This window comes from Arctopsyche grandis, chromosome 7 (assembly GCF_051622035.1).
Source record: "Arctopsyche grandis isolate Sample6627 chromosome 7, ASM5162203v2, whole genome shotgun sequence".
Classification (NCBI taxonomy): domain Eukaryota; kingdom Metazoa; phylum Arthropoda; class Insecta; order Trichoptera; family Hydropsychidae; genus Arctopsyche; species Arctopsyche grandis.
Window position 1 is genome coordinate 31,318,441 of NC_135361.1, and position 144,179 is coordinate 31,462,619.

At 35.8% G+C, this 144,179-nt stretch overlaps 3 protein-coding genes and 1 non-coding gene across 4 annotated transcripts; 2 read left to right on the forward strand and 2 right to left on the reverse strand.

Annotated features, from left to right (window-relative positions):
* The first annotated feature begins 1,099 nt into the window (after positions 1-1,099).
* Positions 1,100-81,746, forward strand: spg (dedicator of cytokinesis spg). The gene is made up of 35 exons (XM_077435151.1): positions 1,100-1,334; positions 21,373-21,456; positions 21,651-21,826; positions 24,180-24,328; positions 66,981-67,092; positions 67,169-67,438; positions 67,509-67,718; positions 67,803-67,902; positions 68,729-68,979; positions 69,056-69,218; positions 69,301-69,424; positions 70,120-70,274; positions 70,351-70,519; positions 70,682-70,816; positions 70,888-71,134; positions 71,204-71,399; positions 71,794-72,029; positions 72,114-72,260; positions 72,349-72,474; positions 72,544-72,703; positions 72,768-72,996; positions 74,872-75,034; positions 75,106-75,219; positions 75,311-75,439; positions 75,518-75,712; positions 76,386-76,527; positions 76,600-76,766; positions 76,875-76,982; positions 77,057-77,164; positions 77,235-77,437; positions 79,137-79,223; positions 79,318-79,423; positions 79,496-79,557; positions 79,638-79,705; positions 79,778-81,746. The coding sequence occupies exons 1-35, from the start codon at positions 1,289-1,291 to the stop codon at positions 80,239-80,241; spliced, it is 5,601 nt and encodes a 1,866-aa protein (XP_077291277.1). The 5' UTR covers positions 1,100-1,288; the 3' UTR covers positions 80,242-81,746.
* On the reverse strand, positions 26,038-51,283 carry Inx3 (innexin 3). Its single transcript, XM_077435156.1, has 9 exons — positions 50,992-51,283; positions 38,554-38,730; positions 28,311-28,507; positions 27,763-27,885; positions 27,590-27,685; positions 26,834-26,944; positions 26,623-26,759; positions 26,409-26,547; positions 26,038-26,331 (listed from the first exon to the last, which is right to left on the reverse strand). Exons 2-9 carry the CDS (start codon positions 38,714-38,716, stop codon positions 26,152-26,154), a joined length of 1,146 nt encoding a protein of 381 aa, XP_077291282.1. The 5' UTR covers positions 38,717-38,730; positions 50,992-51,283; the 3' UTR covers positions 26,038-26,151.
* Positions 56,047-58,661, reverse strand: LOC143914818 (uncharacterized). The gene is made up of 2 exons (XM_077435180.1): positions 56,379-58,661; positions 56,047-56,121 (listed from the first exon to the last, which is right to left on the reverse strand). The coding sequence occupies exon 1, from the start codon at positions 57,377-57,379 to the stop codon at positions 56,975-56,977; it is 405 nt and encodes a 134-aa protein (XP_077291306.1). The 5' UTR covers positions 57,380-58,661; the 3' UTR covers positions 56,047-56,121; positions 56,379-56,974.
* A 13,010-nt stretch (positions 81,747-94,756) lies between the features above and the next one.
* On the forward strand, positions 94,757-94,829 carry TRNAR-ACG (transfer RNA arginine (anticodon ACG)). The gene has a single exon. It is a non-coding gene; the product is annotated as a tRNA-Arg (tRNA).
* Positions 94,830-144,179: the final 49,350 nt, after the last annotated feature.

The window sequence follows — 144,179 nt, forward strand, 5'->3', positions numbered from 1 at the left end:
CGTGACGACGCTCGTGGGGACGGACGGGGCCTTGATGATGATGATGGTGCTGAGGTGGTGTATGTCTTGTGGTGCTGGATGACCGTTCTATGTGTACTGGATCGCGCATGACTCCACATCCAGCTGTCAAGATCGTCGTCTCATTCGCTCCCCCATTTTTTTAAGCACCTGTCATCGACGTTGTGGCTGGACTCCAGTCGGTAGGTAGGTAGGTAGGTAGGTAGCCGTGTCTGCTCGTTTATTGTCACCCGCGGGCCGCAACGTGCTGTGTCGATGGCGATGGCGGCGCGACGGGTAGTTTTCCCGCCTGGCTCGGCGAGGCAGGGATGAGCGGCATGTTGAAATTGATCGAGGCTGCGTGGCTCGATGTCGGGGGTCACCAGTTATGGAGGATGAACGAATGAGACGACTGGCTTGTTAATGCACGTGTTTATTATATGACAGCTAAAGGCAGAGTGAGTAGTGGCTCTCCGAACCCAGCCGAGTTGGTTCCCACTCGCAGGAAGGCAACCAAACTCGACCATGTCGTATAAGCGAGCCGCCACAAAGCCATACTCCTCGGAGGGCTTCTATGATGCCAATGACTTCTATGATATCAGACTTGGGTGGATCACGGGGCCAGCCTGCCTTAGTTCGAGGCCGGCTTTTACGAGGGACGCTGCATCTGGCGGTCCGCGCCGGGATCACCGGGCGCCGGACCCACGGGAGAATCTAGAGCGACTGACAGATGGTCGGTGTAAAAAAAGAGAAAACAAAAGCCGAAGCCGTAAGAGGACAACCAACGGCCATGAGGGTTTTTGGCTCGGACAACCGGTGTTTTCCCGCTACTAAAGTACCGTTTACCATGCACTCTTTTTTTTTGTTGATCTTTTGATTTTCAATCTTTGCCTTCCGATATTTGATTTTTCGATCTTCGGTGCCGTGAGGTAGACCCCAAATGGACGTACACGCTGTTCAATCGGGTGCTCTAATTTCCCGTCGTGGGACTCTAAGAACCGAAAAATAGGAGCAAATTCGAAATGCCAGGCCGCGGCGGAAAGCGGTTCGAGAGCGGCCGACAGCCGGTATTTTTTAGCACTGGTATGACTGTATTGAATGCGGTGTGTCGGTGTCGGTGTGTATACTATTATTGTTATTGTGTCTGTGCGGCAGAAACGTCAAGCGCATTCGGAGGCGGCGCGCCTCGCGGAGCGCGTCGCGGACGGACGCGCCCCCCCCCCTCTCACACACACCCCCACACACCCTTCACCCTTCCCCGCCCCCCGCCACCCCCGCCCCCGCAGCCAAGATGCGCCCCAACTGGTCGCCCCTCAAGCACAAGCGGAGCGCCGTCGGTGAGGACTCTTTCACTTCACTTTGCACCTTCACATTCGCTTCATCACCCCACCCCTTCTCCCCCTTGCACATAACCTACAAATCGCCACTCTCCATGTCAACAAACACTTCCCACTCATCGATGACTATCGGTATCACTAAAGCAAACATTTCTCACCCAACATCGCACTGCTTGCACATTCTTCAGCTCTCGACTCCTATACACATTTCATACACATTTTATTGCCGTTCTTGAATGAATTTTTTTATATACAAATTCATCAATGGAAACCGTCTATATTATGTTGAATGTGATTGCAACTTTTGTTAATATTTATATATTCAAATTAAAAAGTAACTCATCATAATCTACTATTATTATTATTTTTCTTTTTGTATTGTTTTTTTATTGGCTAATCCTTCATAGCAAGTTCCATCTTTCATGCTATCTGAAGAAACTTTTAATTGGCTTAACTATTTATTTTAGCTGTAAGTTTCTCTCTGTATATAAAAAAAAAAAAAAATAGTGATCGAACTCTAATAAGACATGTTGTGATTCTGAATCTTATTGATTGAATATCCATAGATCCTAAAGTTCTCATTTGAATCAACTACTTTCAAATACCATCAAAAAAAGTCGAATCAGATTGAAACTATCAGCCAATCTTTCCACTATAAATTAAATTGTCAATATTTTTTTAATAGAATTTAGAAAGCAGTTCTTATTAAATAAATCATCAAGTTAATTCTCATTTCTGATTAGAATTTTTCAACAAACAGTCAATGACTGATAATATAACTTACTAACTTACTTACCATCTGTTCAAAGATGGAGCTTATATGTTTATTAAATATAGGATTGGAAAGTTTGATCTTATCAATAGAGCCAAATTATCCAAAAGCTACATTTAACTTTAATACATACAATGCTAGATTTACAATTTGTTGTTTAATAATAATTATATTACTTATCGATACAATTCTGTACCTTTATTTATATATATTTTGATTTTTAATTATTATTACAATATTATGTTCACAATTCATCTTATATCTATTTTATTAATAGCTACTGATCTACTAATCATTTTCTGTTTTACAATTTTATTTTATTTTTGTTAGTAATTTAAGTATTATATATTATAATATTAACTAAATACGATTTTTATATACGTAATATACGTATTTTGTTTATAAGATAAGCTGCGACTGATTAAAATTTTTCTCCGTTAATGGGATATCTTATGTAGCTCTCCGTTTTGTATCAGATTTTCTCTCCATAAATTACATATATACATAAACAATAGCGGATATGATTTATAGTCGCCTGGTTAATTTAATCCGAACCTAAATATCTTCAATCATAACACAGACTTGTATCCGAGTGCTAATTTCTAGTATGAAAACTTGGCCTTCTTAGTTTTATCTATCATTAAACGAGCTCGTTGACAATATTGAACACACCTGTTAATATTATCATCGGCCAATTAAGAGGAAGTGTTCTCGTATGAGTAATGAATACCTCGCTGCCGTACTGTACATAAAGAAAAGTCTGTGTTTGTCCGATTGTATTGCAAACCTACATACATACATGACTTATTTATTGTGAAATTGTATTTTATTATTTATATACACTTACATTAGATATTTCTATTGCCTTGTGTGGTTTTTTTTATTTATTATTTAATGTACGCTCGGCGCTGATTAAACGATACAGTCATTCGGTTTATATATTTTTCTTTGTTTCGTTGTTGAATTGTGTCGCTAAACGGTGATGTTTTATATTAAACTTCCTGTTTTGATAACCGATTGATGTGTTTAAGAAAAGTTGATTATAATTAATCACTTTTTATTGATATGTTTTGTGCAATTTTTCTCCGATATCATCTCGGTTGAATTGAAATTTCTATTGCACTCGTTTCGATTGTCTACGTTTAGGTGGTAGTGTAATGTTGGCGGGAACGGAAAGGATTACGTGTGTTCATTATACGGCAGGGGACTCCTCAAACGTGATTTCCTTTCACAATTTTACCTTGTGTCCTTATACGAAGGCGTAATGGAGCATTGTGCTGAAATTTGTCGAATTTGAATAGCTCAATGTGTCGTCTCCGATGGAAATGCATAGTCCGGTGTGACCAAAGTGGAGGGTTTATTTGTGTCCGCGTCTACAATGTTTATAAATTCGTGACAGTTTGTCTTTTCGGGTAATAGGTGAGAAAACGAAAGGGAAAATCGGTTAAAAATAGAAAGTTATTCTGATATAAGGACGGTCTCGTCTAGGGAATTATTATACCTATATTAGTGGCATCTGGTGAATAATTAAATACATAGGGAGTTCACTAGTTTCGAAAATTAATAAAAGCCGATTGATATCTCACATACAACCTTAACCCTTCCGAGTGGTGAAAATTTCGCCAACATTTCCAACTGGAATTATTTAGAAATCCAATAGAAAGCAAGTATAAAAATTGTAGCTAATCCAAACAAACCCTAGATAACTACCGCCGAGGATTTCGAGTTTTGTAAAGGTGTGTTTACACTCTCTAATATATCTTGCAACAATATAAAATAAACAAAACAAGTCTATTAATTAATGTATTTTTCCAAAACGAGTTCCATCTTCTTCATTGTTGTTAAATGTATTGCCTCACAATCTAAAATACTCAGCAGTTAGGGATTTCCATCGAGAAATTCTTCCATGGTTATAAATATAAACATGGTTATAAACATTGACACAGATTACACGACCCATATTCAATGCATTTTCAATGCAAGACATCGGCGTTGGTCAGTATTCAAAGGGTTAAGGACAAGGTTATGAGTAGAGGTAGGATAGTCACAGTGCTATCCATTGTTCGGCAAACCTTTAACAATGCATTTACAACCTTTGAACAATACACGGCCCCCTCAGGCTCCGGTGACTAGTTATGAGACAACTGGAAGATCAGAGATCTGCGGAGCCGATCGAATAAAATCGTAACTTTCGAGCTTTGATCCATATTAGCCTTTTTTTATTACAATCCTTATATCAGCTTGCTTTCGCTTTTTTGTATGCAAATATGTACATGTATCTGTTTCACGTGTCGAGAACAATTTTGTATGGAGGATTTATCAATAGGGGCGCAAAACAAAACGCACACTCGAAATAGATCATTGACGCACCAGGCTCGGCGGGAACAATTGCTTGTATTTAGTGGCGTGCCGTGAAATTCTCTCTGTTTTTGTCACACAGCCTTACTTACGTGTGCGCGAGCAGGACGCAAGGGGAACAGGTGACATCATACCGATTCCCCTTGTATCCTACTCGCGTACAAAAACGGAGAGAATTTCACCGCACGCCACTGCTTGTATTATTGTCCTACCATATGTTATGCTTCACTTCTTGAAAATACCCACTCATTTTTCGTGAATTTACTAGTATATTGATATCAATTTTTAAATTTTGACTGGGGGGGTTCGCTGCAACAGCGCTCCTTGAGACGATCCGTCCCTGATACCCTTGATATGTAGTTAGACGAGACGCGATCTCGAAAATGCACTTGAATGGTATGGGACGAAAAACACACTGAGTGGTATGGGACGTCACGTGTCCTTGACTTATCACTGTGACCGTAAACAGTTTTTGTTCCACAAACCGAATTCGGGTGTAATTGCACGTATATAATATTAACTAGTGAATAGCCCGATGAAATATCATCGCATGGGTATAAAATTATTATATACCCGTATAAAACTAAAAAAAAAATCCGGAACTGGAACCGTTATTTTCGTAGACTCTCATAGATAGTTTTCAATTCTTTATTTGTAGTAATTTTCAATTCTTAAAGTTAACGTTAACAAAATGTAATATTTTCCGATTATACACAAACGGTCATTGACCTCGCAACTTTGAATATTATTATTACACATAACAAATTACGTGCATATACATATGATGTGTATTTACAACACGTATTCTGGGCGAGGATATGGCGTGCGACGCGAGCTCATGAGGACATTGCGTTTGGAACGGAGGGTCCGAGGTTCGATTCCCGGCGCCCGCGGTGAATGAAATCAATTTTTTTCTCGAATATCGTCAAAATATAAATAATTTAAATTATAATTATAATTTAATTGAAAATAAATACATAAAAAAATGGTTCAAAACCTCGCTAAATGAAATTATTAAAATTACGTATTTTTATATGGCGAGAAGGAATATTTCAATTAATGTTTAAAAAAAAAAGGCGAAATGGAAAATTGGATTTGGCGTGATTTCCGAGATCATTAGCTCAATTTAGACCCATATTCAGGCTATTTGGGGTGATCGGTTCGAGTCGCGACAAAGTCGTCTCGTCGAAAAATGAATTAATCGATTTTTATCGATTCGTTCATTGTGTTCGGCGAGAGTTAGGACACACACACACACACACAGATTACCGTCTTTATATATATGATATTTGGGAGGTCACACGTGTATGCATATCCATATGCAACCGACAAGTTTATCCTAATTTCTTCATGGATTAACCATTTAATCTGGGATTAACCGTTATCGATCACTGTCAAGCAAGAATAAATACAAGGTTAAAATATCACCGAAAACACTCCAGGGGGTGATTTTTGAGACTGTGTGCCATGTACATATATGGGCTAGGGTGCAGTGTGTTTTTTCGCCCTAACTTAAATCGAGCGAAGTTACTTACATAGTGATGCAATAGGATGCTCGTCTACAATCTAGTTTAGTCCAAGTACCAATCATAAGATTGCTCAAAATTGTATGACGTCTTACTTTGACGTCTTTGCAAATCGTATGACGTTTAGTAGTGGTGGATTTAACGGCTTGAATACTTCTCGCGTGAAGAAAATATCCAAAGAAAGACGAGTCTTGAATTATTGTTCTGTAGGTGCTTAGTCTGGTTGATTTTAAATTCAAATTGAATTTTAGTAGTGTTTGCAGTGGGAAAAATCGAAATCTCAATTCCTATTGGTTGAAAAACTTTTAACATAAGCGATTGCTGGCGATGAAAACATCTTAGCTCATCAATAGTAATCGGGTATTTTTCTCCATGCTGTAAACATCCGTGAATTGAAATATAACAACTCTCATTTGATTGGTACTTAGACTGAAGGACCTAAAGACGATACGAATCGTCTTGATATTAGTTGTATAACCTATCTAGACGATTTATCCACATAATTGATTGTTCTCGGCCACCCACGCGGAATAATTTGAAGTCACAGTGAAACTTTAACTGTCGGTGAAACTATAATTTCACTAGTGAGATTATAATTTCACTGACTCAAGCAGTGAGTATGGATATAACCAGTGGCGGACTGGGACTGAAATTAGTACATGCCAGGAGTCAAAGGGGGCCCACCCAGGGTTAAAAAAATTTGTCCCCCCCCCCCCCATATAACAAAATTTTCTTCTTTCCATCACGCTAAAAATCAAGGGAAATTTTTTTTTTTTTTTTTTTTTTTTCAAAAATGGGAATACATAAATTTAGGTACAAGAAAAATGGTAAAAGCAAAATAGATCCATAAATTACATTGTATATTTCGTTATAACCCTTGTCCTAGGTAAATAGAATTCATCATAAAAGAATGCGGCATAAAAGCGGCTTTTACTTTCGGTAGAAAACAATCAGGGACGTCATTTCAGCTTTTTCTTGGGGGGGGCAGGCAAAGATTGATCAAATTCAATTTTTTTTCAAAAAATCCTTTTTTATATCGGAATAAAAATGGAAAGTATTCTTTGCATAAACTTTATTGAGTTATAAAATATGCAAAAAATAAGCTTAATTTTTCAAAAATAATTATAAAAAAAATGATGTAAAAATTTAAAATTTTTTTTCCAAAAATCTTCACATGGTCAACAAAAATCGACCATCAAACTGTCACTAAAAAATTATCAATTAACTTAATTTCTACCGACTGTCTTTTCACTTTATCTACTTATGTATGTACATACATATGTACGTAATAACAATAAATAAAGTTTTGTGATCATGGGATAATTCAAACTCAGAATCGATTACTGATTACGTTTACATAATATAGAAAAATGTGTGTGGCTCTGTGTGTCTTTTTATTATTTTATATATGTATATGTATATATAAAATTATTTTTATCTCAACCAGAAGTAGTCCTTTTACCCTATAAGATTGAGATATTTTTATGTTTTTCTCGGAAACTTTTCGGCGTATTGAACTGACATTACATATATAGAATTATAAATCTAATGCCAAATTATATATAAAATTTCGTGAACACCCGTTAACCGAAAGTGACAGTTTACTCCTGTTGGCAGTTTTCTTCCACTATTTTAATCGAGCCTTTAAATATGTGTGCTGTTCATGATTTCATGTATAATTCGTTGTATCAATGTGATGAAAATATAATAAAAAAAATCATTAAATTTAATTTACCAAAATTGGGATTTTTTCCTCTTAAAAAATTAAAAAATGTTTTCTACCACACCCCTGAACGTATCAAGCTGAAAATTTATATTTGTATTCTTTATGTACTAAATTTGATAAGGTTTTGGTCAGAGAGCAATTTTATTGAATAACTAAAACGTTTTTTGGACCGAATTCGTTACACATGAAGTTTAAATCCATCTCATTCATTGTTTTGTGAGAGAATGGACGTCTGCAAATAAAATAAAAATACGAGAAATAAAATCATTTGTGATTGAACCGATTCAGTAACATATTAATTTAAAACCTTTCTTGATAACAAATAATATACTAACTTTTGGAAAAATTAACGTTACACATGTGTTTTTGAGACAAAATAAAGTAAAGAGGACCTTTCTAACGATTCGCTCCATAGGATGAACAATTTCTAAGAATTTTACCCAAGGCATACCACTTAAAAACCAAAATATACTTGCTTCGAAATAATAAAATTTTTTTTTTTTTCAAAGCACATAGCCCAAAAGTAACATACATAAGAAATAAACGTAGCATTCATAGATCCGTAGTATCTCATTAATCATTAAATTTATAATATTTTATAAATTCACACTATTCCTTAATTTAGGGGGGCGATTACCCCCCTAAGCCCCCCCCCCCCAAATTACGTCCCTGAAAACAATGCATAATATTTTCAATTAATGTTAATCGAAAATCGGGATTTTGGGGAGGGGGCCCCTATCCTATATTTCTATATACATGGATGTGTCTAGATTAGGAATAGATTTTATATTCGGAAACTGTTTAAAATTGTGTATTTAAATCTTACTATATCGTCGAAGTATAATCAAATGTTATTTTGAAAATATGAATTAAATTTCTAATCGCTGGTTGATGATGAATCGTCCTATCAAAATTGTTTTAAGCAATTCAGTTTATATTATTGACGGAAATTTGTTTATTCCCATTTTTATTTCAGTAGGTAGTTGTTACATAGGTATTGGTATATATATAATCTTGAGGTTGGAAATGGGCCCGGCAAAAGGCCCCACGCAAATGTTGAAACTTACATTTCGAGCCTAATAAAAAGTTAACCGATCCTTGGGCTGTAAAAGCATGTATTAGTTGTTTGTGTATATCGTACGAAATTTGTTTTGTTGAAATACCTAAACTTTAGGTCCCAAAGTGCAATATCCTATAAATTTTTACACACGTGAAATAGTTGAAAAGTTATTTAATTTTACTGAGGGCCCATATTTTCTAACAGATAGTGGGGCCCACTTGCCATCGGGCATGTTCGCTTGTATGGCCAGTCCGCCACTGGATATAACAATAAAACCAACCCTAACTTAACCTAACCTTAAATAAATAAGTGTTGGCTGCTAAGATATTATGATGTGTTTGCTTCCGCATCCAGTCCCACACATCAAAAAAAGCCTCGTTTTTGGTTTGAACCAACATGATCTCAAAATTGCAGTTATCACAATAATTATGTGTTTTTTCGGGTAAACGGGTTACATTCCAAATGTGATTCGCTACCAAGATAACCGCCGCCACGAAAATCGCTCGCGCGGCTTTGAATAATTGCCGTACAGAAAACTGTCCAAATATTGCTCAACAAATGCTTTTTTATACGGGATAGTTTACTGTACGGCAATTTTCTTAGGCGACGAATTTTCGTGCTAAAGGAGTCCGCGCGAGCGATTTTCATAGCGACATTCGGGATGTTATCATCGAACCGTTTTTTCGCTATGAAATTATCTAGTAGCTATCGCTCAGCCAAAATTAGGCGATTTATTAGAAACTACGGAACCACTTTAAGTCAAGTCGAATATTCTATTGACTTCTCAAGAATTATTGTACATCAGTGTATTCTGTGACTGGAATACTGTCTGATTAAAATCGTTTGTTGGTCGCCCAACTTTTTTTTGTGGTAATTGGCGCCGTTTCATTGTCAGACACCACGCTTCACTTCCCTCCAGCTGCTTGGGTTCGTCTTCCGTTCCACGATCTTCCATCTCTTTCCGTCGCCATATTTTTGTCTCTTTCCATCTCCAGGTCATCGATGGTCGTCGTTCGTGCTTCGCATGCCGATTCGTCTCCAACGGGAGATTCCTTAGCCTTTTGTAACTCGTAGCTCGTGTGCCATTCTCGGAATCGACAAGGACGCCTCACGAGTCCGACATATTTCTTTTCTACCCGTTGAGATTTTCTAGCAGTTCCTGGAAATGAAAACGCTACCCGATCCCTGGATCTTGAACCAGGATGTTCGACACCACGTAATGCACATAAAACCCGTCGTATATTATCATATGCTTGCTTCCTTTGCATCTTCTCTCCTTGTACAAAGCTTGTGCTTTTTTTTTTGGTTGCTCTGACACGGCGCCTCGCACAAGTCATCGTGAGTCAAGTTTTATAAAAATAAAATAAATACTGGAACAGATGATTCTGGAGTGCAATGTGTGGAACAAAGTGGGTTCTAGATGTTTTGCATGAGAAATCAAGTGAATAATTGTGCAATTGCTTCTTGTGAGGTGTTTATGTTGTCATATGTCTTGAAGCAGGACTTTGAAGAAGCTGAAACTAAACTGTTTCACATCAAATTAAGCCCATGAATCTTGATTTAATATGAATCCAGAACTGTTATATTCAAAAGATTCTCAAACCTTACAAGAACTACAGTTCCAGGTCTAACTAACGAGACTCAAGATATTGTCTCACTTTAATCGTATACGCTATGTGCTGACTAGGGCTTGCGATTTACCGTAAAATTTCATAAACCGGTAAACGGTTAATAATTTTTCCCACTACCGGTATACTGGGTATTTACCGGTAAATAAAAAAAAAATGTAGATTATCTTACGTTTATTTTTACGTTACATTTATCACGATTTTGTCAGTCTGTGTTGCCAGTTAATTTATCAATTTGAAATTACCACATTTAGTACTCAAAATAAACAAATTCCAGACAAACTAATTCACAATACGCCATTTGCATAGATTTTTATTGTAATATTATGCAATCATGTGCCTATGTATGTTGTTAATTCGCGATTAAATAGTTTACGGTAAATACCGGAAGTTTTATAATTTACCGGTATTTACCGATGGCGAAATTTTGATGATTTACCGGTAAACGGGTATACCGGTATTGCAATCCTCAGTTCGGATCAATAGACATCCATATAAAATTTTCTGAAAGTCTATTTTATTTCCCAAGTACCGCCAAGCAACTCGGTTAGTTCAAATGTATTCCTATATAATCTGGCAGCTTAACTTAAACTTCATATTTTTTATTATGACTTGTATTACACTTCTGTGTAATTTTTCTACGCTAAAACACGTCTCCGTTTTTCGCGTCACAACAACGTCAAGCATTTTCGGAGCATTTGTTTTCCCAACAAAACCATTAGTTTTGGAACTGACCTTGACATGTTGCATAAATTTTAAATTTAATATTATTATATGCCTATATATGTTTTTAATTCGCGATGAAATAGTTTCCGGAAGTTACCGGTAAATTTTAAAATTTTGGGGATTTATCGGTATACCGGTATTGCAATCCCTAGTGCTGACAGTGCCCGGTAGACCCCCTACGGCTTTTCACAACTAGAGTCCATAACGCGTTCAGCTCTATTAATACTTTACAGGTGCAAATCAGTGGCGGCTCGTCTATTTGGGCTGCGAGGCTACAGCCCTCCCAGTATAGTACATATGCATGCTATTTTTGTCTGCATTTGATCACCGGTATGGTCAACGAGCTACTACAGGCCGATTACTCTCTGCAACCCCCCCCCCCCCCCTCTATGAATTATCACGAGCCGCCACTGGTGTAAACGCACTGAATCGTATTGAACAGGCGCGTTCTTGGAATCCTGTGGTGAAAAAGTATATCTCAAACTCAAAATTTCTTCAAATTTGGAAATCACCGCTATCGATTACTGTCAACCTTATGTCAATACAAGGATTTTTGGCCTGGGTGCCATAATATAGGTTAAACTATATAGTGCAAAACTATCTTTAAAAAAAACACGTGCTGCGTACCTTTCTGGGAGTACACAGCGATGAACGGCATGTCGAAAATACACAGCGATGAACGGAATATCGTGTGCATGGCTCCTCGCCGTGGGTGGTCTCCCACATTTCTTCAAATATGGGATACATCGTTATCGATCACTGTCAAGCAAGGCTAAGTACAAGCATACAATGTGACCGAAAAAGGTCCATATGATCATTGTGGGGCTGGGCGTGCCGGGCGTTCCATGAATACCCGGCACGGCACTGAATGGAACGCATCATTTTTTTTGCATGTTTTAAAGTATCTAAAAAAACCCGCGTGCCACATTCACCGCCGTATGATTTCGCCCTAAGGGCCGGGCCGCACCGTGCGACTTGCGAGCGACTTGATTGAGGGCGACCAGACCAATTCATGCAGGTAGATGGGACATGCCACACCCGTCAACTTTTGTCGCACACATTTCCATACATTTTTTCGTGTCGCGCAACAAGTCGGCCGGCAAAGTTGCACGGTGCGGCCCGGCCCTAAGACGACGGGGAAGGCGCCTCCCCATACCTGCCACAGCGTTGAAACAATGCACGAAACTAGAGCGCAATATTTATTTTTATTTACTCTGGCTGACTCGGATGGGTGCACATCCGGTTGACCCCACGCGTCGATCTCTGCGTTTATCCTTTTGCTGTGTCTTTATAATTGGGACGGGCTATTTAGCGCCGAGTCCGAACAACGACAAATTTACTTTCGTTATTGAAGCAAATTTCCCTTTCGTTTCCACGCCTATTGTATAATCACGTGCTGCCACCAATTTCATCCAACAAAAGACCTCGGCCAAGTTTGGCGTTTCATTGATTGAAAGCCATCGTATAAATACTCGAAACACTTCCGGTCGTATTTGAACAGCGTTGTCGTATTATTTCGGTCCAATTATGACTCGTTAAAGTCTACCCACGACCTTATCTATTTATAGGGGTTGTTTTTTATAATGTATAAAAAAATAAACATTCGGGGGGATGTTTGCTCATTTTTACGCGTTTGGTATTTCGCGGAAATCCTTTGCACATACGTGTGCCCGCATTTACGTATTAAATGAGATAACGAATATACGACTCGGGTTTATCTGGTGTCGTTTCGTTTAATTGGACGGAGCAAATATAACTCTCGATTTATCTCCACACTTATCTGCGTGCATATTTTATATATTGACGATGTATCGATTTCGAAAGGGCGTATGTGCGTATAATACTTGTTGAAGCTGTTGAATTTATCGAATTAAGACACTGAAGTCATGTCATCATGTGGATTTTTGTACGAACGTACTTGCTTGACCTGGCTGATGGTTGAACTTCATAGTATGGTTACTGAGTGCTAACTTCACAGTAGTATCAATAATCAAGTCGATTAGTTAGCGCACAGTCTGCTCGGTGTATGTCACGAATTCATTCATTACATATGATATTTATTTTATGGGACAATTTAAACATACATTTTATAAAATAAATGTGCATTTAAAAAAAATTGTACATTAAAAAAAGCTTCTGTACATTAAAAAAAATCGTGGGCATTTCTTAATGACGGATATAGATTGCATTAGGAACTTTGCTTTGATCATTGAAAAAATATATTTGCTACTTAAAAAACGGATGAAATATGTATTAAAATGACATGTGTACTGTATCGGCAAAGTCGCGAATACCGAAATACGAACCGACAACGACCAACGCTTCTTTCTGCTGGATTTCTTCTTTTTTACCCTTCGTCTTGCGGCATTTTGACACCTACGACACTGGCTTCGACTCTACGACCTAATATCATCATTATAATACGTAATACGTAAACAAAAGTAAACACTTTTGACAGTTGACAGTTGTCAATAGCGGAGGACTGCAACTTTGCGCTTTTTACTTCATCTATGTATGTACGTAGTAACAATTTTTAGATGAAGTTTTGTGATCATGCGAAAATTTAACTCGAGATTTTTACTGATTCGAACTCGGAATCGATTACTGATCAGTAGAGGTAGGATAGTCACAGTGCTATCCATTGTTCGGCAAACCTTTAACAATGCATTTACAATCTTTGAACAATACACGGCCCCCTCAGGCTCCGGTGACTACTGATCAGTGATCACGTTTTCATGATCTAAAAAAAGTATGTGTGTCTGTGTATTTTGGGGATCTTTTGAACACCGTTAGTCGTATCGAACTGAAACTTAGTATCGGTTATTGAAATTCTTATCGACACGACGTAAATTTTTTTCAAATTTTTAAGTTGACCGGAAATGGTACCTCCCCTTATATGTATGTGTCCTCTTGTTTTTAAGTTTTTAAATTCAATTATCTCCCAAACCGCTGACTGAATTGGACTGAGTTTTTTTTACATTTAATAGAAATAATAACATTTATAACTCTATACTTTTTATCGGAACCGGAAGTAATACTTTTATTCTAGAGAATCGATGTTTTTTATGTTTTTCTCAGAAACCTTTTGGTTTATTGAACTGAAATTTCATATCTAGAAGTTTAAGTTTAATACCAAGTTATTTATTTGGTAAGCATCCGTCAACCGGAAGTGGCAGTTTACTCTTGTTCGATTTTTCTTCCATTATTTTTTTCAACCCCTTAAACATGTGTGCTCGTCACGAAAAAAATCAAGTATAATTCTTATATCAATGTGATGAATTAAAAAAAAGAATTATTAAATTTTATAAACCGGAAGTGGGATTTTTTCCTCTTAGAAAAGTCAAAAATGTTTTGCCCACTATTCTGTCCACACCCCTGGACGTATCAAGCTGAAAATTTATATTTGTATTATTTATGTACTAACTTAGAGCTGATAAGGTTTTGGTCAGAAATCGTAAACCGGTAGTATTTTTTTTTAAAACAATATTTCATTATTTTATTTTGAGCTTTTAAATTATTTTAATCTTTTTGATATACATATATTGTGTATAATACTGATAGTGATTTTAATTAATAAAAAAAATTGAACGTAATCCGACAATCGGAAGTAGATCTTTTGTCTTGTGCAAGTTTCCATACATTTGCGCTCAATTTGTATCGAAAATGATGTCTTAGCTATTATTATTTTATAATGATGCCGGTATGTGTGAATGTGTCTGTACGGTTCAATATATAATTTTGTTCTGTGACTTTCTTATATTCCTCAAATACATAGATAAATCATGGGTTGGTCACACCCGAATTTTTGTATCTATTTTAATGCTAAAATGTATTTTTGGGAAAGTGGAAGAAGAACCAGTTATACCGGTAATGGGGGATAAATGAAATTTAATAGTAAATTGCAATCCCTATTGGCTAGTTTCAAATACGTTGTTGAAAATTTTCTTCCGCGGCACATTTTTTTTTTTTGAAAATTTTCTATCGGAATCGGAACTGATCGCTTAGAAATCATACGCTTCGTTTGGATTTCATCTCGCCTACTTATTTGCGACTGAAAACAACAAAACCGGCTTTTGCATTTCTCTATACGACATTGTGCCAAAACTGGGACACGGTCTCACGCGCTTTCTTTCAGCTTCTCGTTAACCCTCTAAATGCCACCGCTCATTAAAAACACGCATATTATTACACGCACTCAATTCCTTTCATTGACGTTATTGCGGTTAGGAAATTATTGTTATATTTGTACTATCTATTATCATTACAAAAACCGCATTTGTGTGTGTACAATATAAACAAGTGATTTTTTTCCATCGTATTAGCATTTAATAGTGTATGAGTTTGCAGAATGCGATATGATCTTTGGCTTGCTCGATCGTTTGCTTTGAGTTTTAAAAATATGTGTGATCAAATTTTAGAAATTGCATATTATTTTTGTGTCGTTGTTCATATGACGCGCTCGGTGATAATTATGTGTGGGTGAAAATTTTATCTCTAGTTTTAATATTACAGTCGTTTGTTTCTTCAACTAGTTTTAAATTATGTGCATCTGTGTTTTTTTTTTAGATGTGTTGGTATAACGGATGTCAACAATAATGACACAACTGTAAGAAGTGCTTTTACCCGCCTGTATAATATTTCTGATCGTTCAACTAAAATGTAACTTTGTCAGGTTAGCCTGTACATGTTAAAGGACTTGAGTTGAAATTGTGTAAAATTTAAAATTGAAAGCTTAGGGTCAAACTTCCATTCTAAGTGCTCGCGAGAACCCACATTATGAATCGCTTTCGTGTGATGTGAGTACAAGTGGACCGCGCGCGCTCTCATCTGCTTGACTGTTAAAACTGGTGTCATGATGAAACTTCTACAGACAAAACGTCTAATGACTAAAGCCCGGTTAATCAAGGTGCCGTTCATTGTTCAAATGTTGTAAATGCATTGTTAAAGGTTTGCTGAACCTTTTTTACAAAGCATTTACAACAATTGTACAATGAGCGGCACCTTGGCTATTACTAATGACAACGTCCACGACTAAATAGTTACGGACAAATTTCTTACGTTACAAAATGATTACGCGACATAATGTCTTATGATAGAGTTTGTTATTTATGACTAAATTTCGTAGTATTGTAATATATAATGTAATCGTTTAGTCGTGGAGGTTTCGTCTTGGAACTGTTAAAATTATAGGTAAATATCCACACGTTGGAATGTAAAGAGATGCAATCAATCCTATAATATTAAACGAGCTAATCTTTTATAAGGTTATATGATAAAACCGAACACGAAAACTGCAAACATGGAAAAAAGTGGACATGTAAAATGCCATATATTTTCTGCCTTTGTGAATTTTTTTAATTTTTTTCTCACTTTGCTGTTTTAAAAAGGTTAGTTACCTACCCCTTTTCATGGAAATCATAGTCGGAGAGCATGGGTATAAACGGAGATCACAGTCTCCCGCTGTCAAGCAACAAGACGCTAAAGACTGAAATCTCCGTTTCCCGCATACAATGCGTTGATGTTCCAATTAAATTGATTGCTTAAATATATGTACATAAATGAATTAAGTGTTGATATATCTAGTCCAAAGTCTATTAACTGGGATTAGTTTTAACACAATTATTAATAATATTTGATTTTTCATCAATTTTAATTATGAAGAGCTCGGACACTAGTTCACTATTTGATCTTTAATCACCGATAAATTTTATATATTCGCAATTTTCTTTGACCATTCATTCGCGACCGCTATTTTTATCCGAACACCTTTCCAAAGTATTCTACATATAATCCTTCTTAAATGCAATAATACAAGTCACTTATTACTTAACCCTTTGAATGCTGACCAACGCCGCTCGGCGTTTTGCCCACAAGTCCATCAGCCTGAAATACGCCGATGTGCGTTGTTTTTTGAGTATGTAAAAAATAAACAAGAATACTACCCGCTAAGCCTTTCCAGGTAGCATTGAAAAACAACGAATTGAACATGGGTCGTGTAATCCGTGTCAATGTTTATAAAGACTGGTTTACGCCGGAATTTCTGAATTTATAACCATAGAAGAATTTCTCGATGGAAATCCCCAACTGCTGAGTATTTTAGATTATGGCTTGGCATTTAGATTGTGACCATTACATTTAACAACAATGAAGAAGATGGAACTCGTTTTGGAAAAATACAATGATTAATAGACTTGTTTTGTTTATTTTATATTGTTGCAAGATATATTAGAGAGTGTAAACACACCTTTACAAAACTCGAAATCCTCGGCGGTAGTTATCTAGGGTTTGTTTGGATAAGCTACAATTTTTATACTTGCTTTCTATTGAATTTCTAAATAATTGTAGTTGGAAATTTTCAGCGGGGCGGGCTTTCAACAGAAAATACGTCAGCACTCAAAGGGTTAATTAGTCTTTATGAGTCTATTAGCAATAAATTGTCCAATTAATTACTACTATTAATTTGGTAGATCTTTGTTTTTAGTTGGAAAACCAAAGCCATATATTCTTCTTGAAACACTTCATTATTTGAAGATAGCAAATGTGTCTCGTCACAATCAAACAAACAAAAAAAAATGTTTTTGGAGCACTCAAATACCTGTCCCAGGCAACTTTCCGATCTACACAATCTGCAGCCACAATTGGCACATTATTTCTTGCTTGTTACCTTGTAAATGGCTTGCTTTTGCGTCTCGTCACAGTTTATACCAGTGCACGTGTCTCTCATTATCGCCGAAGTATGGATTCGATATGGAGATGGAAACGACCTTCTCTTTACATAAATAGACATTCAAACCGTGAAACAATGTTTGTTTACTGTGTAAATACAATTTTGAACCATTCCCGTCTGGTTTTGACATTTGAGAATGACTTGTACCGTTTGACATGTGTTTTCTCGCCCATCAAACGGTCGACAGTTGATGTGTGAAATGTTTTCTCGATCAGAAGAAGTTCGGTGTGTATGAATGAGGAAGGTCAAAGCTTGGTTGTGTCTTTCCGGCGATTGAAAGGTTTTATGTGAAGCGCATGCTGAGTCGTCGCAAATTCTGCGACTTCCGGTTTGCTACGGTTAAAATTGGACCTGGCTGAGGATGCACTCGAGTTGATGTTCTGGGAAGCTGAACCTGTTTGTTAATAAATTGTGACAATTTTTGACGAAAATGCCATTTTTTTGTTGTTTGAGTAAATACTGTAAAAAATTTGCACAGTGTCATAAAAAGAGATAACGCTAACAACAGTATTTTTAGTATTTAAAAATCGTACGCTTTGTATGGAAATAATAAACAGTGTTTGACATTTTTTTTGTCTTTATTTTTTGATTGCAATATTCGTTTTGATACTGTAAGGGTTAGGGTTAGGTTAGGGCGCAGACACAGAATGGTACGTGGCACGTGTTTTTTTTAGCTAGTTTTGCACATGTAAAAATAGCCTTGTAAAAAAAGTTTTTTAAAAACAAACCTCTTTTTTAGTTTTGTATATAATATTAAGATATATAAAATATTATTTTGAATAAAAATACCAATAATTTTATTTTACTACCGCCATCTATGTATAAAACTAAAGACTACATAGACGTCAACCAGATTTCACATTGCAAATTTCAAACGCGTCTATTAAACGATATTTTATCTCTATCGTAATGGCGGAGGATCCATTTACTTATATTGATGACCAAAATGAGCAATATGGCAAAGTATGAAAACGATCGGATAAGAGACAAATTTTTTCCTGAATTGTAATCGTAAGTGAAACGTAAAGGAGGCTTGTAAAAAATGGTAGCACGCCTGATCTATGCTATGGAAATCCAGTCCAAAACTCACCACCTGTAGTGTTTTCGGATATTTTATCTTTGTATTGATATAAAAGACCGCTTTACAGGTCAAGGAATTTGACCCTTAAGGCCCTCAACATGAGACCACCACCCCCCTCAACGGATACAGTCTAAGAGACCCTTTCGTCGGAGAACGAGACGGTTGTTCATGAATATCGCACAAGAACAACCGTACATCACTGCTCTAATAAAAAAAACCACACTGTACATAACCAAGTACAAAATAAACAACAACGCATGAACACATAAAGCGTACATGCGTTAGGAAAAAAATGCGTTGTATTGTAATAGGTTTGACAGTAATTTTCATATTTGAAGAAATGTAGGAGGAACTTGTTGAAATAATAACGAATCAACAATGACTTGATGATACGCCCATCGCAGCTAGAGTGGACCCAAGCAAGCTGTGCCGTACTATTCAGTGTTTCTGTGCCTTTAACCACTCAATCACCACGCGTTTGTAGAAACCGATTACGCCAACCCTTGTCATATTCACAAACTAACGAAAAATATTTACTTTTTTCAATTTCAATAGTATCACAGGATAGTTTAAGATATCTGTGTGAAGAAACCGAAATTAATTTCGAGTCATAAATACGAAGGAGCGCACACCGGTGCGCTTATGGCTTTGAAGTGGTTAAGGATTTATTTAGATGCCATAAATCAGGGAAATGTAATAGCAATAGAAGTGACTTTAGGCGTCATACTGTAGTAAGATTACGGTATGGCTATCGCCATAATTAATTAGTTCCCGCAACAGTAGTGTTCGACTTACATATGTATATCTGATAAACATTTGTTCATATTACTCGCAATATGGAGAAGTGCATCGTTAAAAATTGCACAATGCACAACAAACACTGACGCCTTAAGCCACTTCTATTACTTTACATTTATCTATGTACTGTAGCATGGATATGTAGAGGGGCTATCGGGTACTCTCCGTACAGAAGGATTATTGGTCGATGGGGCGCGAGACCTTATTGGTTGTTGTATGCGGCCCGTTTATTGGCTGAGGCCTTTTTGACGCGAACGCGAGATCAGGCGATTAGTGATGGTAAACCAGTGGTCCACGAGTACCAATTAATTACCTAATCTCTACGCTAAAATGCGTTTATCACTTTTAACTGTTTTTTTTTTTTTTGCACTTTTACATATTAATCCAGTATCTATATCCAGATTTTCAACGTAATTGATTGTTTCTATGCCTTCGGAATATATTTGTTTTTATGAATGATATATAATAACATAGCAACGGACGCTTTCCATTTTCGTCGCTTTTAGTTTTATTGTTTACATAAATTTACTTAAGAATAAAAAAAATGTAAATGTCACCTTCATGTATAAACAAAGTGAACGTTTGCGTCATCAATGCCTTGTATTACTTTTTTGTATCATCCTAAATTCTATGCATAATTAGAATCAATGTCAAATTTTATATTATACTTCATGGCGTTGCTTGGCAAAGCCAGGCATTTCCGCATGGCGTTACACGGGTGATTGAAAATTGGAAACATAAAATCTTCTAAGGTGTCTGGCCCTAAAATTGGTTCATTAACTACTAAAATAATAATAGAAAAATACACTTGCCCGTCGTTTTTGTATGGAAACTTATTAACCATGCCTCCAAGATCTTCCAAATTTAAGTTTTTATGTACCAGAAGATAGTTTAACAAATTTGGTGGATCTACATATGTACATAATTTGGAAACTGTAAATTTATATAGCAGACAAACAAATATACATACATACATATATATAAACAAACATTTATTTTTATATAGTACATATGTACATATGTTAGACATAAAGGTCTATTCATACTATCCAGCACTGCAAAGCAACAGCACGGCACAGCAGTGCACGGAAAAGACTACTTCTATTCGTACTGTACAGCAGCGCACGTTTCGGCACGTTCAGCCTTTTTTTAAGCCGAGTGCAAGGCAAAATCGGGTTCCATATATACTATAGAGCGTGACTCTATATATACTATATTGCTTGTGTCGTATCGTCGAGTCAATATTGCCACAATATGACGTTTCCGAAAATATTCATATGCACTTTCGTTAGTCCGCGTGCACTCGCTACTATGAGATCACGCCGTGCGTGAATATTTCCAAAGGTTTTGCTCGATACTGCTGTATGATATGAAGAGATTTTGTCACATTACGGAACATATGAATGTTAACGTGTGGTTGCCGGTCTGTGCCGTGCCAGTATAAATAGACCTAAACTCGTAAAATAGCTTATATCATGAACTTGTAAAAAAAAATTAATGATGAGTTCACGATATCGACAATTTCATGAAAAAAGCAACGTTCATGAATTGACAATTTCATGAAATGAGCAATTTCACAAATCGAATGTAACATTTGTGTACATATGTATAATAATATATTATATTTTGATTCTAGCGGTATACAACTGGCCGGGAGACATTAAGCATGGCTTACCCTTGGAAATCGGAGACACCGTCGAAGTTCTAGAAGAATACTCTGGTGAGTTGAGACCAATCTGCTTAATATTTCACATGCACACCCCCATCGGTATTCAATTTGAACATTAATAATACGTGTATTCAAAGATCGTACTATGATCATCGATCGGTGCATACGATTATCTGTAATGTATTCAATCTGGTCGAAGAGTTCGCGCGCTGGAAATTGACAGAATTTGCTTTCATGTGTTCCAGGTTGGTACAGGGGTAGACTGCGAGGTAGCGAGGAGTCGTCATGGGGGATATTTCCGTCGAGTGTGGTGCGAGAGGGTGCCGGCACCGGTACCACTCCTCCCGAGGCCGAGCCCCTCGTCGCCGAGACTGCAGCAGTGCTGAGGGATTGGGGCAGGATTTGGAGGAAGCTATACGTGGTCAGTTGGCTTTTCATATGTATATACGATAGTACGATTCAAATGTATGATTCAGCTTGCACTCGCCGTGCGTCTACAGTGGAATTGATGGTCGTGAACCTGAGGAAATCATCAATTGAATATAATTATTTCCAATTTGGTTTATTTACATGGACTTCAATCGGATCATGATCCCGTAATCGGATCGGTTTCTCACGAGACGCTGCCCTATCCAATTATCTGTTCGTGTTTGCAACGTGTATTATAATTCAATCGTTGTGACGGATATTCGCCGGTTGTTTGGACTTTGTTTATACAACATTGAGACTGATGCATAAAATATGCATGAGTTGTAAGTCAGATTGATTTGTAGAATGAAAGGTCTACTCGTTGGCCAAATTTGATTAATTTTAATAGCTTTAAATTACAGTTCAGCCGTCTCTCAATGTAATTCAATTTTTATTAGTTGCCACAGATTCTTGTTTATAACCACTTTAATTCTTCCTTTTCATGTATTTCCTTCGTCTTATTTATAAATTCACTTATCCAATATTGGATCTACATAGATATCTGAATAAAGTTTTTTCAGAAGAATATTTCTTCGGCAGCCACTGGAACTAATATTTCTACCAAACCTTTTTAGCTGCCTCTCTGGTATTTCTGTTGACCTATCACTGCCGTTGAGAGAATCTTTTTTAGCAACCTTTCTATATCCAAGATTAGATCGCAATCATAACGTCTTGATCAAGTTTTTCCAGATGACTATCTTGCATTATTTTTATTTAAAACTGCCTACACTAGAGTTCGAAACATTCACGAATTGAGATCATTTACTTCTTCTTCTGGGTTTCATAAATAATGCTAACACTAAAAATCAATAAATATATAAGTAAAAAAAAACAATAGAAAATTTATTCAGCTTTTGATCAACACAAATAACTAAATTATCAGTAAATATTTCGAAATTATCAGTGAGTATTCTATTTGATCAGTACGCTGTGATCAGTTGTCATATACTCAGTTATTAAACTAAATAATCAGTTATTAAAACAAAATGATCAGATAATAAAATGAAAGGGTTCGACGATTATTATAAGATGATCAGTAATATCATTTAGATGATGATCATTTCATTTTGACAGCCAGAAAATTGTCAGTGTTGCCATATCGCATTATGGCTCCTAGTATAAAAAATTCTGATGAATTTTTGCCACTTGGCAACATTATTTTAATAATCTCCCTCCTCTCCGTTTTCAACCCCCTCGCTCCAGATTCTGTCTCAGTTCTCGCGTGTCTGTTGACGTTTACTTAATAAATACCGACCCTAATCTTAAATTAATAGGGCCAGCCCTTACTTAACCTAACCTAACCTGAGCCTTTAATAAATAAGTGTTGGCTGCTAAGATATGTTTTTTTTTGTGAAAATATTGATGAAATAAAACTTAAAAAAAAAGATATTACGATGTGTTTGGATGGATATTACGGTGTGTGGACCATGAGGAGAGTGGGAATGGACACTAGCGGGGCGACGCGCTATCATCCAACTGTCAAAAATTATAATTTCACTGATGGAAAATTCTTTTTGATCAGTTTTTACATACCTCCTTTACGATTACAATTCAGGAAAAAGTTTGCCTCTTTCCTCTTTAATCCGATCGTTTTCATACTTTGCCATATTGCTCATTTCGGTCATCAATATAAGTAAATGGATCCTCCGCCATTACTATGGTGCAAAAATATCGTGTAAGACGCGTTTGAAATTTGAATTTCTGAAAAGTGCCTGACGTCTATCCAGTTCTTAGTTTTAAACATAGATGGCGGTAGTAAAATAAAATTATTGGTATTTTTATTCAAAATAATAATTTTATATACAAATTATAGAAGAGGTATATATGTTTTTAAAAAACTTATTTTATTATTTAAATAAATAAAATACTGATCGAGAAGGATTTATTTACTGATAAAAAAATAATTATTTACTGAACAAAAATAAAAAATTTACTGGTCGTTTATTATATTCTACTGATCAAGTTTATAATCAATTATAATAATACATTCACTGGCTGTGAAATACAACTGAGACAGCGTTGAATATTATTAATGGATTTTTTTAACCTATTAAAAATTGTAATGATTCATACAAATGGTAAAGGTCAAAACTATGCCAATATTACAAGAACTGACTAATCAGACATTACATACATATGCTGCTAGAAACTAACAACTAACCCACTCCTGAAGCTGTCAATTCTAGTTTTATTTACTGCTAGGATTAGGTCAATATTTGAATATAACAATCAGAGCTATTATGTTGTGTTGTCAAAAGTAAAAATCTTCAAAATGTCATTTTGTAATCTTTGTGGTAATGTTTTAGGAAAATGAAGTGTATCGTTTTCAAGCAGTCAGGAAGGTTATGTGTGAGCTCTTATCGAGCAGGAGGGCGTTGTTAGCAGGAAACTTGCCGAGAGGACCAGCCGAAGCACTCCGAAATCAAATCGCTTCGAAATTAGACTGGGGAAATAGGTGAGTTATGTTTTATATTTAACTTTTGCATCACCGTTTTGAGCTTTCAATTGCATCCTTAAGCTTTTGATCTTTCAATATTTTCAGTAGCATTTTATGTAATTGATAAATTTTTAACGTCGACTGTTTCAAGTGTTTGAAAGTGGAGGGTATATGTATATATATATATATATATATATATAGGTGAGGAATATGAAAGAAACGCAATTTTTTTTTAATCCTGTTTATTTTAAATAAATGTCGTCAGCAGCAGTACATACATGAAATATTTTTCCATAAATTGTTACTGAATATAATATGCACCTTTTTTATACTAATGAAAAAAAATACAGACGATAACAAAAGCAGCAAGCGGAGAGAATACAAAATAAATTTCAGACATAAAATTGTTCTGATGCGAGTGCGGAAGAAGAATTGCGAAATTGAACAAGTTTTCGTTTTTATGTTTTTTTAAATTTATCTAATCACTAATTTTTACAATGCGGTTTTGCCCTTTTGAAGAGCCTAACCCGATTTTTCAGATACGATTCCATTCAAAGTTGATAAAACCACCGACAAATCACTTTTAAGAACTATCCGCGTCCTCGTTCCGGATCGCACACTGTAATATTGTAACTTACACACTTTCTCCTATCGAAACTTAATAATCTTACATACATAGTATACTTAATTGTATATGACAAATTCGCTCACTAAATTTACACTATAATTGTTATCCGAAATACGTACAATTTGTAATATTAGTAAAAGTTCAGCACATTTTATCCGTATATAACAAAAAAAAAAAACCAAAACATCAGTACATTTACAATGAGTTTGTAAAGGCACTCTCAAAACATCAATCTTAATTTAATTTTAAAAAAGTCAATATTTTTATTTAATATTCTAGATTAGTCTTTTTGATATGTTCATCAAACTTACTAATTCTTTCTTTATTAATTTTATCAATACATTTGAAAAAAATACATATATAGTAGAATTAAAGATTATATAAGCCTTATTGGAGATCAGATCTATCTAAAATGGCAGGAGCATTCAACGAAATGCTCTCTTTTACATACATTTAAAAAGAGTAATATAAATTTATACATAAAAAACATGAATATCGAAAAATAACACCAATTCATCTACGTTCGTTGTAACATTTATAATCATTACGTGTCATCGTTAGCATAAAGACGATGTTAAATTATCTAAATTATTATGTACTCAATTTCTAATACTGTATTGATGCAATTGGTCCCCGTTATTGAGCAAAATTTGGAATGTCTGTAAAGTTCTGAATCATTTGTTTCAAAGACATACCAAAATACATTTTAAAAATGGAAGACAGCATAGAAACATTTAATCGAGTCAAATTATAAAAACCTCATTTTTACATCGTACACATAATTTAACAAGGTTATATATATATTATAAAAGTAGCGTCATAGCATTTTTATACAATGGCCTATAGTCGAATTTATTTAAAACAAAAAAAAAAACATACATTTTCAGTCCTTCGGTAATTCGCACGTACCGACGATGTTGTTCAAAATTTTTATATATTCATTCAACGGAATCACAACACTTGAAAACCCCCCCTTTTCAAAATTAATTAATAATCGCAGTACATTTAGTCATATTATAGGTAAAAATTTATCAATTTTCCACAAGTAAAAAAATTCAATCAAAACTGATACAGGCTCGATAGTGTGTATTAATTTTAATTTTTCTCTTTTTTTTAAATTCAATTATATAATAAAAATCACATGTTCGTTTACATTTTATCATCGGATGAAAACGAACTCTTGCGTCCACCGATTTGACGTCGTCGTCGACGACTATTCATCCTTTGAAAATTTTTCTATCTCCGGATATATCGGCGCCATTTCCAAAGTCGACGGTGCCGACGGCGGATTGGAACCTGCTTGCAAGTGTCTTGACATGTCTCCGAGCACGTCGCTCATGACGGTGACGCACAGATTCTGACCCAGCAGATGCAACAGCAAAAAGTCACCGATCTGCACAAAAAATCCTCATGTAAACATCATGCAATTTGCATATAAAGCACATACGAAACTTTGGAACTTTGAATTACCTGCGTTTTTTCCACGTACGTTGGGATACCAGACACGTTGAAGCGCTTCTTGAGAATCGTCTCGCGGGTGTTCGGCAACATTACGACTCCAGCGGAGTATACCAGCGCCAATCCAGATACTACCGATAGTATTATAAGCCTGTCGAGGATGAGATTCAGTCAAAATTTGTACTTTTTTCATTTCATACTGTAAAATGTAATGTAGATTATTTACCAGAACCATAGGAAGATGTAGATTTTCTCGTTGAGGATGTTCAAGGCGAGGACGCACAGGGCGTCGTGCTTTTGTATCGTACCCGAAGCTCCGAATTTGTGGAACGTACACTTGGTAATGCGGGGGAATACTTCAATCTGAAAGTAAATACAATCAAGTTGATCATTCTGTTTCAATATGTAAGTTATGAATTGGATTGCCGAATGTTTACCATCGGATCTGTACGTTCTTCTTGATTCATATTGGAAAAGCGGACGACATCAGTTCCGTATTGCAAGAACGATCCTCCCAAAAACAGATCGATGAAGAAGATATTTCCGACCTGAAAGTCAAATTTAATATTACATTGTGTTATTGAATGGTTGCAGTATTAGATTAGGTTAAGTTTAACAACTTATTTAAAAAGCAAAAGCAAAGTCTTAATATTATACAGCAAACGTGCTTAAGGTTATGTTAGATTTTCGTTGAATTTGAGGCCATTGTAATAGTAAACATATATAATAAATCATACTCAAACAGTCAGCAGATTTGTAACGAAATTAAACGTATGCTGATTTTGAATGTGTGACTTATAATTAGTATTGAAAGGCCTGCTATTGCAATATCTGGTGTATTTTTTATTATAAGATAAGCCACGACAAGGAATTAAAGTTAGTCAAGTTTCTAGATTGAAACATTTTGAATGATTTTAAGCCTTAATAACAATAAGCATTTTGATTTGCGATTGATAGGTGGACGGGGGATATCCTAGCTCTTATTTGTAAATATAAAACTTATTACGGCACACATTCATGCATTTTTCAGTACGTTAAAATCCACATCGAAACACACACTTATATTTCTTACCGATTACAAAACTATCCCAGGTTTAGCTGCCGTAAACAATAAAATAGTTACATTATAACATTTTGCTACGTCGGTGATATTTTCATTTATCATAATACAAAAACGTCACCGAAATACTTACACTGTTGACAAAATTCAAAACTTCACACAAGAAGTATCCAAAGGAGTATGTATTGTGCGTGTGTCTGCTCTCTATCAAATATTGCACCAAACGATGCTGAAATGATACAGAAAAACAATCGTTAGTTTCAATGAAAGCATCGCGATGTATTCATATGTATGAAATTTAAATACCTGACGGGATTTGATATCTTCACCGGTTATAACAAGAGTTCCTCGCATGCCTTCGGAGATCATACGTACTTTGCCTTCTTCCCAATTTTTCCAAATCCAATGAGGCAGATAGAACAGAATGCCCTGTAAATATGAAACTTGATTAAGCATCGAACATTTTAAAAATCTTTATCGCAAATGCTGTTGGGGTGGAAACAATTAGGCAATCAGTAATTTGAAGTATTTTTTTTTTTTAGTAATAATGTCAATCAGTACGTTGTCGAACGTAATCTGCCACTTTTCTTGGAGTAATGTCTGAACTTCTGCTCGGATGTTTATCATTAATGACAGTATATATCATTAATCTATCCAATTGTGTCAGAAATTCCATGAAAGTAAAATATATAATGATGGATTACGTCTGACCGTGTGTTTCTGATTTGTCAGATCTCATCTGAGTGTCATTATCTTCATAAAATGACTGTAGTTGTTTTATATACTTGTCATTTTCAAGATGCTAATAGTCTAATTGTTTCCTCTCCACTCTACATGTATTTAATCATCGTTACCTGGAAGAATAGCATAAACGGCACCCATTGGTAGTAGCTGTGTACTTTTTTATCGGCCATATAGTCGTTTCCGAGTCCAGGATGAGCGTTGTGCTTCCCGTCGTTTCCTGGCAGCGTGAAAGTGTAGGTGATCCAGCAGAATGTGTTTATGACGTGGTTCGGCACTCCGCCATCGTTGATGCAAGATATGGGATCGCCTGAAGAGTAATCAATACATTCAATTAATTCAATGATTAATGGTGTTACGACTTGTTTTCAAATTAGTGATCGTATACATATATCATTATACAGGTGAGTGACTCGATTTGTTAGGCAGGTGATTAAGTTACGGCCCACCTGACGGTTATCGCCTATGCTAATAAGGACGCTGACCCACTCGGTGCAAGAATGTGACGTTTTTGCATATGCACATAAATTTCGCTACGCTATCGTCCATATTTTTGTACTGTGTCGTGGGCGACCTTCGTATCTTCAATGAGATCCCCTCTGCATGGGCTATTGTAAACCCCGATGCAGCTATGCAACTGTGATGGGCCAAGGTGAGAGATGAGCTATTTCCTGCCAGTTAGGTCGAACTGTGACGGCAGTTTGTATAAATTGATGCAAATTATGTACATTGAAAAAGGTTTGTTTTGTAAGCAAGTTCATTGGGTCATTGGAAAGGGCAGATTATATCTCGTTATTTTCATAACGTTGTGATCAATTTGCTCTATTTTCATCAAAATACTGATTGAGATGAGTTGGACGAAGTTCTTAGCCGAAAATATTAAGTATTTTTGGCGTACAACGAAAATCCTTTAACTGTTCATAGAACACGAAAAATTGCATTTAACTTAATTTCACAAAATATGTCAGTTAGTATATTTTTATTTGCATATTTTTTTGCTTTAAAATATTGTAATGAATTTCAATAGATGGATTCAATGGGTTCTACTTGGAAAATTGCACATTATCGATTCAAATTTCACAAAATGTGTCAGTAATGGATTTTTTTTGTATACTGACCATTTTGAATGAATTATAACACCGAATGGCTTCAAATGACACAATTAATTCTCACAGATGTTAAAAGTTAAATAGAGTAATTTAATCGAATCGTTTAAAATCTAAATTGTGCAGCAAAAAAAAAACTGTTTATACAGTCGGGCCGATCGGCCGACGATAAAGTAAGCCAGAAGACAGTTTTGAAAACCCGAAGTGGTCTTATGCAATTGGGACCAGTTTTTTCTATCGGACACAACTCGCCCGTCTACAATAATATAATACAATCTTTCATTTGAATAATTTATTTGACACTTTCTGTCTGCACGTCAGACTATAAAGCAAACTTACGAGTGTATTGTTACACCGAGGATGATAATGTTCTGTACACGTGAATGATAAGCATATTACGTAAACCTGTTTTAAAATTGTGTATTTGACTAGCTATCTGATGCACAAAGGTCACATATTTTCCCAATTTGGTTGAAATTTGAATATGGCGTGACGCATCGTACAAACTTGCAGCCTATCTGGAAATGTAAACCTGGTTTTTGCCGCCGCACTGGATCGTGCCGAAGGTCGCAGACGGCCACAGTCCTTCGTTTGAGAGCTGCTGGCCATTGCGTATAGAAATATTCGGGTCAGTGTGATACAGTGTTGATTTATGGGGCGACTCGAATTGGTTTATCAGTTTGAAATGTCAACTAAGAAAAGTCCACGGACTATGGACGAAACAAAAGATTTAAATTTTAAGCCTTATCCATACATCTTTTCACTTATTGATTGATTGATTGATATGAATTCATATATTTCAGGTTTAATTCATAAAAGCTTTTAAATACAGTAGTTTGTTAGGAATTGGGTCAAAAAATTTCCACCGATTGTACATAAGTTTGCCCCGGAATCAACTAATTTGTTAAGTTGTATTATATGATCATTTATGTTCTGTAATTTTTATACATTAATAATAACTAAAAGTGAAATTATTCTGGCCAAATGTCAGTTTAGTGAAATTGTTTGCTCTAGTTCCATACAAAATTTCAGTTTGCCCCAAATTTGAAATAATGTACAGTATAATATAATAAAATAAATGTTCAATTACAATGAAACTAGTACAATATATTAGCAAAGATAACCAGCTTTGCCCAGGCCCAAATTCAATTCAACAGTTATACTGAAAAAATTTAAATTTGGTATTATCATACATATCTAATATACATATAATTTCGAAAGAGACTTTGTAACAATGTAAGGTTTGGGTGGGAGCATCGAAAACAAACAAAATAAAAGTTTCTATGGCGACAGTATCGATAGCGTTGAATATAATTTTTTTTTTGATTCAAATAAATTTAATAAAAAAACAAATTAATGTTTACTATTACACTAGCAGTTTATATTACAAATTATATTAAAAATACCGAGCGAAGCCGGGTGTATGAAACTCGCTATGCTATCCTCGATTTAATTTTATTAATAACCTGGAAATTTCCTCTTTATATATATGTACATATGTAGACGAAATTTATTTTAGGTCAAAAGTACAATCTGTGATGATTTTTTTCTTATCTACTTTATTTAAAATGTCAGTTTGCCCCGAAGAAACAAAAAAAGTTTACTCAACAAATCAATGACTATGTAATTTATAGCGTGACATTTGAAATGAATTGCAACTGAATCAGAAGTGGCAAAGATGAAAAGTTTATATAAAATAATACACATGCGTTGAAAGTCCAATCAGCTCTCATCCTTGACCCAGCTAAGAACATTCCAAACAAAAGAACCTTTACTAAATACGTCCTTTATAAGGTTACGTATCACACATTCTAGTCATCGAGCCAAAGCTTAAGGTCAAAAAAAGTTTTTCATGAAATTGGAGCAAACTTTTCATTTTTGGTGCAAACTATCGTATTTTCGTATCGTTTTGCATCGAAAGCCACAGTATCGCGTGGCGTCACAGCAGAGGCATGCTGCATATGCGCACGCGCAACCTGAATGCACCGGGATGCATTTCAATGGGGGGCCCTGCCCAAGACAGGGACAACACCATGCCAACCCCATACACCTGTCCCGCTCGCGAGAGGTGACCTCGGCCGTGTGGCCGCAATAAGACGACGGGAAAACTCTTGAGGTTTATAAACTCCTCGACCAGACCAGACCAGAGCCCAGACCGTTGTTACAAATTTTTCGAGTGCCACCGCTCCAGACGTCATCCGAACAGGTTCGAGCGGGCTTTGACGTCACACAATCCCAGGTGCAATTAATAATTTCGTGGAGCAGGAGGCGTGCCCTACGACTTATAAATTATTTATTCACATATTCGCCGCTTTTTCCACCGTCGGAGGCTGTGTGCGTAATAATAATCGTGAACCACTATTACTGGGTCGTCGCCGGTAGCCATTTGTGTCCACAGATCAATGGACTGTGACTGCGTCACGGTTATCTGGTTAGAAAGGCGACCAGAGCAGTGAAATATAACGTCAAACCGCGTTTTGTCGCCACACTACTTTGCACCGTGTGTTTAGAACGGTGTTTCTTCAAATATGGCCTTTTCAATGTTCAGGTGGATCAAACTATGCAAGAGCATAGGAAAAGTTTTGGAACCGATTCAGTTATACTGAAACCTCAAAGGAACACTACATGACAAAAGTCTTCAAATTGAAAACAATCAATTTAATTTCAATTATTTTATTGTATGAAACGTGTCAAGGTCAGTACTGAAACTTATGGTCACATTGCATAAAAAAATGCTCCGGAAATGCTTGAAGATTTATCTATGTGACGCAAAGCATAGATACGTGTTTTAGCAGAGAAAAATTACGCAGAAGTATAATAAGAGATCCACATTATATGCATCTCCACTAACCGAATTGCTCGGCGTTACTTGAGAAATAAAATAGACTTTTTCAGAAAATTTTATATGGAGGTCCTTTGATCCGAACACTTCTAGAAATCCCCGAAAACACAAATCGATGAACGGCACATGGTTATTTTTTAGATATTTTTAAACATGCGAAAAAAATGTGGAATGCCTTGCACATATTCATGGAACGCCCAGCACACACCGTTCCAAAATCGTCCCCCTGGAGTGTTTTCGGTAAAATTGTATCCTTGCTTGACAGTGATCGATAACGGTTTATCCCATATTTGAAGAAACGTGTGAGAACCACCCGCAGCGGGGAGTCAAGCACACGGCGTGCCGTTCTTCCCTGTGTGATTTCGCCCTTACACTATCATGGAACGGTACATTTGTTTCATCGAACATGTACACTCGCCTTTAAAGATCGCTCCAAAGCGACGAATGTATTTGGACTGATATAATACAAGCATTTATACAAATGCGAATTCATACAAACATCCACAATGGCATCTATGGAGAAATTTTGGCGAACCTCAAGACGCTGAATAACTTGAGATTAGCAAGAGATATAGGGAAGGGGATGCTAATTTTACACGAACCGTTTCAATGAAAATCAGACAAAAAATGGCAAACTCTGATAAGAAACGATCGACCTGGAGTCACAAACCAAGGTCTGGCCAGCAGTGGGATCATTTATCGAGTTCATTTATCTATTTGAATCTAGTGGGATCATCATTTATCTAGTGGGACTTGGGGAATCTATTACACGAATAGAGTCCCCCAATGGTAATCGAATCAACGGTAGCAAACAAGCGCTTTGATCTAGAACGATACACCGCTGGGGCAACAAGTCCCGAACTTGGGCCATCGAGCAAATTGGACGTGTGCGGAAATATTCACAGATTTGACCCCACGGCCCACACTTTATTGACCGGTGGTCACCTCTACCTACTTGACACCCTGACCTGTCGAAATCGAGTTATTTGCAAACGCGTTCACTTCGCATTTCACTCGTTCAATATTGCAAGGCCTGGAATACATTTGCATGGGATATCTCTCAATCTCTGGGTTCTTTTGTTGTTGTTATCATTTGGAACAATGCATAATTCATTTGTTCCGAGTGTTATGTTTACCATTGGGCCGCAAATAACACAAGCGATAATTTTTTATTATGTGTATAGGCACTCTCTGGCGGCACTTCCTCCTTAGTGCTTGAGATTAGCAAACTGCCCTGGTAGAAACAATCGTTCAATTTACAAGTCAGATTGTAATGTTTTGATTTATTGCATCGCTTGCTATGAATTTTTCTTTCATAACAATAATTTGTTTGGAATTGGACGTGATTACACGTGACGTGGTATTAGACGTGAGTACCGAAAATGCATATAGCCAGCATATATAGAAAATGCATTTAGCCAGCAGTTTAGCACCAAGAGATTATTGGGTTCGATCCCGGGATAGTCTTTAATATACTGCTGGTTAGACTTGGATATTTGAGAGTCCAAGTCGATCGTTTCTTATCAGAGTTTGCCAGTTTTATATGATCATTGTTGAAACGGTTCCTTAAAATTGGCAAAAAATCATCCTACCTGCTGTCATAAATCTTCTGTATTAATGTATGTACAATTTGTAAAAAATTATGTACAAGTCTAAAAATCCATAGATGTCTCAATGGATTAATTAATTGTTAATTTTGTGTTCTTCAGCTTCTCAAAATAGTGATTTATGTATTAAAAATGCTGCATCATTTGTCTATTATTTGCTGCATTATACAAGCCTTCCTGGTATATATCTATGTAAAAATAAAAATAAAATATGCATAAAGGCGAAAACACACTGGATCGTATGCCATGCACGTTCTCGAGACTAATTAATTCGTACGATCTTATGATTTCGGCAAGTTTCTCCTACATTTCTTCAAATATGGGAATCACTATTACAACTGTCATTACAAAGATAAAATATCACAGAAAACACTTGAAGAATCGCAGAGGTGAAAGTGCAAGAGAGGCGACACAGAATTTCATGGTTGAAGAATCTGAGATAGTGGTTTAGGTAAAAGCACCAATTTGCTTTTTTTGGATCTAAAGCAGGAACAGTTATTCAACGTTATGGAAGTTAGATAGATTCAGATCAAATCTTTTTGGACTAAGGTGGTTTTGAAGCATTTAGGGATGCACTATCCAAAGCGGAGGATAGCCAGATGAGACACCACTTAAAGTAGCACAAGAAGAATATCTATCTAATAATGCCACCCAACTCGGTAAAAGTTGATAAAACCGCTTAGGATCAAATTTGTTAGAAACAAGTACAAAATTCGATGAATGCATGCCGGGACACGAGTCACTCCAATTTTGTTAACAGTATAATAATATCCTGAGAATTTTCCTGCATTCAGGTACTTGAATTCAATTTCAAACATGAGTCACAACAATAAAAGGATAATCGTTATGGAATTAAGCAATGGAAAGTGTGCGGTCAGGAGAATTCCTAGAATCCAACTTAAGCGAAATTCGAAACATGCCGAAACATTCAGCGCTCGCTCGCATAATATAATACATAATTATTACAAATGGTCGTCGGCTTTAGTCTACTCGGCGGTATCAGACGTCAAAACAGTATATGTATTTTATTTTATTTTTTGCTTTGCTTTGCTCAGCTCAACTCCCCACCCTTTCTTATCGCGTCGATCTCTGCGCGCGCGTTCCTTGGCCGAAAGAGATAAAGTTACGAGCAGACGTGGAAAGAGCGGTCCGGCGTCCGTCTGCCCACCGCGAAACCAACCGGTTTCTTCCAACCGAGTCTCTCTCTTTCTCTCTCTGCGTTCTGATGAATTCGTTTCTAAACGGCCGATGCCATTAAACGCGATTTAGATTGATGCTCGCCTCGCCGGTGTTATGACACCTTAATTTTGCCCGGTTAATCGCAGGGATCGTCAACATTTTACACGATACCCTGGAGGCTGGGCGGTGGGAGGGTGAAGCTTAACCAAAAAACATTCCTCAAACAGCAATTCAACAAATTTTGCATCAGTTGGGCTGTTTATCAAACTTTAGCTTTATGAAATTAAACCTTAAAATTCGCAACCCAACCCAACTAACCCCCCCCCCCCTCTCGAATATAGCCCGAAAGCAATTTCCATCGGAGGCCGAGACAGTTATCTAGCTAAACTATAAAGTCAATATTTAAAAAAATTTTATGATACTCGACCTCTTGAAGGGTTCCCGGAAACATGCGCTAAATTGCACTGAAAAGTAGCGCAGTTTCGAAAAGTTCTAATTTTCAAAGGCGCTCAAAAAGTACTAAAAAAAAGGTTAGCACCCTCCGATAACATACAAATATCCCTTGACGCTTTTTTGTGGAATTCTATTGGGTTAATTCTCATTGAGCATCTTTGTAAGTTTGGATGTCCCGAGACTGCATTTTTCCGGACATAGTTATTGTCTCCCATGGATAGTTTCAAATTGAATTGAGAAAATAAAGTATCAAGTGTAATTCAAAGTTGTTACAGTAAGAGTGTAAAGCTCGAATCAGTATACACTGACTAGTGAGTGTTATGCATCATCAAAATCAGTATACAGTATAATAGTAGGTTCCCGGAAAGATGCACTAAATTGCACTGAAAAGTAGCGCAGTTTCGAGAAGGCACTCAAAAATTACTTACGCAATAGAATTTCACAAAAAAAGGTTAGCACCCTCCGATAACATACAACTACCCCTTGACGCTTTTTTTGTGGAATTCTATTGCGTTAGTTCTCCTTGAGCATCTTTGAAAGTTTGGATGTCCCGAGAGTGCAACTATCTCGAGTGCATTTTTCCGGTCACCTTCTTAAGGACATACATAGTTATTGGTCTCCATGGATAGTTTCAAATTAAATTGAAAACATAAAATTCATTGGCAAAGCAACGTCAAACTTTGGTCAGCTGTCAAACCACTTAAATTTCATTCGATCAAGCAGATTTACTATTGCACAGTAGCAAGTGCATGAATTTGCGCATCACTGTATACGTTGTCTAGTAAGAGAATCTGCGGAATCTAGCGTCGTAAGCTTTAGCTAAAAACCAAAGCTAGTGTAATCACTTACTAGTCAGTGTATACTGATTCGAGATTTGACGCTGTTAATGTGACGCATATATTTTGAAGCCCACACATTTACCGATTTGTGTTCGCTGTTAGATAATTTATCGTTCATTGAATCCAATAGAGCAATTAGCAGATATATCAAACGTATTAAATAATGCATCAAAAGTTTAGGATTCATTGCAGTCTAAACATCTAACAAACGACCTAATAAAAGATAAATTGTAATTTTTTGGAAATACACAATCAAAGTGGGGTTTATAATAAGCTTATAGATATACATTACAGGAAAACAAACTCAAAATTTTGCATAAGGAAAACTATGTAGTCCTATTTACCAATATGGCTGCCCTTAGGCTTGTACGACTCCGTAAGTACTCCCCTTGGGCCTAGCCCAAGGGGAGTACTTACGGAGTCATTGCGCACGGTCAACAGCACCGCGGGTTTGGGTTATTACCGTTACGGTTATTTGGGGTCGATTTGTTGATGAGCTTGGCTCTAGGCGCTTTTTTTTGCGTCGGATCCGTTATTTTATTTTTTATTTTTCATATATTCAACAGTGCCATCCATGACAGGTTACCCTAAATCGACACTATGGCTAAGTGTACATATGCAGATACAGGACTCCAAATATTAACTACTAGCTGTATTACCCGGCTTCGCTCAGTGTTTATAATATAAACCGCTTAAACATGACTAAGCTAATTTAATTAAAAAAAAAAAAAATTAAAAAAAAATTTAAAAATTAAAAAAAAAAATAAAAAAAAAATAAAAAAAAAATCAAAAAAAAAAATTAAAAAAAAAATAAAAAAAAAATTAAAAAATTTTTTTTTAAAAAATCAAAAAAAAAAAATCAAAATTTTTTTTTGCCTTCTAGGGCTTCGCCCTCGGCGCCCCCCTGAGCCTTTGCCTTCTAGGGCTTCGCCCCTCCACGCCCCATGAGCAATTGCCGTTTAGGGCTTCGCCCCCCTTAGTTAATGCCTTTTAGGGCTTCGCCCCTCCGCACCCCCATGATTAAATGCCGTCTAGGGCTTCGCCCCCCTTAGTTAATGCCTTTTAGGGCTTCGCCCCCCGCGCCCCCAAGATTAATTGCCGTTTAGGGCTTCGCCCCCCTTAGTTAATGCCTTTTAGGGCTTCGCCCCTCCGCGCCCCCATGATTAAATGCCGTCTAAGGCTTCGCCCCCATGATCAGTTGCCTTTTTGGGCTTCGCCCCCCGCGCCCCCAAGATTAATTGCCGTTTAGGGCTTCGCCCCCCTTAGTTAATGCCTTTTAGGGCTTCGCCCCTCCGCGCCCCCATGATTAAATGCCGTCTAAGGCTTCGCCCCCATGATCAGTTGCCTTTTAGGGCTTCGCCCCTCCGCGCCCCCATGATTAATTGCCGTCTAGGGCTTCGCCCCCCTTAGTTAATGCCTATTAGGGCTTGCGCCCCATGAGGCTGGGCCCCCCGGGCCCCCTTCGGGGCCCCACGGGGCTGCGCCCCTTGTGGCGCCCCCTTTTGAGCCCCATGGGGCTGCGCCCCATGAGGCTGGGCCCCCCGGGCCCCCTTCGGGGCCCCACGGGGCTGCGCCCCTTGTGGCGCCCCCTTTTGAGCCCCATGGGGCTGCGCCCCATGAGGCTGGGCCCCCCGGGCCCCCTTCGGGGCCCCACGGGGCTGCGCCCCTTGTGGCGCCCCCTTTTGAGCCTCATGGGGCTGCGCCCCATGAGGCTGGGCCCCCCGGGCCCCCTTCGGGGCCCCACGGGGCTGCGCCCCTTGTGGCGCCCCCTTTTGAGCCCCATGGGGCTGCGCCCCATGAGGCTGGGCCCCCCGCGCCCCCTTCGGGGCTTCACGGGGCTGCGCCCCTTGTGGCACCCCCTTTTGAGCCCCATGGGGCTGCGCCCCATGAGGCTGGGCCCCCCGGGCCCCCTTCGGGGCCCCACGGGGCTGCGCCCCTTGTGGCGCCCCCTTTTGAGCCCCACGGGGCTGCGCCCCTTGTGGCGCCCCTGGCGGGGCCCCATGAAACTACTCGCTTTGCGCCCCCGCGGGGGTGAATCCATTGAAACGAAAAAAACAAATCGGCGCCCATGGATCGAAAAAAAAAAATCGAATCACGTGTTCGATGACGTCACCGATCTACGGACGACGACGACGAAAACGACGAAAACGACGACCAAGGATATTTACATACAAAGTCTCTTTCCAAATTATAGATTAGATAATACAAATCGCAAGCATGTCTGTATGCTTGCAACAATCAACAAACTCTGGATTTTGATAACTATCCAGATATATGCTATGCCAGCAGCGATAGACCATTATGGTGTTAGGAAAAGAAGTGTGTATTACCGATGAGGTTGTTGGCGGTGACGAGGATGCAGCAGAGGAACAAGATGGCGCACGTGATGCGGTAGTGCATCCTGAAGACCATGTTGTCGATCACGGCCTTATCTGCTAAGAAGCGCACCTTGACGAAGCCCGCCACGGCGGACACCATCCCGAACACCGCCATCTTTCAAGATTGTTCTGAAAAGAAAAAAAAAATTATAATCAAGTCGCATAACTTTTTTATTATCAGTTATTTTCGGAACAGGAAGACCGCAAAGGATGATTAAAGGACTGTTTCGGGGAAGTGCTGTGTGTCATGTTTTGTGCCAGTCGACTTAAGGAAGCCAGCTCAAAGCATTTATCGTATTAGGTGTAATGAGTATGGCCGACATGATGTTACAAGCAATAATATATATACAAAGAGACGTGACCGATGTGGATATGTGACTATGTGTGTGGCAGGCGCGTGGACACACACCCAATCAGAGCAAAGTATTCGAGACGCGGGGTAGCATGGTACCGGAGAAGTGGGGGGGGGGGGGGGTTGTGGAGCGTCATTTGACGACAGGCATGTGCGACGTTGAGCCGAGTCACGGGTGACATATACACACACTCACTTTTTATTACGATTAATATTAAGTGCGCCCGCGTGCCTATAAATTACCTTACTAAATATTTATATTATAGCATATAAGTTTATTTTAATTCGTGTATCAATTATTTTCCAAAACCACCCATTGAATCAACGGGCAGAACGCTATTTTGATCTAAATTTTGAAGAGTACCATTCAATGATCAAACACTGATTTATCTTGAAGCGAAATGATAGTTCATTTAAATCGTAGGAACATCGGATGTATCAGTTTCTTAGATCAAGTATCAGAAGGCTTGAATTCTTCTTTGTTCTAAAATCACATTTTTTCCCTCACTTTGTTCAAACATCTAATGTGTGGTCTTTTACACTCTAGGGTGCTATTTAAGCACATATCTTCATCTTACATCACATTACATCTTTCGCGTTTGTATAAATTGAATAAACTAAGCTTTATGCAACATTTTGGCATTCAATGCCACCCATGCATCATTTTTTTGGTATTGATAAAGGCTCAAAATCCAAAGCTTAAAGTCTAGCTGTAATTAAAAGTACATGCTGAGTGGATGCTTGCCAATTATGTATGTAGTAGTCTTTTAGTCTAAAGATTAACTAATATCAAAATTGAACTTAAGAATTGATGATGTCAATTGATGAAGTTGACTGGCATTGACTGGTACCAGGTCAATGGTATTTTATTTCTTCTGGCCATTATACACCAATTGAAGTTTCAAAAGGTCATTTTTTACTTGAAAGGGTTGACACAATTCACGATTAAAAACAATCGAAGGAAACTATAAGAAACGTAACGCGTGCATCCGAACGTAATTATGTTAATGTCTTCTTCACACCAAACGCGTTTTTTCCTTATTTTACTTCTTTTTTTTTAGTGACCGGCTAGCGTCCGACAAGCTTTTTCTATTAGCATCCGCGTGGTCTCTAGACGTCTCTAAAAAGCGACTCGTGAGAATTGTTTCGGACTTGGAATGTGGAATGTTGCGCAACCGACGGGCACGTTTGATTAATTAAAGCCCAGATACGAAAGAGATCTTGCTGCCTGCACAGAAGCACTTAACAATTGGCGCAACCAATTAAGGTCTTCCTTGACTTGGACTTGTGTCTCAATTAGGCGGAAACTCATCAAATACGGAAAATTTGCATCCCGATTGAATGATTTCCACTCTTAAGTTTGAAGACTCGATATTTTTTTAAATAATAAAAAAAAACTTGAAAATCTAGTCGGCGATAAAGCGTAACGGACGTTAACGTGACGTTGCAATATCTCCATGCATAAGGCGTCCAGTAAATTTTAATTATAGCACTGCTAACAAGCAAATTTAATCGTGGAGTAAAAAAAATCCAACGGAGATTGAATTCTGGGATTGGACATAATTGGCTCAAATCAAGCTATGCGGGTTCAGTTAACCAAAACTCAATAAGAATACTCTCGATTTTCCGTGCATGAATCCAGTATTTTTAATAAAATGAACTATAAATTTTTCAAATCAAGGAATTATTTCACCAATTTATGATATTGAGTGCTACACATACATATATGGAGTAAATCAATCTTGGTCCAAAGTAAAATTCTTCCAGGCATACAAAGAGATTCATTGGATTTTTATGAACCTGATGAAAGTGAAATATCTGATAAATGAATGACGAGTGTTTAGATTGTGATTTGTTAAGTAAACCTAAGAGGAAATCATCAATTGCTTTGATCATTCATTTCTTTTGACGACTTATTAGAATAAATCGATCAAGAAGGACAGCTATTAGAAAGATTCCTATTGATACAAGAAAATCTTCTCAAAACCACAGAAAAAACAATGCTTTTTAAACATGTAAGCCCGTTGGGTTATATTTTATATTAAAACGAAATAAAAAGAAGTAGTTCGGATTATCCGTGCTTCTTCCCCATCATTAGCCCGGATAATGGAGAGTACACTGTATTTTCAGATGCAAAATCGAAGAGAAAAAGAAGTGTGCAGATAGGAGTGGATATATATATGGGCGGAGAAGACTCGCCTAACCGGTTTTTACCAATAAAATTCAAAATCCGTGGAATAATCTCGTTGCACATGTTGAAACGGTGCTGTTGGAAAAGCAAATTGCCACCGGCACCTAAGCTCAGAGGAGTCAATTAGAAGAAGCGTCTTATATATTTGAGTATCAGGTGTCATGCCATATCTAGCATCGAGGCTCTGGAGCCTAGTGTTCTTATTTTTCTCGAAGAGCACAATCAAACAATTGACCTTCTGGGCCTGCAGCAATTGAGTACACAGCGGTTTTGTAATCGACCGTAATCTAAAACTCCACAGTGATCTTTGGAAAAGGCGGCATATCGAATGTGCAAATCTATCCGAGCGTAGTAAAAAATCGCGTGTTTTTGCAAAGTTCAACATCCGATTTTTGACATTTCAATTACTCATTTTTAGAAATGTTCGTTCGTGGCTCGGTCGAGATCGCATAGCTTTGAGTATGATTCACAAGTGCTTACGAACGACACAGATAGTGTAAGGCTTGAATCCTTGACTTTGTGAATCATTGATGTTGCTTGTAAATGGTAGTATCTTCCCGGAAGCACGGTGAAATACGTGCACAGTGACGAAATCGATCGTGACAATGGTGAAATACTCGTTATAGCTGGGTTCATTATACCGATTATTGCCTGTGGGTGGTTTGTTAATTAGCTAAACACGAAAATTTCGCTCAAGTTTCTTCATTCAAGAGTCAAGGCCTGTCTAGTTTTGGTATCCGAAGTGCATACTAGTATTATTCAATTGCGCGAAAGTCATTTATAAAACCCCTCAAAAATGGTTTGAAGCATGTCAGATTTTATACAAAAGTGATTTGATGCTGATTTACAAAAATTTGTCGTTTCCGGCACGAACAATAGAATGCTTAGAATTTTTTGTTAAATGTTGCAGATTTCCTCTTGTCAAATTCGTTCCATTTTCGCGTACACATTTGAGCAAATGTATCTCATTTGTGATAAAATATTGAATAGAAAGGTAGTTTGCCAGGTTCCACGACCAAACAGCCCCGGACACCAAACGGCGAACGATAAAAATAGTTCACTATAGTCAACCATTTTTTTTTGTTCTCTTGCTTTGTAGGACAATAGTTAACCATTTGACAGAATCGGCATTCGCCCGGCAAATCAAACGTCAAACGGGTTGCCAGTAGCAATAATAAAATTTGATGTTACATTTTCAATGGGTAATCGTAATATCTTAGCAGCCAACACTTATTTATTTAAAGGTTAGGTTAAGTTAGGGTTGGCCCTATTCATTTAAGATTAATTAGTTAATTAGGGTCGGTATTTATTTTTGAAAAATTTTATTTTTGTTACTGGCAACCCATTTGACGTTTGATTTGCCGGGCGAAAACCGAATCTATCGTGCGAGCTATATTAGAGAGGGAAATTATTTTTATTTGCCCGGGTGATAAAATGTATTTTTCCCAATATCTTTCTATAGAAATGTGATGTCTAATCTTTGAAATTGCTGTTTTTATCAACATTTTTGCCCCAACCCAACCCATTTGACGTTTGATTTGCCGGGCGAGAATCGAATCTATCGTGCGAGCTATTTTAGAGAGGGGCATTATTTTTATTTGCCCGGCCGATAAATGGTACCCTTAATAAAATGTTAGAAATTTGATGTCTAATCTTGGAAATTGCTGTTTTTATCAACATTTTTGCCCCAACCCAACCCAAGCAGGCTTCCGAATTACCCAGCGACCTATCTCAACACACATACACCCGCGGAAATGGACGTATCTGATACCGCAAGTGAGATTAACTTGTTGAGCGCGGCAATTAGCGTTTCGGACGATGATGAATAGGGCTGCGGCGCGTGGTAAACACCTCACCCCCCACCCCGCCCCGCCCCTTCACCCCCCATCGGCGGATTTTGGCAGCGTGTGGGGATTCGGTGGGCATTCGCGCGTCACCGAGCCGAATCCGAGGAAGCGAATCATCAATCAAGAGAGGTGGTGTTGGTGGAGGCCCCGGAACCGGTGATTTCGGTCCGCGGTAGCGGGTAATGGCCGGCCCGACCCGCGCCGCGGGCCACCGTCGCCAACCACCGGCTTACGACGAGAAGCCACTACCGGATCGGACTATAGTATATACACCGACCGGCCGTGCGCTACCCGTCTCTTTCCGACTCTTCTCGACTCTGAATCTTCTCCGAGAGCATGACCCGTCCGATAACCCCGGGCGCATACCTTTCGGGTACTCGCCGAAACCACCAACCGACGATCTTCGTGCGGTGTGTGTTGTTGGGATAGGTATACACGGAAGCATCGCCGTCTACTTGCGTCTCGCTCAACTCGGCAATAAGTTCATCATCATCTGATCAACTACTTCAATACTAGCCAAATTGTTCGGCATTGTTCGGGAAAGTGAAAAAAATAAAACACTTTCAGAAAAAGAGTCCGTCGAAGAACCGTCTGTCATATCATCTAATATATATTTTCGGGGTCTACCCCACGGGATCGAATTATAAATGCACGAAAAACCAAATATCGGAAGGCAAAGATCGAAAATCAAAAGATCTTAAGTCGAAAGATCAAAAAAAAAATGGTGCATGGTAAACGGTACATACTCACTTAATTTGCGCGAGCAGGATACAACAGGAACAAGAGGAACAGGCTTTTCCTCCCGTATTAATGTGCGCGCGCAGAATACGGGAGGAAATTTCCGATATTTGGTTTTTCGTGCATTTTTAATTCGATCCCGTGAGGTGCACCCATAATTTCGAAAAGAGACTTTGCATGTATGTAACTATCGTTGGTTCGTAGAATCCGTGACGTTAAATTTAATAAAACAAAAACAAATGAATATTCAAATAAATTTGAATTAAACAAAACTATTCAAATAAATTGCCATTTTTAAGCGGTTTATATGACAAATACCGAGCAAAGCCGGGTAAAACCACTAGTACATCATATATCAAGCCAGCAGTATGGCTCGATCCTCGAATCCTTCCCACTATTAGCGTCAATACGTACAAATGCATATTATGATCAATGTGATATAAATCAGATTAGAAATGGAGTAAGTCAGGCTATACAATAGGGTACATACAGGGGCGTCGAGAGGGGGGGGGGGGAAGCTGGGGTTCAAGTTCCAAGGCCCGGACTACTTGAGGGGCTTCATGTTGAGACTTTCGACTGATCGATATCGATATTTTATATTATTCTACATAAAAATACATATATTTCTGTAATGCTAAATGTTTATTATTTTTCGATCCGCGCATTATTTGTGTCCATGTGAAATCGTACTTTTACAACTAGAGGTGTTTCCAAATTCCAAAATTTGCTGTTTTAGATGTACCCTACTATACATACAATATATAGTATTTTATTATGCAACGTTACGATGTTAAAATCAAAACGCAAAAAATATAAAACAATTTTTTGATATAAATTGGCTCTATTTTGGCTATAATTGCTTACGTCATTGGTAACTACACAAAAGTGGTGTGGAGGTCAAAAATAATCGCTCGTTTTAATCTTGGTTTTGATTTAATTACTGTATTATTGTGTCGTCGGTCTGTGGTTCATGTTTCGAGTCATTCGACGCCTAGTCTGGTAACCTTTTTATATCGTTTTTTAGTAACACATAATTTCCGTCATCTTTTACAAAAGCGTTAGCGACCATGACCTGCTTGTTTGGAATATTTTCGAAAATGGACTTGGTTTCAAAACTTACGGTTCAGACGATTGCGTCAACTTTCACTTGCATACCTCAAAGTGAACATTTGAGCCTTTGAAAAATTAATAATCAATTTATCCGAAACCACTCACTAGCCATGGGTATATTTTCCGCGACCGACAGTGGAGGGGGTAAAATTTAATTAAACAGCGGCAAAGTCAAAACTGCAAGGCATATAATTAAACCAGATAAGATCGCATTCATAGATTCGAAGAAGTCTAGTGGGTTTTTTTTTTAACGATTTGCTAAACGAAAACCGCACGCTCTCGTTTCGACTTGGTCAATACAATACATACACCCCCCCCCCCCCCCCCCCACATATCCATCATGCATTAACGAGCTTTTATATTTGGGTTTTATGGTATGGTAATGCGTTTTGGTTTTTTGTTTTCGGTGTTGTGGTTCAATTTACGGATAGTCTTGCCCAAATTGGGTCTCCGGTGAGAATTGTCGGATTTGTTGTTGGTCGTGTTCGCCTCGGGGTGGGCAGACTTGGGATCGGCTTGGGAAATACCTGCCGGCGAAGTTCTCTCGTCTGTGAGAGCGGCAAAGCTTCGATGATGTCATCATCATCATCATAGTCGAGCGGGGATAACTAGATAACGGGTTTGCCGTTGATGCAAGACACCACGTGAGTGTCTGCGGCTGATGACCATTTTCGCGGACTTTTTCCCATTCATGGCAGTCCACACTCTGCACACTGTGAACTGGTGCCCAAAATTTATCAGGAGGAGACTCTGACTATTCATCATTCAACTGCATCAACTAAAAACAGCAAATTTTTACTAAAAACCCAAGACCAACGGGTTTGGTCTCTTGTGAATCTGCTAATATGAATCAAGCCTCTTCTATGTTTCACTTCGCAAAAGATTGAGCTAAAATTTATAGTCGTTTTGAAACTGCGATTTTTTTATACCAGATCTAAGTCAAAATTTGTTTCTCAAACTATTGGGATACTTTCTCGATATCATCTCCTTCAAAATGTCAATCTACTGAGGTAGCCGCTTAGTAATAATTTTGACTTTTCGATTAGATTCACTTATGATATCTGTTTATGAAATCATTTAACTACTATTGATTCAATATTTGGAAGCTTTTACTCTCGATCTTTTACCCATCCAAAGTTGAAAACCTTTTAGAGTAGTTTTTCTCAAAAGTTATGATTTTAGACGCATACACAGGAAAGTATAGGGAAATGCCTATTCAAAGGCTTTCATTGTACGTATCTTGATAAAGGTAACATTAATTATTGCATTTTGTACATTTTGCATGTACAAAGTAAACAAGAATACTACCTTTAAAGGTAGCATTGGAAAAAAAATACATTGGACATGGGTCGTGTAATCCGTGTCTTTCATTTGTCAACGTTTATAAAGACTTGCTTACACTGGAATTTCTGAATTTATAACCATAGCAGAATTGCCCGATGTAAATCCCAAACTGCTGAGTATTTCAGATTGTGACTTGGAATTTAGATTTTGAGCATTACATTTTAACAATAATGAAGAAGATGAAACTAGTTTTGGAAAAAATACATTCATTTATAGACTTCTTTTGCTTATTTTACATTGTCGCAAGATATATTAGAGAGTCTAAACACACCTTTACAAAACTCGAAATCCTCGGCGGTAGTTATCTATCTAGGGTTTGTTTGGATTATCTACAATTTTTATACCTGCTTTCTATTGGATTTCTAAATAATACAAGTTGAAAATGTTGTCGAAATTTTCAACTTGGGGTTAATCAAAGATTAATTCAATTATAGCGAAAGTACCATTTCGGTTCGACTTAATTTACAATTAACTGATAAAAAGTGTGATAGGATTAACGGTGTTATCTCCAAAATACACACAAACACAGTCTAGACATCATTAAAACGTGATCAATGATTGATACCGAGTACAAAATAGTCGGATTATTATAGATCAAATAAAAAAATCAAAGTTCACTGCTACTATCCTAACCCTAGCTCCAGATGGTAATTTTGGCTATTGTGAAGCACTTAAGATTTGCCAACAGCAGTTCAAATTGATGTAATAAAACGATGTTTCTTAGCACCTTGTGCATCTGCTATACTGTTTACATTGCCTCAATTTCAAGCTAAAATACCCAACTGTGAAACGCGTTGCATAAACACCAGTAGTGCTACTCTAATGGTGTAACCTGTTGACTTTAACATTTATACAAACGTGTGTGCGACCAATATTACCATTTCTAAGTATCTAAGGCTTCAAATTTGGGTTTTCCGAGTCAATTCCTAGCATTTGTGACCTTTCGAGTGCACCCAGCCCAGCAAACAATGGGTACGAACTCCCACGGTGTTCCATCGAACTTGCACGTGGTGTTAGCCGCCCACGAAACTAGTAGTTTGTTACCACTACCATACAAATTCGATGGGCTACTACTAGTGCTACATCTTCTACCACACCACCAGTTTTGACCATCAATTACATGGCATGAACACTCATGCGTTTGCAACCGGATTCGCCAATAAGAGACACATCCGCATCATTTTTTCCGTCGGAAATGGGACATTTCTGTGAAATTCCATTCGAAATCAACAGTCCAGTTCCGAAGCTGTAAAACACGCGCAATCTTCGAGATGCTATCCTAAATAAAGGTCAACAGTTTGATCGAGCCGAGAAACAGTAGTCGCCTATTGCGTTATCTTTAAATGGTCACCAGATGTTTCTATTTGTCCTTATTTAGCACCGGTTTAGAATTCGATCAATTCCGTCTGTTAGAAAAATCTTCGAGTATTTTTCCGACGGAAAAAAATACCGGCCATTCGTGGGTCTTGGAAATAAATCCCCCTGTCAACCGTAAGTGGCTGACATCTTCTTTATTAATCTCGCGTTATCTCAAAGTCGTAAAATGTTATACGGCCCCGGTAATGTTTATTTTCTACTATTTTTCTAGGCTCTTTTTTATTTTGAGGTTTTACAGAAGGGGGTGGGGGGGAGTTGGACGTGTTTTATTGTGTGACTTATGACGCTTTCATGTTTTATGGCGTTTGATACGCTCAACAGCCTTTTTTCGTTTTGAAAAAATGAATTGCACTTTACAAATAGGAAGACCGCATGTTTACTCTTTTCGTGTACCGTTAGCCGTGATAATGTCTCCTCTCTCGCAGTACCGGTTTTTCTTTTTCCCTTCCACTGGAAAGTGATTCGAAATGGGAAATGTCAATACGTACGAGTAGTTAGCAAATGCTAGCGAAGAAACCACGGTTAGATCTGTGGCCTTTACCAAAACATCAAACATTAAATTTAGAATGGAAAAACAAACAAAATTTAATTAATTTGCTTCAAATGAATCACAAAACTTTTGTACCTCGCGATATTTGAATACCAAGATTCATATTCTTGTTGTTTAATTTGCATAATTATTATGCTAATAAACGATTTAAAATTCTACGGAAGACCTCCTAGGCAAATTCTTGTGATGGAAATTATAAATTCAATACTCATTATGAAGACATTTTACCTCAATCTATTGAAAGCAATAGACAACCCAACCGATATTTGATGATATTAGTTATATAAATATAAACAATTTATAAGAACCCATTTGGTTCAATATCTGATATGGATTATTATTACGTAGAATATATCGATGGCTCGGTGCACAGATATTGTATGTCCATTTTTGAATTTGTATCGAATTTTGAGTTTGTAGATCTTGGAGTAATTCAGGTATTTCAATTTATGTAGTATACATACATAAATTACCTTGAAAGGAAAAACCTGAATTATTCTTAAAATTCGAAAGTTCAAAAATGGAAATACAATATCTGTGCACCAAGCCGTCGATATTTTAACTTAATCTATTGAAAGATTAGTTGATTCAACTATCAAAACCGATATATTCGCAGATATCAGATGTAGACTTGTGTAGAGTAATCTATGGCAACTGTTCTCATTAATACTGTGAAGATATCTATGGAAACGAATCTCATTAATACTGTGAAAATATTTTAGCCCAATATGAATTTTCTGATGTTTGAAGATATTAGTTGTAGATACATATGAGTAGTCTAATATATGGTAACTATGCTTATTAAAACTGAAAATATTTAAACCAAATATTAATTTTCTGATGGTTGAAGATATTAGTTGTAGATAAGAGTAGTCTAGGTCTAGAAGTTTAACTCAACTCATTGTTAGATATTTGTTCTTTTATAATTGAGTCCGATATATATGTATATATTCAACTTTTCGGCGCTGCATTTGGCTAGTCAGCACCTACCGAGTCCTTCTTTGCAAACTGGAAAGTGGCGAGTCTGTGGTCGTTGACCAGAGACTCGCTCACCATTGTCATCCCGTTTCGCGAGGCACACGAGAGTAGGGATGGACGATGTAAGCCTGATTGTCAGACAGTGTTCGTGTGTGTCTGTGTGCGAGTGTGTATAGGAGGGATGAGCTACGCGCATTCCGGCTAACCGGTCTTGCACTTTTGCGTCAAAAGAAGCGCGCGCGCATACCTCCTGAGACACGGAAACCGGCTATGGCCGAAATCCGTAACACAATCATCAGCTGAAATCATTTTTGCACCTTACGCGCACCGGCCATAGTCCAAAGGCGGCGACAAGTGCTCCCACAAGTCGAGACAGGTAGACCCAACAGACCGCATCTGAGCCTTTGGAATGTGTCAAACGAACGTTGACTCCCCAAACTCAAGGCTATCCATACACAAAAAAAAAACACGAATTTCGCTGAAAAGTTTCACCTCCCTTACCCAGTAGATTTTTCTTTAACGTTGATAACATTACACACATAACTTTTACCATCCTTAAAACAGTGCTATATCCTTTTACTACACCATGACTGTATAATGATTTGAAATTTAAAAAAAAATCTGTACTTTTATATTAAAATTGAAAAAAAAATGCTAGCCCTACCCAATCACCCAGATAACCTCAAAATACCATCACATTCTTCGCTTCGGAAGGTTTTTATACGCCAAAAAGTATCAAGTCGAAAACTTGATTTATGCTCCCAATCGAATTTCAATTAAGACAACGCGTCGTTATCATAGCCGCCTCCTTATCGTTTATTTTTGTTTTTATTCAACAAAACTATCACGACCAGAGAGGTACGTTTTGAATAAATTTAAATATTTATACACACTGTGTTAACAAGACTCGCTATCGACATTGATACGTATACCGATCATTTTTATAATTAAAAGAAGAATTTATCTACTCTGCTGAGCGTCAACTTTTTATTTATGGTTCCAACATTTATTTTTAGTTTCGAAACAAAACCATTTTTTTTTTGGTTTGGTTTGTTTCATACAACACATCTCCCATTTTATTTAGTGTGTGTGTGGCAGGACAGATGTTCCGTTCATGTTACTCGTACATAAACGCCCCATCGGATCATAATAGACCAGGTCTTTTGTACTATTACAGTCTACGATGCAATACATCCGATTTATTACCCCGTAACCGATTCTCAGAACGGACTAATCAACATTTCTCAGTACGTTATTCAAATTTTGCACTGGAATTTACCTGCGTCGAGTAGATTCGTGCTCCTTTTAGGAAATTAGTTTTTTGTGCTCCACACCCCTAAAAAAAAGATCCGCGAAGCGTGACTAATAAACTCTCGATTCGATGGTTATCTCTCGCTAAAGATCTGCCAATTTTGAACCGGTTGGAATCCTCATGCATGTACATCATGGTTTAGCGCCAATCAATCGGTCACGGATAGACCGTTTCCGGGAACAAAAGAGATCGAAATTCGTCACAGTTCTCTGTAATGTCGGAAGTTGAAGAATGAGAATGAGAAGAAGAAGAAGAAGACGCCAGAAGTTCATTGTTCTTTCGCGCGCGCATTTGAATGAGAATGAACACGCGGTTTCGCAATTATAATATTAATTTGACCACCGTGCGGCAGACGGGGACCATCTTGCCAACCATCGAACGAACAAAGTGAATGAACAGTAGTGGTTGACAGAGAGACCGGTTGTTGTGCTGACTGATCTCGGCGAGTGGAGAAAAGATCTCCACGACACAACACACAACAGATATCTCCAGCGCGACAACGGAAAAGTCCCGACAACGAATGAACAGGGTCACGTGGTAAGGAGTGCGGGACAAAGGGGATTCTGGAATTACACACTCGCTATAGCTTACCTGCAACGACGGAGCACAACAAACAACAACAACAACAATCAAACAACAACAACAAACACAACACTAGAGACGCGGTATCACTGCGCGAGCATGTCGAGGTGTTGCCGACTACCTCTCGAATGGGGTTTTAAGTGATGCAGTGTTATGGCCGTTTGGTCTCTCGGTTGGACCTTCGATGTGGATATGTGGATGTGGAGGTGGAGTGGAAGAAGAGCACGTGCGACGCGGCCGCGACCCGCGAGGCGACTGGTTCGGTGTTCACTGCTTCGCTCTTCGCCCGATTTTGTTGGACATTGTTGAGCGACAGTGCTGCCAACTGTCGGCCCCGCCAAGCAGCATCTGTTGACTCGTTGCGTGGCAACGGTGGCGCACCTGTGTCCATGTGTTCACGTGTCCATGTGTGCGAAAACGTGCGAGTTTTGGCAACGCTGCTGGCTGCTCTGCTGCTGCATCTCTGATGGTGGCGCTACTGTTTTGTGCTTCGATTTCCGATTTCAAAATCCAAACGCGCTATTTTTATTACGCGGTTGTTTTTTTTTTTTATAGAAAGCTTCCGTTTCGGCCTCGAACTTTCGACTGATTTATGGGGACTAGACGTCCTGGTTGAAGACAACATTCTATTTTTTTTACAATCAAAATATCCTCTTTTTGTTTATTTCTGAAGGAGAATAATAAAAATTGCACTTTTTTTAAACTTTACTTTGATTCAAGACTCAATCGTTTAATGAAAATTCTCAAAGAAAAGCGATCAAACATTGTTATTTGGGTTCGGTGATTACTGGTCACAAATTACTCGTCACAAAGTCACTAAAATCTCTATAACGGAACATCTGGCAGCCGAAAAGTCCATCATACTAACGATAACTATCATAGTAACGAGAACTTGAGTGCCAAATATTGTGTATTCGCGATTTTCATGGCAAAAATTGTCTTTGTGACCACCCCAATGTGACGAATAGTCCAATTACCGTTATTTGACATAAAACTTAATTTGAAAGATTTTCATTTAATTTTTATTTTTTACTAGTTATTTAACAGTATATTAAATTTATTTGAATAGTTTTATCTTATATAAATTTATTTGTATATTCATTTTTACTTTATCTATGTACGTAGTAATAATAGATGAAGTTTTGTAATCATGCGAAAATTTGAACTCGAGATTTTGACTGATTCGAACTCAGAATCGATTACTGATCACGTTTTCATGATCTAGCTTTTATTAAATTGACTGTCACGAACAAACATACATATATACTAAGTCTCTTTCGAAATTGTATGTATACCAGAATCCGGTGGCGCCCCTCGGGACTTCGCCCACGGGGCCTTCGAATCCTTTGAATCGAAAAAAAATCGAATCGGCGCCTATTAATCGAAAAAAAAAATTCGAATATGGTTTTTACGAATTCCCAACCAATGTTACATATATGCAGATATATGTACATATATACAAAGTCTCTTTCGCAATTATATATTAGATTATATACATACGAACTATTTTAGAGAGGGGCACTCTTTTTATTTGTGGGGCGAAATGTTTTAGAGATGTTTATAAGGTAGAGAAATAGGGCTATTTTGCCTGGCCGATAAATGGTACCCTTTTTCAATATTTGGGTACACATATGTTACTCAATTTTGGCGATATACCAGTGATTTTCAAGTGCCGCATGCGGCCACTATACGACTTTGCTGCGGCCACCAACATACATATGAAAGTATAAGAGTTGGAATTGACCATACTTTTGGATGAAATCTGAAAATGACCAAATTCGGTATTCAATCTCATCACTTACATATATTTTATTTTTATTTTTAACTTATACCAGGAAGGCCTAACAGGTAAACCCCATTGCGCCTTCCTGGCCAATTTCAAATAATGCAGCATTTTTATTACACAAGTCGCTGAATTACGAGACACTGAAAACTTGAAATTGACGAGACATCTATGAATTTTAACTTGTATATAAATTTGATTGTACATTAATCATACTCAAATAGTGGTGACATACATAGTAGGTAGGAAAGTTTTTAGTAAATTTAATCGAGGAACCGTTTCAACAATGAAATCAGAATAATTGGCAAACTCTGATAGTAAACGATTGACCTCGAGTCACAAATATCCAAGTCTGACCAGCAGCATTACAGATATACTCAGAATAAATTCTTTTCAATCGAGGTCAACTCGCGGGATCGAACCCGGCGCCTCGGTGCTGGGCAGAAGCCCAACCACCGAGCCATGCTGCTGGCTCAATTATTTTTATTAAATAACTAGTGTTACCCGGCTTCGCTCGGTATTTGTTATATACACCGCTTAAACATGACCAATCTAATGGTAAACATTTTATTAAATTTATTTGAATAGTTATATTTTATTTAAATTTATCTAAATATTCATTTGTTTTTTTATTAAATTCAACGTCTCGGATTCTAAGACCGAAACAAACATACATAAAAGTCTCTTTCGAAATTAGATATTAGATTTAATCGTATTATATTAAATAAAATTTGCCATAAAATATTGTGCCATATTTTCGTCTTCAGAAGGTTAAAAGGAATATTTTAAAACTTACATAGGATTTGACACATTTCAAATGGCTTTTTTACATTTTTTTTATTTTTAATCCAAAACTTAATGTTAAAAGTGCTATAAATCCATCCGCTGTAGGAAGACACTTGGGAAAAACGTACATGCTGTCCCTTAAACCGTCTCTCAACCAATAGAATTTCATACAGACAATAAAACATTATATATGCGAAGTACTATTGGTGTAAGGGACAGCATATGCATTTTATCTAAGTGTTTAAATAAAACAATTTTCGTAACTCTAACTACATCACCGTTTATGGAATAAGTTTCGCGATATATATATATATACTATTTTTTAATGATTAAATCAACACATACGAAGAAGATACTCATTAAAAAAAAAACAATTTAAAAATTATACATTTTTATATTAAGATTTCTTGAATCACTTAAATTCAGGTATATCGTTGTATCTACATAAGAAAGAGTAATCAATTTCTATGTAAAAAAATGATATTATTTACGCAAGCATGTCAAAAATTTCTTTAAATAATTCGCAGCTCACAAATATGCATAATTTAACCATCAGTCATGGCAGCTAGATAGCTATTTTTAATGAAGAAATAAAAATCGTTTTGTATAAATAAACGTTTCTTAACTTTTATTTCATAAGGAATTTTAAATACATTAAATCTCGAAGATAAGTGGGAGTTTATCTAAAATAACTTTCACACATTTGCCCCTTTTAGAGCAGGTATAATTCCAAAGGTTGCGAAATAACGAGTAGGTAAATTTGACTACGTCCACCTTATCCAAAGATTTTTTCAGTGAACATCAAAATAGTATTGAATTCTTGTGTAGTAGCTAAACAGTAGCCACATTTGAGGTCAAGCGATAGATCCAACTTGGAAGAAGAAACTTTCTGAAATTCTTTTAGTGGAACAGGTCAGATTGTATTTATACCAACCAACCTGCAAATGAGTGCATACAAAGTTTTCGGGAGACCATTGTCGCAGCCACACGGTTTGTCCACCGACTTGATATATGTACCTTACCCTCTCTTGCACACCCAAGAGATTCTCCGTCTCTTTCAGTCGATCCTTCTGGTTTTGTTGTTTTGTGGTTCTGAATACGAGTTTTGCGGCCGGTCAGGGACTCAACGAGCTCACCTTTCGCTCAGGAACGTGGAAAGTTGCGACGAGTTTCGCAACAGCCAAGTTTTATCATTACACAACTGATTGATTTTTTTTTTTTTTGGTTCCGAATGAATGTCCTTTCGTCACATTTTTCGATTTGGTTCATTTACGAGGTGAAACTCACGGTCGCTCTCGTCAACAAATTGTAATTCGATTGTGTGACAAAATGACTGTTGACAAAAAAAATCTCATCACCATCGACCGATGTGTGGGATAATATGGGATGGTCACTCGTGAAAGGAAAGCAATACATTATTTTTTCATCTATTTGCAGCCGGTCTTGGTAGATACAGAAGTATGCGCCACAGTTTTAGTGAGTCATCAAAAATGGATGTTAACCCTACAGTAACGGAAGCTGTATCTCTTTGGGAACAATTTTACAAAATAAATGTGCATTTAAAAAGGAAATTTAAACAATTTTTGTACATTCAAAAAGGTTTCTGTACATTACAAATAGAGGTTGCATTAGAAAGTTTGCTTCGATCATTGAAAAAAATATTTGCTACTCATTTACAAATCGGTTCGTGGATGCTCACCGTAAGTGTACCATATCCAAGTGACAAGGTTAAATTGTAAAAACATCATGGGAAAATGGAAATTATTCTATTGTTTGACTTTTTATGTAACGAACAATCGTATGTGTATCTCAATTTTAAAGTCATGCAGTTTCAATTGACATTTGTCATTTGCATATCTTATATGAATCAGAACTTACCGCGATAAGGTGTGTAATCTTGATATAAAATTCCTAATAACTTGACATAGATGAATAATTTAAACACATAATGTTCTCATACACAGCCTAGTTTGTATATTACAAGATTATAAAGTTTATACCATCATATCATATACATAATATCGCTATTCTGTGTGTGTGTCTGTCTGAGATAGCGCTCGCCGTACTATAATAGTCGTTTCTATTCGACATACGTGTAACAAAACCTGGCAGTGGTTTTGTTACATGTATGTCGAATAGAAACGACTATGTATACGAATACGAATATAATAACAACAGAAAAAAACTTCTATAAATACTGTTTGCTACCAATATTTCCTCTAGGCTAATAAACGGCGCTAAGTCTCTGAGCATTTAGCGCCATCTATTGAAAATTTATTTATTTAATTAATTATTTTTTCTATTGGCGTTTTATATTGTTTATATGTAGGTAGGTAGGTAGTTTTTACAATTTTTTTATATTAATCAATTAAATATAAATATATTTAAAAGGTATTTGAAAAAAAATCTGACTGCGTGCAGATCGAACACAGGACCGACGCATTTATTTTATTTTTTTGTTGTTTAATAACTTAATATGCCAACACCCATGCGATGATATTTCATCGGGTACAACATTAGTTAGCTATAAAGTTTATAAACTTGGCTAATATTTATCTAATCTAACTAATCTAATCCATTGCGATTCCTATCGTTAACGTAGAGATTGGACGATCAGTGCTCATCGACGAGTGAGTGACCAGCACTCATCGTCCAATCAGCTATCAGGACTCAACAGCCAATGAGGACTCTCGACCAATAGCTCTCACTGCGTTGAGTATAAAAGGCTGGCTGGCAAAAGGTCAAAGATGTGAATAATGAACTATTTCTACCATTACTAGTGCCTGTTGTATTCTGATCTGGAAACCCATAGGGCTAAATCACACACGGTGGGACGTTCACGTGGCACATGATTTTTTTAGATACTTTTAAACGTGCGAAAAAAAATGGGCATCCCTTCATGCGATGCCCGGTACACAGTGTCAAAATAAAATACCCTTGGGTGTGTTCGGTAAAATTGTATTCTTGTATTTATCCTTGCTTGACAGTGATCTATTACGGTTTTAAGAAATATAGGAGTACTTGTCAACGTACCACATACCACATCCCGCGCTGTGTGATTTCGCCCATATTCATATCTATGCAACAGCACCAACATCCGCCAAGTTGTAGGTTGCGCGCGTGGACTGCTTGGTGCAAGTCGCAATCCCTACTTGTGCTTGATTGAACTTGCATGCCAAACTTTTGCTTCCAGTTGATATGTCTCCTTTGTTCTTGTCGATTTAAATTTCCATTGTGAAGTTGGGTTCTCAAGTCACGGTCCTGTGAGGGTTTGAGAACGAGCACCGGCCGGAGACGGCAGGTAAACATGCGGCCGGGTTTTACCGTGTTACTTGATGGGCGCACAGGTAACACGGGGTCGTAACTTGTTCCCATGGCGCAAGAAATAACTTGTCCCCGCGCTCAATGGAGCCCCATAACCAATCAAATAAATAACTTGTAATCATCTTCTCCGCAACGGTTATCACCGTTCATTTCTATAATAATCGACGCCCTTTTATTCCCAACCCAAAACTTTTTTCCATCTTTCAGATCTGCTGAAGGTATCGTCCAATCCAGGTGTTCCAAGTTTGAAATACGTCTCCGCTCGGGTTCAAGTGCTTTGCGTAAGGCCAGGGTCAACTTTTTCCCATTGCTGGGTCTAGACTCGGACATGGTATGCTTCGGACGACAGCGCGCTTCGTTCGTGACATAAATGTCAAGCACTACCTGGTAGAGGGGAGCTTTGGACTTCAGCTCGTATAGTCTTGTGTTCGTCTCGTTCTTTCGTATCGCTTCATCGCACTCTTCTAGGATGTCCAGAGTCGGTGCACTTTGACGAGGATACATGCTCGACGCAAAAACGCTCGACTAACTGTTTTATCGGTTCACTGGTTTTGCTATGCTTTCAAAGGACTTTCAACCGTTGCTGTCGTATGCTGGAAATAATATGCCGTCATTTTCAGTTTGAAGTTTATTGCTTGTGTCTATTTTCTGTACTGATTTGTTTGACAGGGACGTTGCAAACAAGCACGTTTATTGCAACCGGCACGCAAAATGTTCAGATGCAAAAAGTATTATTTTTCTAATTTAATACTTTAATAGTCACAATACTTTTGCTTATATTATTTGTTTTCTAATGTTCATTTAACAAATACATAATGTTCTTTTCTATTTGTTGTATTATTTAATTATTCAGATTTAAACTACTTTTTACTAGCTTTTTATTAGCTCCACTGTGTTATTATAACAATGCATTAAAAAAAATCAAATAAGGCTTCAAAAGCCAGCAGTATGGCTCGGTGGTTGCGTTTATGCTAAGAACCGAGAGGTTACCGGGTTCGATCCTGTGCTAATCTTTAATGCTGCTGGTCATACTCGGATATTTGTGACTCCAAGTTGTTCGTTTCCCGTCGAAGTTTGCCATTCTATCTGATTCGTGATATACTAAAAACTCGTTGCATTTTTCGTGAAATTGTCAAAATATTTGCCGATTTCATGAAATGTGCAGAAATTGTTTGCATATTTCATGAAATGTGCAAAGCAGATAGTGGCGCCTCTTTCGATTTTATTTGAACTAGCCAATTCAAATTGAGCATTCTTTTGACAATGTCATGACGTGAGATATTTTGATTTTTGTGATTTTTTTCTTTAAACGACCTTTCATATGACTCAGTATTAGGTTTGGCTCGTTTGTACTTTCTATCTACTGAAATAATCTGACATTTTTTTAATATATTCTCTTGTCTCGATGTCACGACATAATCATTACCATGAAAATGCAACTTTATCTACACTTCCAGTTTCGCTTGAAAAGTGTCTCGCTCTCGACACGTACCCAGCACAATTTAATTTTTTACACCTCACCGTTGGCTATTAGGCTTTTTTCAACACACTTTTTTGGCTATCGAACGTGTTGCAATCGGGAATGTCACCAGGTTCGTGACGTTCGTTTTGTCGAGCTCATCAATATTCAACATGACATGTCTCCGAAGCTGTCCGACCCGTTACCGCTTTTTCGAAGCGGATCTCACCACACGAGACATACCCAAGCATTTTAAATCCAATCGATCGGAATCCACTGTTTTGGCACGTCCAACCAAAACGCCCCATTCTTGAACATCACATTATGACAAATAAAAAGAAAAAAAACTGACTAGGATAACGACAAAATCAACAAATGCTTTGTGGCTTGGGTCATGATCAAACAACGCTCTTTTTTCGGTGCACACTCGAAATCAAGTGTCGTTGCACTTTGGAGACCCATCCTGGTCACGACGTGCATAGGTACACACTGGTCCATTGTGGTTGCTTGGTTTTTGAATCAATTTATCATTCGCTCATTCTGTTGCGTGCCGTTGCTGCTCTCTGGTGGAAATTGGTCTTGGCCAGCGCTGCCGAACGGGTAAAACCAGTAGTGGTTGTAGTAAGTAGTAGTAGGAGATGGTTGGTGTTAAAAACAGCTCAATTTAATTGATCGTGGCTGCTGTGTGACCGTGAAAAATCCATGTCAATTAGATACATTCGGGTAGTGGATCTTGTTTGCTCAGCTTGCTCTCTCTGTGCTACCGTTTATTATTTTATCACCGTACCTTTTTTCTGTGCTTTTTAGGCCAATTATTATACCTATACTACACGCTGCTATGAGACCACAAAATGCATCGGCTTATGATCTAATTTTAATGCGATGCAACCGCCATTTTTTTCTCCAAAGCTTATAACAACCATTGTGGTTTTGACATCTTCCTCATTTGCATTGTGGGTTTTCCTTATTCGGAATTTTGCCTGTCTTTTTTAATTATCATTTTTGTTTCCTCCCTATCATAAAGCTGCATAAAGGAAATGATATATTGTATTTGTGGTGTTTTAGGTCGTTAATTCTTGAAACTTTCGATTTAAATACACTGGAAAAGCGATAGAAGCGGTTTCTTTGTATTTTTATTACTTTTTCTGAAACTTGAATGTTCACATTTTTTTCTTCTTGGCTTGTGTAAAAATTGTATTTCGAGCAATGTGACATTCGAACAATTTACCTAGAACCAAATTTTGGGTCTTTTTTTAGAGTTATTGCTATTGGTTTCTTATTATTTATTTATTATATCATATTTAGTTATATGATTTTATTTATCAGCTAATTTAATACATTTTCTATTTTTACTCAAATACATTCGTAATTACTTAGATAAAAATAAATAGAAAATAACTCATGATCTAACTTCTAAACAAATAACTTAGATAGAAAATAACTTATGATCTAACTTCTAAACAAAGGACAATGTACCAAGATTTAAACTATTTCTAATAACTTATGATGATATAACTTAATAATGAAATACTTTTTCTGAAGCATGAATATTGATACTTTTTGCTTCTGCAATTCTAAATTGAATTTTTTGAATTCCTTCGATTCATATTGTATTTTCCAATTCATCATCACCATCATCATCTCACCATCCACAGATAGATGAAGGCCTTTTCAACACGCTTCCACTCGTCTCTATTTTGCGCAACTCATCCATCTCACCCCACACATTTTCCTAATTTCGTCTACCCATCTTTCCTGCGGTCTTCCTTTTACCCTTTTGCATTCTCTCGGGTACCATTCTAGCACTTCTTTTGTCCACATTTCGTTCATTCTTCTAGTCACATGGCCCGCCCATTCAGTCTCTTTACTCTATACACTATGTCCACTACCCTTATCATACTTCTCACCCACGTATAATGCTTCCTGTCTTTCCTCGTTATGCCGAGCATACAGCGTTCTATACTTCTTTGAGGGCATTGGACTTTGTGTATGATCTTGGCGTTCAATTTCCAAGTTTCACATCCATACGTCATCACTGGCAAAACGCATTGATCGAAGATCTTTTTCTTCAGATAGAGTGGCATTTTTATTCATTCGGCCAAATGCACTCGTATATGTATGCATGTGCATACATTGAGCAACCTTTATTTTGTGTGTTCCACGTGTTCTGGTCTTTCTAGCTTTCTTGAATACGACTCGGATCACTATATTTCTCCAGCCGTCAGCTCGCCAGCTCGTTATTCCAAGTATATGCTATTCAACGTTAAATATTGAAGCTACGTATTCCAAAACTTTTCGTAGGCAAAGCATCACTGACGACCCTAATCAAGCACGTCTTCCAGAACAAGCTCCCATTGTTTTAGAAGTAGCTTTCCAAAATTAATAAGTCGAAAACAGAATCGAATGCATTAGGCAACGTCGATCGCCATCGATTCGTGTAATTTACACGTCAAACGTTATTACAGTAGAGTTTTTTGTGTGCACTTCCCCAATACACACACACACACACACCAAGAGGCGAACCGGGAGGGGGAGGTGGGGGGGGGGGGGGGGGGGTGAAAAAAAGTCGGTTTTTCGATATTACAAGAGCACGAGATGATATAATAGTTTACGAGATGACTTGCACGTCTGCAGCAGCGAGCTTTATCTCACAATTACCATCGATCAGGCTCTCGCGGCGGGCCACAGGACTGCTCAGGAATGCACAGTCTCGACCCGGCAACACTCGAACCGCTTTTATGACCAGACACTCGTAAGGTCATCGTGAACAAGGAGGTTGTTGCCGGTGACTTTGGTACCAGATCGACATTCAGCACTGAAAGGGTTATCGCGTCGCATACCCACCAACATGCATACATACTAAGTTAACCCATAAACCGTTTAAAGTTGCCATTGTTTTTTAAGATAGCAGCAACAGCATGGGTTGCCGTACTTATTTTACTTCTTTCTCAATGGAATAATATTTTTGGCACGGCTGTAAAATAAACTACACGACAAATGTCAAAACGACATTTAATGTCAAATTAACATATCTAAAATAGTTCGCACGACAGAATCTGGGTCCGCTCGGCAAATCAAACGTCAAACGGGTTGCCAGCAGTGGCGTACGGTGGGTGTCGATGTTGGGTGTGTTGTGTATGAAAAACTGAAAATTTAAAAAATCATGTCTAAAGAGCGAAGAATCAAATTAATGTATAAATAACGATAAAGTTCGGTTTACACCCAATACCCAACATCAACGCCACACCAACACCCAACATCAACACCACCGTACGCCACTGGTTGCCAGTAACAAACATATAATTTTAGGTTATGATTATGCTTCGGCGCCTTAGGACCGGGCCGCACCGTGCAACTTTGTCGGCCCTCTAGTCGCGCGACACGAAAAAATGTATGGAAATGTGTGCGATAAACAAGTTGACGGGTGTGGCATGTCCCATCTACCTGCATGCATTGGTCTGGTCGCCCTCAACCAAGTTGTTCGCGAGTTGAGCGGTGCGGCCTGGCCCTTAGCGTGCTAAATGGGTTCCCTTTGTTAATTTCTATTGTTAACCTAAAAAAAGGTTAACAATATAAATTAACAAAGGGAACCCATTTATCACGCTAAGGCACCGAAACTTAGTTATGATTAGAGGTAGGACCGGAAGCGTGCTTTTTCCAGGAAACAGAGCGTTTTGGGTCTATTTTCCAGGAAACAGGGCAAACTACAAAGCTAGAGAGCATAAAAAAAGGTTCATCATAAAAATGAACAAAGCACAGCGAACAATGAACAATGAACTGCGCAAAGTTGGTCCGCTCTTTAGTTATGATTAGAGATCGGTGGATGAGCGTGCTGAAATGGGCTCCTATTGTCAATTTCTATTAACCTTTTTTTTAACGAGCAAAAAAAAAGGTTAACAATAGAAATTGACAATAGGAACCTATTTATTTCGAGCCGGCACCGTTATGCGCCTGTCTTTAGTTATGATGCATTTGTCAGTTTGATGAAATGTCGCATCGGTTTTTTATGGAAATTCTATTATCAGGAAAAATACTTAATTATGACAAGCATTTGTCACAGTGAAATTATAAAAGCAGTGAAAATATATTTTCACTGACGTATCCTAATCCTTATCCTATTTCTCGAAAAAATCGAGCTGTCATCATCTCGAATTTCCTGACTTTTAAATGCTACAAAAATGTTTTTAAAATTTATCCATAGATGTCTCTATGATGCAATAACATACATACTTGCATGAATTTTTAGAACATCCCAGTTGACCAATAGGTTTGCATACATTTCTATCTACTGCAAATGGAAGTGGAATGTAGTATATGTAGAGTCATTGTATGATAGTTTTATTATTATTAATAATAATATTGATAATAATGCACAAAGGAAATAAAGTTTGCGTCATTCATATTGAATTTGCAGCTGACCGCAATTATTGTCATGCTCGTTTTTTGTCTCCATTGAAGTATGTGTATTAAAAAAATAAGAGTGCGAGATACGCACGAATTAATCAAAATCGCATTAGTAGTAATCGGTTTTGCGATTAAAGTGTGTGTAAAATGATCCAAAACGATTTAAGCGGTTTCGCTTTAATGCAATCTTTTTTTTGCCTCCGTTTTTTACTCAGATTCTTAAAGGACCGGTTAAATCGAGAATATATAGTAATATGCCAATATCAAAATGTAACCGAGATATACATATATATATATATATAAATAAGGGAATAGAGGATAATAGATCTGATTGCCTTTGTTTGTTCTTTACAGACAGATTATCCGCTCTATGAATCTACGCCAAATTTTACGTCAAATGACGTTTTTTGTCTTAAATGTTGAATTGACGCATAAAATTGGTCTACCATGCTTGTATATACATATGTGCCAATTCGTTTTCCTTTGTGTAATGATTAGAAATCAACTGGAAATCTTCTGATCTTTAATATGTAGAACCATATAAAAGTAGATTAACAATTCGATTGTCGAAACAATCACAAAATTTTCAATAATAAGAAATTTAACTTTATTTGCTAAACTATCGAAGAGAATTTTAGCCCAAACAGAGCCAAGTGCTTTCGCTAGTGTGTATGTATGTATGTTATATACAGTGCCGGTTTTAGGGGGGGCCAAATAAGTTAGGGCGCCGCATGATGCGCCGAGCGCACTTTAAAATTTAAAATTGGAGCGCCAAAAGCCATACAAAATTTTAGATTAGAGCGCCAAAAGCGAAACATTTTTTCTAAGGGTGTTTTAAAAAAAATGCCCTAGGGCGCCATTGGGTGTAAGGCCGGCACTGGTTATATAAGAGATTTTTTTATTTGGTCTATTTACATACAATATACATATAGTCCATCGGTTATCTGTTTTTTTTTTAAATTACCGGTTTACCCATTAATACCTTTTAAATATATCTAATTTAATATTTATATTTCATTGTTTAATACGAAAAAAACTACCTACCTACCTACCTACAATTTTTTTTTATTACATTTTTTTTATAACAGGAAAGCCTTACAGGTAAACCCCAATGCGCCTTCTTAGCCAATTACAAACAATACAGCATTTTTTATTATACAAGTCGTTGAATTACGAGACACTGAAAACTTGCAAATTAACAAGACATCTATGAATTTTACATAAATTTGATTGTACATTAATCGGTTCGGTGATAACTGGTCACAAATTACTCGTCACAAAGTCACTAAAATCTCTATAACGGAACATCTGGCAGCCGAAAAGTCCATCATACTAACGATAACTATCACAGTAACGAGAACTTGAGTGCCAAATATTGTGTATTCGCGATTTTCATGGCAAAAATTGTCTTTGTGACCACCCCAATGTGACGAATAGTCTATTTACCACATTAATCATACTCAAATAGTGGCGGCATGGTAGGTAGGAAGGATTTTTAGCCAATTTTTAATCGGGAACCGTTTCAACAATGAAATCATAGAAAATTGGCAAACTCTGATTGGAAACGATCGACCTGGGGTCACAAATATCCTTGTCTGACCAGCAGCACTACAGATATACTCAGAAAAATTCTTTCCAATCGAGGTCAGCTCATGGGATCGAACCCGGCGCCTCTCGACGCTAAGCAAAAGCTTAACGACCGAGCTATGCTGCTGGCTAAACAATATAAAACAAAAATAGAAAAATACATTTTAAATAGATGGCGGTAAATTCTCTGCCAAGCGGAAATATTAGTAACGATCAGTATATATAGAAGTTTTTTCTTTTGTTATTGTATTCGTATATACGTTTTGGCAGTGGTTTAGCTGTGACGTACATATGTCGATTATAGTACGGCGAGCGTTATCTCAGACAGACACACAGACGGAATAGCGCTATTATATATATGATGATAATTTTTTTTATTAATTGAAAATGTTTTTAATTATGAAATTTTATTTTTAATTTGATCAATATCTATTTTTTCAACCAATAAAAATAAATATGATGTTTCAGTTCAGCATAAAGATTTGAAATACACATACAAAAATCAAGGTCATCTTTTCATTCATTTTAAGCCCCCACATTTTACTAATTATTTCACAAAGAAAAGAACAATAGTGAATAATACATTTCGATAGTATCGGTGCATCCAAAGTGCAATTTTCCGTTGGCAGATTCACCCACTCGTTTCCAATGCGATTTGTTCTACGATGGCAACGACTTCTATGCATCCACGCTAATTCCAAAACACAAAAACTGCAGAAACATCAAATCTGCCATACCCAAAAGACCCGTGTCTGGGTCCAAATCTCGAAACACCGTCAGAATCGAGTTCGGTTCATGCCTTCACTACACACCGTCAATATTGAATTTGCATTGCAAATAAAACTCCTTACGTGCACATTTTTCCGTTCGAGACACACGTACACGTTGAACATATTGACATGTGCAATGTTTATAATCGCCATAATGTCATAACGAGTCTCTCTCTGTTTACCCAACTATTTATGCTCCGTCTTCGTCGAGCTCTTTACGGTCGGTGTTTCAGCCGACGACTCCTTTTCATCTTCGAATACTTTCGACGTGACCCCCGACCTTTTTACCGGAGGAGGAGAAGATCCTCTGCAGCGATAAGTCGGTGCACACACACTTTGCAAACCTGTTCTTTTGATGTAAAGTCGAACATGAAAAAAAGCCAACGTTCAAAGATATCAAATTATAATCGTATGCAGTCGCTTTGTGTGTCGTTCTATTCGTCGGCTGAAGAATTTTTGTTACTTTTTTATAACTCGTTTTTTGCCCACCCATGTACTTTCTTTTCATGCGGAGCCGAATGTGAACCGAATATTAATTATATTGACAATTGTATACTCTCCAAAAGTTACATATTCACATCCAAAACTCGGATAATGAACCGGAATGGGCCGGCGACGTTGACATTAATATTTCACGACTGCCGGCAACGATCATTAATTTGATTAATTTAAACATTTGCCGTGCGATTGGGAACTGAACACACGTTTATACAATTTTAATGTGAGAAATGAGAGCACGTATGGCCATCTGTTTGCATAAGCGTCTACGTTGCTAAAATGGTATTCATATTTTAATACTTGACTATCCGATCATATGGTCAAAGTTCAAGAAATACTTATGTGACTTGTATAAAATATTAAAACTGGTCTTGTGAGTGTTTGTGCAAACAAAAGTGCGCGTCTCTGAGATTTTGCTATTTGATGCAATATTGAAGTGTCTGTATTTGGATTTGTCGAAAATTATGTCAATATTTGATTAGTGATAAAATTCGTATGATTAGTATGTTTAAAATGTATTGTAGTAAGATTTTGTGCTATAAAATATTCATTATATAAAATTTAACATTTTCATTTTATTATTTCGTTTAATTTGGGTAATTCTTTGATGAAATTTTGATTTCATATTTTTGCTTAGCTCGGTGAATGTAGGGGTTACAAAAAACCGCCCAAATACAAATTAAAAATCAAAATCCGGTTGATCGGCTTTCACGGTTTTCAGGAAATTAAGATTTTTTTTAAGCTTAAGATTGTATATCGAAAAAAAAAATATACATACATATATTAAATTATGCAAAAAAATAATTATATAGAAATTAAATTGAGTTATAAACATTATAAACTTTCATAAGGTCATTATTACATATACATATACTATTATTACAAATATCACAGCCGTTAAATGGCAGATCCTGAATACGCACAAATAATTAAAAAAACCTACATAATTTGCCGAAATTCTGCTTGTGTAGTTTATTGAAACTATTTTCAATAATATTTTATTGATTTATGACCTGGTCTTCGTCCATACTATATCTAAAAGCCACCGCTAAGTGCCGTACCTTTTTTTGTTCAGATAAATATGCGCCTATTCCCTAAAAAAGTTTGGATATACACATTTTTTTTGATCTTTCATAGAAATTTGAAATTCATAATTGTTAGTTTTGAGGAAAAAAAACATTAATTAAAGGAAACCTTAAAAAGCCGATTGATCAAGCCAAAAAAGCCGGTTTTCGGTTTCGGTTTAATCCCGATTGGAAGCCCTACGGTGAAAGTATGGGAAAACCATCAAACAATTTGACTGTGGTTATGTCTTCAAGCGAGTGTGACTGTACTTATATATATAAATCGAATCTTATTATTAACAATGAACTTTTTATTGTTTCAGAAAATTGGGACTAGAATTAGTACCGCGTGAAGGTTCCAGAGGTGTGCAACCGGGAGAGTTTGGTGCCGTCAAACTGTACAGAGTGCACCTTTCAAGCTCGGAATCGGTTTCTGTAAGCTCTAATCTATTTCCCTTCAAATATACTCACGATATGACTTTCGTAATTAATGTTATTATCATCATTTCAGACTGGTACTCTTCGTAGAGCTGGAAGTCATGGCGGAGCCAGCAGCAGTAGTGTCAGCAGCAGCAATACGAACAATACAACTAGTCCTGCACATTTGTGGTGCTGTGCAAGGGCTTGTGGAGCTGGGGGTGGTGCACCAGCTCATGCCCTTCTCAGTTTATACGATGCTCGGCGACAGGCTTTCGTGTCGGAGCGTTTCCTCGTGCGTCTCGATGCCGACGGTTTCAACAACTACTTGGATAGGCTGCATACTAACTGCGCCATTTTCACTGTAAGTTTGCTTTGTAAGCTTTATTTTGTTTGATTTGAGCTTCTGTTATTAGACTGTTGGCTATTTTTAGGATTTGGGAAGCGCCGACTTAGCGAGGGAATTGTATCTTGTGGCTCAAATAGTCCGCGTAGGAAGGATCCTGGCCACGGATGGAGCTCGACGTGCAGCTGCTACTGGCGTTTCAGAGAATTATAGACGGCCATTAGGTGCTGGAGTTTTGCCCTTGGCTGACATTTTATCTGCTCCAGCCTATCAGGATGAGAGGGAATACAATTTTAAGGTACAAACTGCATATTTGCATTATTGTATTTTGCTATTTTAACACCCGTAATGTAAAGTAATGAAATTATTTTGAATTTTTCAGATATATCAGTGTGAAGAAAAAGATTTCCATCAACTTCACGAATTGGTTATAAAGAAACAAAGTAACAAATACAGTCTTCTGTCTAGTCATCCTAATTATGGTATGTTCATTTTTATTTTTAGTCTATTTTTTTACATAGATATATATATACCAGGAAGGCTTGACAGGAAGACCCCAAAGCACCTTCCTGGATAATTAATTACAAAAAATGCAGCATTTTTATTACACAAATCACATATAATATCGCTATTTCGTCTGTGTGTCTGTCTGTCTGTCTGAGATGTTAGCTCGCCGTACTATAATAGTCGTTTCGATTCGATATACATATGTACGACACAGCTAAACCAATGCCAAAACGTATATACGAATACAATAACAAAAGAAAAAACTTCTATATATACTGATCGTTACTAATTTTTCCGCTTGGCAGATAATTTACCGCCATCTATTGAAAATTTATTTAATGAATAAATTAATGTATGTAGGTAGGTATGTGGGGATCGAACACATGACTGACGACACATTTCTTTTAATTTTATTTTATTTAATAGCTTAATATGCCAAAGCCCATACGATAATAAGTCATCGGGTATTTTTATTTTATTTTATTAAAATAAAATAAAAATACCCGATGACTTATTATCGTATGGGTTTTGGCATATTAAGTTATTAAATAAAAAGAAAAAATTATAACACTAGTATTGAAATAAAACCAGATTTATTTTGGTTCTAGTTAAAATTATGAGTCTTTCAATTCTACCTTCTATAATTCAATTTCCAAACATCCAGATCAGTTCTCAACAACTATGGGAACCCTAGACTAGAGACCCATATTTATAGTAATACATAATAAATGTGTAACTTTGATGTAGTTTAAACCTTTATTCATTGAATATGAATTATAATTATAAATTGTATTATTAAAGGTATGGTGGTGTCTCTTCGTTTGATCCGCGGCGATATAACCAACGTTGCGACCGGTGGCGGAGGCGTCAGTCCAGCTGGAGCAGTTCGCGCTTGCAAAATCGGATTCCCAGACGTCATTATGCCTGGTGACATCAGAAATGACTTATTCCTCACACTGGAGAGAGGCGAATTCGAACGCGGAGGCAAAACTACACCAAAAAACGTCCTCGCTACGATATCAGTGTTCGACGCTTCCGGTGCTCAAATTGAGGTTGCTCTTACATCAATTTGAATTGAATAAAGTTTGGTAAAGAATCGATGATTATTATTTTCTTTTGTAATTTAAGGAGTGCGTCTTCAGTGCTGCCGGATCAGAGGCTGGTGCCTATCACGACGCTCCGCTGCTGTATCATAACAATCAACCGGCTTGGCAAGAAGCTTTACGTTTAGCCGTACCTTTAGACCGCTTTCCGACTGCCCATCTACGTATTGATTTCAGACATTGCTCCAGTGAGTCACCGTCTTTTATTCTATGAATACATATACATAGATTCAATTGCATATAAAGTATATTCCGTATGTAAAATTCTAGCCCGAGATAAAGGGGAACGGAAACTCTTCGGCTTTGCCTTCGCTCGTCTTATGGAAGAGTGCGGCGCTACTATAAGTGATGGCCAGCATGAGCTCTACATATACAAATGTGAAGATCCATTGAGGTACGTTACTATCAAATACAATAAAGAGAGTGATTATACTGAAAACTCTGATTACATCAGAAAAGAGGACACTCATGCCAAACACTTCATTTTGTATGTAGATTAATTGAACTCGCTAACTTGTATGGCTAGTTAAGTTAATTTATGTGCGTAATGGATTGTTTACAAAATGTTTATATATATATATATATATTTATACTATATAATATACTATGAGATCTATTTTGAATGTTGGTAGATTAAAAAGTATTAGAAGTTTGTTAGATGAATGGAATGGATGTGTATTAGAAATAGTTTAAATCTTAGTACATTGTCCTTTGTTTAGAAGTTAGATCATAAGTTATTTTCATAAGGATTATACAATAAGAAATAGAGATATCCATAGTTATTATACTAGAAATAAGAACAATTTAGTTGTATGTAGAGTAAGGAAAAGAAGATAGCTGGTGGTGTCTTTCACAGGGGTGTGCTCATGTACAATGCTCTTCCTGAGTGTGTCAGGTCTTCTAAGACAGTGGATGCATTCTTGCTAGGTTCGAGGAGACACTTCTGTGAAAGACAGTACATATAAATTTATACATATATAAAATTTTAGAGTTAATTAATTAAGAATGTATTTTTTAAATTGGCTAAATAGTTAAAATTATATAAACAAATAAATAATTTAATTTTTATTTTAATGCTTACTGTTCTAGATTGATCAGCGCCAGTTATTTGAACCTGCCGAGCAGTGCAAAAGATGGAAATTTTAACAAGCAGTCCAACACTGATTTGCATTCGTTTTCGAGAAGCAATAAAGAAGTCGTTGTTATAAAATCCCTATTGTGTTCCACTAAGCTTACTCAAAACAGTATGTACTAAATATATATGCTGTACTCTAATATTTGTATTTAAAAAGTCTGTAACATTAATTACATTATTTATAGGCGACTTGCTTGCATTGTTACAATGGCGTGCCCATCCTGAAAAAGTTCAAGATACGTTGCTACGGGTGTATCGCCTCGGAGATAAATTACTCTGTGAAGAGTTGGTCAAGTTTCTTCAAGATGTTCTCGATGCACTATTCGCTCTATTTTCAACAGAAGATGGAAATAGGTATTCATTATTTTATGACTTAACTGTATTGCATAAGTCGTAATTCTCCTTTTTTCTCATTCTAAGCATGTATGATATCTAATTTTATGACTACTTCTACTGTCTAATTACATACAGCTTTTGTATTCAATAGTAATTGGTTTATAATTTGTAATTTTTCAGTACTCCTCATTCAGGAACGGTATTCCTTGTGCTCGTATCAATATTCAGTTTACTCGACGAGAGCAAATTCCAACATTTCCGACCCGTAATGGATGCTTATATTGACAGCCACTTTGCCGCTGCTTTAGTATACAAGTATGTACATTTTAAAATTACTGTTACTTCATCAAATTTCGACATATTTATAATGTTGTCTAACATTACAGAGGATTGTTGATCTCAGTGCAACACTGCGCAGAATGGGCTCAAGGGATGGAAAACCAAGACCCAATCAGAAAATGCTTCAGATCTTTGGGTGTCATTCTCAAATTTGCCGTACAGAGTAGGCGATTATTTGCTAGAGCCAATGGAGGACAGTATGAAGATAGCTTCAGGAAGGAGTTAAGAGCTGCAGCTACGGCTTTGGCTAACATGCTACGTCTCAATCCGACAGATTCCATTTTGCCAGCACAAGTATATAACGGATGATTTGAAGTGCTTGTCGTTTGATGCAGAGGATTTGATTGCATTTTTGATTTTTAGATATCCTTGCTCGGATCTTGTGGGGCTGTCATGGAGCAAATTAGCGAGGCTCTTGGTCCGGCTGAAGGTGCCCGTGCTGCAGCGGCTTTGTTGGATGCTCCTCAATCGGCTCCGGCGTGTCCTCCTGCACTTGCTCGAGCTCGTCTTCAAGCTGCTCGTCAACTTGTCACCACTAAATTGTTTACTAGCGATGATGGTTAGAATTATTGTGATTTTGTAATATTTTTTCAGGTCGACTGAACATTATTCATTTTAATAAAACAGTCATTGCATATTATAATTTCTATGAGCAGTCACTGCATTAAATGAGTGAGGATTTGATATTATGAATGAAAGTTTTCCTTGGAATGAATCTAAACTAGTTTATTTTTGATTCCTTGCACACTATTTTTTTCTTTTCATTAACTTAGCATCCTTAGCCTTCTCCAAGAATATCTTTTATAAAAGAAAAGTGTCCTTTTAGGCCATCTTCTCATATCTATCCAACTTTCTAAGACATTGCTCTGTAATTGGGTGAATTTAGATTAGGTTAAGTTCTAAATAGTGTATTATCTCAGCACCATATTCTAATATCATTAATATGATTCCAGAGTCTTGTAATATTTTGCTGACCACCATATGTCGACACGTTCGTACTCATCTGCTGAAGCGGGACGAGCTCGAGGAGTGTGCTGATCTTCTGGGCGACGCCATAGCCGCACTGTACGAATACCGAGAGGAGAACAAAACAATATCTCCGGCACATCTCGATGTTCTATGTCTCGGAGTGCTGGATGCCCTCATCGATGCACTGCTAAATTTGGTCGGAAGGACTTCGCAAGTGCTGGTAGATACAAATTAAATAGTATATTTGATTATTTTTTAGATACATTCAGAGGTAGTACATATGTGGATTATGTTTCAATTTCAGGGAGCATTAACTTCATGCTTGCTCGGATTGTTGGAGCTGATAAATGCACCACAATTGAAGAAATTGTGCGATTCACTTGCTCATAAGCCATTGAAAGATTTTCTGATGAGAACCTTCTTACTGTTCACAAATTTAGTAGAACTTGAAGTAAGTACTGCAAAATTGTACATGTTATAGATTAGATGTAAAACTTTTTGGTTCTGGGTTCCGATTTCTTAAGTTCTGATATTTTAAGGTGTTTCCGAACGATTGGTTATTGATGCGTGTGAGCGGATGTGCTGCACTTCTGCGAGGATTGCAACTACTGGCGCCTCCGTTGCCGAAATCGTTCCTCGGGCCTGATCCACCGTTCGACCCACAGGTGATGTTTCGATCAAAAGCTTTAAACATTCATTAAACGTTCACATATAATGAACACATACGTTCACAGGTTTGGAGTGCTTATTTGGGCGCTCTGGTAAGATTTCTCCGTCAGCCGGCACTTCAAGTGGAATCGTGGGGTCGCGGCTGGCGAGCTCCGCTACAACAAGCTCACGGTGATCTGCGTGTACCAGCCGCTCTTCATTTACTCTCCATGTGGTCTCATCTGGGTAATGGCACGTTTCTGCTGTGCGTGTTAGAGTTTGATTTTTGCTTACATTTAGTCGTTTTTAGGTGATCAAAAGTTGGTGTTAGCTGGAGAAATGGTAGGTCCTCTTTTGGAAGTGACCTTGGTGGCGGAATTGCGCCGGGCTGCTCTTGGAGCTCTGGTCGATCTGATGGCTCGCGAACGTGCCGTTGCTGGTCATGCTCGGCGTTTGGAAGCGGCTCTCGTCGATCGGTTGGACACTCTAGTCTCTGATAATAAGGCTGATGATGAATATCGTAGACTTTTCAATACAATGTAAGTTGTATTTTAAGTGTATTGTATTTTTGGTAGTATATATATATATATATATATATATATATATATATATATATATATATATATATATATATATATATATATATATATGTATGTAGTTATTTTGTAATATATATAGTATACTAAATTTCATTTATGAAGGTACCATGGAGCTTCACACGTCATGATGGATTTTTAATTTTAGATCTTGCTAGGTTATATTTAGTCAATTGATTTTAAAAGGGGACAATTTAAATGCGCATTTATCGTAAGCATTTCATAAAATTTGTACAATTTAAATCATATAAAAATATAAATGTACAATTTAAAAAAAAATCTCATACATTCAAAACGAAACGGCAATAGAAAAAAATTATAATTAGATTATAAAACAAAAGATCACATTAAAAGTCTTATGTTCTTTTAGTACATATAATATTTGTACACTTCAAAAAAATAAAATAAGCAATAATACTAAAAACTTCTAATAAATAAATAAATAAATAATACTTTAGTAGAACTTTAATTTAGTGAGAAATTTTACAATAACATAATGTTATTATAACTTTTCTCTGCTTGATAAGCTACTTTCACAACATAAAAAATATTAAGCAACCTAAAATGAATGAAATGCGCATTAATGCTGAGCATTAAAGATCTCGCATATAGGATGTGCAATGTCTCAACCAGCAACCGTCCAACTTGTCCCATTCTGCATAATAATACATACTTTAATCTTAATAACTCGCGAGTTAAGAATTTGTGAATTAAACTGGAAATTTTTTATTGGAGGTTTTCAATTCTACCTTTAACTGCTCATTTTTAATTGTTAAATGATCGGAACATTTTTTTTATTTCATCCTACAAATAAAATATTGCCCAATGTGACATTTTTTATTCAACAGAAGTATACATATTTATTAAATGCGCAATTTCTTATACTCTAATGCGCGAATGATTCGTTCTAAGGAGCAAAGTATTTTTTTTAAATGCACCATTAAATTTTATTCACTTTAAAACTGCAGTAATTATGTACAATCATTTCATAAATATAGTCCAACCTAACATGAAGTCTTCTATAGAATTCTACATACCAATAGCGAAATCGAATGTATCTCCACAGTGACTTGCATATTACATAGTCTATTACGTAGTCTGTAGTTTCGTTGAATTAGCATTTTTCAGCTATTTTATATGATCATTATCCTTATCATTTATACTCGGATACGATTTCATATCCATTCAGCTAATTTTCCTTATTTCCCAATTTCCATATTTCGACCTTCCGTGTGGCCTTTCAAACTTTTTTTAGGCAATATTCAAAACCTTTCCATCCACTAATAGATGAAGACCTCTCCAACACTCTTCAATTCTTTATTCTGAGCAAAAATTGTCCATCTAATGTGACTCATTTTCATTACTTCATCCTCCTATCTCATTTATATTCGTTATTGATTCCAGTTTGCACTTCTGGGTACTATTTTAGTATCTCTCTTGTCCATTTTTGATTTCAATTTTTTCATCATATCAGCTAAGCCATACTTATCCATTGTTCATCATATCAGCTAAGCCATACTCAAATGCACCGCTCTATACTTCTCCGAGTACATTGAATATTTATATATTTATTTATCTAATCTATGCATATTATAAATACATACATAGATTAGATCATTTTATTGTATTTGAAACACACGAGTCAATGTGTTGTTTAAAATTTCATGCTTGTCATGGATTATGCACAGGGAACATCTCAGTGCAGTGTAAGTATTGTGATCTTAGCGTAGTTCGACGTTGTATCGTATACAATATATTGCACGGAATCAATTCAACATCACATGCACGTGTCATTCAATTGTGTGCCATTACGATTAGGTTGATGGAGAGGGTTCAGGCTGAAGAAGGCGGCTGGAGAGAAGCTGGAGCCGCATTCGTCGGATGCGTTACTCGTTTGCTCGAACGCTTGTTGGACTATCGTTCCGTGCTGCAAGGCGAAGAAAATCGAGACAAACGAATGGCTTGCACTGTCAACTTACTAGTACGTACTCAATTATTGTATATTTTAATACAATTTATATATTCTCGGTACTAAAATATAATATATTATAGAACTTCTACAAGAATGAGATCGACCGGAAAGAACTCTACCTACGATACATATATCGCTTGCATGATCTACACCTGGCAGCTGAGAACTATTCGGAAGCCGGTTACACTATGAAGGTTTTTATAAATCACATTATACATATATTCCTTATCTGTATCTTAAAATAGATAACATATGTGATTGTTTAATTATAATTAATGCTTATAGCTGTATGCCGATATGTTGAGTTGGGACAGCTCTAACACCGTTGCCGATCCAAATCATCCAAATACACCGGAATGGGAACGGAAAGAAATGTTGTACCATAAAATAATTCAGTACTTTGATAGAGGAAAAGTAAGCTATTTTCTATTTAAAGCGTATTTATTATTATGTGTATATTAAACTGAGTGATGTTGTTGCTATTTTTTCAAGTGTTGGGAAGCTGGAATACCTTTGTGCAAAGAACTAGCCGATCTCTACGAAACTAAGCTTTATGACTATGGAAAATTGGCGCACCTACTCCGCACTAGAGCTCGATTTCATGAGAACATTCTAACCCAGCTCAGACCGGATCCAGAATACTTTCGAGTGGGATACTACGGGCAAGGCTTTCCACTTTTCGTCAGAGTAAGTTGTATCTGAAATATTATATCAAACCTTCAACTCATTTTTCTATGTCAATGTCGAAAAAATATGTTAAATTGGATTCAAACTGCTGTGATGTACGAAGTTTTTGCTGTTACTTTTTATTTTATTTAAAAAAATCAATACAACAGAGACTTAACAGGTAGCCCTAAAGCGTAACTGTGGTTTTAATACAAATATAAGTATTCATATAATAGGAATAACAAAAATTAAATTAAAATCAAGTAAGAAATATGTATAGTAAAAAACAAATAAATAATAAAGATAATTATATCGTGCTATGTAGGATGTGTTCGACCAACTCAAAATAACTGTCATTGAAGAGATCCAAGGAATGTGCCAGTAATTTGAGGAGTCGAACAGCTCTCGAGAGGGCGGAGTTCATGAGCACGTTTCTTTTAGCCCTAATTGGCAACAATATATCATGCTTTCGCAAAACCCTATGATTTTCCGGGATTTATAATACGTACAAGGAAACATATAATAAGTACAAGGAAATAGCGCCTCTGTGGCGGTTGTAAGTGACACATATGAAATCAGAAACTGAGTATATCAACTGATAATCTACAATATATTTTCATTAAAAATTGAGCCTGGTATCACTGCAGCTTCAAATTCAATGACAAACTAACATAACCTTAAATTAAATCCACAGAATAAACAATTCGTATACCGAGGACTTGAATACGAAAGGATTGGCGCATTCACGACACGTCTGCAGGCTGAGTTTCCGGCAGCTCAGATCTTGACTAAGAATTCTCCACCCGACGATAACATACTGAACTCTGACGGTCAATGTGAGTAGAATTCGAATCCATCAAACCGATCATTGTAATTTGATGCTAATTTGTACTATTTTCATTATTCAGACATTCAGATTTGCAACGTCCGTGGTGTGGCGGCGACCGGTGCTGGCGGCTTAGGCCCGTCAGCTCCTGAGGTCCTGACGCGTCATTATCAAGCTCATCACCTCAAAACGTTCCATTGCGACAGGCCGAAGCATAAAGGACCCGTCGATAAAGACAATGAGTTTAAAGTACGATTTGTTATTTATTAGCTTGCAGTGTTTGGTCTTGTCCTTGAGATTTTGACTTTGTTTAATATAATGAAGTTTTTTTTATGTAAAACCATTCTGCTTTTGTAGAGCTTGTGGATTGAGCGAAGCACGCTGATGATTGAAAACGAACTTCCCGGTATTCTGCGATGGTCCGAAGTAGTGCAACGTTCCGTCGAAGAAATCGCCCCGATTCAGGTATAGTATCATAATTTCCTTTGTATGTACATATGTACGTTCATTACAATTGATACATTATTATATTCTTCTAGTATGCATGTGAGACTATGGAAACTGTCGAGAAAGAATTGCGGCAACTAGTGGCCCTTTACACTGCTGAGCCGACTCGTAATATCAATCCTTTCTCAATGCGACTTCAGGTATGAACATTTCTCAACGACTTATCACTGCTTTTCTTCGTCGGTTTATTGTATTTGAAATTTGTTTTAGGGAATTATCGACGCTAATGTTATGGGTGGTCCGAGTAAGTATCAAGAGGCATTTTTGTGCAACGAATTCGTGACAAGATGGCCGAGGTTGAGCGGAGAAGTGTCGAGGCTACGTAATTTGCTGGCAGCTCAGGCCCGACTCTTGGAGGCTGCTCTCGCTCTGCATGGAAAGCTTGCACCAGCCAGTGTTCAACCGCTTCATAGGTAATGTTGAAACGGACTAAGTTAGCTTAGGTTAGGTTTAGAAAGGGTTATTAAGGATTAGTTTAGGTTCAAATCAAAATATGTATTGATATTTTAAGTATAGTTAGATTAGGGAACTTTGAGAGTGGAAGTCCCTTAATAATAGGTTATCAGTATACTATACTAAGACAATAAAGCTGAATGAAGAGATGGATCCAGATGAAGATCTAAGAATCCGCATCGAGATGGCTAGAACAGCATTTGTAAAAATGAAGGCGGCGCTTACAAACAAGCATCTCAATGTTCATACGCGGTTGAGATTCGCGAAGAGCTACGTCTGGACAGTATTACTACACGGATGTGAGACGTGGACTCTGAAGACCAAGATGATCAGCCGCATCGAAGCTTTTGAGATGTGGGTCTACAGGCTTATGCTGAAGATTCCGTGGATCAAAAAAATATCAAACGAAGCTGTCCTCGGCATGATGGGGAGAGGCATGAAACTTGTTTCTGTTACCAAGCGGAGAAAGATGGAGTAACTCGGACACATGATACGGGGTCCAAAATACGAATTTCTCCGTTTGATAACCATGGGGGAAAATAGAAGGAAAAAAATGGATTGGCAGGAAAAAGTTATCTTGGCTTCGAAACATGCGCATGTGGACCGATATGAGCGCCGAAGATCTGTTCCGAGCTGCTGAAGACCAATACGGATATCTTCAAATAATCGACGAGGTGGTCGCCAACGTCCGGATGCGGACAAGGCATTAACAAGAAGAAGAAGAAGCATCACAAATTTGTTGAATATTATAAAATGCTACCTACATAGTGTATTTCTTACAAATTTGCTGGGTATCAAAAATTTTGTTGATTGTCCATAGATGTCTCGATCGTATTCTATATTCTGTTATGTTTGAAAATTTTTTATCAATATATACAAAAATAATCTAACCATACGTGTCGCTTTGGAGTAATTCCTGGCATGGCACATATTATGCTGTACAATTAAATAAAAAATGCCACTCTGCCTGAAGAAAAAGATCTTCGATCAATGCGTTTTGCCATTGATGACGTATGAATGCGAAACTTGGACATTGAACGCTAAGATGCTACACAGTCCAATGCACTCAGAGAAGTATGGAACGCTGTATGCTCGGCATAACGAGGAAATACAGGAAGCATTATACGTGGGTGAGAAGTATGACAAGGGTAGTGGACATTGTAGATAGAGTAAAAAGACTGAAATGGCAATGGGCGGGCCACGTGGACAAAAGAAGTTCTAGAATGGTACCCGAGAGAATGCAAAAGGGTAAATGGAAGACCGCAGGGAAGATGGGTAGACGAAATTAGGAAAATGTGTGGGGTGAGATGGATGAGAGTTGCGCAAAACAGAGACGAGTGGAAGCGTGTTGGAGAGGCTTTCATCCAGCAGTGGATGGTGAGCGGCTGTGATGATGATGATGATGATGATGTATGTAATAAAGGCCAATATACACGGCGTAACTTTAAAGCCACCCAAAGTAATGAAATCAATATAAGAAAAAAATATTATACTCCAGATTTTACTACTTTACGTATTACACATTATTAATTACACAGAAGTAACTTTAAAATGGTAACCAATGCTGTGAAGGTTTATAGTGCCTTCGTAAATCAAGTTGAGCAATAATTAATGGATAGCTTTTGATTGTGATTTTTTCCTTTTTTTTTTGTATTTCAGACGTCTTCTTGAGCGCTTTGGTCAACTGAAACAATCACTAGGACCTTTGGCTAGAGTTAAACGCCAACAATCAGAAAGCATCGTCAAGTGAGTAGTCATGATGGTTTGCTTCGCAATGAAGTAAGTCGTTCAAGTTATATGCATCATTCAGATACATACATTGATTTATTTCATTCAACAGTACTCCATTACCACCCGTGCCTATCGAACGAAGAGCTCAAAGTCTTCAGACCGAATCTGCCGATAGTACAAATTATGAAGATTCACACCTTTACACCAGACCAATCGTAATTTCCGTTACTTTTTGATATAATTAGCTTAGAATGAGTGCAATTTATAAACAATTCCTTTTTTTATAGTATTATTCGGAATCAGCAGAAGGCATTTCACCACCTTTACGTCCACCTGCAAGACATTCCAGGTATTTAAACTAAACATAATATCGATTCAACAGTACTTGTCTTTAGTGTAAAGAGAACTGAAGCATTATTTGTATTGTAGGGAAGTAGAAAATGGTGCAATGTCACCGCCTCCTGATGCTCCAGCACCACCTTTACCACCGCGAAGCAGTGGCAAGTATACCAGAAAATCGTCAATTCAAAGCGAAGGCTTTTTTTATATTGAATCGCATTTAATTTCAGGTGCAGATAAACGCTCATCCATGGACAACGCCCCTCCGAACATACCCAAGCGGATACACAAACACCAACAGCCCGATGACAACAGTTCGGCGTCCGTCACACCAGATCTGAGGGACTCGGGCATATCAACGGCCAGTCTGAGCGAGCTGACTGGCGCGTTGACCAACCTATCCTACGAGGAGTATAATCCGTGCCACTACAACTCGGATTCGTTGGACTTCAGCAAGACGTCAGATCTGAACGGCAGCTTCGCGTACACGGAGACCGTCAATCCCAACTTTAAGCTAGACCACTTCCTGAACATTGTACCGAATCCGGTGGCTGATGACGCTGACGATGGACCACCTCCAATACCGCCGAAGATCGGAGCTATGGATCGTAGCGAGAACGGGATCGTCATACCAGACGGCTACGTTACGCCAAAACTGAGAACTCAAGATAGCAACGAGTCTGAAATTGTTTAAATTATTTCAACATTCCAAAATTGAACAATAGTAGTTTCATTTCTTATATAGGATTTTTTTTAAATATTGACTTATAGATTATTTTGTTTTTTTTTTTATATTGTATTATACTACATTTTATTTACCAAAGCACTATAGAGTTAGGGATTGCATTACCGGTTTACCGATTTACCGGTAAATTTACCAAAATTTCGACATTGGTTATTACCGGAAACTATTTTATAAGTATATCATTGCATTAAAAATCGATTCAAATTGCATATTCTGGACTAGGTAGTTAAGAATTTGTTTATTTTCAGTTTGAAATGTTCAAAATGACTAAAATTTTAAGCGTGATAAAGTTTTTAGTCTAAACATCATTTTTTACGACTGGCAGCACCGCTTTTTTGACTTGCTCTAATACGAATACGATATATTGCAACCTAATAGTAACTTATTGTAATAAGTTACTATTAGGTTGACAGTTCTCTTGTGGCACCACTGATGCATTCGTAAGAGTGACTACACTGATGCATGCTTCAGAGTGGCAACACATACCAACCAAGTCGTAATAAATGGGTAATTGGACTATTCGTCACATTGGGGTGGTCACAAAGACAATTTTTGCCATGAAAATCGCGAATACACAATATTTGGCACTCAAGTTCTCGTTACTATGATAGTTATCGTTAGTATGATGGACTTTTCGGCTGCCAGATGTTCCGTTATAGAGATTTTAGTGACTTTGTGACCAGTGCTTTGTGACCAGTAATCACCGAATCAATAAATGCGATCAGACAGTTATGATTATTAATTATTACGAATGGACTTTATATGACATCATTCACTTGAGATGTATATTTAATTATTTACGGTTCAATCTAGGTTAAAGTTTTTAGGAAATGTATCACCTCCAGTTATCTAATCCACGTTAATTTCTTTTTCATTTACCGGTATATCGGTAATGGGCGAAATTGTTTTCCGTTTACCGGTAATTTGCAATCCCTATATGCGTTTTTACTTATTGGTAGTTTACTATGGAATGTTAGGTTAGGATTAATCAATTCATTCAAAATATGTTCTGAATTGTTTGAAATATAGTTGATTTTAAATGAATTGATTAATATATATAACTTATGGATTCCTATTATAATGAATACCTTGTATGAACTCTGAATGACGGTTTATAAAACACGGAATCAAATTATAAATCGGTTATTAGAACAGTTCTTTTCGTAGTGCTTTCGTAAAGTAAATGTGTATGATTTTAATTTGAAAAATTTTATCAAGATGATAATTTTTATAGACTGAATATAAATATTCACGATGATTACAATGATGACTTCCAAATAGATTTTATGAATATTACTATTTTGTATTTGTATTGTACGATATGAATCATAATTCTGTATTGATTTCGGTAACTCAATTTGCAAAACTATTCCCGCAGTGCAATCATTCAAAAGTGTGCCAATTTTATGAATTTCGAGCACAAAAAAATATTAAACGAATCAAATTGCAATATTTTACGTATTATTAGTATATATATATATATAAATATTTTTGTTGATCTGATTAATTATTTTATTCATTTTAGTATTGTGATATGCATTTATTTTAATTGAATTGTGAATAATATTATATATATTTTTTTTATTTGACACGTAACGGTGAAAATATACTAACAAACGTGTGAAAAAATTATATGAATATATTAGCGATATATATATTAGTGAAACATAAAGTAATCGTCTCATACTCCAAAATTTCGTTCAGTATTAGGATAAATGTACGGTATCCAAACAACTAAACACAAATCAGATGAGCACAAACTACAATTGCTGTGTGCAGTTGTCTATGTGTGTATTCGTCTCGTGTGCAATTGTCATGGAACCAAATGTATGTATGTATTTATACGTACGTACATGTTTGCCGTTTTTCTTTAATATCATATCAAATTAAATATGATTTCGTTTAAGTGAGATTATACTTATATATGACGGGCTGACAACTAGACTGGTACAAGTGACATTTTTAAAAAAATCTGGTTTTAATGCTATAATAATAGCATATATGAAATGCTATTATTTTAGCACTTAAACCGGCTTTTTTTTTTAAATGTCACTTGTAACAGTCTGGCTTTCAGCCCGTCATATATACATATATGTATGTATGTAATTCCAAATTGATCTTATTATATTATAGTATATATTTTCATAGTGAATTAACTTGCATTGCACGTTTCGATATGCAAAAATACTCTTGTATGTAGATAAATATGAATAGATGGTAGATCGGCGCCGGCTCGATGCAATTTTGAGACTCACCGTGTGCCGTAGATTAGTCTATTGTTTATCACATTACAAATACACTTAGTTGTGAAAGGCTCGATCTAGGAAACCCCACCACTTATAAGGCTCGGTGAAATGATTGTGTGACGTCATTTGGATGTGTGGTTGTGAATTTGTGAAACTTTGTATTTTTGAAAGTGTACTTTTTAAGGTTTTCCGTGTGCGTTTCGTTTCGGTGCTGTCTTTTCGATATTTTTGTATCGTTGCAAATTGATCGATTTGTTTTTTGATAATGATAAAAATTTCGACATATCCCGCGTAGTTGCAACCGTATGAGTTTTAGCGAGTGTATACTTTCAATTGCCAAAAAAGTAGGGAGTATTAATCATAAATTTAATTATTCTATGTACTTTCAATATTTTTTATGTATAGAGTGACGCATATATAGCATTATAATTTTAATAATCAATACATAGGCGCAATAAGGGCGAGATTTAAGCTACCCCCCCCCCTAAAAATTATAATTTTTTGTTACTATAATAGCTTTTGATAGAAAATTATGTACTGAGTTATGTATCAGTGGCGGCTCGTTTGTAAGGGCAACCAGGGCACTGGCCCACAGACATTTCGGTGCCACTTTAGTATGCGGTCTACCTTTGAATCGCAGTCGACTATTTTTTTTTTATTTGTATCGTAGCAACGAGCTGTTAATTATAATTTTCGTTTTGAATAGGGTCAACCTTAACTGAACTTAACCTAACCTGACCCTTAAATAAATAGGTGTTGGCTGCTAAGATATCTTTTTAAATTTCATTTCATCAATATTTTCGTAAAAAAAACATATCTTAGCAGCCAACATCTATTTATTCAAGGGTCAGGTTAGGTTAGGTTAAGTTAGGGTTGGCCCTATTAATTTAAGACTAGGTCGTTAGGGTCGGTATTATTCAGTCTCACTATCACACGCGAGAACTGAGACAGTGAGACCGCATATTAAAGTAAAAACTTGAAGGTAGATCGCATATTAAAGTAGATATGTGAAGGTAGACCGCATACTAAAGTGGAACCGACATTTCTCCCAACCAAACAAGAATATAATTTTTGTATATTGTTAGTGTCTCAAGTGTTTGTTTATCCCGCTCACTACGCGATTAGTAGAATCGGTTCGTTGTTCAGTTCGGGGCAGTCGATCATCTGCCGTGGTCCCGTGGTCGCCAGCTTCAAATAACCTATATTCTCTATACGATTTGAAAAATACACGACATCGTCAATGTTTTTCGAAAAAAATGTAGGGGGGGGGGGGTTCTAGCCTCCTTGTGCCCCACCTGTTTTTAAGTCACGAGCCGCCCCTGACTGTTATTTATTATTTTAACCATAACGCTATATATGCACCTAATATCTGTATATTGGATTGTATTGAATTATTTTTATTTCTGATTTTATTAACAATAATGAAGTATTATTGCATTGTGATTGTAATATGTATTTTTATCGTATGTAAATGTATTTTTTTTTTAATGATAATTCAGCACAAATCGTTTGCGGAATTTATAAAAAGCATATTTTTTTATAATTAAAAACAAACGAATAATTCGACCAAAATTTTAATCCTTTTCTTTTTTTATAAGTGATTTTATGGATTCATAATTAATTTTATATAAAATACTGACCAATTTCAGTCAAAATCTAATTTTAGTATTACAATTGTTTTTATAGCTTTTTTATTAAATCAAACTTCAATAGTGCTTCCAAATACTTAACAAATCATACAACAGAATCGAATCCATCAATATTGAGCTCAAATTTTTTAAATAAATCATTCTCTTGATGATTCTGCAGTGAATTTTTTATAACGATTCCGGGTCGAAGTCGTCGTATATAATAATAATATATATATTTTATTAAAATTTGGCATCGAAGTGAATGAATAAATTGCAATAATATATTGGTAGTGTATTTGAATAAATTGCTCAAAATCCAACCGATAATACGGCGACGCAATTGATTTGTCATCATTATTATTATAAATAAAATAAATACTGGTACAATTATTCAACGAACCAATTACTCTTATTCAGTACGATATATATTTATAAATAATGATAATTTATTTTGTTTAAACGTTTGTATGTTGTATATAGGAATATATTATTACATTTTATAAAAACTGAACCCATCGCTTTAGAGTAAAACAGACAGGCCTGCTCCCAGCAATACGACATATGGTAAGACTCGAGTCTACAGCTGATCAAAATTTCATCTACCACATGTTTGGGATTGGGGATTGGGATACAAATTGCGACAAGTTGAATCAATTTTACTACGAATCGCTACATTTTTTATATACGATACCTATTTTTTTTAAATTTAGATAATATTTTCGACTCTTTAGGTAATTTTACTCAAATTTTACTAACGGTATTTAGGATTTTTTCCACGTTTTTATTATTATTATATTATATCTATGGATATAAATTGACGTTTTTGTCTCAACTCTTTTTATATGTATGTATGTAACTGAGTTTCGTAAGTTTTAAGCTAAATTTAATTGATGCGTAGCTAGTAATGAATATTCAACTTAAGATAAAATACCTAAATAATGTAAACTTTCTGACCTCTTTGAAAGGTATTCCAGTTTAGTATATATATATTTGTATATTTGTGTGTCGTCTTTGGAAATTTGTGACAGATGAATCAACGATTTATATATATTATGATTAGTATTACGTTTTTCAATATGCGAGGTGACATCGATGTGTTTGACATTACATTGCTTTCGTTTAGGTTGTTGCGCCCTCAATGGTGCTTCTGTGCACTATTAATTGCCAGTCAGTTGACACTAATGCATTGTTTTAGCTTAGGTGGCTAACAACTACATATACCATGGCCAACAAGTGTACCTTTTCCTAAACTATAATGAATTTTACACTTTTTGAGCAGGAATTTTAGTCTCATAAACCTGAGCTTTTTCCAATGTTATCAGTCAAAGGTTCCTGGAAACATTTTGCTATTTCCAGTAGTTAAATACTTTCATAAATAAATAGGAATGTGTTTTTGAATATTAGTAATAGAATTTGATTGAAAAAATATAAATAAGGGCGAAATCACACAGAGAGGTACGTGGAACGTGGTTTTTTTTAATGCTTTTAATCATGCGAAAAAAATGCAGCATCCCTAGCATACATTCATGGCATACAGTCCCAAAAATCACCCCCTGGAGTGTTTTCGGTGATATTCTGTCCTTGTATCTATATAAGCTTGACAGTGATTGATAATGGCTAATCCCATATTTGAATAAATGTAAGAGAAAGTCAAGACCGCGTGCCGTGCCGTTCATCTCTGTGTTTTTGCTCTAATAGTAATGTGGGATTTACTTTTATAACTCACAAGAATGCATGTATGAGTGATTAAGTTGGAATGTATGAGTAGAATGAATGATAAGGTTGGTAACATGCCATTCGTCGGAATAGTCTGTTTAGATCGTTGCGGCTAGAGACATGTTATAATAATAGAAGTGGCTTTAGGCTTCGTATTGTCGTCAAGTGGCAAAAGTCTGTGGACATTTCATAATAATTTGCCCGACAGTCGTATACTTGATGCTCGACGTATATCCGATTGTTTCTTAATTTTGCTCGCAAGATAGGCAAGTGCATCGTTAAAAATTGCACAATGCATTCAAATACACACAATAAACAACATGGGATACATTTTTATAAGTAAATTAATCATTTTAGTAACATATTATTCAATTAACATGGTATTTTGGCTGTTTTTAAAAGTGTCATGGCGACTGCATGCATTCTACATACAATTTCAGGGGTGGCACCAGAGAAATGTAAAAATTATTTTTAAATAAATGTAAAAACATTTCTCTTGGTGGCACCGAATACTCAATTATATTAATAACCAATTATTTAAGTTTAATTTATATAAACATCGTTCATTTTGTATTATAAATACTTTTGTTGAAACTATACATTGCACGTTAATTTAAGAGTTGCCAAAGACAGACAAATGCAAAATGCAAAGTGGATAAAAATAATCCGCCAATTGAGAAAATAACGGATTGGCTACCAACGTCCAACACCGCCAAATTCTAAATAAATTTATATCAAAATAAAACTTTTATTTCTGTAGTGAATGTGTGATGACCCCGGTTCTATTCCGTGCGTGTATCTATAGTTATGGAAACGTTACGCGTATAATTGACACAGGAAATGTATTGGTAAAGGCGCTTCTATTATTATAACATTTCTCTAGTTGCGGCGCTCCGTCAAGTAAACAATGTTTTAAGTTGCTCAACGAGTCTCATTTTACACTACCGACTCTAGCTGCGATGGGCGCATCATCAAGTAATTGTTGATTCGTTATTATTTCGACAAGTTCGTCCTACATTTCTTCAAATATGAAAATAACTGTCAAACCTGTCAATACAACGCATTTTTTTCCCTTACACATGTGCGCTTTATGTGTTCATGCGTTGTTGTTTATTTTGTACTTGGTTATGTACAGTGCGATGCGGTGCAAACGATCGACAAGCGCCAGACAGACTGAACCATAGATTAACAACACGTGTACCTTATGCGTGCGTACTGCTCGCACTTATACTAAGCGAAATCTATCCGAAGTCCCGATATACCTACCCTGTATACGTTCTGTGCTTCTGATACTTTAGTTCCGAATTTTGCCTTATTAAACTCGCCAGAAAGATCCAACTCACTTTTAATAATTGCATCTGTGCACATCGAAAGGTTACTCGTTATCTGATGTGCAATCTATCATTCGTGAAGTCGAGAATCGCGTTTAAAGCAGCCATCCAGTTAATCTGTGGTTCAGTCTGTCTGGCGCTTGTCGATCGTTTGCACCAAACCCGTACAGTGTGGTTTTTTTTATTAGAACAGTGATGTGCGTTGTGTTGTGATGTGATGTTGTTGTGCTATATTCATGAACAACCGTCTCGTTCTCCGACGAAAGGGTCTCTTAGACTGTATTCGTTGGGGGGGCCTCATGTTGAGGGCTTTAAGGGTCAAATTCCTTGACCCTTAAAGCGGGCTTAGAACCGCCTATGTCTCCTTACAACTAACATGTTCTCGGAGGATATGAGTCTCGAATATTTACTTGTTTGTATATGTATACTACTCATTTCAATATATGTAGCTCTAATGACCATCGAGCATCATCTGTAATAAAAAACAGGTTGTCTTGGATGGTTATATATTATTTTAGTTTGTAGTTTGGTTGATAACATGTTTTAATAATTACAATGTGCTGTTACTGTCAAACGTCTCCGATGACACCTCGCATATATTATATGTACGTAGTTCAACATTGTTTTTAAACACGAGTGCAATTTATTTTCATACTTAGATTTTTAAATACATACCTACCTGCATATTATATTTTGCAAATGTAATATATACATACATTTATGATAAGGACTCGTATGGCCGTCTATCACTGCGACTCGAAACATTGAAACATGTCAACGATACGTCCGCCGAGTGATACCCGTAGTGTGAACGAGTGACAATTTCTACATACAATATATTATACTTCTATTATATTATACATTTGTTAACGATACACTTGCTGTTAATTAGATGTAATCAGATGGCTGCTTAACTTTCAAAACGTGATCGATTCACACAGGATATATTTCAGGTGAGCGGGAACTTGTGTTCATTTTACATTTAATAATATAGTATATATATATGTACATTTGATACATATGTGTGTATATTTATAGTTCACCTCTGTTGATCACTATACTCCTTTTATTTTTATACATTTAAATAAAACACATAAGATGCATTTGAATTATAAACTGTTTATATTATAAATGCGTGTATTGTGTGAATGCATATTTTCTTACTAACGATACGAGCGTAACTCTTAAGGAATTTATCAAAACTTGCATAGTAATTGAGATGTTTAATGAATATGTAATAATATTGTGTATCAAAAAACAAAACAATAAAAAAAAAGTGTAATTGTAACAATGGAGTTAACGACATTCAATGAAATACATGACTAGTCATTTGTAAAATTCGTGACTGTTTTATTATTCGCCGTCTTTAAATCCCTTGCACATACATACATACATACTGTGTTGATAGAAAATGTCGACATTTGAATTTTCGTGACGAATTGACATTTGTACAGATCTGTGTCCTTTCGAAGGTGTACTAAAACTGTAATCGCTAAAAGCATGCGAGTAACTAGAAACTGTAGTGAATGTTTGTATATTATTTTATTTTTATTTTTATATATGTAGATATGTATATACCAGGAAGGCTTGACAGCAAGACTCCAATGCGCCTTCCTGGACAATTAATTACAAACAATGCAGGATTGACTGCTGAAGAACACGAAAATAATAATTAATTACAGAATGAATCCATTGACACATCTATGGATTTAGATTTTGTACATAATTTTTACAAATTATATACACAATAAATACAGAAGATTTTGTGACAACAAGAAAGATGATTTGTTGCCAATTATTAGGAACCGTTTCAACAATGATCAGATAAAATTAGCAAACTCTGATAAGAAACGATCGATTTAGAGTCACAAATACCCCCAAATCTAACCAGCAGTATGGCGGATCGAACCAACTGATCACTTGGTGCTAAAAATACACGCTACCATTAAGCCACACTGCTGGCTAAATATAAAAGTAAATATGTTACAGTGAAACTGTTATAATGTTGATAACTGGCTTACCTCGATAAGATTGTTATTAATCCACAAGAACAGTCGAAATATAATTTTTCTAAGTGGAATTTTATTTAATTCTCATATAAAGACAATTTAATATATTATCCCTATTAATTCAATTAAGATTCGTGTAAATACGAGTAAATAATAGTAGCGAGTTTTTAGCTCGCAATTTTACCGATTTAAAATTTGGCGCACTTCCAATTTTAACCCATTTAAACGAAAACAAAAAATAGTGTGGCAAGAACACTATCCCAATAAACATGTTTCAATAGAAAATACTCAATATAAAATAGTATTAACAGTGGGAAAAAATCCCAATTGAAAATACGTACTTTTGACTTTTGATTTGAACTGGACGACTACTTTGAGAGATTTGAAAGCTGAAAAGTACTACAAATGAAAGATAAAATATCCAACTATAGATTCCAATATTCATTTTGAACAGGAAATTGACAGATTTTGAGACATCGACCGAACAACACCAAGATATAGAAAAATCGCGCGATTTAAAAAACACATATCTCCGAATCTCGAGCCAATCAATATTTTTTATTACCAGATTCGTGTTTACTGGGCATAGATCTATAAGAAAAGTCATATCTCATCTTTGAACCATTTCTCGATTCGAACAGTGTAATCGATAGTATGTGACTACTTATTCCCAAGTTCGATACTCTGAAATTCACCGTATCAGATAAGTAGACGATGTGTATTAATTAAAAAATAGTCCGTGATGTGGTCCAAAATAGACCCCGATCGATTAAAATTACTACAATAATATTTTGATGTAGATTTAAATTTGTCGTTATTGTCAGTGCGTTGATCGGTTTGGTCGAGAGCGGCGAACTCGCGACCATTCCCGCCGTCTCGTCTGCAATAATGCGCAAAGTAAACGTAGAAGTTGCGCGGTCGAAAATCACAATAATAACGAGGTGCAGTGCGGTGCGGCGCATTGATTGCGGGGGTACATTGCAGCGGGCGCCTACTCTAGGCACGTACAGGGTGGCCACCGCGCGTCGTGACGCAATATTTTGCTGCGGCATAATTACAATGTTTCCAGCGGGACGGACTCCAGTGCCGCCAGCCCGCACAAAAAACCAAAACTTTATTTATTTAATTCATCAACATCGAACATTCACCATTTGCGAAAGCTAATTTTGCTCCATAATCCCTGACGGCAGTTTCCCTTATTTGTGCATTTTTTTTCATTTTCAAGTTGGTAGTGTTAAGTCGAATGATTGGTTCGAAACCGTCACTGATATTTGTACGGAGAGCTTCGTTCAAATTTTTCAGCGCTGAAAAATGGAAAATGATTCGACGCACGTTCGCCAAAGTTCGAATGAACAATTTTACAGTGACGTAGAAAATATTTTACACGCTTGCGAACATTCGCTCTCGGAAAAGTCTACCGATACAGTCGATTTAAATTTTCCATACAAAGCGAAAGCTCAAGATGGCCGCTGTGTGTGCAGACTTTGACATTTTGACAGTTCTACTTTTGGTCGTAACTCGTATTTATATGGCTGTACTTACTATAATTCCTCGCAATATTTTGATTGAGTTAAATCTACTTACGCATTTTATTGTTAAATCAGCTCGTAGACATGTTTGATTATTTGAAGTTGTCAACTCAAAAGTGATTCTGGAGTGGATGGGATTAAAATGAATGCATCACGATGTGTCCCTGTTGTTTTGTGTCCGCCCCCTCTAATAAAACGTCTCGTTATGTCGGTTCGCGGGCCGGCGGCGAGCCGAACCGACTTTCGAACCCGAACCGAGCCCGTAAGTAACGCACCAACCAACCGACAATTTCGCCACAGACTTCTTTGGCGAATATCATCACTCCACTCAAAACTCAAATTGATAATAAAAATTTAACTTCCCCTTCCCTAAATAAATTAAATTTAAATAAATATATATGCATTTCAAGGCTATTCGATTGAAATACAACTCAATTTTGATTTTTATGGTAAAGGTACTATTCTCCGTCTGGGGCTCAAGTTGCTAAAGTTTTTTTTATTAAAATCTGAATATGATTAGAAATAGCACTAGATTGGCCGTGCTAAAGATTTGGTTTAAAAAAGTACCTTCTGCGCGATCGATAGTGCTCACTACTATAGTCGATCCCATATACTTACGATCTTTTTCTTCAACAGAGTGGCATTTCTGATTTAAAAACAACATTCATCCAAATGCACTCCATTCTAACTTCGGTAATTGGATTATTAGTCACATTGCGGTGGTCACAAAGACAATTTTTGCCATTAAAATCGCGAATACGCAATATTTGGCACTCAAATTCTCGTTAGTATGATGGACTTTTCGGCTGCCAGATGTTCCGTTATAGAGATTTTAGTGACTTTGTGACCAGTGCTTTGTGACCAGTAATCACCGAACCTCTAATTTCACACGTCTCTTTATCTCTTCATATTTACTACTGGAAATGTCAATTATAATTGACATTAAATAAAATAATTATTTGGCCTAAATATAAATAATTATTTACGACTTCTACCGGTTTACCATCTAATGCAGTGGTTCTTAACCTTGTTGGAGGTACTGAACCCACCAGTTGCATATGCGCATTCACCGAACCCTTCTTAAATGGAATCATATGAGTCGGGTGTGTGTCTTGACTTCCGCCGAACCCCTGATACTGACTCACCGAACCCCTGGGGTTCGATCGAACCCAGGTTAAGAACCACTGATCTAATGAGATGCTATCAGGCATGCAATAACTATTGAAAATTAGTTTGGCCTTATCTACGTTAATTTTTAATCCTACTTTCCTACTTTTCCTGTCCAGCTGCGTTAGTCTGTTAAGTAGGTCAGCTGGATCGCGAGCTATTAAAACTATATCGTCTGCGAACCGAAGATGATTCAAGAAGCGACCGTTAATTTTTTTTTACTCCTGCCGTATCCCATTCCAAGTTCCTGAAAACTCCCTTAAGTACCGCATTGACAGCTAAAAATATCATGTAATACTAATGAAACTGAAAAGAGTCAATATTTTTCGTTAGTTTGTTATATATTCAAGAGGTAGTGTCAAGGGTTGGCACTAAACACATAATAAAATTATCGAATCGGTTAACTACATTGAGTGTTTGTACATACCGGTAAACGGCCAATTTCAAACATCGGAATTACGAATATTTTATTTTTATTTTATTTTATTAATTGAAAAATCAACAGACAGGATGTACATATTTATGTATAAAAAAACAAATAGTAAATAAATAATATATGTAACATCCGAGTCCAATAATAGATTTTTACAAAAATGAAAAAGATAAATATAAGGAAAACAAATTAAAAAGTAAAGAATAAAGGCATGACAAAATATGTAGAACATTGCATAATTAAACTATAGTATTAATATGGAATTTATGGCACGCGAATTCCCGTTAGCGTGATTGTTCACGGTTGACTCTCGGTGAGTGGAATTTTTGAGTGTCAGATATTCCCTGTTTGAGATTTTTGTGACGTGTGCGAGATTGTCATGTGCGAAATCGTCACCGGACCCGACATATTACATGGAGGGTACCCTGAATTGATTTGTAGACGGGTTTTGGTCTTTGGAAAGCTTTTTTTCAACTATAATCTGCATGGGCAACGCCGGTTGGTATTTTAAAATAAAATTTGAAAACAAATACTTTCAACTAAGTATCTTTTATATGGTGAATGCTACCGTATATGTTTTTGCATACATTTTGTATTAAAATTTTGTTTTTTAGGTTATGATGTATTATCGGTGCATCTTCCACTGTGCCACGAAGCTCTCGTCGTGAGGTAATATCCTATAAAAATCATAATACGGAAAAAAATCTGATCAATATAATAAAAAGCATCTCCCATAACAAAAAGTATGTACGTTGGCTTATAAAGAGCAAGTCACTGGTTGGATGTTGATGTGAAGCGTTTGTTTTGCTTAAATATTATATCATTTGTAAACTAACTTGATAATGACATCATTTAAAATTGGGATAACATTTTTGGCACGGTTGTAAAATAAATTACACGACATATGTCAAAACGACATTTAATGTCAAATTAACATCCCTAAAATAGCTCGCACGACCCAATCGAGATCCGCCCGGAAAATCAAACGTCAAATGGGTCAAATGAAATCATATCCAATTACATTTTTACTGGCCCCTATTAGTGAAATTATAATTTTTGACAGTTGGATGATAGCGCGTCGCCCCGCTCCTGTCCATTCCCACTCTCTTCATTGGTCCACACATCGCAATATCCATCCAAACACATCGTAATATCTTAGCAGCCAACACTTATTTATTTAAGGTTAGGTTAGGTTTTATTCATTTAAGATTAGGTTGTTAGGGTTGGTGTTTTTTTTAGTCAAATTGTATTTTTGTTACTGGCAACCCATTTGACGTTTGATTTTCCGGGCGGATCTCGATTGGGTCGTGCGAGCTATTTTATAGAGGGGCACTGTTTTTATTTGCAGGGCGAAGTGTTTTAGAGATGGTCACTTGCATATTATGACGAATACCTAATTTACTGTAAATAGGGCTATTTTGGCGGGTCGATAAATGGTACTGTTACGTACGCCGCGGATTAAGCGAATAGAATCCCATAGACTGTGTGACCGTTCAAGGATTATCTGTAACGGATATCTGTTAACGGATTAACTAAGTGCATACCGTGCGACTGGTATAAGTGGTTTCAAGGATTAGCGACAGGCTAAGTGGAGATAAGCTAAACAATGATTGCACTTCTCATACCGTGGGAATACATATCCGAATACGTGACTATACAGTAGGTAAACAGATTAGACGTCCTGAGAGATCTACCCCTTATAAGGCGGTACGTAGGCGATATCATGTCATTCTGGACTGAGCACTGCCAGTGCGTGTATCTCCTTAATCAACAATAAATGCTGTGAGACGACTGTTGGCCTTTTACTTGGATCCTCCACCCACCCCTATGCAACAGTACCATTTAAAATTCACCCATATACTGTCTTTCAGATATTTTACTAGCTTGAAGTTCATTAGAGTCCGATAAATCTCTTTCAGAATCTAATGAATCTGCCTTTACTATGGGCCAAATTTTGATACAAAAAAGTACTAGATCCGTGCACGGATAATCGAGAGTTTTTCAAAGTTGACTATTTATTGATATTACTTTCAATATCAACCTCATCCTTCAACGCTGGCGAAACGCCGATGCATCCAACAAGTGATGCAAAATCTCTTCAGCTGTTTCCTGCACCGAGTTGCATCCGAGTGCATCATTACGTACAAACCCAGACCATCACACACTGATTCTCACTCCTCATCATCATCAACGACCGAGTCAATAACATTGTTTGATTCGATTCGAATCAATGGAGACCGATTCAAACTTTGAGCAACAATTTGGTTATACAACTACGTACACATGTGTTAGTGTGTAGAGTATTTTATCTTATCAATATTCTGATAATGATCATCTTAACTTATCGCTTCTGTGCTGATAAGATGTAAATATATGTCATTTAATAATCGCAGCTATCAATAGGTCCTGTGGCGCAACGGATAACGCGTCTGACTACGGATCAGAAGATTCCAGGTTCGAATCCTGGCAGGATCGATTCTTTTTTGAATACAAATCACATGACTATATGTAGTGTTTGAAAAGTAACGCAACCAGCAAGTGTGTCATCAGTTTGTATATATATATATGAATGGTCTTTTGAACGAAGATTTACAACAGGTAATAAGCATTACATACAAACATTAACGAAATTTATTAACAATTAAAAGCAGAACTATCTTCAAATCGTACTGCGTACGTCTATAAGAGAGGTCGTCAAGTGGTGGGCAAATTAAAAACAAAATATACGATTTTATGATTTAATTGATGACCCAGTTCTTCACAATATTGTTCCACCTTTCCAATACTATCAAAATGTGATAAGTCCAAATTCGTTGACTTATCACAGGGACCGTTTCAATAACAATCAGAAAAATTGGCAAACTCTGATAATAAATAATAAAATGAGTAAAAGTAATTTATAATAATGAACCATTTTGTGCGAAAAGCATCGACCGAACGCCGATATTTGCTCATTACTAGACTACGGATATAGAGCGTGCTTTTTCCAGGAATTGGGGCGGAAATAAAAGGTTAGACGAACCTTTAACAAAGCGTTTATTGTTCAAAGCATATAACAATTGAACAATAAACGGCCCGCTTTGAGTCCGGAGTCTACTCATTACTAGAGCCCGGAATCTGAAGGGGCTGTTTATTGTTCAAAGATTGTAAATGCATTGTTAAAGGTTTGCCGAACCTTTTTTACAAAGGATTTACAACAATTGAACAATAGGCGGCACGTTTCCGGCCCCTTCAGATTCCGACCTCTACTCATTACACACTAAAGAAGTAAAAATTGCACTACACACTACAGAAGTGAAAATTCCCTATGCACACAAACCAGATGAGAAACAAAAGTAGTCAATTCTCTTCCCGTCCCGCTCTAGCTCAAAGGTGCATCAGATTAGGGATGCAACGTTTCGTTACGCGTTTACCTACATTTTACTCTACCTTGCATAAAGAAGTTTTACTTTAACCCTTTGAATGCTGACCAACGCCGATCGGCGTTTTGCCAACGATTCCATGAGCCTGAAATACGCTGATAGGCGTTGTTTTTTGAGTATGTAAAGAATACTACAAGAATGTAAAGAATAGCATTACATTTAACCCTTTGAATGCTGATCGCGCCGATCGGCATTTCGCTGATTCAAATTTTTTCAAATGCCGATGCCAACGCCGATCGGCATTTCGCCAGCAAGCCCATCAGCCTGAAATACGCCTATCGGCGTTGTATTTTAAGTATGTAAATAATACTAACCGCTAAGTATTTCTAGGTAGCATTGAAAAAAAAAAGCATTGAACATGGGTCGTGTAATCCGTGGTTTACACCGGAATTTCTGAATTTATAACCATAGCAGAATTTCACGATGGAAATCCCTAACTACCGAGTATTTTAAATTGTGGCTTGGCATTTAGATTGTGAGCATTACATTTTAACAACAATGAAGAAGATGGAACTAGTTTTGGAAAAATACATTCATTCATAGACTTATTTTGTTTATTTTCTATTGTTGCAAGATATGTATATTAAAGAGTCTAAACCAGAGGTTCCCAAAGTGGTCCCCCGGGGGTCCCTGAGGACTGCCAGGGGGTCCCTGACAGGAAGAAAAAAAAATAGGGGTCCACGAGATGTAAATGGGGGTCCACGGACCGGAATCAATGGAATCAAATTTAATCAAAATAATGCGGGTTTGAATACACAGTACAAGAAGAATAGATTGGATTAAGCACAAACGAAGAACTTAAGGTACAGTTTAGAAAGGGTTACCAGCAGTTCTGGCTGCAGAAAGATATACCTGCTGCTTATCCTGTATTGTGGGCTATCGCAAGAAAGTTTTTGATAGCATTTCCTTCTTCGTACCTCGTGGAAAGAGGTTTTAGTGCACTTACCAATTTTCTTACGAAAAAAAGAAATCGGTTGCAAATCACTGAACGTGGAGATTAACGACTGTACCTATTGACTAATTGATATCGGAGCATCAGGTTCATCCCTCTCATTAACAGAATTTATTATTTTATGTAAGAATTTTATTGTGTTTTGATTTGTTCATTTTCATTAAAAAAAAATTCAATAAAGATAAGAATGAAAAATATACATATTTTTTTTTTACAATTGTCCAATATACAAAAAAACCTATAACAGTGTGTTCATATTTGTATTTAAAAAAAAAAGAAAATAGAAAATGTCACTATTAGGCATCCTGGGGGAGGGGGTCCACGAAGGATAAAATACTGGGCTAGGGGTCCACGGGGAAAATAAGTTTGGGAGCCTATGGTCTAAACACACCTTTACAAAACTCGAAATCCTCGGCGGTAGTTATCTAAGTCTTGTTTGGATTAGCTACAATTTTCATACCTGCTTTCTATTGGATTTTAAAATAATTCTAGTAGGAAATGTTGGCGAAATTTTCAGCGTGGGGAGGGCTTTCAACACAAAAGACGTCAGCACTCAAACGGTTAAAATTAATCGATTTAATCATAATGACCGTAAAATATATGGATACATATTGCTCCAAATGGCAGTGCTTCTCATACTTTGAATTTGAAGACCCCTGGTTTGACAGCACTAGCAATAGTCATGGGGATAATACGAAGAAGCGATTCAGTTAGCAAGTGGGTCACGAGGAGGTAGTAAATCGTTTATCGACAGCTGGCACATTAGCATATGCGTTTCCGTTGTGGTTGTACGTGTTAAATGGTGTTGAGGTGGTTAAGTGGTTTCGTCCTGGGAGACCCGAACAACCATTAATCATCTCTCATCAGCCGTGGCAGCATCAGCACCCACACCACTCCTCAACACCAATATTAAATAGCCATACGAATAAATTAAACAGGGCACTTCAATCGAACAACAACCGTACTTCATACATAGGTACGTCATTCTCGTTTGGAAAACTTTGTAAAAGTTTAATTTTTCATGGGTTGCGCTACTTCGCAAACACTGCATGTACATATGTACGTATATGTGAAGCGCTTTGCACCTGTTGATCTCCATCTTCCGGCTCGATGGACCATATTACACATATTTACAAACCGGTTCAATATTGTACATGTATGTATAGTTGCGTAACTTTTCGAACACTTTACACATCAAAAAAGTTGAATTATCATGAGTTGCGTTACTTTACAAACACTATTTGTATGTGCTATATTGTTCTTATAGTTTATTCAATTAATCATATACTTTCGTCTTAGCAGCATACTCCAATGCGACGAGCGTGCTATACAGATTATTCTATCTATAATTAATTAATATAATTATTAATTATTTATTTAAATTAAACATGATGTATTATAGATGGCAAATACAAATATTGATTAACATTCACAGAGACTATGGATAAATTTGCAGCATTTTTTATACAAATCAGTGAAAATTGAGATGCTGAATAACTCGAATTTTGCGAGAGAGATAGGTAGGGATGTTAATTTTTTGGAACCGTTTCAATTAAATCAGATAAATTGGCAAACTGAAGGAAACGATCGACCTTCTAGTCATATGTATGTATGTTTTTTCTGGGTCTACCCCACGGGATCGAATGTGAAATGCACGAAAAACCAAATATCGGAAGGCAAAGATCGAAAATCGAAAGATCTTAAGTCGAAAGATCAAAAAAAAAGGGTGCATGGTAAACGGTACATACTCACTTAATTTGCGCGAGCAGGATACAACAGGAACAAGAGGAACAGGCTTTTCCTCCCGTATTAATGTGCGCGCACATTAATACGGGAGGAAAAGCCTGTTCCTCTTGTTCCAGTTGTATCCTGCTCGCGCAAATTGAGTGAGTATGTACCGTTTTTTTTTTTGATCTTTCGACTTTAAGATCTTTCGATTTTCGATCTTTGCCTTCCGATATTTGGTTTTTCGTGCATTTCACATTCGATCCCGTGACGTACACCTGTTTTTTCTATATAGATTGTGATTTTTATTTCTTTAAAATACGTATAATATATTTATTTTTTACCATTTTTTTTCTCTAATATATAAACTCGTACTATTATTTACTCGTATTTACACGAATCTGAATTGAATTAATAGGGATAATATATTATAGATAATATTGATAATAAATCGCGCGATTTATGTAAAAAACACATATATCTCCGAATTTCGAGCCAATCAACATTTTTTATCACATACTCACTTAATTTGCGCGAGCAGGGTACAACAGGAACAAGAGGAACAGGCTTTTCCTCCCGTATTAATGTGCGCGCGCAGAATACGGGAGGAAAAGCTTGTTCCTCTTGTTCCTGTTGTATCCTGCTCGCGCAAATTGAGTGAGTATGTACGTTAGTATGTACCGTTTACCATGCACCCTTTTTTTTGATCGGCTGAAAATACATAGTGTAAACAATCTTCGGAGAATATCGAAAAAAGTTTGCCATGTTACAGAAGATTTCGCAGCGTCATATAGCACAAGATTTAAATTGTGGTTGCCACAGGGAAACGTTAATTATAATACAGAAGGGAATGCGCTTTCACTCAATGAATAGAATTTACCGAGTACAAATGTTTGAGTTTAGACAGTAAAGGCGCCTTTGGCGCTCTAATTTTAAATTTTAAAGCGCCTTTGGCGCATCGAGTGGCACTCTAACTTATTTGGCGCCCTTCCAACTCCACCCCCCCCTAAAACCGACACTGGGAAGAACCTACATAATAAAACAAGACAGGGAGAAAACAAAAATAAATAAACAAAAAAAATTATATTAAAAATTAAATTAATCAACATTTAAACAATCATAAAAAAAAAAACACTTTAAACACAGTTTTTGATTTAAAATAATAAATGTAAAAAATCCATTTGAAATCTGTCATGGAAGTGTATGGAAGTTTTTAGATTAATTTTCACTCGCCTGAGTAGCGCTGGGTGAATCCCAGAAATGCCAGCTTGATTTTTTTTTACTGATTGCTTGAAAATATAAAACCATATAGATGATAAATCGCGCGATTTATGTAAAAAACACATATATCTCCGAATTTCGAGCCAATCAACATTTTTTATTACCAGATTCGTGTTTACTGGGCATAGATATATAAGAAAAGTCATATTTCGTCACTGAACCATTATTCGTGTCGAACATTGTAATTAGTAAAAAATCGATAGCGCAGTAAGAAGAGGCTAGTAAAAATTGATAAGTTTCCACCATAGATGTATAATATATAGATCCGCCCTCACGGTTCATACTGGTCTCACTTTTGGCGCATGCAAAATAAATGGCGCATGCACACTTTTCTCTCAGTAGGTTAGTTGCTTCTAAGTAGGAAAGGTCGATTGTGGAGATCTTTTCATATTTTCGTCACTAACTGAGGGGTGCAGGGGGTTTAACTAGTGGGGGGAAGTGAAAAAAACGCCGACCGCTGCGTCGTAGGGAAAAAAAACCTTTTTTTTCCCAACTCCCCCCCCCGCAAGTTAAACCTCCCGCACCCCTCAGTTAGTGGCGACAAGATCTCCAATTTGTATGTAATGCCATATCTAGTCTATTCTAGATCTATGGTTTCCACTCTGGTAATGTTTTTCCGGTTTTATTTCTCAGTTGCTATTTTATATACATACATAAATTTAATCGGATCCGTGTGGGGTTTTCAGTTGAACAGCCCGTCGATAATAAGTTATTACAAACAGACTCTAGGCTGTGGATATTGATGAAAAGCTTCATTTTTTTGTGTTGGTGTTGTTTTGTTTTTGTATTCGTCGGTTTGAAGTAGGAGATGATTGATTCCAGCTAGCCGGTCATTAGTCGGACGAGTCATGAGGTGTTGCCGGTGCCACAGGTCAAGCGATTAGGTGAAAGGAGGATGGACCGAGCTGATTAGATGATGTATGCTGGGAAGCAGACCTCAGACCACCATATGCCATTTTTTCAAACCACCTCTCTAAACAAATTAGCTGAAACTGTTGCGCCGATACTATTTTGCATACGTTCTATTGTATCGTTCCAATGCCTAGTATACTGTAATTTAATCATCTTGGAAGATATATACGTACATACTAGGGATCCCAAATATTCGCCGACTTCAACTATTCGAATATCGAATAGTAAATCAAGAGATATTCGAATATATTCGAAACCTATGTACCAAACATAAATTTGAATGAATCGTATTATTGTTTCCATTGAATTCCACCTCGTTTTTACAGCCAATAATAATTTCATTTTTTTATTTCCTTTTTTCATTATGATTTCTTATAAAAATGTATATTTCGCCGGTGACTTCTTAAATATTCGTATTATTTTTCTGATGTTTTCTAAAATTTCGTAGAGATTATTATCGATCGAAAATAATCCTTTTTCATTTGTTTTATATTTGTAAATTTCAATTTCGTCTTATATTCTATTTTATAACCTTTTCCAAATATTTTAATACTATAGTTTAATTATGCAATGTTCTACATATTTTGTCATGCCTTTATTCTTTACTTTTTAATTTGTTTTTCTTATATTTATCTTTTTCATTTTTGTAAAAATCTATTATTGGACTCGGATGTTACATATATTATTTATTTACTATTTGTTTTTTTTTATACATATCTATGTACATCCTGTCTGTTGATTTTTCAATTAATAAAATAAATAAATAAAAATAAAAATAAAATAAAAGTGATTTTCTTCAAACATTTCCATATTTAATGAATAAAAATCCGTTTCTTCACACGTATAAATTTCATCTTCTTCATTATCTTCATTTTTATCACAATTATCCCCATTATATATTTCATTTTCTTCATAATCGTCGGCTTCTTCGTCATCACTCTTTTCATGTTGATTTTGTTTATTTAGTTTATAAAAAAATATATACACGAATAATATTCGAATAGTTGATTAAATATTCGAATAACGAATGGCTGAAAAATCAGACGAATAATTCGAATACTCGAATATTTGAATATTCGATTGGGATCCCTAGTACATACATATGTACATTGGTTTTATATTTTCAAGCAATCAGTAAAAAAAAATCAAGCTGGCATTTCTGGGATTCACCCAGCGCTACTCAGGCGAGTGAAAATTAATCTAAAAACTTCCATACACTTCCATGACAGATTTCAAATCGATTTTTTACATTTATTATTTAAATCAAAAACTGTGTTTAAAGTGGTTTTTTTTTAATGATTGTGTTTAAATGTTGATTAATTTAATTTTTAATATAAATTTTTTTGTTTATTTATTTTTGTTTTCTCCCTCTCTTGTTTTATTATGTAGGCCATTGTGGCGCATTATGTAGGTTCTTCCCAGTGTCAGTTTTAGGGGGGGGGGGAGTTGGAAGGGCGCCAAATAAGTTAGGGTGCCACTCGATGCGCCAAAGGCGCTTTAAAATTTAAAATTAGAGCGCCAAAGGCCCTACAAAATTTTAGATTAGAGCGCCAAAGGCGGCCTTTACTGTCTAAACTCAAACATTTGTACTCGGCAAATTCTATTCATTGAGTGAAAGCGCATTCCCTTCTGTATTATAATTAACGTTTCCCTGTGGCAACCACAATTTAAATCTTGTGCTATATGACTCTGCGAAATCTTCTGTAACATGGCAAACCTTTTTCAATATTCTCCGAAGATTGTTTACACTATGTATTTTCAGCCGATCAAAAAAAAGGGTACATGGTAAACGGTACATACTCACGTACATACTCACTCAATTTGCGCGAGCAGGATACAACAGGAACAAGAGGAACAGGCTTTTCCTCCCGTATTCTATATCGCACATTTATACGGGAGGAAAAGCCTGTTCCTCTTGTTCCTGTTGTACCCTGCTCGCGCAAATTAAGTGAGTATGTACCGTTTACCATGCACTTTTTTTTTGATCTTTCAACTTGAGATCTTTCGATTTTCGATCTTTGCCTTCCGATATTTGTGTTTTCTGTAATTTAACATTATGGCTCGTCACGTAGACCCATTTTCAGCTACAATATATCGCTGGAAGATTCTATCTGATACGTACAATTATATTCCTAAAAAAATTATCTTATATTCGAACAGTTAAACGAATATTCAAAGATGTGGGGTTTTTTATATTTTGTAAACAATCTACTGGAAAGAGTCGATCTTCAAATAAATTAAGCTCATCGCGAATTCAAATTCTGATATTATAAGCAATGAACTTATCAATTGAAAAGCCTTTCTTTCAAATAAAGTTCAAGGAAAAATTAATCCTCATTGTATTAAATTTCATAAAACAGCATAATTTAAAAGAATTACATCCAAACATTTGGGTTGCTATGCTTTTGCTGACACTGCCTGAAACTGTAGCAAGGTCCCAAGCCCAGGAAAAGGAGGATGGTAATCTATTTTTTTAGAAAAGAAATAATTTTTTAAGGATGTTTAGAAAAAATTACCCAAGGGCGCCATTGTGTGTAAGGCTGACACTGGTCCAAAACTTTTTAAATAAATAAATAGCGGACCAACCCATGCGTTTTATACTAAATCAGTGTTTTTTCAGCTCGAGACATTTCTGCTCCCCCTCCAGGACTTTTCTCACTCCCTTTTTCATGGAAATAAACGAGTGACACACGAATAAGGGCGAAATCACACAGCGGTGAATGTGGCACGTGGATTTTTTAGATACTTTTAAACACGCAAAAAAAATTATGTGTGCCATTCAGTGCCATTCATGGGACACCCGGCATGTCCCCTTTGGACCTTTTTCGGTCAAATTGTATGCTTGTATTTATCCTTGCTTGACAGTGATCGATAACGGCGTATCCCATATTTGAAGAAATGTAGGAGACCACTCACGGCGAGGAGCCATGCACGCGGTGTGCCGTTCATTGCTGTATGTTTTTGCCCTAACGAAACTTCAGAGACCAAGCGGAAGTTGACAAACTTTCAAAAACAACCGATAAAGTGACTCGCTAGTGACTGGGCTAAAGTATTACATTTCACATAATGTCTAGACTGAGTATGTATGTATGTAAGTACAAAAAGAACAAGTGGAATTATTCTACAGACATCATCAATAACGATAGAGACGCGTAATGCACATATCTAGCGGGTAAGTGGGGGTTTGAAACTTTCATCTGCCTCCGAACGGATTTGAAAAAGGTGAAGATCCTCTGGCCATAGGCTATAGTGTGTGTATTATCAGTATACTGAAAGGACCTTTTCGGATGTGGAGAGGAGAAGCTCGAGGCAGAGCGAGTGCACAACCTGCAATTATGTATCCTTAACATAACTGGATCAGATGCGAGCAAACTGCGATTTATGGCTTGAAAAGCTCGCTTAATCGCCGACGAGAGCTTTTTCCGCGAGCGAAGCCAACTTTTTAACAATACCATTGAAAATGTTTAAAAGCCACTAAACCCAACCCCCGAGGGACACGCACTATCCATCCAGCCTCTAAAAAATACATAATTATTATTTTATTTTATCTTCAATTTATTAACCAGGAAGGCCTAACAGTTAACCTGAATGCGCTTTCCTGGCCAGAAACATTGTACATTTCATACAAATATTATTAGTATTATGTAAAGTACATAACAGACATCAATTTGTAAATTTGCAGGATTTTAAACAATTCAGTGAAATTCGAGATTGCTGAAAACTCGAGATTTTGTGAGGAAATGGATAAAGTTGCCAATTTGTTGGAACCTTTTCAATAAAAATCAGATAAATTGGCATACTCTGAGAGGAAACGATCGACCTGGAGTCACAAATCCAAGGTCTGGCCATCAGAAACCATTGTAAATTTCATACAAATATTATTTGTATTATACAAAGTATATAAATACATATCAATTAGCATTCACAGAGACATCTATGGCCAAATTTGTAAATTTGCAGCATATTAAACAATTCAGCGAAATTCAAGATTGCTGAAAACTTGATATTTGGTAAGAAAATGGGTAAGGTAGCCAATTTGCTGGAACCGTTTCAATGAAAATCAGATAAATTGGCAAACTCTGATGGGAAGAAATTGACCTGGAGTCACAAATCCAAGGTCTGGCCAGCAGAAACCAGTGAGATTTGAACCCGTAACCACTATGTTCAAAGCTTTATATGCTAACCACTAGTCTATTCTGTTTATTAAACTAAAATACATTCCGCATAACGAGACAGAAAATGAAATAATATGCAATCGCTACTGATAAGAAAGATACCTGAAAATATAAATATGTAAGTATACAACGAAAACAGATACTATTGTCCTTCGAGCCGGATAAATAAGATCAGCACATGTGAAGGACCATATTTTATTTCAATCGAACCTCTACAGACCGCTCCAAAGTGACGAGTGTACTAATACAGATCCAATATAACAATACAATTAACACAAGCATTTTTATACAATGCGAAATCTTACAAACATCATCCACAGTGACATCTATGTAGAAATTTTTGCAGCATTTTATTATAGAAATTGGCGAACCTCAAGACTGAATTATTTGAGATTTACATGAGATATTGGAAAGGAAAAGCTAATTTACTGGAACCGTTACAATGAAAATCAGAAAAATTGGCAAAATCTTGAAGGAAACGATCGACGTGGAGTCACAAATCAAGGTCTGGCCAACAGCTATTGGTGGGAATTGAACCGTGACCACTCTGCTCGAAAGCATAATAAGCTAACCACTAGTCCACCCTGCTGGTTAATAGACGTGAGCAGTGTTTTTAAAGTAGCACAACCCATGATAATTCAGTTTAAACTAGCACAGCATGTGGTTTTTTACTTGTGCGTTTTATTCGATCATCTGGTATTGGGTTGCATTACTGATGAAAAATTTGTTTTCAATAATTTTATGACTCTGTCACTAATGTGTTAATTGAATCGATTCGTTTTCGTGACACGTGTTAGTGTATACTATTGGTTTTTATTGATATTTATGGCCGTCATAAGGTTTAATTGAATCTTCAAACGACGCGGATTTATCGCTCGGAGCTATCGAGAAAGTGTCATCGATTCAGATTCCTCGCTTTGATGTTTATTGCGGCTTTTATGTCAAATTCGTGCCAATTTTTCTCCCCGTACATATTTATATTATGTCTGAACATAAATTCGCATTAGTGCAAATTAATTTTTGGCATGTTTTAATTGAAAAACATCTCGCAAATGCCAAATCGATTTGGCGCTCAGCGGGGTGGCGCTAAACAAGATCGAGTTTTTTATTATTTTTTTTTTACACACATAACATCGATACAAATCTCGACGATGAAATTATAATGAAATGTTAATTAATTTAATTTACAACTCATTCGAAAATTCGATTTATTACTATTTTTTGAAGATTTTTCATACATTGATGTGAAAAGTTTTATAGACTAGCTGGCGTTGCTGGAATACCTGGACATTTCTGAAAGTTTCCGGAATTTCTCGGGTTTAAAACAAACCTAAAAATATTGTCAGGCGAAGTCTACCTAATATGAACCTTGTAAAAAATTTCTGCTACATCCCAAAAAATGATTCTCTAACTACTTACCTTCAATTTGTATGGGTTCGAACTCCAAACCCTTCCATAAGACGTATATGGTCTATTTTAGGTTAACATAATATACTGCACTAAATTGTTGGTTCTATATAGGCAAAAACACTTGCTCGGCGTTACCAGGTCGTTTTTGTATTAGTCTTTTAATTCTGGACTCCGAGCCCTTCAAAACCCAACTATGAATGTACATATTAGGGGGATATTCTCAAATTCCCTGTCTGTGCAATTTTCCTATGCGAAGAAGATGATCCTGAACTATAGATCATGGACAGTCAATCTTCAACGATAATTCATCGATGGTATGACGAAGATCTGATTCCACTATTGACGTCAGTATATCATCATTTAATTTTTGAGCTTTTCCCATTTTTAAATTGTTTATACCACCGATGACATTTGTTTAGTTTCAGAATATCTCCGTAAGTATCGGTGATTTTTTTCACTGCTTCGTTTGCCTTCATTATTTGGTCTAACATAAACAGCATAAAATGACGCAAATTCCCTGCCTCTATCATTTGTCTCGACATCCTTCCTCAGGCAGAATTTTTTAAACAGAAACAATAAATTTAAAACAATAACTTCAACATAATAACAAAACTTAAGTGTTTACTGGACCGTGTCTTGACACAAACTGACTGCGAAAGAGCTCGTCGAAAATTTTTACATAATTACTTTTCGGTCCCCCTAATATCTTTCAAAAGTAAGGATACCGTGAGATGTTGGATCTACAAATATTGGTGATTCTAAGTTGAAAACTGTGGATTTGTATAATGGATATGTATAAGGCATTAGAAACGCAAGCATCAATATTAATATGTACATATGTAGATAAGACATAGATGTTTGTTTGGTAGCTCTTTATAATTAATTAGTCATGTTAGATGTTATCTAAAAGTTGTCCTCGATCTGCTACCGAGTCATTGCTGCTTTGCTTTGGACTTTCAGAAGATAATGATAATGTCCTATTTACAAAAAATGAACATAAAATAAAATAAACAATCTAAAAGTGAAGTGACATAAGAAAAATCGCTCACAGTCAAAAGTGTCATTTGTGTTGAACATTCATATTGTCATCGTTAAAAATGAATCCTTGGGGTGTGTCGCTTTAGATCAGTGGCGTACGCTCTCTTCAATTTCGATTATATTTTCAAAATTATCTACTACTTATTATAAATGTGTAGATAGATATTTGTGTGAGTTGGTATTCCATTGCCATTTTAACAATCAGCGTAAGATTTTAGTATGATTGATTTTATCGGATATTTTGGGTACGCCACTGCACTGATTATTTTGGGATGGCATTGCGGTGATCTTAATCATTTGAATGGAGCATTTTGTGGATGTAAGGGCAGTCAACCACACCCCCAAAGCCGCGAATGGGTCTTTGGAAGCCATAAATGTCCGGCTTCTGGTGCCGCACCCACACTTTATACCACACATGCAAATCGATGCTTAAAATTTAAATTTTTGGCCCCCACAAGGTTAGGTTTAAGGACAAGTATTAAGTTTTGGTATTATTCATAATCATCCAGCTCTGTTTGGCAAATTCAGTTCAGCATTGTACGCGAAAATGTGTATCAACATTTGGTATTTATTGCGAATATATAAACAAATGTTATCATAAGAGAGGCTTGATACAGTGATACTTTTTATTTTATTTATTTTTATTCAATAAATCATGCACAATCATCTACCAGATTGTTCCAACGCGACCAGTGTGCTATACATATTACGAATTACAAATTATATATTGTATATATACAGGTATACACCCATTTATTTACATTAAACAAAAACATATATGGTCTAACATTGCACAGAAGTATTGTAAATATTATATAAGGCAAATACAAATATCTATTAACATCTACAGAGATATCTATGGATACATTTGCAGCATTTATGTATAAAAATCAGTAAAAATCTAGATGCTGAATAAGTCGAATTTTTACGAAAGCGATAGGACAATGTTGCCTATATCTGTTTCAATGAAATGAGATAAATTGGCAAACTCTGATAGGAAAAGATCGATCTTGGAGTCACATATTCAAGGTATAGAACTCGTGACTACACAATTGAAAGCATTATATGCTAACCAATCTGCTGGTTACAGCACATATATCAATATGGTACAGGTAGTCAATGAGACTCATTAGGCATTTTGAATATACTTGATCCGAGCATATTAACTTAATCGTTCATAAATTTACTCTAACCATCATTTATTTCAATATTATTTCTCGAAAAAAACTGTCGTTTTGTCTTAAGCATATACTTGATCCAAGCATGCTAACTTAATCATTTATAAATTTACTCTTTTGGGTTTGAAAATTAAAATCTACAAATATAATAACCAACGGTTGTCATTTGAATTCTACCACAATATACAGAAAAATAAAATACTGAAAGTAAAGTAACATTTTATTCTGCTGCTTGACATATAATAAATGGTTCGAAAAGAACGAATATACTTTGAGTAGTTTTATACTGTTTTTGAAATGTTGTAAGCTATTGTTTTACACTAATAAGTAAACATTTCTCAACAAAAATATGTGTAGGCAACTTCAAGCTGTCATAAATCAAAATCTAACAAACGAAACTGCTCCAAATTACCCAAAAATATTGAAAACACTACCGAAATCCACAAGAGAGTGGTACAATTTTTGTATCATCACTATTTATAGCGGGAGAGGAAGTCAAAGTCGACCCAGTAAGAGAATTGAAAAATCTACTCACTGCATACATATGTATGTATATTATATATTTATACACATGTATGTATACTATACAAATTATAATTTGGATCACAATGTGATTTTTTTTTCGACAGCGTGCATTTTGTTTATAATGAACGTCTATAAGATATATGATGATTCACAGTGGGGCTGTGTGTGGGGCACACCACACTCTGGTGGAGATGATAAATGGTTTGGCAGAGTTCTCGTTGTCCGACACACCGTGCTTCATTTATTTTGACTGATTGAATCCAATGAACGATGATAGTTATGGATCGATTTAGCCTAAACGCTCACCATTGTAAATACGAGCCAATACATTTTTGTACACTACCGATCACACTTCAACGCACCACTCTGCGCTTTCGCAATAATGAGGTTGCGAGCAGTAGTTTGATATTTACATATAGCCTACAATATCTAGCTTTGCTTGGGAATCTAATACCCTTTCTCCTTTGAACGAGTCTCTCTTCTGGCTTTGGAATTGTTCAGTATAGTTTAGTTTCAGATATAGCCAGCAGTATGGATCAATGGTAGCGTGTATGTTTAGCACCAAGTGATCAGTGGGTTCGATCCGCTATACTGCTGGTTAGATTTGGGGTATTTGTGACTCCAAATCGATCGTTTCTTATCAGAGTTTACCAATTTTATCTGATCATTGTTGAAACGGTTCCTCGAAATTGGCAAAAAATCATCCTACCAGCTGTCACAAATCTTCTGTATTTATTGTGTGTATAATTTGTAAAAATTATGTACAAAATCTAAATATATAGATGTATCAGTGGATTAATTCTGTAATTAATTAATTAATTAATTGTTACTTCGTGTTCTTCAGCTACTGGAAATACTGTGGTTTATTTAATAATAAAATGCTGCATTGTTTGTAATTAATTGTCCAGGAAGGCGCATTGAGGTCTTCCTGTCAAGTCTTCCTGGTATATATATATGTATATATGTAAAAATAAAATAAATAAATAAAATATCTCAATTTATACTTCATCTTTCTTTCATGTTGTCACAAAATCTTCTGTATTTATTGTGTGTATAATTTGTAAAAATTATGTACAAAATCTAAATATATAGATGTCTCAGTGGATTCATTCTGTAATTAATTAATGAATTAATTGTTATTTTCGTGCTCTTAAGCTTCTGGAAATACAGTGATTTATGTAATAATAAAATGCTGCATTGTTTGTAATTAATTGTCCGGGAAGGCGCATTGGGGTCTTCCTGTCAAGCCTTCCTGGTATATATCTATGTAAAAATAAAATAAATAAATAAAATATCTCAATTTATACATCAACTTTCTTTCCTGTTGTCACAAAATCTTCTGTATTTATTGTGTGTATAATTTGTAAAAATTATCTACAAAATCTAAATTCATAGATGTTTCAATGGATTCATTCTGTAATTAATTAATTAATTGTTATTTTCGTGTTCTTCAACTTCTGGAAATACAGAGATTTATGTAATAATAAAATGCTGCATTGTTTGTAATTAATTGTCCAGAAGGCGCACTGGGTTCTTCCTGACAAGCTTTCCTGGTATATATATACATACATATATATGTATGTAAAAATAAAATATCTTAATTTATACAAAAATTTAGGTGCAAATCCATTTGATTAACTAATACTGTATTGATTCATGTGTATATAATAGATACTTAGCAAAAGTGGATAAATCAATAAGAAGTGGTTACTCGTGTGAAGTTGGGTCGGTCACTATTTCAAGATGAAGTATTTAGTTGTCGCCAGGCTTGAAGATGTATTCGACACTTGGGATCGTAACTCAGTCGTTTTTCCCTCCCCCGTCGTTGTCTTGGAAGTGCTTGGGTGTGTGTGTGTGTGTGTCTGTGCTCTCTTGGAACTTGGAACTCGTAAATCAAGTGTTGGTTTACCTAAATCAACCCGATACAGGTGTTAGATGTGTTCGGATTTATTCGCGCCCATGCTACGTACACACTCGACTATGTATCAATTAATACACTCGACCTATAATAAAAATGCCGCATATCAGAAACACCCGGCGTCACCCGACTGAATAATAATACGAATAATAACACACCACCGAACCTCAAGATTATATTTCACTGGAATAATTACATCACACAAACAACAAAATGGTAGCCGTGTCATGATATTATATTTTTAGCTCGGACGACGCCTAGTATATTTTAATATAATAAAATAAAATACATATTGTATTGATAAGACACATATGCTCCAAATTAGGTAAAATTTTCAATAGTATATTGTATGGTCCAATTAATTACAGTGTTCGGGTTCTCATTTGTCAGATCCGGTTCTGATACGTCGCGATCTCTGGCCCGTTTTTAAAATGGCGTATCGCATATCGATAATGAGATAAAGTCTATACGTATGTATGTATGCGTGTGTGTGTGTGTGTGTATATTTGGGTGAGTAATTAAATACGATATTGTTAACAAGTTTTGTCGGGCTGCCACTGTACGAACGCTCTCGGAGAAAACAACAGTAGTAACAAATACCGGCTGGAGAATGTTGCAGTTGCTGTACAAAATCTGATTATATTATAATATAATACTAGTGTATTGCCCGTTGATATATCAACGACTGGTGTTTGGAAAGAGTGCTACATACATAATATATGTACTTTTCAAGTAGTCAAATATGATGGGAGAATAATAAAGTTATACGAAACGTGTTTGCGAATGAATTTTAATGAAAAAAATCAGATGTGACCAACCTATGACTACGTATTTTAGAAATGTAAGAAGTATAAAAACAAAATTCGATAATTTATTTATTTATTTATTAATATTTTTGGACCATTGTGGCATTACAGGAAGAACCTAATGCGCCACAATGGCCTACATTTAACAAAGATATAAATACAAGTAAAATTAGTAAAAAACAGAAACATTAAAAAGCAGAAAACATGGTAAAATAAAATAATAATAAAAAAGAAACAAAAGGAAAATAATAATACAATTAAAATAGTACATAAAAATGTACAAAGGAGAAAGAAAAAGTAAAATAAATAAAACAAAATATGAATAAAAAAAATAAAATCACAGCGAGGCCCAAATGGAAGAGAGTAGATTAAGATTCCACTCATACATCACATTCAAATAAATACCAGATAAATATGTTAAAATAACATCCGATAATCTACGCTCCCCAAGGTGGAAAATATCACATTCAGGGACGGCAGCAACGATTTCATTAAGAAGTCGAATAGCTCTTGGAATAGGAGCCATTCGAAAAAGAAATGTGCGAGCATCAGGTACAACCATCAAATGATGATGTCTACCACGCACATAATTATTAGGGACATAAAGTCCCAACTGTTCCAGCAACAACGGGCATGACGTATTACCACGCAATAGCTGGAGAACGAAACGAATTAACGAGAAGTTTCTCCGAAGTTCAAGGGAATTATACCCAAGCATGCCCAAAAGGAAATGAGTAGGATAGAGATATGGGTAGTACCCATACTCTTTCTTATAAAGAAAACGAAGAAATGATTTTTGCACTTTTTCGATAATAAGAGAGTAGTTTGCTTCATGCGGATTCCACACAATCGCATTATACTCTAGCTTACTTCTAACAAGCGAGTTGAAAAGCAAGCGAGAAGACAAGGGGTTGGAGAATAATCTAGCATATCTCAAGACAAATCCAAGTCGACGAAAGGAAACGTCAGCGACTGTCTTGATGTGGTTGTGAAAGGCGAATTGAGGATCAAAAGTGATACCCAAGTCGAACATAAATTCCACACGCTTCAACAATACGGATCCAATGGAATATCCGTGACAATAGAGCGAATTCGCACGTCCATAACTCATAATGGCACATTTACTAGTATTCAGTTCAAGCCCTAAACTGGAACTAAACTCTAAAACAGCGTTAATATCTGCTTGAAGGAGAGAGGCTTGCCTCTCATCCTTAACAGCAAAGAATAGTTTAACGTCGTCTGCAAACAAGAGACATGAAGCATTGCGTAGTACAGATAATGAAATATATGTAAGTATATCCAGCAGCATAGCTCGGTCGTTAAGCTTCTGCTTAACACCGAGAGGCGCCGGGTTCGATCCCATGAGCTGACCTCGATTGAAAATAATTTATTCTGAGTATAATGCTGCTAGTCAGACTTTGATATTTGTGACTCTATATCGACCGTTTCTTATCAGAGTTTGCCAATATATCTGATTTAATTGTCGAAACAGTTCCTCCAAATTTGCAAACCATCCTACACACTATGACACATCTGATTTCAAATTTATAATCTATAAATAATATATAAATATATGCATCATATTGTAACGTATACTAAAAGGAGCCGCCATTATAATTGGTTTCGAGGATTATCTTAAGATAGGCTTAAGTACAAGTCGGCTTACAATGAGATACCCCCGAATGCACTTAGCGGGGGTAGCGGTAAAAGTATTTCGCATTCCGGTAGAGTTCTCAGAACCCACAGCGATAGCGTGGGACTGACTTCCGTGACACATCTAGTACGTGACCATAACAATAGGTAAATAAACCGGACGTCAAAGATGCCCTGAGAGGCCTTTTCCTTGGCCATGCTGTGACACGACTTTGGCCTTTTACTTGGATCCTCCACCCACCCCTACGCAACAGTATTATAGGTGTCGCCCAGGGGAAATCCACAATAACATCCTTTCTAACTCAATTACCGCTTGAGTTAGTACGTTTAGATAAAAAAAATATGTTGATATAGAAAACCAATCCTTATAAACGTGGTGAGATAAAAAAAACTGGTCAAATAAACGCAAAATAGCACGGAGAAAAAATACGTAAAAAAAAATATATTTTTGACTTTTAAAATTCGCTAGACAATTAATTATAAGTATTTTAAAACAATAAAAAATCACAATCAATATAAAAAATATCTAACTATTGATTCCAATACTCACTTTGAGCACAGCAATACTAGATTTTGAGTTGAAGACCGCAAAAGCCAAAAACCTGTAAAAATTGCGCATTTTTTTAAACGCTCATATCTCGTAACGTAACGTAAGCGACCTCACGGTCGCTTACGTTACGTTCCGCTTACGTTAACCAACAAAAATCATTATCATATTGGAATTTAATGGGTCAAACTTAGTAAAGATTGAAGAAGTAAAGATTAATCTCGGCTCTCGTAACTCAAAAACGATTTTTTGTTGCTCAGTGTTATTATGTATATCGATTTCGATTCCTTTTTCGATTCCGGATTCAGATTTATTTTTCATTTTCATTTCCGGATTTCTTTTTCAGTTCAAGATCCAGATTCTTATTTCAGTTTCAGATCCAGATTTCTGTTTCAGTTCCGATTCCGATTAATTATTACTACACGCATTATAACTTTATGTGAAATCATGTATCAATTTGTTTCCGAAACCACCCGTTGAAATTTCAACGGGCACAACGTTAGTAATAAATAAAAATCTTTTAACCTATGAAGGACGGAGCGTCGAGATTGAACGAGTGTCCCGAACCGAGGTCGAGTAAGACCCCAGTATTTTTTAATCAAAATACAGCTTTTCTCAATACAAATGGGTTCAATATATATCTTATTATTCAAAAAAAGTTTTAGTCCTATAGCATGTTTTGACAATTTTTGTATTAAAAAATAACGAGAAGCATCAACACGCAAACGCACATAGGTAAGACCAACAGGCGACTGCATGACTCAATAGCCACGCGCTAAAAGCGACAAAAACAATAGCTTACGAAAATATAGCTGTCTCTTTCTCTCGCATTGATTCATCGATCAACAAGAATATACATACAAGCGAACAGTCAAAAACATGACTTATCGCTATCGCCTTTAAATCATACTTTGGAACATATAAATGTATAAATGTTTTTTTTACGATGTACCCCTTTTCTAAATCATACAAAACATATTAAAATACATTTCTTGCAGTTTATTCTAGGAATACAAGAAATATAGGGTGTATAGCTTTGAAAACCACATAGTTATTACAAAAAACGTAAAAATTGGGGCACTTGCATACCCCGTGAGGGAGGGTCAAAGCTTCTAGTCTTAAATAAACTTATTAGGTGGGCTACTACAACGCTACTAGTATTAAAGCCATATGATTTTTAGTTAGCCCTAACCTTAAAAAGACACGTGTATAAATTTGACAGCTGTCGTACTATTAGTTTGTGAGTTATAGCATTTTGAGAGAAACAACTTTTATTAGTTTGAAAAAATGGATAAAAAGGAATTTCGTGTGTTAATAAAGTCCAATCGACAGTCAGCCGAGTGGACTGCACGTGATGAAGTGACTCCAAAGCGTGGAAAGACGCAAAAGTCAGCTGGCAAGGTTATGGCATCAGTATTTTGGGATGCGCATACTATAATATTCATCGACTATCTTAAAAAGGGAAAAAACATAAACAGCGACTATTACGTAGCGTTATTGGAGCGTTTGAAGGACGAAATCGCGGAAAAACGGCCCCATTTGAAGAAGAAGAAAGTGCTGTTTCATCAAGACAATGCACCGTGTCACAAATCAATGAAAACGATGGCAAAATTGCATGAATTGGGCTTCGAATTGCTTCTGCATCCACCGTATTCTCCAGATCTGGCCCCCAGCGACTTTTTCCTGTTCTCAGATGCTCGCTGGACAGATATTTTGCGCCGATGAAGAGGTAATCGCCGAAACTGAAGCCTATTTTGAGGCTAAAGACAAATCGTACTATAAAAATGGTATCGAAAAATTGTATGACCGCTATAATCGTTGTATCGCCCTCGAAGGCAACTATATTGAATAATAAAATCAAATTCTAACAAAAAAAAGATTTATTCTATGCTAGCCTACGAACTTTTCAGCCCAACTGTTATATAATCCTTACGATGACACACATCTACATAAGTATATATCGAAATGAAGAGTATCATTTTTCAACAACAAGTGGTCCTGAAATCTGACTACCAAACTGTACAATCGAGTCTGACTACCAAACTGTACAATGTAGTTATTTCGAAAAACGTAAAAATCGGAGCACTTGCATACCTCACTTCGGTGAGGGAGGGTTAAAAATCAAAATAAAAATATATGCGTGTAAGTTTTTACAACCAATGTGGAAAGACATCACGCACTTTTCGTTACCATATCTGTAACTTGAAAGCTGCTGAAAATTCTGACATTGCTTGCAACACGCAAAGGACAATCGTAGTACAGCGATTCCCAGAAATCTTCCTGCGTGTACAGCGAACAACAAACATACTGTTAACCATTTAAAATGTTTCTTTAATGGCCGAGCAGTTCGGCGCGAAAGGTCGCAAGCGCCACACATGCGCGAGACCGGTTACGACCTTTCGGCCACGCGCCGCTTCCCAGCATCTTTGAATTTATTATTGTCGTGTATTTGAAACAAAATGTATGGGGACACTGGTCTTCGTTTGGTCGTTTTGTCGACATCGGCCAGGGGCGGCCCCACTCCCCATTAATATATAATATAATATAATAATTTGGGTAATTTATCGGCGGGGCGCTAGCAGTAATTAGCGTCTTATTTGCAAACGCGGCCGTTTCGTTTTTATGATCCAAAACAACAACAAAAAAATGCGAAAAGGTTTATTTTCGGCTCGTTCGGAATCTCGACTATGCCAATTTAAGAAAAAAATCAGCGTTTGTTTTTCGATCGTTCGATTTGTATTCCGATGTGTTTGCAAATCAAAACATGTGTATATTAAAGTGGCCTGATTTTTTTTCAGATGACAGGTTACCCACATTAAGCACATCATACAACATAGGTATGCAAATGCTAATTATAAACAACAAGCATATGTATGCTTGCAACAATCAACAAATTCGGACTAGCCGAATTTGCGAGAGTGAGAATTTTTATTTTTGGAACTGTCACAGCGATGAATTGGCAAAAAAAACAGGAGATGGTCTGTGTTTTTATATTATTTTTATACATATATAACCAGTAAGCCACATATAAACCAATTTTATTTATTCAAGTTTGGACCATTGTGGCATTACAGGAGTCCCTAATGCGCCACAATGATCGAAAAAATACAGAGAAATTAGAAAAATAATTTATATATATAACCATAAAAAAATAAAGCATTATAATAATAGCAGATAAAGTAAAAATATCATTTTATATATTATGTAGTACTTTTGCATAGGGGTGGGTTCAGGTTCCAAATTAAAGTCGATTTACAGCATTTATTCAACGATGCTGGAGGTCCACACAAAACCACCGCTCACTCCAGAATAATTTGATCTACCGTGTGTACCTTCTTATAAAGGACAAGTTGCCCACCACAGCTTCCCCGATCTATTCATTCACGTAAGGTCTACCGCAGAGAGTCTATTGTTCTGTGAGAACTCCAGCGTATTTTTGTTCGAGTATTTACTTAGTCCCGTTTGTCTCTATTGTTCACCCACGAATGCACTCAGACAGTGGATACCATTGATGTATAATATACTAGATCCGCCCTCACGTGTTATACTTGTCTCTCTTTTGGCGCATGCAAAATACATGGCGCATGCAAAATACATGGCGCATGCACAGTTTCTCTTAGTGGGTAGGTAGGTACCGTTGCGTCGTAGGGAAAAAAAACCCAACTTCCCCGGTAGTTAAACCCCCCGCACCCCTCAGTTGGTGAAGACAAGATCTCCGACCAAAATAACACGTCTGGGCCCATCTAGTGTATTATACATCAATGGTGGATACTCTCTCTATCAATCTATCATGTTTCCGCGTTACAGTATCATAGATGCATGGACAAATTCAAAAGTATTTCAAGAAATACACACACTATTGTAGGATCTATAATAATAACTAAAGCCCGGATAACCAGCGTGCCGTTCATTGTTAAAATGTTGTAAATGCATTGAGCGGCGCGCTTTGGGTCCGTACCCTAATAATAACCATAGTTATTGTCAGGATACATATGTGGTAGAATAAAATGACACTCGTTTAACGGTTTCATTGTTTACTTGGTGGAGTGCCACAACGGCCTATCTGTCACATTACATGTTACCAACTCAACCATTCTTCAACTCATGCACGCCAACCTAATCATTCATGCATGCATTATTCTAGGCTGGAAAACTAGATCCCAAAATATTTTAGCATATTTAAATATTTACATATATATATATATATATATATATATTGTATGTATATATCTAATATATAATTTGGAAAGAGACTCTGTATACATTTGTATATGCATTGATATATTTGTCTGCAAATCTACAATGAACGCTAAGCTTAATGGTTTTTATTCCACGCTGGGGATATTATTTGTATTATTATATAAATATATTTTTTTGTTAAGTGACGAGTGGTCTGGTTAACTTGTTATGACGTGCATAATATGCAGCAAGTATGCACGTTGCACCGTCTCGACCCGTGTGAGAAAAAGCACGGGATTCTCGTGTCACATTTTGGGACCGTCGCATCCATCTTCCAGCCAAATATTTTGTCCCTTCTTCCTCTCGGGGACCTCTACTTGCTCGCTTCATTTTTTTCTCTTCATTTTCATATATAAATATACTTTTTTTATGTCCATCGGTGGGAAAAAGTCGCGCGTGTGTGTGTTTTGTTTTCCGTCCGTTTACGTTTTACATAATTTTATGTTGTTTCAAATTAACGACGGTTCTCGGAATAGGACGGTTGAAAAGGTAGATTTACGTCTAAGCCACTGGGTTTGAATCTTCTGCCACGAAATTACAGAAAATTTCCAGTGCTGATTTAATATTATTGTAAATGAATACGTACGTAGATAGGTATTTATGGTTTTCGGAGCGCATTGAAAATTCGGTAATTGGATTATTAGTCACATTACGATCGCCCAAAAGACAATTTTTAACATGAAAATCGCGAATATGGAATATTTGGCACTCGAGTTCTCGTTATTATGATGGAATTTTCGGCTGCTAGATGTTCTGTTATAGAGATTTCATAGACTAATAATCACCGAACCGAAAATTTATCATTGATTATTCACTCTTACAACTTAAATGTAATTGTCCAATTACGTCCTGAGACTATGTCCCACTTTAATGCCAAGAAAATTGTTAAGACATTCCACTAAGCCAAGACAATGTTGGTTTCGTGTAAATAGGCATTACTAGACAATATAATGTCTTATGATGCATTACACGAATCTAATTGTCGAGGTATTTAACTAAGCCAAGCCAATATTAGCCTTGTGTAAATAGGCATTACTAGACAATATAATGCCGTATGCTCATTTACATGAAGCCTATTGTTAAGACATTCCACTAAGCCAAGCCAATGCTGGTTTCGTGTAAATAGGCATTACTAGATAATATCATTGTCTTATGTTGCATTACACGAATCTAATTGTCGAGGTATTCAACTAAGCCAAGCCAATATTAGCCTTGTGTAAATAGGCATTTCTAGACAATATAATATAGTATGCTCATTTACATGAAACCTATTGTTAAGACATTCCACTAAGCCAAGCCAATGCTGGTTTCGTGTAAATAGGCATTATTAGACAATATCATTGTCTTATGTAGCATTACACGAATCTAATTGTCAAGGTATTTAACTAAGCCAAGCCAATATTAGCCTTGTGTAAATAGGCATTACTAGACAATATAATGTGTTATGCTCATTTACTCGAAGCCAATTTTTAAGACATTCCATTGAGCCAAACTAATGTTGGTCTTGTGTAAATAGGTATTACTAGACAGTAGATTGTCTTATGCTGCATTTACACGAATGCAGTTGTTAAGGCATTCTATTAAGCCAAGCCAATATTGGTTTCGTGTAAATAGACACTACTAGACAATGAAATTTAATATGCTGCATTTACATGAAGCCATGCCACTAAGCCTAGATAAATTTCACTAAGTTTCACTAAGTCAAACCAATATTAATCTTGTGTAAATAGACATTACTAGACAATGGAATGTCTTTTATTACATATTAATGTTGGTTTCGTGTAAATAGGCATTACTAGACAATATAATGTCTTATGATGCATTACACGAATCTAATTGTCGAGGTATTTAACTAAGCCAAGCCAATATTAGCCTTGTGTAAATAGGCATTTCTAGACAATATAATATCTTATGCTCATTTACATGAAGCCTATTGTTAAGACATTCCACTAAGCCAAGCCAATGCTGGTTTCGTGTAAATAGGCATTACTAGACAATATCATTGTCTTATATTGCATTACACGAATCTAATTGTCAAGGTATTTAACTAAGCCAAGCCAATATTAGCCTTGTGTAAATAGGCATTACTAGACAATATAATGTGTTATGCTCATTTACTCGAAGCCAATTTTTAAGACATTCCATTGAGCCAAACTAATGTTGGTCTCGTGTAAATAGGTATTACTAGACAGTAGATTGTCTTATGCTGCATTTACACGAATGCAGTTGTTAAGGCATTCTATTAAGCCAAGCCAATATTGGTTTCGTGTAAATAGACTCTACTAGAAAATGAAATTTAATATGCTGCATTTACATGAAGCCATGCCACTAAGCCTAGATAAATTTCACTAAGTTTCACTAAGTCAAACCAATATTAATCTTGTGTAAATAGACATTACTAGACAATGGAATGTCTTTTATTACATATTAATGTTGGTTTCGTGTAAATAGGCATTACTAGACAATATAATGTCTTATGATGCATTACACGAATCTAATTGTCGAGGTATTTAACTAAACCAAGCCAATATTAGCCTTGTGTAAATAGGCATTTCTAGACAATATAATATATTATGCTCATTTACATGAAACCTATTGTTAAGACATTCCACTAAGCCAAGCCAATGCTGGTTTCGTGTAAATAGGCATTACTAGACAATATCATTGTCTTATGTTGCATTACACGAATCTAATTGTCAAGGTATTTAACTAAGCCAAGCCAATATTAGCCTTGTGTAAATAGGCATTACTAGACAATATAATGTGTTATGCTCATTTACTCGAAGCCAATTTTTAAGACATTCCATTGAGCCAAACTAATGTTGGTCTCGTGTAAATAGGCATTACTAGACAGTAGAGTGTCTTATGCTGCATTTACACGAATCCAGTTATTAAGGCATTCTATTAAGCCAAGCCAACATTGGCTTCGTGTAAATAGGCACTACTAGACAATGAAAAGTCACATGCTGCATTTATATGAAGCCATTCCACTAAGTTAAGACATTTCACTAAGCCAAGCCAATATTGACCTCGTGTAAATGGACATTACTAGACAATGGAATGTCTTATGCTGCATTTAAACAAGTGCAATATTAAATTGGCTTAGTGGATTGTCTTAATAACTGGCCCCTTGTAAATGCAGAATTCATTCAATGAAATATGCCTATAAATTTAATTTAAAAAATACAATATATAACATGCTTTAATGAAAGTAATTCAAATGTACTCATTGTTCTAATAAAATATTAACAGAAGATAATAATTTCAATTTACAATTACACAATTTTTTGTTGATATTTTTTTCCATAATTAGTTTGTCGCCCCTCAAAACGTGCCGCTCTTAGGCGCTGCCTTACTTCACTATGTCTACAGGACGTCTCTGCAACTATCATTGATGGATGGATTGATAAATGCCAACTACTTTTACTACTCACAATTTATTGTAATACATAAAATTAAAAGTCAAATTTAAATTTAAATTAGAATCGAAGGTCGGGAGCTTAAGCTTTGATATTTGAAATCGAATAGTTTTATTCGCATTTTAATCAAAAAACTGTCGAGGATTGGGACTCGGACGATAATCGGAACCGTTACAGTTGGCCAGTGGCTTCCTGGGTTTTTTTGATTCGGTAGCATATTTCCATAAATTACCTCTCCTACTAGAATTGGGATACTTCAAATGAAAAAACTTAGAGAATGGTTGATAACTGATTGTTTCTTTTCGTTAAAATAATGGAGAATAATAAATCAAAAAACCGTAAAAATGCATATGTATGTATGTATCGTAGAATACCATATCACGCAACTTTTGGTAATAGAGACAAAAATTAACAAAGACCGATCTTTAGATCGTCGACTTTAGAGAGCCTTTAGTTAGTATAGTGTATTAGATGAATTATGAGCATTTATACGAATTGTAAATAGGTTTTTGAGCTCTTTTTCCTATTATGCTATACATTAACATTGATTTTCATTTTTAAATGCTTTTTATTATTACGAAATTATGTTCACAATACATCTTATATCTATCGTAATAGCCACTGATCTACTGATCATTTTCTATTTTACAATTTTAATTTAATTTTGTTAGTAATCAATTTAAAGAGCGGACTCAGAGCGCGCTGTTCATTGTTCACATGTTGTAAATGCATTGTTAAAGGTTTGCCGAACCTTTTTTACAAAGCATTTACAATAATGAAACAATAGACGGCACGCTTCCGGTCCTACCTCTAGTAATCATAGTATTATATTATACTAATGTTAATGCATTTATACGAAATGTAAATAATTTTTGGGCTATTTTTCTATTATGCTGTACATTAAGATTAAAATAATATAATACTATGAGTACTAACAAAATTAAATTAAAATCGTAAAATAGAAAATGATCAGTAGATCAGTAGCTATTAAAATAGATATAAAATGTATTGTGAACATTGTAATTTAGTAATAATAAAAAGCATTTAAAAATCAAAAAACTATAATCAATGCACAAGAACGTCACAAATGGTTACAATGTTTTGATTTATATATAGATATCCGTATTTTTTTCCATCATTAATAATTTTAAAAGATTCTTAACCAATGTTTAGTTGAATCACTCACTGTCTTAAGCGAATTTTTCACCTTTCTAAATACTTATATACAAGTCAGTTTGGAGTGACTCATTTTGGTTGGGTACGTGGAGAAAACTAGAAGAAAGGGCAAACGTGTTTGTATGATAACAGAAAAGATGATAGTAGTGTCAGAATCTTGACTTGGGTGTTTGTACATATGTATTGGTACATATCAGAGCTTTTGATAAGAAGAAGAAGCTCAAGATTTGAGTTTTGAATTGGTCCAAATTTTGACAATTTGAAAAAATAAGTGCAACGAACGCCCGGCAACATAAAGCTCGGTTCACACACGTCCAAAGGCAGATCGTTGCCCCTTGGAAAAATAGTAAAAAATTGGTATCACCATGGCGAGATAGGAGAGACAAAGCTCGCTTGGAATGCCAGCCAGTGGCCATTGAATAAATCAGTATGTCCGTTTAATCGGTGGATCTGTGGTGCTACCGCTACCGTAATGGCGCCGTACCACAGCCGCCATTATATTTTTGAGAGGTGGGCATTACTCAATCGCACCACCATTCACATTATGTATCGATTCCAGAACATCTATCATCTTATGTATATTATATTATACTTGCCTGCCCGACTACTGGCTGCTGTCGATCGGACCACTCGATACTGATCTGAAATTTGGGACCTACCAAATGCTCCCCTACTTTATCGTCGGCCATTGTTTTTGATGGTATTGGTGCTTTCAAAAAGCTCTCGCGTTTGAAAGTTCAACGGTTGCTATTCACAAAAGTACTCCGGAAGCTCTGAAAGCTTATGATATACATATGTATACCTAGGGGTGAAAGTTAAAACTTTTTCAGGAAATTTGGCCGGCTATGTTCTACTTTGAGATACATATGCCTCTTAACGTCTCCAAGTGCAAGATTATGTGTTACTCCAGATCCAGATCCACCCCCGATCGTACCTTTCCATATCTTGTTGGTAACTTTTTATTGAACTGGATCGATTCAACTGTTGATCTTGGGGTTGCATTCCAAAGTGACCTAAATTTCTCTGTTCATATCGACTCTGTGTGTTCCTCTGCCTCACGAATGCTTGGGTTTGTCTTTTGTAATTCTCGACACTACCATAATCCCGCTGCTTTGAGATTGCTGTACAATGCTCTAGTTAGGATTGTCTTGGAATACGCCTCTATGATCTGGAATCTTTACACTAAGTCTCTATCTGTGAAGCTTGAACTTGTCCAAAGACGATTTCTCAGACTGCTTTATAAGGAGCAATATGGGATTTACCCATACTTATTTCCTTCAAAATTCGTCATGGGTATGGTCGGCTACACTTCTCTTAACCACAGGAGGAGTGTTGCCCTCAACAAGTTCTTGTTTTTCATATTTAGAGGCTGTATCTCCTGTCCGTCTATCCTGGCTGAGTTGGGCCTTCATGCTCCAGAGAGTGTGATATGGACCCGCCATCGTCCCCTTTTTCACACTCCTTAGGCTAGAACTGTGGCATTTAGTTATTCTCCCATTCCTCGCAGCCTCCGTTTCTTAAATTCACTGGATGGTGCCATTGACATTTGTCACGTCTCTCTTCATTCTCTGCACCACTTCCTAAGTTATGGAGGTCGCGACCATTTAGAAAGGTTGAGTTAATGTTTTTAATTATGATTTCATGTTTTATTTAGTTATCCTTTCCTTATTTAATTTGTATATTTGTATATACATATATGTAGTTTGTTTTTTTTTTACTTGTGTTTTTTCCTTTTATACTTCTTAATCTTTTTAGCACACTCGTCGCTTTGGAGCAATCTGTTAGACGAGTGTGCTTGATTAATTGATTTTGTAAAATAAAATAAAATATGTAGGTCTTATAGAGGGCAAATTTACGAAACAAAAAATAAGGGCGAAATCACACAGCGGTGAATGTGGCACGTGGTTTTTTTTTTAGATAGTTTTAATCATATAGAAAAAATGTAACGTTCATGGCACGCATGCATGGCACACGGTGGAACGCGTCGTTTCAAAACGACACTTTCGACCTATGTCGTTGAAATTGTATGATAGTCCTTATCCTAGCTTGACAGTGATCTATACCAAAACGACCCTTTGGAACATTCTCGGTAAAATTGTATCCTTGCTTGAGTGATCGATAACGAATATGGAACACACCGTTATCGATCACTGAAAATGGTCCAAACTCACTCATTTTTAATACAATCAATCCCCCTCCCCTAGAAAGTCATTCTTTATTAGTCAAAAACTTTGCCCCCCCCCCAGGAATAGCTGAAATGATGCTCCTGTTTATCTTTATACAGCAGTTGATTCAATATATGGATTGCTGTACTTCAGATTGTTTTGCTCTATGAGATTTGATGGTTGTTTATCTTAAATGCTTCGTACATTGTGGGTTAACGTGATTTGTGTGTAAAAATGATGATGGATAGAAGAAGACTTTTTGGCTACATACAAAGTAATTTAAAGTATAAGATCATGCTACTTATTATACATGGATGGGTGGAGGCTTAGGAGGAAGATTTTGTCCTTTAAAAATATACGTTAATAGTTTGAAAGGAACGTGAGATTAGGTGATACGTTTGGACATGAGAATCTTAAAATGATTTCTTGATGAAATATGACTCGATTGTACAGTTTGGTAGTCAGATTTCAGGACCACTTGATGTTGAAAAATGATACTCTTCAGTTCTTTATTTCGATATATACTTATGTAGATGTGTGTCATCGTAAGGATTATATAAGTTTATTTAAGACTCGGAGCTTAAACCCTCCCTCACCGAAGTGGGGTATGCAAGTGCCCCAATTTTTACGTTTTTCGTAATAACTATGTGGTTTTCAAAGCTATACACCATATATTTCTTGTATTCCTAGAATGAACTACAGGAAATTTACTTTAATAGATTTTGTATGATTTAGAAAAGGGGTACATTGTAAAAAAAATACCTTTATGCATTTCTACGTTCCAAAGTATGATTTAAAGGCGGTAGCGATAAGTCATGTTTTTGACTGTTTGCTTGCATATTCTTGTTGATCGATGAATCAATGCGAGAGAAAGAGACAGCTATATTTTCGTAAGTTATTGTTTTCGTCGCTTTTGGTGCGTGGCTATTGAGTCATGCAGTCGCCTGTTGACCTATGTATGTGCGTTTGCATGTCGATACTTATCGTTATTTTCAATACAAAAATAGTCAAAAACATGCTATAGGACTAAAACTTTTTTATGTTGATGTATAAAATGATTAATAAGATATATATTGAACCCATTTGTATTGAGAAAAGCTGTATTTTGATTAAAAAATACTGGGGTCTTACTCAAACCCGGTTAGGGACACTCGTTCGATCTCGACGCTCCGTCCTTAAAAGGTTAAGATGATCTTTGATGTATACAGGAATATAATTGTAAAGTATTCTTATATATTATATGTATGGGTATAATAAAAAAGTGAAAACGTGTCTAGGAAGTGTTGTTGAAGTAAGCATCGATGTCGATGATTGTTGTTTTTACTATTGCGCCATTTTTGTCAATGATATTGATGGCCGTCATTGATATAATAATACAATATGTATGTTATGGCGCATCGTAACAGGCATATTTTAGATAGCTTTCTATTTTACATAATGACGTTTTGTTATTGTATATTGCCATTTAAATAAATACATTTTTTGCAATATATAAATGGGAAAGTAATCAAAAAACATGAGTCTCCTTTGACGAATGAATTTTATAAAACTATGGTTGGAAAAAGGTCTGATTGGTAATATTCGACCCGTAGATATTCCTTTCAGTCCAGTTAGTGCGATTGACGTATACTATACAATATTCGAATATTTGAACTGTCATATGGAAGAAAGACAGGAGAGTACATAGAAAAATAGAGGTAGATTCAAACCGGATGAGAAGCAGATCAGAGACGACTGGTCACCCATTATGAGCCGTTTCGTTTTATTTTGCTCCCATTATATTATATTTTATATAATGTATTATATTCGTTTATTAATATTATTATTATCTTTTTTAGCTACTCGACAATGGCGCACGTCAGTTCGTTTCGCCATTAACTGGCATGATCATATTATAACTTGTATTTATTAAAATAAATACCCACTCAATAAGAGAAAATCGAGCAAATTTGGATTTATAGTTCAAATTAGTCTTACTACAATGAAAACTACAAACTTTCAATGAAAATTTTGGAATGATCCTTTTACAAGTTCATAAAATATTGTTCCAAGTTTAAGCTATTGCTATACATAAAAATGATCAAATCTACATACATACTTATGATATTTTAATTTTTGTAATGGGTCCAATAAATCGGTATCCTTCGCCTCAATTTCTCGCAAATTATAGTTATTAGAATCTCAAATTTGTTGATTTTTATAAAAAATATACTACCTACATTATAATGTATGTATTTCTCACAAATTTGCTGTAGATCAAAATTTTGCTGATTGTACCATAGATGTCTCTATTGTAATGTTTATCGCAATTAGCATCACGAGTTTATTGAATCTTATTAAATAATATGCTTCCTACTTATTAAATAATATGCTTTATGCTTAATACATCATTTCTCAAAAATTTGTTGATAGTCCATAGGTGTCTCTATTGTATTCTACTGTTGTTTTTGAAAAGTTAGTTGGAGCTCAACTAACGTTTCGTCATAAACCGACTGGTAGCGTGATTACCAACGAACACATTTCCTTGACTACACAATGGCGCTTCAAAATTTCGCGTCGGTAAAATCGTAATTACGAATATTATTATTATTCAGAGGTTTTTTTTTTCACAGTAAGCTTCCTGAAGATGCATACAACAAATCCTGAAAGTTCCATTGTAATCGGTTGAGTTGTTTAGGAGCCTATACAAGACAGACGACAGACAGACACACAAACAAACAAACAAACCATTATACCATTAAGCCATACTGCTGGCTTAGTAGTATAAATATACATATAGCCAGCAGTATATAAAATATACTAGCTGAACCCGTCATGCGTTGCAATGCCACAATAACGCATGCAATTCCCGTTCCCATTCTCGTTCCCGTTCCTGTTCCCCTTCCCATTTTACCCTAACAACGCAGGTCGCGACGCGAAAACATTTGAAATTATTGCGTTTTAATGCCACTTATTCCCGTTTCTGTTACCGTTTTTGGGCGATATTTTTACAGTAAGCTTCCCGGATATGCATACAATAAATCCTGAAAGTTCCATCGTTCCTTCGTACAATAACGCATGCAATTCCCGTTCCCGTTCCCGTTTCTTGATGCGTTTTGATAAGTGAATGTTTCAGTTTCAAATTAATATTTAATAATCAAATTAAATTATAGTAAAGTATAGGAACGCATACGTGACAGCAGACAAACATTGCTTTTTATATACATATACATATGTAGGATTTTTATGAGTGGTAAGTAATATAATGTTGGTATGAGTGGTACGTAATGTAAGGGTTGGTATGCGTGCGCTCAAGTTGGTTTCCAACGTACACATTTCCTTAACTATTAACTATCAGTTCTGTCAGGCAGCATATTTTAAATGACTTCTAGCTACATACATATTTACACATGTTGTTTTCATTTTGTAATTTTATTATTTAGCATAATGTGTATGTATGTTGGTTTTATCTTTATATGTATGCTATTTTTTATTTTTATATATATGAGTAATTTATCTTTATTTATGTGTATTTATGTGTTTATGTGTATATGCATGTATAATGTTTGTATGTTTATGGATGTATGTAATATATGTGTATGTGTATATGTATATGTATATATGTATGTATGTAAATGTGAATATATATATGTGTAAGTGTGTATGTTTGTATATGTATATATGTGTATTTTTATATTTATGTATGTATGTATGTGTATTTGTGTATACGTGTAAGTATTTGTGTATATATGGATGGTGTACATATATGTTTATATAATTGTCTTTGGCCAGGAAGGCGCATTGGGTTTACCTGTTAGGCCTTCCTGGTGTAAATTAAATAAAAAATAAATGAAATAAATAAATAAACTACACACTGACGCTTCATACTTTCGCGTCGATAAAATAATAATTACGAATATTATTATTAAGAGGTTTTAACCTGTTTATTTTCACAGTAATCTACCCGGACATGCATACAGCAAATCCTGAAAGTTACATCGTAATCGGTTCAGTAGTTTAGGAGCCTATTCGAGACAGACAGTCAGACAAACATTGATTTTTATATATGTAGATAGATAGATGTAGATTAAATAGAAAAGAAAAACTACAAGTAAAATTTTATACCATTTTAAAAATTAGATATGTACATATATTTCGTACAAAGTAGCGTTCAATATGAACGACCCACTCGTTGTAAACGTCCCCGGTACAAATGCTGTCATTGGCATTGTGTTTGCGTCTCGTTCGGCTTCTTCTACTTATTGTTTAGATCAAATCCCGATTACGCCATCGTCGGTGGAACAAATCGATCGATTAGCCAGCCACCGCCTAATGCACTCTGCATTTATTGCATTATTTCGACCGCGTCGAGAGGGGGTTGATTTTTTTAAAGATTTTTTGAAAGAAAGACACACGTCCGGGCAGTTAAGAGTGCACGTGACAATGTCCGTTAAGTCGCATTGTTTTAAGAGGAGCGGACCTCTCAAAGAAATGTGTATAGGCATATCATAGATGGGTATATGTAGATGTATGCAAAGCGGTCCAGGTTAGAGTTCGAGGCTGGGTTAGAGTTGGGCTCCACGACGTTGAGACTTCTCCAAGCGTGAGAGAATGTCACCGATGCGATGCCTGGTGTTTTTCCGAGAAGGGACAATCCTCGTTAGTACAAAACGCTGAGGATTTTACGACCTCGAAAATGAGGTAAATATACTCCCCCCCCCTGCCCCCCCGCCTACCATTTTTATTATTTAGTTATTGCTTGTTTGGATACCTCGGAAATTTCGATGAAAAAGTTTAAGTGGGTGTTATGATGTGAAAGTCCTTCTAATATATAATTTCGAATTTGTATGTAAGATATCGTAGAATATTATTTTTTTTTTCGATTCAAATAAATTTAATAAAAAAACAAATGAATGTTTACTATTATATACCTACCCATATAGTGACAAATTCATATAAGCTATTGGGATTTGTCTGCCGAGTTGCGAAGCCCTTTAAGAATCCGCATATTTTGATATTGAATCTCTATAACAGTTTGGTTCGTAGTAATATGTAGTATGGCTTCAGTCATATGTATAGTCTCCTTATTACCAAACCCATATAAATCATTTAGACAATTCAGAAGCGTTTTCTACGCTATTCATCTTGTAAGTTTGCTGCAAACTTATAATGACAGAATCTCTTTTTTCAAGATCGCTAGTTTGTCTAATCTAAGTTTGATTTGTTACTTTTATACAAGATTGCTAATGGTATCCTTGACGCGTCTGTTTTAAACGAAGTTAATTTTAACGTTAATGCCCGATTCACCAGATGTAGAAATCTGTTCTATACACCAATTTGTCATAACAACGATTCGTTTTTTATTATTAAATTGTACTATTTTACAATCGCACGTATATGATGCTGTCTTTACGATAGTATGGATGATTGGTCCGACCTTTTTGCTGAATCTTTCAGTACTTTTAGGGCTAAGGTGAAGAAGCAAATCTGTGGTTGATTTGCTTCTTCATCTTCAATGCCATTCATTGTTTATTAATTTTAATATGTTTTTATAAATTTTCTTTTTTGTTTGCTTTATATTACCATGTGGTGCTCACTTTGCATGGAATATATTTTCATTTATATTTGTATATTTGTTGTCTAACTGTACTGCTTCTTTTTTTATATTTTATTCTGTATGTGTACCAATTTAAATAAAATAAATAAGATAAAATTAGATTAGCCATGTTTAAGTTGTTTATATTACAAATACCGAGCGATGCCGGGTAAAACCACTAGTCTAATATATAATTTCAAAATAGACTTTGTATGTATGTATGTATGTAAGTTTTGGTTCGTAGAATCCGTGACGTTATCAGAAAAAAAATTATGACAATAATATCGATTCCTTTTTCAGTTCCGGTTCCCGATTCCCTTTTTCAGTTCCGGATCCGGATTCCTGTTTCAGTTTCAATTCCGATTTAAGTTTCGATTCCTGGTTCCAATATCAGTTCCGATTCCTTTATATATAAAAAAAAACCAATCGTTTCTGATTGTGGCTGTCGTTAAATTTTTTTTTTTCGTTTCAAATAAATTTAATAAAAATACAAATGAATATTCAAAAATATTTAAATAAAATAAAACTATTCATATATGCATATGTATGTAGTAAGGATCATTTGACCAATTGTATTGAATAAACCAGCAGCATAGACTAGCATATGTATATGCTTTCGAACATAGTGGTCATGGGTTTGAGTCCCAATAGTTGCTGCTAGCTAGACCTTGGTTTGTGACTCCAGGTCGATCGTTTGCTATCAGTGTTTGCCAATTCATCTGATTTTCATTGAAACGGTTCCAACAAATCAGCAACCTTTACCCATTTCTCGCCATTTTCGAGTTCGAAAATGACGATCTCGAAATTTGACGATTTATTTATTTTATTAATCGTTTATATATTTTATACAAAATTTATGAAAAATAAAATCATTGAAATATATCTCATAAATGTACATACCTATGTATGTAAGTAGAATTGATTTTCAAACAATTTCATACTCTAATATTCTCTGATATGAACTGAACGGTTTGATAATAATGTCGATATAAATAAGTAGATATATTATATACTTTCAACAAACACGCTCCGATATAATTTTTTTGAATAATAATTGAAGCCAGAAGAATCGAACGATCATTAGCTGTGATTGGTGTTTAATTCCTATACATTACAATCAAAGCTCGTGATGATTTTGACACACCATGACAAGCAATATCCAACTGCCTAGTATGGAGAACCATACAGAGACTTCCCACGCGTCTCAATCGAATAAATAAAAATACTCTTTCTTGGAAAACGACCTGAGTGTGGTATTTTTTTCCCCCGAAGACTTTTGCTAATTTACATATATCACTCGTTAATAACGAACGGCGGCTGCCCACCGAGGAGCGTTCGATAAATTAATAATAAATTCAATTTAGTCCTTAGGACAACTATCAAAACATTATAGAAATATGTTTTTATCATTTATAGCACACTAACACTTGTAAAATATTCGGCTGAGTGTATTCTTATCTCGCGCGAGAAGCTCGTAAAGTCGATTTTACATCACTAGCAGCAAGCGGTTCAAAGCGATCGACTAATTTTTATCGCTTCTAAATTGCCCATACATTATGTCAAAATAAAATAAAAACAAAGAAATCTCTCGACTCTCTCGTCGTTCGGATTCTTGCGCGTATGTTTTAGTATATGTAATAAAAAAAATCGTCAAAATTATCGGCGAAATAAATCGGTATTTAACTCTCCCCCCTCCCTCAATACGAACAAGTGTCGGATTAGATTTAATCTGTTGTTTTAAAATAATTTTGTTTGTGTGTGTTTTGCCGCGTCGATTAAAGTGTCTATAAATTAGAATATCAGCATAAATTATATAGAAATTGTTGAGCTTTGGTAATACGTACAAAATTGTAATTAATTGCCTAATTGAAAATCTTTAGACGGAAAATGACGATGAATGAGTGGGCGAACTTTGAAATTCTCTAGAATTCATAATAATACACATACAAAATTGAAACTTCTCCGATATATTAAAAAACCTTTTAAAATTAAATTTTCATTTAAATTTTACGATTTCTATATTTATAAAATAATGTTTATTTCATTTATATTTTTTCATATAAAATTTTGATTATTTTTGAAAATGTCCAAAAATCATAATTAAATATAATAATTTATTAAACACTAGCTGAACCCTGGCATGCGTTGCAATGCCATAATAACGCATGCAATTCCCGTTCCCGTTCCCATTTGTCGAAAAAACGCAGGTAGCGAACACGTTTGAAATTATTGCGTTGCAATGACACTCATTCCCGTTTCCGTTCCCGTTTTTTCCCGTTTTTTTTCACAGTAATCTTCCCGGACATCCATACAACAAATCCAGAAAGTTCCATCGTAATCGGCTGAGTGGTTTAGGAGCCTATTCGAGACACACACAGACATTCATTTTTATATATATGTATATAGATATTTTTTATATATGATACAGAAAAGCCTTTTAAATAATTTGAAATGCTATTTATATCAAAATTAAAAAAAAATCTATATAAAATTAATTGTTGAAAATTGTACTTGAAATTATGTGCTATTTACACGGTGCGCCTTTTTAGACTAGTTTTTTGGTATAAAAAAATTTAATAATATTTCTTTATAATATTAAAATAATACAATTGTCTATTTATTTAATGAAAAATATATAAAATTCATTTTTTATTGAAAATTTAATACAAATATGAAATATCATAATAAAGGGTTATGTATATCCGACCGAGCGGTCTTCACAGCGCAGGGCTCTCGTGCTGTTATTATTATTAAGTACTAAATTTCAATTCGAATATCGAATACCAGAAGTGACGAAGTATATAAAGCGTCCATTTTCGAGATCGTTAAGGCGATCGCACAATAAATAAATAAATAATAAATAAAATAACCGAGCAGCCCACACGCCCCGGACCCCCGACCGACTCTGGCCTCCGACACTCGATGGGGTTTCCACTCTCGGTATCGTTTCGCACAGCCTCCACTTATGGCTTTTTTCAATATAAATTTTTAGTAGGAAATTACCTGTGTAGGGAACAATAGATGCGTTTAATAAATTACAGGTGTAATGGAATTGTTCGCTAATTTATTAGACGTCGTTCTCTGAGATCGGTTGCGTGAGGAATCAGACACCAACTGTTCCCGTTTAAGATATTGCAGTTAAAATGCTGATTATTTTTAATTTTGACACATTTTTTCATTGTATGTATATCAAAGTAGAATAAAGATAGATAAATATAAAGATATTTCAGTTATTTCCTGTTACCTTATAAAGGGAAAAGAATGCAAATAAGCAGCTTTGATTGATAGAAATAACATACGATTTTTTTGTTAGAAGCTTTCTTGACGTCAAATAAAATTTGCATAAGTTTCTTATATAATTTGAATAAGTTTTTTTACTTTCAGTTTAATTTCAATCTATTAAATTTTGTTTAACTTATAATATTTACCGTTTTGGTTTCTTTAAATATTTGGAGTAGCATCTGAAGACTGTTATCAATGTTCGTTAAATAAAATAAAATGTGTGTGTTTTTTTTATATACACGTATGATTATTAGAGGTAGGACCGGAAGCGTGCCGTTTATTGTTCAATTGTTGTAAATGCTTTGTAAAAAAGGTTCGGCAAACCTTTAACAATGCATTTACAACATTTGAACAATAAACAGCCCCCTCAGGGTCCGGGCTTTAATGATTATATAAAACTAGTATTGTGCCCGATGAAATCTCATCGCATGAAAAAAATAAAAGAAATGTGTCGGTCATGTGCTCGATCCGCACGTGGTCGTATTTTTTTCAAATACATTTTAAATATATTATATTTAATATTTATATTAAATTGTTTCATATCTACTTACATATGTAAAAACAATATAAAACACCAATAGAAAAATTAATTAATTAAATAAATTTTCAACAGATGGCGAGACTATTTTCCTAGAAGAAACATTGGTAGCAAACAGTATGTATAGAAGTTTTTTCTTTGGATATTATATTCGTACATTTTGTTGGCAGTGTTTAAGCTGTAACGTTCATTGTATGTCGAATCGAAAAAACTATTATAGTACGGTGAGCGTTATCGCACACATGCACAGACACACAGAATAGCGCTATTATATATATGACGATGTGTATATTCTAATTTATGTATTATATATATATATATATATATATATATATATATATATATATATATATATATATATATATATATATATATATATATTATCTAGCCACAGTGTTATATTGGAGTAACCTATGGAAACACTGTGGTATATTGTATGTTTATTAAAATAAAATAGAATATTGATATAAATCTTATAGAAGAAAATGAATGAAAGTTTTATTTGATATGATACAATTTTAACAATTCAAATTCGTCATTTTTTTAAATCAAATTCGGCATTTTACAAATCGAATTCGTCGTTTTATAAATCAAATTCGTCATTTTACAAATCAAATTCGTCATTTTACAAATCAAATTCGTCATTTTACAAATCAAATTCGTCATGTTGCAAATCAAATTAAACAATTAGATGTACTTTTTTTAAATATTTTTAACTTTATAGAGAAAAAGAGAATATTTAATACAATATGTACAATGTATAGAGAATTTATTATACATAGATATGTATCTATAGATAATATATTATGATTTTTATATATTTTTACATTGGTCAATAATTCTATTACCTATTGATTCACTGATCATTATCTATATAACACATTGTTTTTCTTGTTATAGTATTCATAGTATTACATATTTAGTTTTAATTACATATGCATATACCGCACAGTATTTTTAATTACATACATATGCATATACAGCACAGTATAAAAAAGCTCAATAACTTATTTTCAATGCTTCAGATAACATATAAAATTAATACAAAACACCACTAAATATACATCAACATCCGCCCAAATAGCATGAGATTATTGAAGACACCTCACCTCACCTGATTGCCTAATAAAATAGGCATTTGATTAAAAACGCTACCGTTATATGGCACATATGTATTATATTATATTATACATCCAGTTTAGATGAAGCAATAGACTAAACGACTGGATATAATTAAACACGAGGTACAAACGAAAAGTCGAGACGGCGAAGAACCCCCGCTTGGATTTTAATGGTTTAAAAGCTCTCACAGAGGAGCTTTTGGTATTGCTTAAGAAGCTCTTTTCGGTAGCCGGTCATTTGAGCCTCCTGCGGATCGTATCTGAACATTGATTCCTCACGAAAAAACCCTCTCAGCACCCGGTAATATATTTCTATATATATGTACATGTGCATGTTTGTGTCTTCTCGGAATTTATTATCGTAAAGCGATTTGATTCTTTAGCACCTACGTACGTACGCACAGCGCGCCGATAACGATAAATTGAATACCGAAAAAAAAACTTGTCGAACACGAGGTTTGTTTCTGGAGTTAATCGATCTGTTAGAATGCCCATAAGCTCTGTGTATGATTGATCTGGTGTCGGGCGTAATCCAGGTGAGGTGAAATCCCGATAAGGTCGTGTTCTGACAGTGTGGTGTGTAACTAAAATAGTTATATTGAGAAAAGTTGGGGTGAAAGTGGAAGTGGTTTCCTGCACGCCCCGCACCGCTACTCTCCGCACCCCTACTGCCCTGCAGCTCTCTTGCAATCAGATTCAGTGTCAAGACACAGTTCGGAAGATTCACTTCTACCGCGCTTGGCTGCAACCATTTTTTTTATGGATGTGGCTATTTGTACATACAATATCGATGAATTATTGGCTATTTGTACATACAGCTTCGACGAATTATTGGCCATTTGTACCGGTCTCCGTGCTGAGCCAAAATTTAAAATTACAGAAAATGCAAATATCGGAAGGCAAATATCGAAAATCGAAAGATCTTAAGTCGAAAGATAAAAAAAGGGTGCATGGTAAACGGTACATACTCACTTAATTTGCGCGAGCAGGATACAACAGGAACAAGAGGAACAGCCTTTTTTCCTCCCGTATTAATGTGCGCGCGCAGAATACGGGAGGAAAAGCCTGTTCCTCTTGTTCCTGTTGTACCCTGCTCAAGAAAATGAAGTAAGTATGTACGTTAGTATGTACCGTTTACCATGAACCATTTTTTTTTGATCTTTCGACTTAAGATCTTTCGATTTTCGATCATTGCCTTCCGATATTTGTGTTTTCTGTAATTTAACATTCTGGCTCGTCACGTAGACCCCATTTGTACATATAGTACATAAGAAGATTATTTAGTAATTCAGTTATTTATTTATTTAATAGTTATAGTTATAAGAATTAGGATTTAAGATTAATAAATAATAGGATTAGAAATTTTAAATCGATTGAGAAACTTTTTCTTCGGCCGTTGCACGTTCATTAATCTTAAATCCCAATTCTTATAATCTTATTATGTACTATGTACTGTATGTACAAATAGCCAATAATCAGTCGATACTATTTACAAATAGCCAATAATTCGTCGATACTGTATGTGCAAATAGTCAATAATTAGTCGATACTGTATGTACAAATTTAATAAAAACAAATAAATGCTTACTATTACATTAGCCATGTTTAATATTATGTATTAGATGTATTATGAGCATTTATAAGAATTGTAAATAGGGTTTTGAGCTCTTTTTCCTATTATGATATACATTAACATTATATGTATAATAATATAATACTAAGATTACTAACGAAATTAAATTAAAATTTGAAAATGGAAATGATCGGTAGATTAGTAGCTATTAAAATAGATATACATAAGATGTATTGTGAACATATGTAATTTAGTAATAATAAAAAGCATTTAAAAATCAAAAACGTTTTCGAAATTCTGTTCTTATAATATTTTATACTAGTGGTTTTACCCGGCTTCGCTCGATATTTGTAATATAATTTGTCATATAAACCGCTTAATTAAAGACTATCTAAAGTCGATGACCAGATTATGTTTAGGTAATCTGTGTATTTCTATGTTCTGCCTAAAATTCCTTTCGGAAAAACATATCGTAGTTGGATATTAAATTTCGAGAATAACTTGTATTTAGATTATTAAATTTTATTTATTTATTTAAATTAATTAAAATTCCATAATATTATAACAAGAAAAATCTTTTCATTCAAATGCATAAATCATACTTTCAAATATGGCACAAATGAATAGCTCGGTTTTTCATAGTAATAAAATCACAATTCATTGAAAAAATCATGCAAACGATTATATGTAAAAAGATATCTGATTGAAAACTTTATGACTATGAATTTGTACTTGAAAAAAATACAATGGAACTAACATTCATACCGTTTGCGGGCACTCGAAGAACGAAAAGCATATAAAAATCACACACACACTTCGAAAAAAAAATAAAACTTACAACAGACTCACATCACCTGTCAAATTTTGTATTTTGATCGTTCAATAATTAAGGCTCGATGTGTAAAAAAAATGTTGACGATCGCCGAATCACGATTTACCTCAGGTATAATATGCGTGTATGAAAAAAAAAACGACTTTTAACGCGACTAGTTTCATATTCAAATGTACCACGTACTCGTCTATTAGTCTCTCGGTTTATTATTTTGTTTGTTATTGTTTGTTATTTTTTGATATCCTTCGGTTTTGTTGCTTCTAGTCGTCGTCGACGATGTTACCGACACGCAGTGGTGTAATCTATAATGTTATCAATTACGTTTTACTATCAATCAAGTGTTTAATCTTGTTTTTTTTTTATATATATATATATATATATACTATTTCTTTCGGATAGCTGGGGTATTATTTTTGACTATTAAACGATAATAAATCAAATGAACGAGGTCGGTAGTCTTATTGGCGATCGTTAAAGTTTAACCTTTATAGTGCGTGTCGAATTTCATCGGTTTTTTTGACAATTATTGTCTAATGTTTCAATACTCGATAATGGGTTTATTCTCTTTACTGCTAGTTTTATATTGATTTATTTCAGTTTGTATTTTTATTTCAGGTAATAAATTTCCAACATAATGATGAGAAATTTTAATAAATAGTCATTTTACATATTTTTTAAATACTCGTATACAAATAATGATAAAATACAGCATTTACTGCTATTAAATATTATAAATTTCGAAATAATATCATTTTGAATATTAACCCTCCCTCACCGACGTGGGTTATGCAAGTGGCCCAATTTTTACGTTTTTCGTAATAACTATGTGGTTTTAAAAGCTATACACCCCATATTTCTTGTATTCCTAGATTGAACTACAAGAAATTTACTTTAATAGATTTTGTATGATTTAGAAAAGGGCTACATTGTAAAAAAATACATTTATGCATTTTAACGTTCCAAAGTATGATTTGAAGGCGGTAGCGATAAGTCATGTTTTGACTGTTTGCTTGCATATTCTTGTTGATCGATGAATTAATGCGAGAGAAATATACAGCTATATTTTCGTAAGCTATTGTTTTCGTCGCTTTTGGCGCGTGGCTATTGAGTCATGCAGTCGCCTGTTGGCCTTACCTATGTGCGTTTACATGTTGAGTGGAGTTCAATTAATTTAAACTAAGTTTGATTCGATAAATTTGAATATGACAATGATTTTTTTTTTGTTTCTTGTCTTTGGTTTATGAGATGCGAGCGCTTAAAAAATGCGCAATTTTTTCCTTTTGCATTATTAAACTCAAAATCTAGTATTGCTGTAATAAAATTGAGTATTGGAACCAATAGTCAGATTTTTTTCCTATTGATTGTGATTTTTTATTCCTTTAAAAGTCTTATAATTAATTATCTAGTGATTTTTTTAAGTCAAAAATATATTTTTTTACACTTTTTATTAATTAGGCCAGTTTTACATATATTATATTTCACTACGTTGGCAAGGAATGAGTTTTTATATCAATATTTTTTTTATATCTAAACGTACTAATTTAGTAAGCTTAGTAATGATTGATTAGTCTCTGCTCCGGTATATTTTTTTGTTGCTCAGTGTAATTAAACGGCTTTTTGAAGAAAAAAAAACCAAACGTGTGATAGGTCACACATTTTGTTGTTTTTAAGTTGTTAATATTTAAGTTGTAAATGTTGAAAAGTAGAGGTTGTATTCCACATTTTGGAATACCAATTTAGTGCATCTAATTTTGAATGGGTTTTTTGGACAAGAATTTTTTTTAAATTGTGGAATATATCGTAAGAAAATAAAGTGAATAATTTGTAAAAAAAATATATATTTTATTTTATTTTTACATACATAAATACATACGTAAACCAGGAAGGCCTTAAAGGTAAACCCCAATGCGCCCAATTCAACTATTAATTAATTAATGAGTTAATCCAGAGACATCTATGGATTTAGACTTGTACATATGTATTTTTTTACATATTGTACATTAATCAAATTCAGATATTGGTGACATGGCGGGTAGGATAGTTTTTGCCAATTTGAGGAACCGTTTCAACAACGAAATCAGATAAATTGGCAAACTCTGATAGGAAACGATCGATTTGGAGTCACAAATATCCATGTCTGACCATCAGCATTAAAGATTAGCACGGGATCGAACCCAGTAACCTCTCGGTGCTAAACATAAACGCAACCACCGAGCCATACCTCCTGGATATCTAATATATAATTTCTAAAGAGACTTTGTATGTTTGTTTGGTTCGTAGAAAAAACAAATGAATATTCAAATAAATTTAAATAAAATAAAACTATTCGAATAAAATAATACTATTCAAATAAAATAAAACTATTCAAATAAATTTAAATAAAATAAAACTATTCAAATAAACTTAATAAAATGTTAACTATTAGATTGGGCCATGTTTAAGTGGTTTATATTACAAATACCGAGCGAAGCCGGGTAAAAACACTAGTATCTATGTATGTACATATATACATATATAAATATTAATGTCTATTTGTCTATTTGTCTGTCTGACTCGTATAGGCTCCTAAACTACTCAACCGATTACGATGGAACTTTCAGGATTTATTGTATGCATGTCCAGGAAGCTTACTATAAAAAAAAATTGCCCAAAAACGAGAACAAAAACGGGAAAAACGGGAATAAGTGGCATTGCAACGCAATAATTTCAAATATTTTCGCATCGCGACCTGCGTTGTTAGGGTAAAATAAACAAACAATTGAATAATTTCAAATGTGTTCACATTTTTCCGACAAATGTGAACGGGAACAGGAACGGGAACGCAACGGAAACGGACATTGCATGCGTTATTGTGTCATTGCAACGCATGCCGGATTCAGCTAGTGTATTATATATACTGCTGGCTATATGTATATTTATACCATTAAGTCAACAGCATGGCTTAACGGTAGCGTATATGTTTAGCACCAAGTGATCAGTGGGTTCGATCCGCCATACTGCTGGTTAGATTTGGGGGTATTTGTGACTCCAAATCGATCTTTTCTTATCAGAGTTTGCCAATTTTATCTGATCATTGTTGAAACGGTTCCTCAAAATTGGCAAAAAATTTCCTGTTGTCACAAATCTTCTGTATTTATTGTGTGTATAATTTGTAAAATTTATGTACAAATTAATTATTAAAAAAGATAAATTCTGTAATGAATTAATTGTTATGTCGTGTTCTTCAGCTTTTTAGCTTCTGGAAATACAGTGATTTATGTAATAATAATAATGCTACATCGTTTGTAATTAATTATCCAGGAAGGCACATTAGAGTCTTCCTGTCAAGCCTTCTTGGTATATATCTATCTATGTAAATTATAAAATTAAATTTGTACAGAAATGAGGTCAAGCGAAAATTATGGCAATTTCTAAAACAACAACTGAAAAACGTTTCATTACATCTATATGTACTAAAAATTATTATTTTGAATAAAATACCAATAATTTTATTTTAATACCGCCAACTATGTATGTATAAAACTAAAGACTACATATACGTCACCCAGATTTCAAATTTGCAAACTTCAAACGCGTCTTAAACGATATTTTATCTCTATCGTAATGGCGGAGGATCCATTTACTTATATTGATGACCAAAATGAGCAATATGGCAAAGTATGAAAACGATCGGATAAGAGGTAAACTTTTTCCTGAATTGTAATCGTAAGTGAAATGTAAAGGAGGTTTGTAAAAAAGCCCTTTGATTGGAAGAGTTCTAATCTACAGTCGATTGAATCTCCTTTTCGAAGTTGGCAACCCTCCTGTTGATTCGTAAACTTATTATTTGAGTAGGATTCAAGATCTAAGCACTCTATGCATCACTTTGCATTCTAAAAATAAAGTATATATCCATATACATATGATTCAAAGTAGACTTTGTCTACTCTTTCGCCAAAAGCCCCCCAATTAATTTGTCGAACAGACGCACGTCAACGACGCGACCAATTAGACGCGCCATACAGATTCAAATCCAATTAAACATTCGATCCACTTCAATAAACAAACATTTTCATTCCGATGAAGGACGACATGTCCTTTTTTCCCCCTCCCCGTCACATTTATTACTCGCATATGTATGCATATGCTCATTTTTTCCACCCGGCCGATACTACGCTCACACAAAACACATTTATATCGTTTTATTTATGAGAAATCCTCGCGCGAGCCGATCGAACCGCCAGATAACATCCTTAAAACAGGACTCTGTATTTGTTTTGTCGCCGTCGACGCAAACAGGACTTTTTGCACACCGGTTCGATTATTATTATTAATTATTGCGCAATTCGATTAATGGGCGATCGCTTGCTTCGACTGCGCCACTGTGCGAACTCCTTATCGGGACGCGAAAGTCGCCAAATAATAAACAATAAAATTGTGCAAATATAATGCGAATATATTAAAAAAAAAATATATCGACAACAATAATCGTGAAAAAGTCACGACGACCGACTCCGTCAAGGACTTTGTCAAAAACGAACACCTGAAGAATGACAACACGTTTTTTTCTGCCATTCCTCGTGACGCATTATGGCTAGGTGCTTATATTATATTTAAATTGTGTGTCAATGTACTCAATATATGTTTGAATTTAAATCCAAATTCGAAGCTACTTTTGATCCCGGTGTTGTCGATGTAATAATTCGATTCTACGTGCGTTGATTGATCCAGTATTAATTCTGGTTCTCGGTTATGCCGTGCTGTAGGTTTTTTCCAAAATTAAGGCCCACCTTCAAACCGGCCACGATACATCTTAGTCAGTCTGTCCCATTCAAATATCAAACGAAACCTACCTTACAAGTAGATATCTAGATATATGTAGGTACATATAAACGGACAACTGTCCAGTAGACCGATCTAATTTTAAACGATGAGATATATTTGGAAATTTATTGTTTGGCTTGGCCGAGCTCGTATCACACAACTGGAAAAATATATGCAATACTCAAAATATGCTAGAATCAATAAAAAAAAATCGGATGTGAACGAACTACGACGTTATCTGTTTATTTGAGGAATATAAGAAGAATAAAAAACAAAATTCGATAGTTAAAGATAGATACGCGTTCACACATACCGGCAATGCCAGCATTTTTGGTACAAATTGAGCGCAAATGTATGGAAACTTACACAAGACAAAACTTCTACTTTCGGCTGTCGGATTTTGTTTGAAAATTTTTTATTACTTAAAATCACTAAAGTTATTATACACGTTAAATATCAAGAAAATAAAAATAATTTAAATGGTTAAAATAAAATAATGAAATATTGTTTTTAAAAAAAATACTACTACCGGTTTACGAATTCTGACCAAAAACTTAGCAGCTCTAAGCTAGTACATAAAGAATACTAAGAATAATAATAGTTTCTAAGATTTTATTAAATTTAATGATTTTATTTTTATTTTTATCACATTGATACAAGGATCATACTTAAATTTTCTGGTGAAGAGCACACATGTTTAAGAGGTCTAAAAAAATATTAGAAAAATCGAATAAGAATAGACTGTTACATATTTCCGGTTGGCGGGTACCCACCAAATTTTATATATAACTTGGTATTAAGCTTGAACTTTTAGATATGTAATCTCAGTTCAATATGCTGAAAGTTTTTCGAAAAAAAAAACATAAAAAAACCTCGTTCCTTTAGAGTAAAAGTACTACTTCCGGTTAAGTGTAAAAATATTAAGGTGTGATATTTATAATTTTTATTATGAATTCGTATTTTGGACCGCGTATCATGTGTCCGAGGTACTCCATCTTTCTCCGCTTGGTGACAGAAACAAGTTCCCTGCCTCTCCCTATCATGCCGAGGACAGCTTCATTTGAAATTTTTGTGATCCAGGGGATCTTCAGCATACGCTTGTAGACCCACATCTCAAAAGCTTCGATGCGGCTGATCATCCTGGTCTTCAGAGTCCACGTTTCAAATCCATGTAGTAACAATGTCCAGACGTAGCTCTTCGCGAATCTCAAACGCGTACGAAGATTGAGATGCTTGTTTGTAAGCGCCGCCTTCATTTTGATAAATGCTGCTCTAGCCATTTTGATGCGGATTCTTAGATCTTCATCTGGGTCCATCTCTTCATTCAGCAAGGTACCCAGGTATTTGAATCTTTTCACTCTTTCTAACACCTGATAACAGTTATAACTGACTGACTGTAGCCCTCTATTTATACTAGACTAGAGTTGGTTGCCACATAGGAGGAATATGCAGTAACCACATCAGCTATGCGGATGACATGGTGATCTTGGCACCTTCTCCGTCAGCTCTGAATTGCCTCCTGGAACATAATATGTGGTATAGTAAATCCATGGTATAGAT

Excerpts from the sequence above, each read along its gene's own strand:
- spg (XM_077435151.1), top strand. The coding sequence starts at position 1,289 with ATGCGCCCCAACTGGTCGCCCCTCAAGCACAAGCGGAGCGCCGTCG. Across the intron at positions 69,219-69,300 it reads TGATTTCAGACATTGCTCCA|CCCGAGATAAAGGGGAACGG; the intron begins GTGAGTCACCGT and ends GTAAAATTCTAG. Across the intron at positions 76,983-77,056 it reads AAGAAATCGCCCCGATTCAG|TATGCATGTGAGACTATGGA; the intron begins GTATAGTATCAT and ends ATATTCTTCTAG.
- Inx3 (XM_077435156.1), bottom strand. The coding sequence starts at position 38,716 with ATGGCGGTGTTCGGGATGGTGTCCGCCGTGGCGGGCTTCGTCAAGGTG. Across the intron at positions 26,760-26,833 it reads AAGAACGTACAGATCCGATG|ATTGAAGTATTCCCCCGCAT; the intron begins GTAAACATTCGG and ends ATTTACTTTCAG. Across the intron at positions 26,332-26,408 it reads CGTACGTGGAAAAAACGCAG|ATCGGTGACTTTTTGCTGTT; the intron begins GTAATTCAAAGT and ends TTTTTTGTGCAG.
- LOC143914818 (XM_077435180.1), bottom strand. The coding sequence starts at position 57,379 with ATGTATCCTCGTCAAAGTGCACCGACTCTGGACATCCTAGAAGAGTGC.